Source organism: Camelus ferus, chromosome 10 (genome assembly GCF_009834535.1).
Source record: "Camelus ferus isolate YT-003-E chromosome 10, BCGSAC_Cfer_1.0, whole genome shotgun sequence".
Taxonomy (NCBI): Eukaryota; Metazoa; Chordata; class Mammalia; order Artiodactyla; family Camelidae; genus Camelus; species Camelus ferus.
This window is the reverse complement of record NC_045705.1, coordinates 8,660,736-8,782,631: the sequence shown is the minus strand read 5'-3', so window position 1 is coordinate 8,782,631 and position 121,896 is coordinate 8,660,736. Positions and strand designations below refer to the sequence as shown.

At 38.9% G+C, this 121,896-nt stretch overlaps 4 protein-coding genes and 1 non-coding gene across 8 annotated transcripts; 4 read left to right on the top strand and 1 right to left on the bottom strand.

Moving 5' to 3' along the window:
- Nucleotides 1–2,488: 2,488 nt before the first annotated feature.
- On the bottom strand, nt 2,489–69,999 carry MRE11 (MRE11 homolog, double strand break repair nuclease). The gene is given in 21 exon segments (XM_006193575.3): nt 2,489–7,369; nt 9,477–9,570; nt 15,168–15,235; nt 17,182–17,240; nt 24,763–24,846; nt 26,451–26,528; nt 26,531–26,669; nt 35,424–35,486; nt 41,213–41,386; nt 42,615–42,715; nt 45,133–45,259; nt 48,992–49,072; nt 50,427–50,598; nt 51,095–51,280; nt 52,469–52,583; nt 54,911–55,052; nt 56,300–56,387; nt 62,222–62,382; nt 67,190–67,322; nt 68,964–69,077; nt 69,851–69,999. Coding segments are annotated over 20 exon segments (2,142 nt in total). The 5' UTR covers nt 68,984–69,077; nt 69,851–69,999; the 3' UTR covers nt 2,489–7,312.
- Nucleotides 70,000–70,018: 19 nt separating this feature from the next.
- Nucleotides 70,019–75,741, top strand: ANKRD49 (ankyrin repeat domain 49). Of its 3 annotated transcripts, none has more exons than XM_006193577.3 (3): nt 70,019–70,145; nt 72,645–72,999; nt 74,228–75,741. In XM_006193577.3, exons 2-3 carry the CDS (start codon nt 72,742–72,744, stop codon nt 74,681–74,683), a joined length of 714 nt encoding a protein of 237 aa, XP_006193639.1. In that variant the 5' UTR covers nt 70,019–70,145; nt 72,645–72,741; the 3' UTR covers nt 74,684–75,741. The 3 variants fall into 3 exon arrangements, with proteins under 3 accessions (XP_006193639.1, XP_032344206.1, XP_032344205.1); XM_032488315.1 differs by lacking the exon at nt 70,019–70,145 and adding an exon at nt 70,152–70,281; XM_032488314.1 differs by lacking the exon at nt 70,019–70,145 and adding an exon at nt 70,280–70,414.
- C10H11orf97 (chromosome 10 C11orf97 homolog) lies at nt 74,277–103,937 on the top strand. 2 transcript variants are annotated; one of them, XM_032488316.1, is made up of 7 exons: nt 74,277–74,414; nt 79,498–79,556; nt 80,941–81,058; nt 86,267–86,740; nt 90,057–90,161; nt 99,884–100,051; nt 103,368–103,937. In XM_032488316.1, exons 4-7 carry the CDS (start codon nt 86,380–86,382, stop codon nt 103,370–103,372), a joined length of 639 nt encoding a protein of 212 aa, XP_032344207.1. In that variant the 5' UTR covers nt 74,277–74,414; nt 79,498–79,556; nt 80,941–81,058; nt 86,267–86,379; the 3' UTR covers nt 103,373–103,937. The 2 variants fall into 2 exon arrangements, with proteins under 2 accessions (XP_032344207.1, XP_032344208.1); XM_032488317.1 differs by lacking the exons at nt 74,277–74,414; nt 79,498–79,556; nt 80,941–81,058 and having other exon boundaries at nt 86,226–86,740.
- Nucleotides 103,938–108,820: 4,883 nt separating this feature from the next.
- On the top strand, nt 108,821–108,924 carry LOC116666750. The gene has a single exon (XR_004323645.1). It is a non-coding gene; the product is annotated as a U6 spliceosomal RNA (small nuclear RNA).
- A 2,976-nt stretch (nt 108,925–111,900) lies between these two features.
- FUT4 (fucosyltransferase 4) lies at nt 111,901–116,249 on the top strand. Its single transcript, XM_032488313.1, has one exon. The coding sequence runs from the start codon at nt 112,252–112,254 to the stop codon at nt 113,842–113,844; it is 1,593 nt and encodes a 530-aa protein (XP_032344204.1). The 5' UTR covers nt 111,901–112,251; the 3' UTR covers nt 113,845–116,249.
- Nucleotides 116,250–121,896: the final 5,647 nt, after the last annotated feature.

Here is a 121,896-nt window from a genome sequence, read left to right as displayed (position 1 = left end):
CTCCTCACCCAGAAGCTAATGGCGAGATCTATGGAGTCAGTCAGGGCTGGGCTTCTATCCTCAGCCCTTACAGTCATGTGACTTCTGTGATTCATCTCTGAACATCTGCTTCCTCATTCAATACATAAAAATACCTACCACAGGGTTTTGTGGTGATTAGACGTAATGATGTTTATAAAGTGCTTAGGACGGTACTGGCAAACAGAGCTCAATAAATGGTATATCTATTTTAGACTAAATGTCCCATGAGGTCATGTCTATTAAGGGTTTTTTGGGGTTTTTTTTTTTTTTTTTGGTTTTTGCTTATTAGTGTCTGATGCACAGCTGGCACTCAATATCAAATAAATGAAAAAAATTCTATTTTGATAGTTAAAAATGGCAAGGTTAATTTAATTACTAATAAAGTCCTAGGTTTATTAGCTATTTGCATTACCAGTCTGTCATTTAAAAAATCATGTGTTCTGGCCATTCAACAGGGCAATTTGTTAGTTTTCACCAAGTCTTTAAAATGTGACCACACTTTATGTCCAAGAAGTTCACATCTAAGAATTTATCTTAAAGGACTAAAGCAGCTATATTCACAAATACATTAATTCACAAATGTATTAATTATATATATTTTTTCTTTGTACTGTTTAGTAGTTTCTGGGTTTCTTAGAGTGTGTGTTTGTTTTTTTTAATCAGGAAAAAAACTAATAAATGTTATTGGTGGGAAAAACAGGAAACAGAAAAACCTCTTGTGGGAAATTACTATTTAATAGGTTTTTAGTTGATGGACATGTTAAACTTAACTGAATCAGTCCTGAGAATCCTAGTGGACACACATTCTCAGTCTATTATCTATTATAGATTTTATCTTGACCAACTGGAAACCATTCACTACTCAATATTCACAAGAACTATGTCAATGAGTTGCCCACATTCACTACTCATTGTTTAATATGAATCCCTGTAACCATCTGAAATGTCTCTCTCCCAGGGAAAGCACTCCTCCAGGTTTTCACCCTGCCTGGGCCAGTCACCACCTTGAGCCCTAACTCACATTCTCCCCTGCACTCTGCCCTTCTCTTCTGTATCGTCTCTGCTCAAAGATGCGTCAGGATTTGAGGCTCACGTTTTAAGTTATAAGTCAGGACATGCCTCAGTTTCTGGGAGGCAGTGTGGTTATGTGGAAAGAACGAGATTTAGATTCAGATAGAATTCGACTTAAATCTCAGCTGTACATTTATTAGCTGTGTGCTCTTAGGCTATTAACAAAGGGTAATAATCCCCACTTCATAGTGTTGTTATGAATGAAATAATGACAGTGTGTATATACACCTGGGCTTGGCATGGAAGAGCAACTGAATAAACAGCTCTCTCCTTCACTCTCCCCCTTCCCGCATTCCCTTCAAAGCACCTGCTGCACCTGATGAGAAGGGGCTCCAGCAGAATACAAGGAGATGCTGTTCAGGGGGTGGAAATAAAGACAGAAGGAAACTAGTGGGTGGAGAGACAGGGGGTTGGGGAGCAAGGATAAGAACGGGAAGGGAGCCCAGATTGGTTGCTTTGTAAACAGAGGAATGGTCTCAAGAGAGGAGGGGAAAACAGCACATGCTTTAAACAAGTGGGAGGAAGGGAAGGTGAGTGAAGTGGGGGCCTGAGAAACATTATTCCCCTTCCTCGATTGGGCTGTGTCACGAACGGGCACTAGGCCAGGTAAATGAGGCAAGAACATTTCAGGTAGGAAACAAAGATGCCAGCAAGAAGAGGATATTCTCCTAATCTCACACAGCAAGCTTTAGCTCTTGCTAAACCAAAATCGGTTTCTTTGACTGTCAAAGATGTCTAGTTAAGCCTCGGAATAAAATCAAGGTTTAAATTAAATCAACTACAATTGACAACAGTTAGGATTTATAACCAAACAGAAACTAGTCAGTTATTTTTGTTAAACTCTTGTATTAGCTCACAAGCTCTATATACAGCTGTAAAATTTACTTGAAAATTTGTAGCACCAAGAATTACCAAGGTACTCTTGAAAGAAAAAAAAAAAACAAAAAAGTAAGACTTTACTTACTCTAGTAAGTAAAAAGGCTCAACATAAAACTGGAGTAATTAATTCCATATAGAGCAGTGGAACAGAATTAGGAATTCAGAAGCAGAACTGTATGTATATATAGGGTCTCTTGATGACTAAGACAGCTCTGCAGAGTAAGGGGAAAGGGTTATTTCAACCAGCAGTGCTGGGGCAAGTGCATCTCCATATGGAATAGAATGAAACATGATTCCTATCTCAGGCCGCATGTAAAAATCAATCCCCAGCTGCGCTGCACAGTTAAATATGAAAGGCAACTCAGATAAGCTTCTGGAAGATAACACAGAAGATCTCTTTATGACCTTAGGGTAGAGAATGGTTTCCTCTATAATCATTGATAAATTGAACTTTGTTAAAATTAAGAACTTCTGTTCAACAAGACACCATTTATAGAACAAAAGGCAAGCCGCAGACTGTAGGTTTTGCAACACATATATTCAACAAAGGAATTATATAAAATACAATCTCAGAAATCAGTAAGAAAAAGGCAGACCACCCATTCAAAAATGGGCAAAATATCTGAGTACACATGTCACAAGAGGGTATCAAAATTGCCAGAAAACATTTGAAATGTTCCTCAACATCATCAGTCATCAGAGAAATGAAAATAAAGCCACAGTAAGATACAATTTTACATCTACCAGTATGACTAAAATTAAAAAGACTGACAATACCAAGTATTGCAAGGATATGGAGTACCTGGGACTATCTCCAATGTGGCTGGTGGCAGTGGAAACTGCTATAAGCAATGACAAAGTACAGACATATGCTGCAGCATGGATGTATCTCAGACACCACGTGGTGCGAAAGAAAGAGGAGAAAGGGATGAGGGAATGCGGAAGGGAGTAAGTTGAGGACACATGAATATACACTGAGGTATTAAGGGGTAAAGGAACATTAACCCTTGCAACCTACTCTCAAAAGATGGAAAAAAAAGCTCTATGTAAGTGTGTGCATGCTCATGTTTATAATGAATATATATGCATGGAACATACACACAGAAAGAGAGTAATTTTTTAAATGGTGAAATGTTAAAAGTTGGTGAATCTAGGTGAAAGGTAAAAAGCTCTTTGCTATTCTTGCAAGTTCTCCATATTTGATATTATTTCCAAATTAAAAGTTTAAGAAACATGAGCTGGCTGTAAAGCACTATTAATAACCTCAGAAATCAAGACTGGGGGATGATAAACCATTGGGTGCTTTCAGGTGTATCTATGCTGGACGGAGTGATGTCATTTCATGAGTCCTATTTCCAGACTCCAAAAACCAGCAGATATGCAGTCCGCCTTTCATGCCATTAGGCAATGAATGGCTTTTTGCCTCTAGCAAAATTTGCTCAAAGTCCAGATACAACCCACAATCAGCTCAAATGCAATAATAGGTAGACTGAAGTTAGTTTTATAATCTTATAGTGGAGAAAATAGTGCTTTTTAAATATAACAACCATGAGAGTCTTGAAATTAAACAGGCAGTGAGGTCGAGGGCACTCGGGCACTAGTGCTTGGTAGCTGCACATGAGTCATCAGGACGGCAGTGGCTCTGATGGGCAGAACAGAGTGTGGCCTGGACACACCAGCCTAATGCTCATTGTGTTTCTTTCCGCTAATCAACTATTATAGGCAATCACCGGCTAAGAGCCCTTTGAATCTCACTTTGCCATTTATGACGTCAAGGCACACAGATTAAATAAATATTCTTCTATTTGACCCAAATTGAGTGGTAACATTTAAATTACACATTGGAGAGCAGTGCAATTATCCTTCAAAACAGACAATGATGGTTTCATGAAAAGAGTCTGATAAAGAAGACATGGAAAAATCAGGATGTCTAGGTAAGTGCCAAGGTGAACATATACCTTTGAGGTGGTGATTAACATATTTGACTATATGATTTGGGGTTCTAATTCAACAATATTTGTTAGCAGTCATACCAAAAGTAATTGGAGAAATACGTAGCTGATTGTTGAGAGGTTATGTCTGGGGAGAGGATTATAGTTTCCCTATATAAACATGTTTTGATAAAGATTTCAGGGTCTCAATTTTGAAGAATAAATATGCACTGCCTTTACAATTTAAACAGCTGAAATCAGATCTAGCAATCAGTCATGGTAGGAATATACAAATTTGCATGGCAATAGCAAGTTATGTGAACTGACTTCATAGAGATCAAGATAAATTGCTGTATTTTCAGACTTAGCTATGAAACATTAAGTTCAGAAATATTACAAGGGAATGAATAAGCAAATGATCAAATGTGGACATTTTTCATTGAGAATATAGAAGCTCTCTGGACTCAAAAAACCAAATCTTTATAAAACTTTTGTAATAATCCTAATAGAAGTTACCTTCAAAAAGCCACAAAATACTGTGCAATAAACCTGTAAGAGACACAAGAAAGGACATGAGGTTACATTGGGGAAAGGTTATTTTCTAATGCAGTAAATTTCAACAGAAAAATTTTACAATGGGAGACTTTAATTCCATTCTTCTAGTGAAGAGTTCTTCTCTTTATTAAAACATAAAACATCTTCTTCCTGAACCTTTATAGGTAAAATTTCTCAAACTGGCAATTTCCTTAGTAACAGGCTGGGCCAGGTGAAATATGCAAAGCAATTTACATATAAAATTAGAAAGAGAACTTTGGTATTACTGCATAGGTTTAGTATTATTGCATAGGTTCCCAATTTACTGCAAAACTACACTGACTTCTTAATTTTATATTTGGAAGTACCACCCTGTGGCAAGAGTAAGAACTTGTGAATTGCAGAAGTCAGGACTGGTTTCCCAGAACACGTGGTGGGCTCCGAGGCACTGGTGAAATTCTGCTTCCTAATGTGTACAGAGATACCATGAGGCTCACTTTATAATTATTGGTTAAACCACATGACTTTTCTGTTATTGTACATCATAATTTTAAAAGCTTAGGGGAAAAAATATCCAATATATGCCCGAATTAAAAGTCATATGGCTAAATGCCTGAAGTACCAGTTCTATTTCCTAGCATTTCCTAAAACTACAATTCAGTCTTAACCTTGTAAATGCACTATTGTATTTTTGATGTAGAACAAACAGCAGGAAGAGATATATTCTTTGGTAAATGATGGAAGTAGTTTTCCCTCTGAATGTTCTCATCACTGCCCTCTTGGCCTCCAAGGGAACTGCAGGGACTCTGGAATCGTCTGGAACCACCCCTATACACCTAGGCCAGCATGTCTGAAAACTGTCTCCAAAACCCTAGACCTCACTGCATCGATGCAGAATACCAGGGATAAGTGGCATATTTAACTGCATGACAATTATTAATCAAAAAGGCTTTTCTTTCAAGTTTCATTTACTGTATTTTCCAGGAAGTGACACACAGTATCCACAAAATGACCTGAGGAGAATTTCACCCTCTCTTGCTGCCGTGGAATCACTTTTCCCAGGAGCTAACTGCATCACTTTTAGTACCGCTTTCATGCTGTAGAGCAGTTTTTAGAAAGGGAGAAAGCCTTATTTTTTTTTTTTCTCAGGAACCTGTCATGATGCTTCAGTGACCGTCTCCTTCACACGCCCCTCACCCCGCCAGCTTGGCGGCAGGTGGCAGGTGAGGGGAGCCATTAGCGGAATCTGCCCTGGGCAGGGGTAGCGCTGCATCGCCCAGAGACAACCACCCGGACTGGCGTCCACCCACCAAGGATGGCAACTCTTACTCCTGATTTCACTTTGGCTTCACTCAAATACTGGGAATATTAAAGATGCGGGCAGACGTACCTGAGACTATTTCACAGAACAGCGACTTCTGCTGAGTTAACACCACCGTCTAATAATCCTTGTGCTCAAGTGAGCTACAGAACACATTTTTAAAGAAACTAATGTTATATCACAGTTTTTGACATAGGGCCTTTCAGAGGGCTACAATATAGAGGTGGCCACTATGTGAATGTTGTCTGTTATGGTTTGGCATTCGAAATATGACTCTGCTAATAATCAGGAGTATCACTCAGTCTAGTGTTTGTTCCCGCAGATGAAGAAATGTCAGGCTGTTTGACCACCAAGATCAATTACGTCCTTAAGGAGCTTACCTTAAGCTCCATGGTAAGATGAACAGAAGGAAGACTCTCAGGGGTGTTTTAACAGTCTTTTTTTAAAGAGTGGGACTGTTGAATTTAAGTCTGAAGGGGTCAAATTCCTAACGTCCCCCTGAATACAGGTAAGAGAATGTAACATGAACTGCTGCACGAAGATTCCTGAAACTGCCTGTGCCCAATGTTAAGATAAAATATTATTAATGAGAAATCCTGGCACTGATAATCCACAGAGGTTATATTTCAATATTTTAATCTAATATAACCATAAGGTTCAACTGACCACTCTATCAAAAAAAATAAAAATTCTTCAATATTTTCTAAGAAGGTACAGTTATATTATTTTAACCTTTAACCTTTTCCTCCTAGAAAGATGAGAGAGAGAAATATTAATAATGGAAAATAATGGATAAAATTACTACCATTCAGTGGGAACACAATCTTTTGAAATCTGCTATAACTGGAATAAAAAACTCAGCAACTGAGATGGTTGATTTCTTAATACAAACATATCTAATTATTCAAAGTATAAGGGATATATAATCATTCAAAGTCTCTGACTAATACTATCACAGACATCAGAAAAAAGAACATATACTCAGTAACAAACTGAGCTTAGGCACCGTTTCATATATTGTTTTACCTTCAGGAAATCCAAGATGTCTAGATACTAAAATTAAAAAAGGGTTAGATTCTATAATCTCTTTTCCTCAACTCTGGCTAAATGTAACCACCTTAAAATACTAACCTAGTCTTTGATTGTGAAGCACAAGTGTATAATGGTAGATTCATTTCAGTCTTTACTCAAGAATATTTAAGCAAAGCTCTCACCAGTAAGACATAAATACTAATATGAGACAGGAAAATAACATTCCAAGTTTTATAGAGCATTTATAGAGCAGGTGATGTTAACATCCAGATTAAAAAAATAAGGAGAACCTATGCTGGAAAACGGCCTCGAGCTGGGAAGTTTCTCAAGTAATGGAGTCATGTTCAGGAAATGATATTCAAAAACATAAATTTTTATATGTTGGTTTCTCTGTGAAGTAAGACTCATTCAAATTCTTCAGTTAACAGCAATACTCAAAAAAAATCTTCAACTGGTAAATTCTTGGTTTGCAATGTTTTGATTTTTCCTGAATCTTGAAAACTTCCAACTGCCATTAAACACATTATCTTCTGTTTCTTCTTAAAGAACTAAGGTTCATAAAAGGATCATCATCATCGTCCTGAAATGACATCCAAATGGTAAATAAGTCAGTGATCGTTCCACGCTTCACCGAAACAAGACAGAAGTTCTTATGGGCAAAACAATACCACTAAGAGCCATTTACTCCTTTCACATGGGGCAGACTTTCACTTTTCTATTTCCTTGTAAATATGAACAGTTTGTCAATGTTTTTCTCTTCCTCCCTTCCTTGGTAGCCATTTTATTGTTAAAATGAAAATGTCCAATTAAATTCTTACCGAGCAGTAAAAACAAAAATTTATCCTGCTCTATATGTGTGTGTGTATATATACACCCACAAAACAGATCATATATATATATATATAATTTCTCTCAATTATTCACCTTAATAAAAGCAAATAAGGTGTGGGTAAGCCCCCAAAAAACAAAAACTCTTCAAGTCATTTCTATTATGTTTTTAAAGGTTTTTTTTCATTTATACTTTATAACTGTGTATCTGATGCTCTAGAAACTCAGAGCCGAAAAAATAATGAAGCCACATGACCTAATTCAGAAATAGCTGTAATTTTTATTTCCATTACCCATTTAATGCTAGAAATAAATAGCTACTCTCAGACTGATGCAAGAAACAACCTAGCAAAGCAATCTATCAAACATTTTTGCAAAAAGAAGTAGATGGACTATTTGAGTTTCAAAGAGTTCCCAGGCTGCTGGGCTGTAGTTCACATGCACAGTAAGACTAGACAAGAATATTAGGTGTTAACCAGGGATTTAATTAGAGAGAATGAAAACTAACAAACCTCAGACTAGCCCAAAAGACATAATTTGATGAGGATAACCTAAAATCATCCTCTATGACTGATTCAAAAGAGAAAGCAAATTTGTACCTTTTTCACTTGTTTCTTTTAAGACATTGATAAAAGGGATAATTATTTGGTGTTAGGCTTTGTTTGTGATATTAACACATTCAAATGCTCACTAAGTTAGCTGCCTCTAATGAGATGTGGATGCCTTGAGAAATACTAATTTGTTTTCATTTATTGACTCATTTTTTCCTACTATAAAAGGCAGAACTTGATAATAAACCAGAGATAAATCCAAATGAAAGTATAATAGAGAATTTGCTAATAGTTCTTCATTGCAGCTAACATGATATATGTGAACTTTTTTAACGGTAACATGTAAGCGCATGTCTATCTAATGCTTTGGAATTAACAAACAGGTCAGCTGTTCACTCCCCTCCTGGAGGCAACATGTCAGTATCTAACAGGCAGACTGAGCTCGTTTTCTCTGCAGCCTGAGTTCTGGGGAGTCTTCTCCTCAAGCTGTTTCAAAATCACAGCTGGGACCCAGGGAACATGACAGCAGCAGCTGAAGCTCAAAATCAAAGGGGTGAGTCACCTGCTACAACAGGGATGAGCCTGGAGGACGTTACGCTCAGTGAAATAAGCCAGGCACAAAAAGACAAATACTGTAGCGTTCCACCTACATGAAGCATTAGTCAGAATCGGAAAGACACAGAGTAGAAGAGTGGATGCCAGGGGCTGAGGAGACGGGGGAACAGGGAGACGCTGTCCAACAGGTACAGAGTTTTGGTTTTGGAAGATGAAAAAGTCCTGGAGATCTGGTGCACAACCATGTGAATATACCTAGCACCAGTGAACTAACTGTACACTTAAAACTGGTTAAGATGGTAGCTTCCATGTGTTTCTATCAAAATTGAAAATCCCTACCATGTACCATCTAACATATGAAATGTGTAGAGTGTACAGCGTGTATTTAATCAACTTGCTATTATAAAGTAACATTAAAAGCTTTTACGATATCATCATCATCATCATCTCTCCAAATGTAAATGACAGAAGCTGACAAAACTATCCTGATCCTACTGTTAACTGGGCAAATTAAAGAAGAGCTGAGTGAATATTATGTTAGAAGTCTGCAGGCCTTTAACATCGGAGGAGTTTCCATCAACGGGCACTCACTCAACAGATGGTATGAACTGACTCAACATTAACTGTAGTTCAAAGGAAGGTTGTCAATAAAAAAGTATTTTTAGAAATAATTTTCAGCAATGAACTTACAGTCCCTATTCAGATTTTATAAACAGTTAAAAATCGTTAAGATTGAACATACTACTTTGTTACCTCATCTGATTCAAAATCAACCCCTTTAGTGATTTGGCTCTGGGACGCGCCTCTGCTCAACCTGGAAGTGCTCGACTTGGAAGTGCTCGACCACCTGAGGCAAACATGAGAAAAACAGAGAAAATGGACCAAAGAATTCAGCACAGGAGCCTTTCAAGTTTTTCATTTTAGTAGCAGCCATGAATAAAAATAACTAATACGTTTCCTTCGATCTACATTAGAGGCAGGAAAAGCTTAGTGGTGGGGAAGAGGACTCTGCAGTCTGCGTCCTTAGTAAATGTCCAGTTCTGCCATTTACGAGCTACACGGCTTCAAGCAAGTTACTCAGCCTCTCTGTGCTGCAGTTTCCTCACCTGTAAAATGAGGGTGATAATAACTCTTTAAACGTGTTAATATACTTAAACACTTAGATCAGTGCCTGACACACATCAAGCACTAAACAGATGCGTGCTTATATCATAATCATTCTTAGCATATATTAACATGTGTCTACTACCATCCCCCACCCCTGAAAACTATGGCAACATTGAACTTTTTTTTTTAAATTGAAGTGTAGTTGATTTACAATGCTGTGCTAGTTTCTGGTGTACAACAAAGTGATTCAGTTATACGTATATATGTATGTATATACACACAGTTAGATTCTCTTTCATACTCTTTTCCATTATAGTTTTTTATAAGATATTGAATACAGTTCTCTGTGCTATACACTAGGACCCTGTTTATCTATACTACATATAGTAGTCTGTATCTACTAATCCCAAACTCCTAATTTAGCCCTCCCTCACCCCCTCCCTTTCTTCTTTGGTAACCATTTGTTTGTTTTCTATGTCTGAGTCTGTTTTTGTTTTGCAAATAAGTTCATTTGTATCATATTTTAGATTCCATATGTAAGTGATATCATATGCTATTTGTTTTTCTTATTCTGACTTACTTCACTTCGTATGATAATCTCTAGGTCCATCCATGTTGCTGCAAGTGGCATTATTTCATTTTTTTGTGTGGCTGAGTAGTATTCCATGGTATAAGTGTACCACATCTTTTTCATCCAGTCATCTGTTGATGGACTTTTAGGTTGCTTCCATGTCTTGGCTATTGTAAACAGTGCTGCTATGAACACTGGGGTGCATATTTCTTTATATCTTTTAGAATTAGAGTTTTCTCAATATTGAAATATTTTAATTCAAATCTCAGTTATGTTTCTATAACAGGATAAAAGGATCTTAGGAAAGGCTCACCCCTTCCTAGGGTTGCCTCACTGTTAATACTACTTGTGTTCAGTCCAAATTGAGTAACAAATATTTACTGAGTGCTTGATCCTTGCCAGGTACTATGACAGGCCCTGCTAAATATCAGTAAGCAAGATAATGATGAATCTGCTTTTATGAAGCTTAACTTGTAATAATGGAACTCATTTCCTATGTCTTGTTACTAAAAAAATTTTTAGAACAGGGGCCAGCAAACTTGGCTAGCAGGCCAAATCCAGCCTGCTTGTTCTTTACAGCCTGTGAGCTAAGAATGGCTACACATTTTGAAATGGGTACATTTAAATGGTTATGTAAGTACCTACATAATATCCTCAATTTTGCCTCTTGGCCTGCAAGCTCTAAAATTTTACCACCTGGCCCTTTAAGAAAAAGTCTGCCAAATCCTGTCTTAAATGAAAGCAGTGTGAATTCTTAGCCAACAATTTATTACCATGCTTTGGGATGTTATTGTAGCAAAAGAAATATATCTGAAGGTCTTATCTGGACAAATAAGTTGAGAGTCAAAAGGTCTTATGTCAAAAGGAGACAGAAAAATCCACGGGCTCTTAGGCACAAAAGTAAAGGACAGGAGGATGTGTTTATTAGCAAACTTGAAGAGCAACACAGCTCTGGAGGAAGAGGATCAAGGAATTTATCAACAGACCTGTCTCGGAAGTCCCTGTCTCTCTGTACTTGACCTAAGCAGGAACTGGGCATTGTCAACAGGAGGAAGCAGATCACTGAGGGCATAAAGCCACACTGCCAAGGCCGGCCGAGGCAGGCGTGCACTGCTGCTGGGGGTGGAGGCCGTTACAGAAAGAAGCACCCACCGAGACCTGGCTCTGCTTGCTGATGTCTCCCCAGACAAATAACCAATGGTGCCCCAGAACCAAGCCAGGCATCTACACCAGATGTTGGCTCATTTGATCATGTGATCATAGCAGGAGTCTCAATTCTGCACCAGAGGACCCCACAGACCTACAGATCTCGTCTATGAGAGGTCCCCCATTCTTAGAAATCAGTGTGTGGTGGGGTAGAGCTCAGTGGTCAGTGCATGCCTAGCATGCATGAGGTCCTGGGTTCAATTCCCAGGACCTCTATTAAATAAATAAATAAAGCTAAAGCTAATTACCTCCTCTCCAATTGAAAAAAACCACATTAAAAAAAAGAAATCCATGGTGAGAAGGAAGAATGGTTATACTATTTTGACTGCTGGGTCAAATAAATGGGCTTTTTGTTCTGGATGTCAAAAAATCTTTAATTTGATTAGCTTCACGCGGAAGGCTCAAAAATAAGGCAAGGGGGTTGTATTAAATTGAGTGCCAGGAGCTGTACCTCTTCTCCATTTCTGTATAAGTATAATTTGGAGCCATAGTCAGAATTCCTTTCCAGAGATGCTCAGCCATCACGTCAGTTGTAGTACCATTACGAGCATGAGATAACATGTTGGGGAGGTATAGCTCAGTGGTAAGAGTGCGTGCTTAGCACGCACGAGGTCCTGGGTTCAATCCCCAGCACCTCCATTAATATAAATAAATAAACATAAATCCTCCCCCACCCCCAAAAAGTGTAAGATAACATGTTAAACTGGACACATGCTGTGCCTGGCACGTAAAAGATGCCCCCCAAATGTCAGCTCTCCCCACTGCATGTCTAATAGAGTCCCCTCAAGCTCCCCTCTCCCACCTCCCACTTGGCCCAGTGGGGACAGGTCTTCTCCCGCTGGGGCTTTAAGGGGAGGGTGGATACTGTCTGGCAGCTCTATCAAATCTGGAAGGGTCCTCTTATCCCCATGACAACAAGGGTAGCGTTTGGAACAATTCCAGGGAAAAAAAAAAAAAAAAAGTGGGTGTATTTCCAATGCCAATCCAGCAGAAGGGAATTTTACAGCTGGAAGTTATTTTGTTTTTAAAGTTAACTGCCAAGAATATTAGTGCTTTTACTAATTACTCCTGTTCAATTTCCCAAGCCTCTTATTTATTTAATAAGCACTCATAGAGGTGCTACTATGTGCCAAGTACCGTACTTAGCACTTCATAAATATGAGCTCGCCTAAGTCTCAAAATAACCCTTTGGGGTGAATATTACTATCTTCATTTCACAAACAAGGACACAGAGATACAGAAGTCAAGAAGCTTGCACAAGGTCCATACTGAGTAAGTGGCAGAACTTAAATACTTCAAATTATGAGGGAAATAACTATACAAACCATGCCATTACTAAATAATTCTTCCAAAACAGCCTAAATTGTGTCACCCAGTTGCTGTCACCAGAAACACAAATCTGCCAAGGCTGGTTTCAGATTTCCTGCCAAAATGTTAATTTCTAAATTGCCTCTCTTCATTTAAATGATTCTTATTACATGCACAAAGGTCTGGGACTCCAACTGTTACAAAAGAAGCAACAGGAGAGATGAGTTCTGGGGCAGAACACCTGGCTACGTGACTAGCTGGGTGACCTCAGGTAAGCTACTGAGACTACCACACCCTACTTTCTTCCAAGGTAAGACGAGGGAAATACAGTTAGAAGCATATTTACCTCCGGGAGTGGCTGTGAGCACCAACCATTAATTCATATGTAAAAGGCTCAGAACAATGCCCGATGCACAGGAGTGCCGAGCAGTTCAGTTATCATTACCTCGTAAGTAATTATGAAGCCAACACTTACTCTCCTGAAGAGCAGACAATGCCAAATGGTAACACAACCAAGACATTTTTCCTTCAACACCCTTAGTGTATGTCAAACATACTAAAACAGTACTTTCACTAGTTCCAATAATGAAAAATAAGGACCTCATACAAGCTAAGCTTCTAGGTTCCTCTCAACCATTGATTCACTGCTAGAAAGAAAACAAAAATACAAACAAAAAACACCTCAGGGAGCTAGACCTGTTTTTGTTTGTATTTTAATTTACAAAGACAAGAACAAGCACTTAGAAAGGGATTCTTTTCCTTCAATGTCCTGAGATGTCCTGATATTCTTCCAATGAATCTCCTTTTTGCTAAGGGGATCTGAGTCAGGTTTCTATCAGCTAGAACAAAAGGGGTCCTGTTTAATACATGGAACTCAGGCCTGAGAAATTCAAGTAAATCTTCATCTGAGCTCACGACCTCAATTAGCCTCTACTACCCTCCTCAAATTCACACAGTGACCTGCATCTGACCCATCTCGGTAGTTTCCCCTCCTTCTACAAAGGCCAGCATTGGCTTCAGCAACTGTATACCCTCCTGGTTGTCGTTGCGTTTTTCTTGCTGCTCGTGACTCTTCTTGACCTAAGCTCTAAAAGTTGAAACCCAGGATCAGAACACAAGCCGTCTCTCCTCTCTTCTCTTCCAAGATGACTGATCCATTCCAAAGCTTTAAATATCAGTTATATGCTGTTGAGAACTGACTTAGGGATCATTCCAACACCTTGTCTTAGCTCTGGACTCATATATCCAATCGCCTGTAACCTCCCTTCTTGTAAATTTCACAGGTATTTCAAATTTTCCACATCTAAAGCAGAGCTTTTGATTATCTGCCCATCATGCCTTATAAAAATCTTGTTTTTCTTTTCTGTCTTTCTCAGTGTATGGCACTACCTAGGTGCTCAAGCAGGGAACCTGAAAACCAACTGTGATTCCTCATTCTCCCTCACTCCAAATCTTCAAGCCATCCCCAGCTTTGGTCACATCCACCCAAAGTATATCCTGAAACCGCCTATTCCCTCCACTTCCCCTGCTACCGCCCTGGTGCATGCCCCCATCACCTCTCTCACCGGGACCACCTACTGCGCCCTACTTCAGAGGCAGCCTGCACCACAGGGGTCTTTTACACACATCAGTCTAATGGGGCCACTTCTCTCTCAGAATCCTCCCCTGGCTTCCCTGCATTCGTAACAGAGTCCCCATTCCCTGCCCTGCTCACCTGCTCCTGCTTCATCATGCTTCTCTCTCCTGCCTCTCTTTTCTATTCTCATCTCAAACCACCTCCTTTTCCACCACCCTTTAGTCATTGGCTCCTAAATTACAGTAAGCGTGCTCTTCTTCAAGAGTCTTTGCATGTGCTTTTTCCCTCTGCTTTTTGCAAGGCCAAGTCTCTTTTAGTAAAATTTTAGCTTAAATGTAACCTCCTCCAGAGGCCTTCCCTGATTACCCTTTCAAAGCAGATGTCTGTGGCCTGTGACATTACTCTTTATTGGTTGCACTCGGATGATTTCCATCACTGGGTGGTAAAGACAAAAGGAAATGAATTACAAGTTATTTAAATTTTCAGTGAAAATACTTTAATTATGCTGCACTGAATCTCTGAACTAGCCCTTGGTCTATTTTTCACTTCTCTATATACTTGACTAGTTGAAAATAAATCTATTAAACTTCTATGGCATAGAAAAATGTATATGTAGAATTTGGATAATTTTTAATTTTTTCAGATGCTTCTTTTTGCAGGAAGTCACTGCACCTACCTTTGATCTGTTTTTGAAGTGGTAGGAAAAATGTCTTCTTCCTCATCTGACTCATCTACCTCAATCACCTAAGGGGGAAAAACAAAACAGCAAACAGCTTTTGTGAGAACAGAAATTCTGAATATGAATGAATTAAATAACTGAGTCTCAAAGGTTTTTTTTTTTTTAATATTAAAGAAAAGTTACAAAAAAAGGAGGCAGAAATCATGTAAGGAGCAACTATTAAAACTTAAGCTCAGTCTGACCTCCCTGCAATGTTACTCTTCATCTATAAATGGTTATAGTGTGAGCTCACTTCTCTCCTGGCCTCCGCGGCAGCCTGGGTACCTCAAGGAACATGTAGTTAAACTGGTGAGTGACTCACGTAGGGTCATGTGCAGACAGTGTCCTGTGACTTCCTTAGGTTCCAATAAGGAGCAAGACCATTGGATACTTCATCTCCAAGTTTTAAATGAGGTATAAGACTGTGGAACGTACTGGATATCTATCTTTATGTTACATTTGTCCCTGTTAAATACCATTTGTTGGCTTTAAGCCCCATTAAAGATACTTGAGAATCTTGAATCTATCATCCAAAATACTACCTATTCCTCTATATTTTGTGTTATCTTGACACCTAATACACACATTTGCTGTGTCTTCATCTAACTGAGAAAGCCAAGGAAAGACAAAATAGTGAAAAAACAGCACACGAGACCCCCTCCCCCACCGCAGGCTGCCACAGAACTATTAATCAAAAGTCATTAAATAAAGTTGTCTAAACAGCTATGAATCCAGCCAATATTTCTGCATGTTGTCCAAGAAACTATAAGGAGATTGTCTTATATGCCTTGAAGGAATCCAACACCTTCAGCATCCCCCTAATCTACCACTATGTAATCCAATCAAAAAAATGAAAGAAGTCAGTTTGCCATGACTTGCTCTTTTTGAACTCATGTTCTTGCCTTACAGAAGAAACATCTAGAAAGGAAGCTACCTTGTGGACATGATGATAATTTGTTTTCAGATATGATCTTGAAGCAGTCGCAGGCAATAGCGGAATAGGAATAATGAAAGGGAGCTCAGGATAGAAAGTTAGCACCAGTATACCCACAGGTAAGTGATTAACAGGAAGAAGAGGGGGGAAAAAAAAGAAAGATGAAGTTGAGACAGATAAAAGAACAATATCAGAATCAGGACAGAGACGTTTTCTGGAAAAGGGGGTGGTCAATTACATCACGTACTTGAGAGATCAAGAAGAAATGAAATCTGAGGAAGTGCTGCTGGGGCAGTATGATATACAGCAATGATTCTCAACTAGGTGTGATTTTTAACCCCTACTCCCATCCCAGAAACATTTGGCCATGTCTGGAGACATTTTTGATTATCATAACTAGGCAGGGTGGGCACTACAGGTTTCTAGTTGGTAGAGGCCAGGGATGTTGCTTGGAAAGTAAGACACATGGGTCTTAAAAGTGAGGTAACAGGAGAGTCAAGCCCATATTTGATTCTTCCTGGAATCCAAAGGAAGAGCAGAAAGCTCATGTTAAATCTAGGGCTGAACACAGAGGTCTGCAGACGCAAACCTTGTGTTGAGTCTGGCTTCAGCTATAAAGGCACGAGCCAGAGGATTATGAGAGTGTAAGTAACAAAAGGAGCCAGGAATGAATAAGGCCTCCATATGCAATGAACCATCTTTTTTTTTTTTATTGAATTATAGTCAGTTTACAATGTTTGAACAATCTTCAATATTAGTATTTCATGCATGGACCCATTTGGTTCAACATTATTATCCTTAAAAATATTACTGGGTACATACATTTATGGATTTCTAATCATGTGACCTATTATTTAAAAAAGAGAGAAAAACCAAAAAAAAATCCTAGAAGCCATCGGTCTACATAATCAGTCAAGTTCTCTGCAGTTTCAATGTTCTACGGTTTTCCTTCTTTTACTTACTTTGCAGACCAAAGAAATGGCAATCATAATATAGGAAACATAATATAGAACAAAACTACAAAACGTTTTTTCTTACCTCTGAATAATTCTTAGTAGCTACATTTCGGGATGGCTGCTGTCTTGCAGATTTAAAGGCTGTAATGAAAAAGATGGAACATCCATTATGTTATTCTTAAAATAATGTAGAAAAATTTGCACATTTCTTTAGCTGAAGATTTCCTAACTCCTATCTGCAAAAACCCCTGATAACTAATTATAAGACTACTTACATTTTTTAAAATCTGAAGGGAGATGGAATTAGATGTCTAACTGCCAGTCTCAAATGATTTCCTGATTTATTCAAATAAAGTAATAAGCAGTGTTCATAAATACACCTACACTAAAAACATTTTAAAGAAAAATATCTGAAGGATAAAATCTGATCACCTAATGGTCTGAACTCCAAATATATTGAAAGTAACCCTGCTAATACCTTCCTTCTCTTACATCTGGCAATACCTTTCCCTACGGCTCTGTTAGGAGTCACACGGTTCTAGTAAGTGCTTTCTTATTCTCTACTTTGTTAGAAATATTCAGCACCTAAGAAATACCCTAGAAAACAGAGTATCTTTTTTTCCATAATTTTCCTGTGAATCCTTACTTTTTCAGCTTTCTAAACTTGGCTTAGAAACATGAAGTTCAGTTAATTTTTTTTTCCAGGTCTAAAATAAACTCTTTTAACTGCATATTTTTCATCTCAGGTCATCTGTGGGGTGAGAAACCACCTCCTTACTCGCAGTCCCAGCTGCATGAAGTTCAATTAATATTTATTTTTCCTGAGACCAAAACTGCGATATTATTATTTTATAATAAGAAGTGTATTTTTGTCTTCATCCACATTTCTGGCACAGAGCTCCTAAAACCCTAATTTCCTAAAGCAATTAAGAAGCCATAAAAAGTGCCTTTTGTTATGTTAATGAGTTGACTTTTGGACCACACCTAAAGAAGGGGGCTAGTTACCAGGGCAACCACCATAAACAGAGGGTTCTAACTTTCAGTCCCACCCTCTGATTTCTGGGGAGGGGAGAGCAGCTGTGAATTGAATCAATCAACAACGGCCATTGATTTAATCAATCAGGCCGGTGCACTGGAGCCTCCATTAAAAAAAAAAAAATTAAAAGGGGATTTGGAGCATTTCCAGGTGACAAACCAGGATGCTTCCACATGCCAACATGCCCAGACACCAAACTGCATGAGGACAGAAGTGTCTTTGTTCTGGACCTCATTCAACTATGTCTTCATTTGGTTATCGATTCACATCCTTTAACATCCTCTGTAATAAACCAGTAATCCAGTGAGCAAACTAGTTTCCTGAGTTCTGTGAGCCACCATAGAAAATTGACTCCAAGGAGGGAGTTATGGGAACCTCTGATTTATAGCCAGTTGGTCAGAAGTACGGATCCTGTGACTGGCATCTGATGTGGAGTGGGGTAGCCTTGTGGAACTGAGTCTTTATCTGCAATCTGATGCTATCTCCGGGTACGTAGTGTCAGAACTGAGTTGACTTGTAGGACACCCAGCAGGTGTCTGAGAACTGCTTGGTGATGTGAAGAAATCTTCCCTACCCTCTCCCCAACGCACACTTTAGAATTAAGCGCAGAATATTAAAAACCTAGAATAAGTTTTAAACAGCCAATGAGAGGTTTAATTTTCTCCTAAGCCTTACCAGTTTCCTAATATTAAAAAAAAGTCACCCCCAGTCAACAACAGGGCAAGAGGAGACAAAGGACAGAGGACTCTGAAAAAGTCAGATGCTCAAAGAATCCCACAAAGCGCCAAATTCTCCTAGTCAGAAAACTCAGGAATCTTTCCACCAAGCCTACATTTATGATTTACTCATCTATTTCAGGTTCTATCCTCAACCTTGTGATGCCTACCTGAGAGGAGAAAGGAAAGGCAGAAGCAGAGTTCTCATCCACCTCAGTCAGTTACCAGCCTCACATCCTACTCTGCTCAGAAGGCTGGACAGGGCGACGGAACGAGAAAGCCCGTGATTGTGACTCTCAAAAAATACTTCTGCTCAACTGTTACTCACTACTTGACTCCTCAAACTGTCAGCTCCCTGAAAAAACAAGAGCCTTTCTTTCTTTTTATCCCCAACAAACATTTGTGAGATAAATTACTGTGATCAGAAAAAGAAGCACCAAGTTCTGTGAAGAAGGCAATACCATAGAGGGTTAAGAGCTCCAGTTTTAGAATTAGACTCATGTGGACTCACTAACTGGGTGACTTTGGCCAAGTTCCTCGGCTTCTTGAGGTCTCAGTTTTCCCAGCTATTAAATAATGTTAATAATACTTTGGGTCAAAAATTGTTGAAAGGATAGAAAGAGGTAGTTAATGCAAATTGTTCTGGTAAGCGCCTGGATGTAGTTAGCGATGTCACGACGTCACTTGTAGTAGTGGATGAAGTGGCACTGGGGGAGCCACGGCAAATTAAATGCAAAGGCAGAGGGTGTTATTCACTTAGTCACTATCCCCTGCAGACAAACGTCAATGGAAAAATCTGGGCTGTCAACTCTTATTCACCACTGCTGCTGGCTGTAAGTGTAATATCTACCCTTTCCCAATAAAACTCCAGGACAGTAACAAATCTCTACACTCCTTGAAGCTTGTTATAATAGAATTGAACCTTTATTTATCCTTCATTCCTCCATTTATAATATAAATGTAGAAACTATAGTTTTAAAGCTGCTTTTGTCCCAAAGTTCTAGTAACTATAGTCAGTACCCCCTGGTTATTTTTGTCAGAGACTGTTCCAAAAAGTCAGTTTCATTTTTCAAAAAGCCCAATGTTGGAGGTAATCAGTTAGACTGTAAAACCATTAGAACAAATCAACTATGTAAAAGGCAAATGTAGACTAATTTATAAAACATCCATTTTCCTAAGTTTATTATAAACACCGCCAATGATACTAACAGCAGCAGTCATTTACTGGATTCGTACTCAGTGCTATCATGTATATGCATAGTTCATTTAATACTTCTAACCACTCTGGGAAGTCAGTTCTACACTGCCAATTTTGCAGCTAGGGGATCTGAAGCTTACAGAATAGTAACAGTTTACATTTTCTGGACATTTAACATGTACAGATAGTGTGCCAGGTATTTCACATGCATTTGCTCATTAAACCTCAAGCTAACCCAATGAGGTAAATGTCACCATCACCCCATCTTACAGACAAGGAGACTGAAGCTTAGAGATAGAAAGTTTAACTCGTCTGCTGGTGGGTACACAGCTAGCTGGTCAAGGAGTTGGAATTCAACCCAAGGTCTTTCTGATTTTAGACTCTGCTTTTAACATTTATACTGTGCAATTTCTACATAATTTTTATTCGGTTATTCTCAAGTACTTAAGGAGCATCTACTACGTGCCAGGCACTGCGGATACAATGATACAGTCTCTGCTCTCACCGTGTTCACAGTGCAAAGGCTCAGAGTCAGCAGGTGAGGAGCTGGTGGACCACACCAGGTCTGACTCCAGAGCCCGGGATCCTAACCACAACCACCTGCTGCAAAAAGCACCATGATAATATTTTTTTCCTTATACATAATTCAGGAAATCTTAAGTTTCATATTAATTTGGTTTACTTACATAGCCTCTTTTTACAAATGATTATTCTTACTTGAAAAAATGATCAGTCATGCCAATTTGTGAACGTTTTAAAGCACTGTAACTGGTCTCTTGTCTTCTCTACAAATAGGAGCTTTATTCCACATAATCAACGGGTAACAGAGCAGGAGTCATTACAGAATGTCTGTGAACCACTGGCAGAGTGGTTCTGAAAGAAACTGAAGTTGGAAACTGAAAAAGAAAAAAAGCTCACAAAAACCCCTATGAGTCATAGGATTCTAGACACAAAGGAGGCAACAAATAAAGACAAAACCTTTATATCTGTTCATTGTAGGCTAGGTTATTTATACAAACACTTCTGCTGAAAACAGTCCAAACTGCTACATCAAACCTTAGGGGGAAAAAAAAGAGAAAAAACAATTCTTGTGACACTGAAGAGCTGATCACACAGTAAAGAATTAACAGGCCAACATTGAAGAAAAGCTGGGACACAGAGAGGCAAGCAGAGCCCTTTTCCCTGAGGACACCTGCTGAACGGGGCAAATGTTAACAGTGGTTTTGTGGTTTTGATAGTTCTGAAGGGAGAGGGAAGGAGCGCCCACAGCCCAAGGCCTGCCCAAAGTGGGGAGTCTAGTGCATCTGATCCCCGCCCTAAGCTAGGACCCTAACAGTTAAGGAGAGCAGCAGATGTAAACAGGACTTTACAAGTACATGTCACCTGGCTGGCCCTCAAGTCATTTAAAGGTAGTGCCCCTAGAAGCCTGGAGAAACAACTATGAATCTTCTCCGGAGGATGACATCTTCGTCCAAGATCTCAAATTATTCTTACTAATAAGGTTATGGGGACAACAGATAACAAAACACGCAAGGGAACAGGTCACCATAAATGAGAACCAACAGAAATCAGAAACAGACAATAACAGAAAGAGGCCAATGACATTCTGACGCTGGGTTATTAGGCACAGAGCACAAAACAAATATCCTTACCATGCACACAAAAAAATTAAAGACGGGTTTAAAAATAACTGCAGGATATTTACAAGTATTCAAAATGACAGCATATGTAAGAACCAAAAAAGAATTTCTAAACCACCCGCCCCCTCCCCCTAAAAAAGAAACAATGGAAATTAAACATTCAGTGGACAGTTTTAGGAAGAGATGAATGAATTGGAAGACTGATCAGAAATAATCACTCAGAATGCAGCACAGAAAGCAAAACAACAGAAAATACAAGAGAGGACAGAGCGAAAAGGTCAAACATTTATTTAACTGAAGACTTGGAAGGGAAGAGAGAAAAATAGCATAGAGGTAACATGTAAAGGACAACAGCTAAGGAGTTCTAGAAATGATAAAGATATCAATTCATGAGGCCCAATAAGTCCTAAGCAGGATAAAAGAATCGCACATCGAGATTCATCGCAGTGAAACTGCAGGACACCAAAGCCGGCCCCAGCTGGAGGAAAAACAGACTTCTTTTAAAAAAAAAAAAAAAAGGCAACAAGCTTAACTAATAGCTGATTTCTTAACAACAATGGAAACCTGAAGACTCAGTCTGAGTGATTAATTCTGCACACTGGTGTCAAGGAAAGTTCACATAAAACAATAAAGCCATAATGAAGAAAGGCAGCTTGGGCTAAGGTAAAGGCAGCTAACTTACAACATCCATGCCTCTGTGTTGTATGCTAACCAAGTTTTGGTGGTTTAACATAAAAGTGTTCATATTTTATTCATTCTCCCTTTCTAACTCTGTTTTCTCTTTTTTTATATAACAAATAACATTTTACGAATGCCTACTCTGGGCCAGGCTTTTTGCTTTTAATCTTCAGAATAATCCAACATGGCTGGGATTATTTTCCCAACATACACGTAAACAAACCAGGAGAGTGAGTGACTTGTTCAAAGTCACAAAGCGTTTTACGTGTTGAACTCAGCCCAGTTCCTTTACTGTGCTGCCTTTTTTCTCTTCTCTCCTTTTGTTTTTATCTCAGACCTGCCAAGAATGCCACAGCATCCTTGCTCTAAATGGCAACAGAGACGATGTATTTCTGAAGTCAACAGTAAGGATCTCAGCTGGCCCTACTCAAGTACTGAAGAATCCTTGAATGAAAATAAGGCAAGAGAACTTCTGATAAGAAGGTTCTTTAAGAGACATTTAACGGATCTGATGTTTTTATCCTTTCTCCAGTATCATGTCTTCCAATAAATGTTGAGAACTTCCTTTGATGGAGTCACAACTCACTTCCTTCTGAGGCAGCTTACTCCATCTTAACGTTAATTGATAGGTTATTCTGTATAATGCAAAGACTCATCTACTGAGAACCAGTAGCTATGTCACTAAGTTTACCCTGCTCTGGCAACTAGCATCATGCTTAGCTACTTGTTCTGGAGGCCAGAGAATGTGGGATCAATCCAAGCTCTAGAATTTACTAGTTTTAAGATCCTAGGTGAGTTGCCTCTTTTTAAAGCCTCAGCTCTCTCTTCCGTAAAACAGAGAAAATATAAGTACCCATCCCACTGAGCTGTTGAGAGGCGTGCAGTAATTACTTTATAAATATCAGCCATTATTAGTACTACTAGTGGTTTTATTAACCTAGGGCAAATTGCTTAGCTCAATTCCCTTGTCTATAGAAGAGGGAGTAGGTGAGATTGTTCTTAAGTCTTCCAGGTCCATTTTATTGGATAATAACTTAAATCTGTGTGCAATTAGCTTTTCCCAACTATCCTCATTGGGCCAGTAGTTCTTAACACGAAGCCCATGGATGAGTGTCATGGAGGTCTCTGAACCCTTTGAAATGGGAATACAATTGCATATGGATACTTATTTAAAGACAGGAGACATAGCTTTCAGAATCCATAACTCAAAATAGATTTAAAACCACTGCCTTTGGAATTATATAAATCAAATCTTTTCAGTCTTCGACATGATAGAACTTAATTTATGTAAAGACTTGAATTTTTCCCAGATTAGATATCCCAAGTTCCTTCTACCAAATTTTTTATATTATACAGTTTCTCTTCTGAATGATCATATAATGTTGATATCCTTCATGAAATATGGTTCCAAAGATGAGCACAGTATTCTTGGCGTGATACAGCCCATCACTACAGAGGGAGAATTTCCTTGATGTAGAGAAGCACTACTTCTAATACTGTTTAAGACACCATTAGATTCAGAGAGTCAGACTGACCTGCACAACCTCACTGACCTAAGTCTTTCTTACTTAGTTGCTGCTAATGTCACCTGCTTCTCAGAACTCTTCCTGCACAGCTGTCCTTTCGGACATAAATGCAGTTTATATTTCCCCTTGATAAATTTCATCTTGTAAGATTTCATCCACCTCTCCAATCTGTCAAAAATTAACCTCAAATAAGATAACATAAATAAAATACAAACAGATACACTCTGAATGGTAGGGAGAAAAAAAATCACCACCTATTTTTAGATATATTTTCATAAATCTGACTTACAACTTCAGCTGATCTCATAAACCACAATATTAAAAAGTTTATTAAATTTTTACATTAAATTATTATTAAAATAGTGTATACAAATAGGTTCCCTTAGTTTGAGGCTAATTTTTAGACCACAATACATACACAAAACCAATTCAAAGAATCCTACCCATAATTTCCCGAACCGGAGCTCACACAGCTCCTCTATACTGACAGCAGAGATGGACAAAGGCAGGATGAGGAAAGCAAGTTAACAGTACATTAAGAAGCAGTTCCTTCTCTCTTAATCATTGTTGATGCACTGGCCAACTGCCTTTTCTGTGTCTTGGTGATCCCTCTATAAAAGGGAAATAATCAAATCTGTCTAAAATAAGAAATTATAAAAATTAACTCTTAAATCCCACCCTCTTCAATAACCCCCCTGAATGGCAAAGATCTTTCAAACTAGCATAATTTATCCTATGATTCTAACAGCCCCTTTGACTCCCCAGTGGCAGCAACAGAGACCAATCAGGTTTACTCCTGGGATTTCCTAGGTCTTCGGTGTCGGACTTTATAAGTAACTGGTAGATGATCACTTGCAGTCTATACTCACCATCTATAATAGACATGTTTCTAGACGTTGACACAGTGGCCTTTGAACTTCTGCTTTGAGTAGAAATCTCCAGACCAGTGCCTGCTGTTAGAATAATGAGCAGTCAATATATAATCCCATCAGTAGCTAGTTATTTTTTTCCCCTAAACACCACCAAAATGAAACCTAAATAAAGTTATATCACAACATAGATTATGTGTAAAATGCCAAAGATATCTAAGAAGAAACATCTAGAGTCTGACCAATCAATTTTTAGAGATTATACTTAGGCCACATTTGGTTCATGTTGTTCCAATTAAGATTTAAGGAAAATTTTTTTTTTAACATTTTTTATTGATTTATAATCATTTTACAATGTTGTGTCAAATTCCAGCGTTCAGCACAATTTTTCAGTTATTCATGGACATATACACACTCATTATCACATTTTTTTCTCTGTGAGTTATCATAACATTTTGTGTATATTTCCCTGTGCTATACAGTGTAGTCTATTCTACAATTTTGAAATCCCAGTCTATCCCTTCCCACCCTCCACCCCCCTGGTAACCACAAGTCTGTATTCTCTGTCTGTGAGTCTATTTCTGTCCTTTATTTACGCTTTGTTTTTGTTTGTCTGTTTGTTTTTGTTTTTGGTTTTTGGATTCCACATATGAGCGATCTCATATGGTATTTTTCTTTCTCTTTCTGGCTTACTTCACTTAGAATGACATTCTCCAGGAGCATCCATGTTGCTGCAAATGGCATTATGTTGTCAGTTTTTATGGCTGAGTAGTATTCCATTGTATAAACATACCACCTCTTCTTTATCCAGTCACCTGTTGATGGACATTTAGGCTGTTTCCATGTTTTGGCTATTGTAAATAGTGCTGCTATGAACATTGGGGTGCAGGTGTCATCCTGAAGTAGATTTCTTAAGGAAAAATTTTTAATTGTAAGCATAATGAAAATAATCAGCACTAGAAGGTAGGGATGTCCTTCCTTGGAGATTTGTAACTAAAATACTATTCATTTTCCCAGTTTAAAATTCCTACAGATAAATATTTAGTATAAGTAATGTTTAAATATTCCTAGAGACAGATTTTTTATAAAGCACCAGGAAGTCACTGGATGATTACCTTCTGTTATTTGGACTATTCAATGACAATCGTGTCACATTAAACACAACGATGGTAATTAATGTTAATGATTGCTTTAAGAAATCAAATTGTTTGGGAGCAATTTTCTTTTTAAACAAATTTTATGAAGCCACTTTCTAAGAATGTGGGCATTTGTATCTTACGACACTAACAAAAATAATAATTTTTATGATCTGGAGTTTTCTTCCTGCTGTCAGTGGGCATTAGCTAGCCATTTTCCTTAACAGTTTATGCTTGCTTCACTATTCCTTTGTATGTGTGAGAGTAAATGAGACATTAAATGTACCCCAAAAGTCTCTGTAAGAAACACGGTGAAATTCTTGAAAAAAAATGCATGTAAGAGCAATTAAAACTCTATGTGCATGTGGCCATTCAAAATTTATTTAAGTAAAATGTACATGTCAGAACTACGTTAAAGACTGTCTTTATGCATTATAAAAATAAATTTTTAAAGGACTGTGTACCTCAACTCTGACAGCAGGAACACAATTCTGAATTTCCCACACAACTGGCAAGCATGGATGTGTGCAAAAGACTGTACTCAGTGCTAACCTCTTCCTCTCTGAGGCCCTCCTCTCGATGTTGAACTCTGCCCTCTTCCTCCTCTCCGGCCTCTTCCGCGGCCTCTTCTTTGCTGGCTGCTGCTGTGATGCTGTCATCAGAGTCATCGGCCATCTGTTCTGCCAAATCTATACTCTTAAGGTCCTCAGCACTAAAGGCAGAGGCAGCATCCTCTGCCTGAGATCTGAGGGCCCTGGCCCGCATCATGGCCTGAGAGGGACGACAAGAGGAAATTACACATTACTGACAATGCAGCATCCTGAAAGCCATTGATCCGATCACTCAGATGAGCACTTCCTATTGTCAAACTGGCTATTATTTGCACTAATCACGCTATAAAAATGTAAAACGGTCTATGCAGATGAAAAAAAAAAAGAAAGAAAAAAATTGTACAACAGGAGAAGCTCTCTCCCTCATCAATCAAATTCAATGCCTATGATTTGTCAGATGAGTTTACCTGGAAAAATGAGACCTTTTGAAAAGGGACACCTAGAAAGATAAAATTTCACAGAATCAAAAGTTTCAGAACTGGGGTAAGAATATTGGTAACTGCCCCTAATTTAGCACCATCACTCGTAAGCGACTGCCATCATTTGAGCTACTCTGTACAATGGGCTCTTAGTAAATGACAAGAAAAAAAACTTAGAAAAAATTGCTATTACCTCTGGGTGATAAAATTTTAGGGTGCTTTTGTTTTCTTCACTATTCTTGAATATTACATATTTGCTATAATATATGTTTTCTAAAATATTACTATTTTATAATCAGAAAAACATAAGCAATAATCTCTCACAAATATACGGTAAAAAGAATTAAATAGAGCAAAGGAACTGAAAGCCTGGAAAAGAATAAAAACCTCAGGACCAAGACTTTAACAAATTTTAATTTAGTAAGAAACTGTCGAAAAGACAAGTTCGAGACTTAATGAAGTATCCTAACTTTGAAATGAACACAGACTTTTCTGATTAAAAACAGAGTAAGAGCAATGCTGCCCTGATCCTGTCCTTTAAACCAATCAAAATGTAACAAGGAGAACAAAAGTAAAACACAATACATTTTCAATAACATTAGAAAATAGCTCTACCACCCAAACATAAAACCAAACAAGAGTTACAGTAAATATTTGGCGAGGCTAAGGAAGAAAGTAGAGAAGAGTTTCAGACAGCATAGAGAGCTCCGAAACTGGTGTATCTAACCCAAGAGACCACGACAAAAGTCTCTCTTCTTGGCAGGACAAGTTCTGGGTTTAAGAATAGCAAGTGGCTAGAGTATTTCTAAGTGCTCTGTGATGGCAGGAAATAAGGAGAGACAGGGCTAAGTGAGGAGATGAGAACAAAGCAGGCAGGGCAGAAGCAGGAGTGAAGGGGGTGGTGGGAGGTGGGGGGTAATCCAGCTTCACGATGATGAACTTAGCTGCAGTGAAATAACTGAAAATTCTGACTCTCCTGACACACACGTTCCCAGATGAGGCTGACGATGAACCACTCAGCTGTCTGGTTTCAACTCTCGTATTTTATTATGCGGGTGGGGTAATTAATTAATTAATTATTTTAATGAAGGTACTGAAAATTGAGCCCAAGACCTCATGCATGTTCACCATGAGCTCTACCCTCCCCACCTCAAATCTCATACTTTAAATGAGTGTTCTTTTCATAGCACATTTAGTCCCACATTGTTCACAATTTTGTGCTTTCAATTGATTTTACTTTTAAAATGGTCTCCAGTGTAGTGCTGAGGTGCTGTCTAGTGGTTCTAAGTGCGGGAAGGCTGTGTCGTGCCTTATGGAGAAAATGCATGTTGTCAGACAAGTCTCAATCAGGCATGACTTACACAGCTGTTGGCCACAAGTTCAATGTTAATGAATCAACAATGTACAGTGAATAAAGTGTCTTTAAAGAGAAACATACATGAGAAAGGTTATGTACTGATTAGTTAAGAAGAAAGTTATAACTGGTGGCTGGCAGGAACCTCTTCCTATTTTTCCCCGAGGAGCAGTAATTCAGTATTCACTGATTCAGCATTTGCAGTGACTTTGTAAGACTTAACTACCATGAATAACAAGGCCCAGCTGTACAATTAAAAAATATATATTTTAATTGAAGTATAGTTGATTTACAATGTTGTGTTAGTTTCAGGTGCACAGCAAAGTGATTTAATTATATATATTTATATATATATATAAAATATATGTGTGTGTATATATATATATATATTCTTTTTCAGATTCTTTTCCATTATGGGTTAACAAGATATTGAATACAGTTCCTTGTGCTATACAGTAGGACTTTATTGTTTATCTATTTTATATATAGTAGTGTGTATCTGTTAATCCCAAATTCCTAATTTATCCCTCCCCCCACCCCTTTCCCCTTTGGTAACCAAAGTTTATTTTCTATATCTGTAAGTCTATTTCTGTTTTGTAAGTAAGTTCACGTCATTTTTTAGATTCTACATTTAAGTGATATATGATATTTGTCTTTGTTTGACTTACTTCACTTAATGTGATAATCTCTGGGTCCATCCATATTGCTGCAAATGGCATTATTTCATTCTTTTTTATGGCTGAGTAGTATTCCATTGTGTATATATAACACCACTTCTTTATCCAGTCACCTGTTGTTGGACATTTAGGTTGCTTCCATGTCTTCACTACCGTAAATAGGGCTGCTATGAACACTGGGGTGTGTGTATCTTTTTGAGTTAGAGTTTTCTCCAGATATATGCCCAGGAGTGGTGTTGCTGGATCATATGGTAAGTCTATTTTTAGTTTTGTAAGGAACCTCCATACTGTTTTCCATAGTGGCTGCAACAGTATAAGAGGGATCCTTTTTTGCCACACCCTTTCCAGCATTTATAATTTGTATGCTTTTTAATGATGGTCAGTCTCATTGGTGTAAGGTGATACCTCATTGTAGAAAAAATATACATATTTAAAAGAAAAAAGGAGGCCTAAATTACATAATTAATAAGACAGATCTAATTGATACATGTTAAACTCTATACTCTAAAAATAAGTAATATACTTCTTTTCAAGACTCCATGAAGTGATATATAATGGGATGCTAAGAAAAATATCAATCAATTCTAAACAGTAAAAAGAATATCATACTTTCTAATCACAATGTAATAAAATTAGAAATTAATAAATCCTGACTCCAAACTGCAACACAAAATAAAAATTGTAGACTATCTAAAAGATGATAATAAAAATACTGTGTATCAGAACATATGACACAATTAAAGAAATGAACTGTTAAATTAAAGAAATGAGAATGGAGGGAAAAGTAGATCGAAGGAAAATTAAAAGAATTATGACAAAACACTCAGCTCAATACTAAGTAATTTGGAAAATAAATGACCTAAACTGAACCAAGAAAAGATAGTCTCAACAGACTAATTAACAAAGTAAATTTTGAGAAAATTGTTAAAAGAACTAAGTTCCCTAAAAGGACCACAATCAGAACGTTTCACAGGTAAATTACACCAAATTTCAAAGAACAGATTGCACAGCTATTTCAATAGTACCAGAGCATAAGGAAAGACAGCTTCCATTTTTTTTAATAAAGCCAGCATAATATGTTACTGAAAACTGACAAAGAACTGCATACATAAAAGGAAAATTACAGCATCTTACTTATGAATATCAAAGCAAACAGAAGGAATCCAGGAGCACATGGAAAGACCAGTACAACCATTACCAGGGGGGTTCACAAAGTGATACCAAGGACAGGTCAATAATGGATATGTAATAACATAATTCGCCATATTAATAGAACACAGGCAGAAAAACCCCACATGCTTATCTTCACAGATGCCAAAAGACTCTTAATTCATTGCCCATTCTTGGTAAAACAAACAAACAAAAACCCCTCAAGAACAACTGGATACTCCTTTTACATGACAAAACCCTAACTATGCTACACAAACACACACACAATGTGTACACATTTTCACCGGAGCGCTCTTAGAAATCAGAGAAAAGACCAATGCCCTAGATAAAAAAAAAAAATTCTATGCAAAGAACATGACCAAGTGTTTCATAAAAATATAACTTGTAAACATAAAAATTGCTCAGACTCACTAGTTATAAAAGTAGTATGAATTAAAAACAACAGAAAGAAATAATTTCTTACCACTTAGACTTGTAAAGATCACAAGATACAGAAATACATTATGATGGCAAGGATGCGGGGAAATAAGCACTCCTAAAACCATCAGTTGGGCTGTAACTTCGTATAACATATTTGGAGTGATTCGGTAGAATTTAGCCAAATTTAAAACACATATGCCTTTGTGTGATTATTATTTCTCAGAATGAATTACTGTCATTGCCAAATTTTGTACTTTCCCTTTGTCTAAATACTGTGTCTTTGTTTTAGCATCTCAAACATTAAACTCAAATAGTATTTTAACTCTGCCTTTCTGTGCAATGGACTTTGGAATTCACTGCTATCTTTTTTTTTTTAATTGAAGTTTGGTTGATTAACAACGTTGTATTAGGTCCTGGTATACAGCATAGTGATTCAATTGTATGTATCTATTCTTTTTCATACTCTTTTGCATTATAGGTTATTACAAGATACTGAATATAGTTCCTTGTGCTGTACAGTAGGTCCTTGTTGTTTATCTATTTTATATAAAGTAGTTTGTATCTGCTAATCCCAAACTCCTAATTTACCCCCCACCCTTTTCCCTTTGGTAACCATAAGTTTGTTTTCTATGTCTGTGAGTCTCTTTCTGTTTTACAAATAAGTTCATTTGAACTACATTACTTCTAAGAATTTATCTCATGAGTGTAGGCTTAGAGCCAATGGCAAGACAATGTTTCCATATACACTTTTTGAGATTTTAAAATATACTACCCTAGTATTATACTTTTTCTTAATTGTGGTAAAATATACATAACATAAAAATGAATGACTGTAACCATTTTAAGTGTACATTTCAGTGGTATTAAGTACATTCACCCTGTTGTACAATGACTGCCATCATCCATCTCCACAACTTTTTCATGATCCCAAACTGAAAGTCCATACCCGTTAAACAACAACTCTTCATTTCCTGACCCCCTCAACCTCCTGGTAATCACTGTTCTACTTTCTGTCTGTATGAATTTGACTACTCCAGGCACCTCATATAAGTGGAATCACACAGTAGTTGTCCTTTTGTGTCTGGCTTACTTCTCTTAATATAATGTTTTCAAGGTTTATCCATGCTATAGTATGTTAACAGGATTTCTTTCCTTTTAAGGCTAACCAATATTCCACTGGATGTACATACCACATTCTGTTTATCCATTCACCTTTTGATAGACTTTGGACTGCTACTACCTGTTGGCTATTGTAAATAATGTTATGAACATTGGTGTACAAATATCTATTCAAGCCCCTAATTTCAGTTCTTTTTGGTAAATACATAGAAGTGGAATTTCTAGATCATATGGCAATTCTATGTGTTTTTTTTAAGGAACCATCATACTGTTTTCCACAGTAGCTTTCATATTCTCACCAGCAATGCACAAGCGTTCCCTTTTCTCCATATACTTGCTAATACTCATTACTTTCTAATTTGGGGATAATAGCCATCCAAAGGGGGTGGTACCTCATGGTTTTGATTAGGATTTCCTAATGATTAGTGATGTTGAGAATCTTTTCATGTGCTTTTTGTATACTTGCATATCTTATTTAGAGAAATATCTATTCAAGCCTTTTGTCCATTTCTAAATTGGGTTGTTTTGTTGTTGAATTTTAGGAGCTTTTTACATATTATTAATCTCTTATCAGATATATGATGCGCAAATATTTTCTCCCATTATTTGCTGCCATTATTTGTTGCCTTTTCACTCTGTTAATAGCACTTGATATTACAGTTTAAAACAGGGTATCAACCCTGCCTCAAATTCAGATAGAACATAAGAAAGAAATCAGAGGCCAGATAACTATGATCAGACTAAAATCAGACTAAGAATAGTTTTCACATTTTTAAAGGACATTTAAAAAATATTTACTATTCAGCCTTTTACTTAAATATGACTTATACTTAAAGAAAATACTTGAGAATTTTTCTATGTGAACAAAAGACACTAAAACATGTTTTTCTCTAACAGAAGGACTAATGTTTTTGTTTGTCTGTTTAAATAATTTAAGTATGATACTGGGATTCCTATTCTGAGCTAAATAATTCTGCAAAGCTGTGAATTATAGCTTGAAAAAGTTTCCAACTCCATTAGTCAAGTTCTAAATAGTATGCTGAGAATGAAAAAAGTTATAATACTCCATGGCATGCTGAAAAATTACCTAAGATCTGATTACCTGCTACAGTCTTAAAATATAGCTGAAAATCTAAATTCCAAAGTTCTCTTCTGAAAAACTCCCATATGAAATTTGTCATATCCTCTCCTAACCATCCTTGAATGAAATGTTCACTCTTACTCTTTAAAAGATTAATGAGAAACTGAGATTAGTGATTTCAAACACAAGGGATCCACTATAAAGAAATATTTCTGTAATCTGTGAGACTGAAAGGGTTAATCAAGTTGAAGTCAAATAATCCAAGAACCATGAATCACTTCCTCCTAGTATTCACTCTTTAAAGGCACTGTATATAAAATGAATACAAATGTAATAAATGTGGTAGGAGATTACTAATCTATTGCTTGCTTCCTCCTCTTGTGTTTCCAAAAATCATCACGTAAAAAAATCAAAAAAGCAGTTGATTCTATGCTTATTATGAATAGTGATTTTCACATGCTACATGATTTTTGAAGTCGTAAATTTTTAGCCATTATTGGCCTTGTATTAATGTTATTATAATATAAAGTTCTGATAGGATGAAGTATGGTTGAAAAGTCCAGACTTGGAGGTAGAAATAGGTTTAAAATTCAGTCCCACCAAGTGACCTTAAGTCTGGTCTCAGTCTCCTCATTTGTAAAATGGAAACTGAGATTAGTGTATGTAATACACATAGCAAAAATCTAATAACTACCATTTCCCTTTTCCCCTTGAAAACAGAAATGAATAAACTCAAATAGATAATCACTTCTGTTTTTCCCAATACATTTATTTAGGAGAATAACTTTGCTATTGGGAATGCTGAGTGTGAAATTTAATGGATGGTGGGAGCTTTTAGTTCTGTCATCAGTTACTGAAGGCTGTTCATGAAAAGCATGAGGTGGGAAAAAATACTGTAGCCAATACTGGAACCATTGCTGGTAACGTTACTTTATGTTGCAAAGTTTCCTGCCTTACTTACGGAGACAGTGCAAGTGCTACAAGGCACAGCCAGCTGTGAAACTCACAGCTGGACATTTAGAAGATTATCCTAGCACATTCTGTTTAGAGAAAGGTTGCCACCGGAGTTACTACACTGTTCATATTCCTACATATTCTAATAAAGTGGGACACAATCTGGGGTGGGAGGTGGGGAGAGGAGTCCCAAGACGTCAAACTCTGATAAGACAGAGAAAAGAACAAAACCTCAATACCAAAAATGTCCGTCTCCTACTATTCTCTAGGATTCCAGGTAAATGGCATGACTGCGCCAGTTAAAAATCCTAAACAGCAAGTATGGAATGTCAGATGATGAAGCAAATCAGATTTAGACTTGGAAGTTTCATTAAAAAAAAAAAAGCCTTAGAGTCTGTCTCAGTCTCTAAGGACGGTACAAAAGGATTATTTGACAACTGATTTTCTTCCTCTATCAGAATCCAAGAACTGCTTGACATTAAAGGCTGTGGTATTGACTAGTAGTCATCAGTAGATCAACTACTAAACAGGATTCCTTCGGAAGAATTCAGGGGGTAAACAGTAGATTGAGAGTCTCCATCTCCATAAGCAGGGGCTTTTCCTTTTCTTCTTAGTGTCTCAGGCCTTGATTTTTGCCTAAGGAATACGCTTAAAACAAGGCAAAAAATATTCTTTAAAAAGGCGAGGAGAAGACTCCTGTGAACTCACTTTTTATTATAGCAGAGAATATAGTGGGCTTGTAAAAGTTAATTTGAAGGATGTGTCAAATGCTTAACTCTTTACGATTCACCTGTCAGCTACAGTTCAGAAATATTTACGGAGCGGAAGTGAATTCATAGGACAATTGTACTAATTCAGTGAGGGCGAAATTTTAGGTCATAAGGTTTAACATTTTCTTTCTACATATATGTCTCCCCTACTAAACTGGGAATCTCTGGTGGACACAGACCATACCTTTCTCATATTTATATTCCTAATAAAAAGCAGAATGGCTACTTGTAACAGATACTACAAAAAAGGCTATAGGAAAGCAATCAAGATGAAAACTCAAAAGTAAATAATTGATAAAATAATTTTAAAATACTAGACAGCAATCATAAAACACCTAAGATAATTAGAAAACAGGAAAACATATTTCAATTGTGAATTCACCCAGTACCAGATAGAGGCCCCAAGTTTAAGTTAACGGTTGCCAACCTCAAGTTTCTAATCTGCAAAGAAACGGAGGAGACAGCAATGAGGGCAACTAGGTTAAGTTCAACAATTTGGAAAGGCCAGTGGACACCGTGCATTTACCTATGGTAACACTGCTAACCAGAACACTAAGTTTCTTCCTTTTTGCACAAAATAACAACAGCTCGGCGGGGTAAGATTTTATCTTATATTGGTAAGATGCTCTGATGGCAACTGGGTGTCAGTGTGATTAATAAGAGCTCTTTTTGTGTAGGCTACTACCCCCCGCACCCCCACAAACACACATGCACAAAAAATTAACTAAGTTTTAGACAAGAGCAAAAGGAAAAAAAAAAGAAAACACTGGCACACAGAGTATTTGCAGGCTGAGCTGGAAAAAAGTCAAAGGCAGCCGTCCCCAGTCAACCTCTGCTCAGTCCTGCCTCCCAGACCAAGGTTCCCGTAGACTCACCACTCTAAACAAACTTACTAGTTATTCTGATTTAACAAACTGACATACAAGCAAAGGAATTTACAGAAAAATTACCTCTCGAACTTCATCGTCTTCTTCATTAGTGTTCTTTTGTCTGCTTTCTCTGAAACGACGTACCTGGATTATAAATCACAAGCATGTTATAAACATGTCTGTCATATAAATAATAAGGTTGATTTAACAGATACTTTCCACTACAACATAAAACTTGGAAATTCAAGTATAGTCGTAACATTACACTGTGCACCAGAAATTGACACAACATGGTAAACTGACCATACTTCAATTTTAAAAAATGGGGGAAAAAATATAGTCTTGTTTCACAAGAGTAAAGAAATCATATTTTCCCAGTGACTTACATTAAAAGTTCAGAAATGTACTCTACCAAAAATTGGCCCGAAGCAAAATTATATTACCTGCTGCCAAAATGTTCCATGTCACTGAAAAACAGTCTGTTGGACCGCAGAGGAAAAAAATTATAATGTCCTATGGGTGTTTTACTTTAGTAAAATAGTTAAAAACAAAAACCCTCTCTTAAGAGGTTTGAACTATTTATCCCAATGCTCAAATCATTCTTGGGCACCTGGCTGCAAGTCATCCAGGAGGCTCTCTGACAAGGTATCTGAAATGGGTGGGCCCCTGAAGATCTATTTGGTCAATACTCAACCACCAAATGTTTGCTGTTTGCCAGCTTGGTCCTGGGACCATGAAGGGATAAAGAGCTTCTTTGTTTTTTGGCTCCTACTCGCAAAGCTCTTATAATACAGTTATGCCGCTAGAGATAAGTTCTGTTTATTTCATAATTTATTCAGCACATATTTACTGAGCCAAGCCACTACCTGCCAGGCACTACTGTAGGAACTGAGAATACAATAATAAATAGAATTGTCAAAAATTCTGCCCTCATGGAGCTTACAATCAGTGTGTGTATGTGAGCATGTGTGTGTGCGTGCATGTATGCATAAGGGAAGGCAGTCAATAAACAAAATAAGAAGTTATGCTGTATTTTAGAAGGTGTGCAGGATCAAGCTGATTTATAGCTATACAGGGGAAGCTCTGTCCTTATCTCCGAGGAGCCTCTGGCATTCTCAGGGCCACATCATTTACTGATGGTTTTTCCACCTGGATGGCTGCTTTGCCGCATTGCTGGATTACGTGACCAGAGGGGCCTCAAAGACTCCCTGGGAACTTCTGCACAGATCTTGGTTGGTGTTCATTCCCGGGTTCAGTGTGTAAATAAGGACATGAGGAACGCAGGCCTGCTATCTCCCAGATCCCTACTGCCTGCCTACACTCCTTCTCTTGCTGTACCAGTATCGGTTGCCTTTAAATAAAAACCTTAAGTGAGTATGCTCAGTGGAGTCTTATGAGTCCTTTCAAGTATGCAAACCTGTGAAATCTTTGCAAAAGGTGACAAGTGCTCGTTGAAAAATAATGCAGGAAGAGGGACAGGGAGTTGCTGAGGAGAGGCTACATCCGAATGAAAGGCCTCACTGAGAAGGTGATAAGCGAGCCAAAATTTTAAAAGGTAGGGAATGAACCTTGTAAATAACTGGGGGAAATCACTCCAACTAAAGGGAGGAATATATGCAAAGGCACTGGGGCAGAAGCATGCCTGGTATGTTCAAGAAATAGCAAGGAGGTCACTGTGGCTGGAGCAGATACGAAGGTAAAGAAGCAGCAGAAAACCAGATTGTGTAAGGCCTTAGAAGCAACCGTAAGAGTTTTTTTTAGGCAGGAGTTACTTCATCTGAAATATGTTAAGATCACCAACAGCTGAGCTAAGGATAGACTAGAGGGTGAAGGAAAAACATGGGTAGAAACAGGGAGACCAGTTTGGAGGCAACAGGAATAATCCAGGTGAGAAATGGCCATGCCTTGGACCACTGATAGTGATGAAGGTGGTGAGAAGCAGTCACGTTCTGCAGATTTTCTGAAGGTCAAGCCAAAAGGATTTCTAGAGGGTACAAGTGACAGCAAGAGAGGAGTTAAAGATAAATTCAGCAAGTGGTGCTGGGAAAGCTAGACGACTACAGGTAAGTCAATGAAATCAGAACCCTCCCTCACACCACATACAACAAATAAACTCAAAATGGTTTATAGACCTAAATACAAGATATGACATCATAAAACTCCTAGAAGAGAACATAGCCAAACATTCTCTGACATAAATCATAGCAATGTTTTCTTAGATCTGTCTCCCAAGGCAAAAGAAATAAAAGCAAAAATAAACAAATGGAGCCTAATCAAACTTAAAACTTTTACTCAGCAAAGGAAACCATCAACATCATGAGATGACCTACGAAATGGGAAAAAATATTTACAAACAATACGATCAACAAGGGGTTAATTTCCAAAATACACAAACAGCTCATACAACTCAACATCAAAAAACAAACAACCCAATCAAAACATGGGCAGAAGACTTAAGCGTCACTCGCCATCCAAGGATCAGGATTAGGTCAAGGATTAGGCCATTAGCCACTGCAGCTGCCAACCTCCAACACACCCTAAAAGGAGTTCAGGGTGCAGATCAGGAATGAGACACTCTGTGCTCTGGGAAAAACTGGCAGAACTGGCCTTTAGATATTTTCAGGAAAAAACTTTATGAACCCAATTTCTTGTATCTTCTCATACCAAGAAAGGCACTAAAATCATTAAAGGAGACAACTGCTCTGAGGCCTAGCAGCAACCTTCTACTGAGATGTGTGCCTGACTGCACGTACCCCCTTCACCAAAATCACACATATACTGACCTCCCTCCAGCCTCTTTGGAGCAGCTCCTTAGAACTATCTCAGAGGCTGTCTCTCGGGCTACAGTCCTCAGCACCGAATAAAACTGAACTCACAGCTCTTACCTCGTGTATTTTTTTTTTTTCAGTCAACGACTAACCCAACAATGATTAGATATTAAGGTCACCTGGTCCATAGTCTATATTCTTACCCACCATGCCACAAACAGCTTCAAAAGTCATGATGCCATTCGAAGTGGGGATGGTCCTGCTTTTTGTGTTTTTTTAAGGAGGTGGAGGGTAGTCTGTTTTTTGTTTTGTTTTATTGTTTTAGACTAGCTTGGGTTCACAGCAAAATTGAAAGGAAAGGTACAGAGATTTCCCATATACTCCACACTTGCACAGCCTCCCCGATTAACATCAATGTCCCCCACCATTGAACTAGTACTGGTACATTTGTTGTACCTGATGAACCTATGCTCTGTATCACCCAAACTCCATAGTTAACCTTAAGGTTCACTCTTGCTGTTGTGCATTCTATGAGGTTGGACAAATGTATGATGACATGTATCCACCATTATACTTTCATAGAGTAGTTTCACTGTCCTAAAAATCCCCTGTGGACCTACCTATTCATCCCCTCACCCCACCCCTGCCAACCCCTGCCAACCCCTGATCTGCTCCCTTGTCTGGATGTTTCACAGTTTACTTATTCATTCACCTACTGAAGGACATCTTGGTTGCTTCCAAGTTTTGGCAATTATTAACGCCAACGCTATCTATAAACATCGCGTGCTGGTTTTTGTTTAGACTTACGTTTTCAACTCTTTTGGGCAGATACCAAGGGGCACAACTGCTGGAGAGTATGGCAAGAGTATGTTTACTTTTATAAGAAACTGCAAAACTGTCTTCCAAAGTGGCTGTACCATTTTGCATTCCCACCAGCAACGAATGAGTGTTCCTGTTACTGCCACATCCTCACCAGCATTTGGTGCTGTCGGTGTTCTGGATTTCGGCCCTTCTGACAGTGTGTGGTGGTCTATCTCATTGTTGCTTTAATTTGCGTTTCCCTAATGACATACGATGTGGAGCATCTTTTCATACGCTTCTGTGCCATTTGGCTATCCTCCTTGGTGAGGTGTCTTAAGGTCTTTGGCCCATTTTTTTAATTGGATTTTTTATTTCCTTACTGCTGAACTTTAACAGTTCTTTGTATATTCCTTTAAAAAGTTGTTTAATTCAAGTATAGCTGATTAATAATGTTGTTAGTTTCTGGTGTACAGCATAGTGATTCAGTTATACATACATATATACATTCTTTTTCATTATAGGTTATTACAAGGTATTGAAATACAGTTCCCTGTGCTATACAGTGGGACCTTGTTGTTATATTTTGAATAATAGTCCTTCATCAGATGTGTCTTTTGCAACTATTTTTTCCCGGTATGTGGCTTGTCTGCTCAGTCTCTTTACACTGTCTTTTGCAGAGCAAAAGGTTTTCATTTTGATATAGTCCAGTTTATCAATTAGTTGTTTCACGAACTGTGCTTTTGATGTTGCATCCAAAAAGTCATCACTGTACACAAGGTCATCGAGGTTTTCTCCTGTTATTTGCTAGTTTTACAGTTTTGCATTTTATTTAGGGAGATGGTCATGTTTTATTTATGGCAGTTAACTGAGACATCTACCCATGCTAAAAATTTATGAACCCAACACATCCAGAGTCACAGAGTGAGTGAGTGGCTTTAGAATGTGGATTACCTGCCTTCCCTGTATAAGTACTTGGCATTGAATATTATTGGTTGCACATTAGTAAGACACCTTAAGGCTTTAAAAGAATCATGTTAAATTACTAAAAGCACAGAAATAAAAGCCAAAGGGAATGAGTTTTTAAAATAATGTTGTTTTGTTCTGCTTAGAAAGACTTTGGAAAATACAGAGAAGATCCCCTATAGTCCCACTACCTGAACATAACCACTGATAACAGTTTGGAATATTTCTTTCCATTCTGTGCATACACACACACACTCACTTATATAAAATAAAAGTAACTGGGATCGCATTGTGTATAGTTTAACATCTTTGGAATTCTTTTCCCACTTAACACTAAAAATGCTTTTCCATGTTCTTCCAAAGTGTAATTTTCAGTGGCTGCATAGTATTCTATAGTGCAAATGTGCCAACATGTATTTTACCAAAACATTTCTGTCCTTTCCCCACTGTAGATAACACTCAGATAAATTATTCCACATACAAATCTCTATCTCATTATTGTCTTAGGAAAATTCCCCAGGGCTGAGTTAAAGGGCAAATCTTAAGCCTCTTGACATACACTGCCAAATGCTTTTCAGAGCAGCTGTTCAAACTCGATACTCCTGCCAGCAGTGTACAAAGTCTTTCCCAAATTGTTGCCACTTTGGCAAATCAAAAGTACATTTAATTAGTTTCTTTGATTACCCTAGGATAAATGCCATTTTCATATGCTTATTAGCCATTTATATTTCTTTTGTGAACCACCTACTCAGGTCCTCTGTTCATTATTCTATTGAAATGTTTAGTATTCTTAAGATTTATGAAAGCCCTTTAATATTATATTAAAAATACTAACCTTTTTTTTCCTGCCCACATACAAATATTTTCTTTATGCCAGTACCCTCTAATTTTGTTTTTTGACAATTTGACATGCACACATTTAAAAATTTTATGTAGTCAAATCTAAAGAGTTTTTCCTCTGCTTTTATGCTTAGAGAGACTGTGTTTTCTAGATGAAATTCAAAATCTCAATCAAAACTTACTATAAAATTGAAATAAGCAGAAATTTTCACCCGATGAGGTTCATTTTAAAGCACTTTCATGATCTTCAAGAAAGGATACCAACTATGGGGAACAAAACTAACATGCACTGGATATCAATCATAGTTAAGACAGTGTTCTAGACACTCACTAGACATTTTCTAACTTAATCCTCATTTTAGGATCTCAATTTTATAGATGAGGAAACTAAACAAATGAGAGAGATTAATTACTGACTTATCAGAAAGAAACTTAGAGCTGCTCTTAAGGAGAGATTGTCTAAGTATTAGATTTTTCTACCCCAAATTAGTTACTCACCTCTTCATCAATTTTATCTTCCAGGGCATCAATATGACGTTCTTTAAGAAATCGTTGTGTTTTTTCCAATTGATATTTCACTAATTCCTCTATGGCATCCTTCTCTTCCTTGTCCACAAATTCTTGTACTGCTTCACCCATTCCCCTTTCTGTTAGAAGTGAGAGCTGCACATTCTGTAAGAGACACACAAATCACTGGATGCAGAAAATAGTATCTTCCTGACAAAATAATTCCATGTGAGCAAGGAAAATTACAGAATCATACCACCAGGGAAAAAGACAAAAGAGTTATGCAGTTATTGAAGGGAAGACAAAGCAAAACAAAACATAACAATGGATAGTCATTAAGCCTACTGATAAATATTAAGGGCCAGAAAAAGTAAAGCAAAAATGAGACACGGGAGTAGAGAACAGGACCCATGAAAATGCAGAGGCCTGACTGGCTGGGATAGAGAGTCCAGAAATGGCAGCTGATCACTAAGAGATTAGGTTAACCAGTGAGGTGGGCAGAAGAATGGCCCCCTAAAGATGTTCCACATCCTAATCTCTGGGACCTGTGAATATATTACATGGCAAAGGAGGATTAAGGTTATAGACAGAATTAAGGTTGCTAATCAGGGAGATTATCTGGGAGATTATCAGGGACTATCCAGGGGGACCCAGTGTGATCACAAGCATCCCTGAGAGCAGAAGAGGGAGACAGAAGCAGGGAGTCAGAGAGAAGTATCTGGGGAAAGCTGGTCAGACAGACACAGTGCTGCTTGCTTTTAAGAGAGAAGGAGGGGCCATAAGCCAAGACATGGTGGGTACCTCAAGAAGCTGGAAAAGATAAAGAGATGGATTCTCCCCTACAGCTTCCAGAAAGGACACAGCCCTGGTAACACTTCAATTTTAGTCCAGTGAGACCACTGTCAGATTTCTGACCTACAAAACTGTAAGGTAATAAATCTGTGTTGTTCTAAACTACTAAATTTGTGGAAATTTGTTTAAGCAGCAATAGGAAGATAAAACCAGAGGATCTCAAAGTGGTATATACTCATGACAGTAAGAGTAGCTTTACCACCCTGTGGCTATAATAATAAAGTAATTCTGAAATCATATCCGGATGCAAGAAAATGAAATCCTGGATTCAGACTTATGTCTTAGAGATAAAAAGAAAGAAGCTAACAATATCAACAATAAAGACACTGTAATAACAATATTAACAACTAATATTAAGCACTTATTTCTTCTTGATGTGTACTAATTCTAAATAAATGTAACTGATTGTCACCCTACTTACTACACAGAAACATTCTGAGGATTCATTTTGTTTAAACTGTCAATTATACGTAACCTAAATTAAAATCTGTTATTGTAAGCTAGCCATTATTCAAATTGAGAACAGTAATCAGGAAATTACCTTCTCTGCAGTTTGAAAGTACTGTTTCACAAGGTCTTCTACCCTTAGAGTTGTTCCCTCTGAAGGTTTTGTGATGAACTTCCCAAAGTTGATTTCTTCTCCTAGAAAAAAGAAGTCCATGAAAAAAAAAAATAGCAGCTTCTATTTTAATGTTAAAGCACCACAAATTCATTGCAGACTGCTGTAAGTGGAGGAGGTATGGCCAAACTTTATCAACTGTCAGCTTGCTCAATGTAGTAAATTTTGAGGCAAAAACTATGGCATTTTTGCTAATATCTAGAATCTTTTTCCCAAAGTCATATTTATTTTTCAAACCTCCAAGTTGTCTGTCTCTTACAGTTGTTCTCACATGGTGGTCCAGACCTCTGGGAGTCCCCCATATCAGTTCATGGGGCTCAAGGTCAAAACTACTCTCATAATGATACTAAGACGTTATTTACCTTTTCCACTTATTTGACATTTGCACAAATGATACAAAAGTAATTGCGGGTAAAACTGTTGGACGGAACCTCGGGCTGAGTCAAGGCAGTGGCTGTGTGCTCTACTAATAGTCATCACGTCGTATTCAAAAGTTCAAAACAAAACAAAAAGCCGGTTCCACTTAAGAATGTCCTTGATGAAACAGTAAAACTTATTAATTTCCTTAAATCTCAGCCCTGAAGCAACTATCTTTTTAGTATTGAGACAAATGGGAAGTATGCTTCAAGTACTTCTGCGGCACTCCGAAATGGGATGGTTGTCTCAAAAATTAGGATGAAGAGAGTACCGCGGAGGAAGTCACAAAGCAGAGGGTGCAGTACCTGCTCTGCTCATAACCCGTCAGGGAAACGAGCATTAACTGTCTAGCAGGTGCTGGACCTGGTGTGGGAAACAACAATACAATGATAGGATGCCGCCCGTAGCAACAAATGACTACAATACAGGGTGGTAAGTGCTACAACAGAAGAACAGAAACTATGACCCACAGAGAAGAACTAAACCAATTCTTCTCAAAGAGGCCTGAAAATAATGTGCAGATGGCAACGCAGTTATCATTTGACTCAAGACTTGCAGAATGAGTAAGATTCACCAAGCAAAAAAGAAAAAGAGAAAGAAGTAATATTTTAGGCAGAGGAAAAAGTTTAAGCCAGTTTATCCACCGGCTTAGAGGGTAAAGAGAAACAAAGTTCAAGGTGCCTCTTGCAAAGTGGTGAGGACAAGTGAACAGAAATCTTTTTTGAATTTCAGTTGGGAGAATTAATACTGCTTCATAAATATGATTGCATTTTATTATTCCAGACACTATGGTAAGATTATTTACACACAGAATACCATCTAATCCTCACTAGAATCCCGTGAGGCAGGCACATTTATCATCCCTGATTTTCTACAGAAGAAAACTACACATCAGAGAGGTTAAGTGACTTACATGATGCGGCACTTGCAGCTAAAGTAGCAGAGCTAGCCAAACAAAAAGTGCTTTCATTAACACACACAAAAGGGTCACTGTTCCATTCAGCAATTAATGTTTAAACAAAAAAGGAATCATTAGAACAAAACTATGGCTGAAACTCAAGTAACAGAAGGTACTAGTTCTATACTCCATATACTTACAAATGCTAAACCCATAAAACTTCACAGAGTTAATAAGGATGGACAATTAAAGTAAATCACTATCAATAAGTAATTCAAAATTCACAGCATTAAATATTCTCTGATATGGATTTTTTTCCTCCTAAAACAGTACTCTACAAGCTCTATTTACATATTCAAATGACTGTTTCAAGCTGAATTAAAAGCACACACAATTTTGATCACAATCTCACTTTGAAAACAGAAGCCCATTAAATCAGGGTTAATAAAAACCTAGATAAGCATACACGTAAACAAGGGCCACATTTTTCTATGAAAATTCTGATGCAATAGCTCTAAGGAAAAGAACCTCTGTATTTAAAAGGATTAATACTTCTTATGACAAAACACTATTTCAGTCAGATGACCTGTTCTTTATAAATGCTAAAAGAAGGGCAATTAGTTTTTATGAACTTTAACTGGAAATTAATTACACAATCATCAAAAATATCAAACTTAAGTCCTTAAGTACATATCTTTCTAATATTCTGGGAAACCTCTTACTTCAAAAGACTGGAATCTTCTTAAGTCACTGCACTACAAAGTTGAAATATTTAGCAATGCAAAATTCGAGAGCAAGTTCTCTGAACACTAATAATGTATATAGTAAATATTTATTTTAAACAATAAATCTTTAAAGTTGTTGTTATTTGACAGCATGTTTGTAAAAACTTTGTCTGCAGAGAAAGACTTCCATTTCTTGACTGATATTCACAGGTTTAAAAAATGATTACTATCTAATTTTTAGAAGACAAGAGATGTAATTATTCCAACTATCAGTTTTATTTATCTAAGCTATTAGAATCACACTAAAACATTTTCCATTAGTGTTTTATACTTTGACTAGAGATTCATTTATGTAAACCTTATGAGAGTATTTTTTAATTTGCAAAAATAACTAGCTTACCTGTGTTTTCTTTTTGTTCTCTTTGCCTAAAAAAATGGATGACATCTTTTGGATTAGCTACCCGATCCACAAATTTCTGGCTAAAGCGAAGAACACTGAAAGGTTCAAAACCTCCACTGTAGTCCACCTGGAAATACAGAATAAGCTATGAGGGCTAAAAAACAAGATTAACAATTTTAGTGCTTATGTGCAATAATTTTAAGTTAAAATGTTAATTTCCACAGCTCATTTTAAAGATCATGATGATGCTATACCTTTTATTCTATCGAGAAAACAAAGCTTCAAAGGTTTATGCTTATGCAGAACATTGTTTGATGGAGCCAAGATACAGCAAGAATTCCCACAATGTAGGAATGATTACATCTCCCCGTGATAAAACTAACAGTCTAGGTGCCAGGAATATCATCTGAAAAGGAGGTGAAATTTCTAAACAAATTTTTTAACTTTCAATGCAGAAAGGGTTCTCCACCAAAATAAAATGCTGGCCCTAGATGCATTCGTTAACTGGTCTTTCACCACAGGGATACGCTTCCACACTAGACAAAAATAAACGCTGGGAAAAACCCACGCAGGAAAAGAAACAAGTCTGTGCGCTTTGAGAAATGATTACCCTCAAAACACGGTACAGTCATCTCTCGGTATTCACGGGGGATTGGTTCCAGGACCCCTGCAAATACCAAAATCTGTGGAAGCTCAGTATAAAACTGCATAAATCTGACTACGCTTCAATTAAAAAAAATCGATAAACAAACACACAAACAAAAAAGGCGTAGTTCAGTCAGCCTCCATATTCGCAGACGTGGAGCTGCAGGTACAGAGGGTCGACTGTTCCTACTTAGAACTGCTAATTGTTCTTAAGGCAGGCTCTTTCCAAAGAAGTCTAACTGGTACCAAGCCCTTTACAAAAAAACAAACAAAAAAACCCTACATTTCTTTCCGAGAGAGAGAATCATTTTCCTAAACCAGCTGTTCTCAAAACATCCTCTGGGAATCAGCACTGTACCACATCACCAACCTAACCAGACTACTCCTAACCTCCACCCCACTTACACTCTTCACCACACTTAGCACTAGCTAAGATTTTGTTCATATATTTGCTATCCATCTACTATGTCTCTCCTCACACCTCCACTTCATCTGTTTTATCATCACTGTGGCCCCCAGCATGCAGAAAAGCAGGTACTCAACAAACATTGTTCACTGAATTAGTGAATCAGTGAGGGCCCCCTAGTCGATACAGTGTACTTTTGGAATATTACTTACTGGAAAATATTTTGTTTCATTAATGAATTAATAATTTATTGTGTGTAGGAAGAAGAATGCCAATTTTCATTTTTTTGGCGGGGGGAGGTAATTAGTTTGATTTGTTTGTTTATTCATTTATTTATTATTATTATTTTTTAATGGGGGTACCGGGGACTGAACCCAGGACCTTGTGTATGCTAAGCACGGGCTCTACCACTGAGCTATACCCTCCCTCCTGGAATGCCAATTTTCTATATAAGTCTGGTTGGTTCTAATAGTATCAGGCAGACATAGATGAGAAACACGCGATCTTCTGCCTGGATAAAGAGAATCATGTGGTCCCCCAAAGCAACTATGTTTGTATTACCCAGACCATCTGTACAGCTGTCATGTTACAAAACAGAAAAGATCACATGCTCAAGCTATTGGGTCTCCCCAAAATTCTTCAGACATTTTTAACACTGTACTCCAGCCTAGCTTTGTTTGTAATCTTCTGCTCCTAAAAGTCACAAAACTCATTCACTAAGCAAACTTTAGTGGGTGTCCACAATGTGTAGGTGCTCTGCTGAGGGCCAGGGGTACAACCATAAGTAAAAGAGCATCTTGGTTGTAAAGAAATTCACAAGCTGACAGGGAAGACAAGCTATGGAAATAAGACAAACTCCATAAATTGCAAACAGAACGTGAATGGTGCTGTAAGAAGTAAAATGTACAAAGTACACCGAGGACAAAAAGGAAGAAGCATCGACTCTGAAGGGAAATAAGGAAAGGCTTCTTTGAAGAGGGGAAGCTTTCAGTGGGTGTTAAAGGAGCTATCACAAAAGAAGAGGGAAGTGCATTCCACACAGGATCAGCATTGGCAAACATGCAAGAAAAAACTCCACTGGGCCCAGGGAACAGAGACTTGTAGTCCAATGTAACTGGAGCTTAGGAGGTGCTGGCAGGAAATGAGGCAGAAGCAAAAGGGGTAGGTCTAGACCAAGGCGTGGGTTTAGACCAGGTCACGTAAAACCCTGGAATGCCATGCAAGAGTTTAGACTTGTTCCTCTTAACGCTAGGGGATCTTGAAGGGGATTTTTCAGCAGGAAAGGCATGCAAAACTGTACTTTACAAAGATTATGTTTGCATTAGTGTGGAAAGGCTTAAGACACAGAGAGGAGGAAACTGGAGGCGGAGTCAGGTAGGAAGCTGCAGCTGTAGGTGTAGGTAAGAGATAATCAGTGCTCAGCTATAGCAATGACAATGGGATAGAGAGAAGGGGCAGGGTCACTGAATTCACTTAGATCTTGTAAGTCTATGAAGTACAAACTAAGGGACAAGAGACCCGGCAGCTCAAGGTCACTCAGCTAGTGGCAGAGCCAGAAACAAACCCAGGCAGTCTGGCTCTAGACTGCACTCACCTCCCCACTCTATGTCCCAATGCGTCTCCAATTTTAATATGCACACAAATCTCCTGGGGATCTTGTTAAAATGCAATTCAATGGGTCTGATGTAAGGCCTGAGGTTCTGTATTTTTAAGAATTTCCCAGGTGATACCAATGATGCTGGTTTGAGGGCTGCACCCCTTGAGTACCAGGCTTCAGAGGGACTCTTGGACCTCAACAAGGAGGTCTAACCTGGATGTAACAATTTGGGAGTCACCCTTCTACAGGCGTTCATTAAAGCCCTATATGCCCAGACTGAACAGAGGGCCAACTAAGAGATAGGAGGGGTCAAACAGAACTCGGAGAAGAGGATGCGAGAGTGATTCAGAAGGATGAGAAAAACCTACTGGATTTGACAACTGAAGGTCATCTTTCCCACCTGAGATGGTGGGGTCAGAGCCTTGATTACAGTGGACTGAGGAAGAGAATGTTCGAGGAGCAATTCAGGCTATGTACTTGGAAGAGCTTGGAAGAAATCAGAAAGGATAGATCGGAGAAGGGAAAGGCACAAAGGCAAAAACAAATCTGTTATTTGTTTGCTTGTGTATATCATGGTGGGAAAGATTAGCAGGCTTATAGGCAGAGAAAACATTTCAATTTCTTAGAATTTTTTAATATTCTCCGATACTTATCAATTCTTTCAGCATATTTATCAAGTACTTGCTATATGCCAGGAACTGTTTTGGTGTCTACAGATACTTTAGTTAACATAATTCGCAAAGTTCCACCCTTCTGTAGAGCTGATAATTTTGTAGCTGAGGACAAACAATAACCAAAATAAATAAATGGCATGCAGGTTAGGAGGATGGATTATGGACAAAAAAGAAAAGTGGAGAAGGGTATGTGAAATCAGGAGTGCCGGAGAGAGGGTATGGGGGCTGTGATCTTAATCAGGGTGGGGCTCACTGAGATGACATCTGAGCAGACCCCAGGAGGTGAGGGAGTGTCTGATTGTCTGAGGGACCACAAGAGGGCCAAGTGCCTGGAAGGGAGGGAGAGAGGGAGTAGTAAACGATAAAGTCAGAGAGCTCAGCCAATCTATTAATATACAACAGACTATTTAGAAAATGAGAAAAGAAAAAAAAATCAAACCTATCAGAATGAAACTATGATTAAATCAAAATTCCCGTCAACTCTACAACACTAGCTCTGAAAATGAATGAAGTTGAATTTATCTAAATAGGACTTACTCGCAGTCGTATAAGAGGCTTCCCTGGCTGGACAGGATTTCCCAGACGTTCCCGTTCTGCATTTTCAAGCATTTCTTCAATCTCAAAATAAAAATATCGTCATGAGCAGGGGTAAGGGGTACTGTTGGCTGCTATCTAGTGGTAGACGTCAGAGAGGATTTGTTAAAATTCTACCATGCACAGAACAACCTGCCACAACAAAGAATTACCCAGTCTAAAATGCCAATTGTGCCAAGGTTGAGAGATTCAATGCTCCCCGACTAGGCCCGGACAGTCAATTCATTTTCCATCTCCCTGGTTTCAGAAATTGGGCTTTAGGGACAAGTTCAGTCCAGGGAAACTCAATGCTAGGGATTTCTTTGGAACAACTGGGAGAAATGATTCAGCTGTTAAGGACAGTGTAAGTCTGTGGGCTACCACGTGAAAATGACTCTCTTACAGTGAAGGTTAAGACAGAATCCATCAGCACAGGGATAGACACAGAAATAGACAGAGGAACCTACGATCTTAATTTGAGTTTCTGGATCTAGTCATCTTGAAATCGGCAAACTCTTAAACTTGTCAGTTATGTGAGTCACATGTTGCTAGTAAAGCTGTGATACTAGGTGAGTTACTGTATCTAAGGTTCAGTTCCCCTTTCTATAAAATGTGGCTGGTAGACTCTACCTACCAGTAGCACCATTGACCGGATAAAATGCAAAATGCTGTCAATGATGCCCAGAATACATATAAGCAGTCAGTGAGTATCAGTGATAATTATTGTTATCATTTACATGATTTTTCATGAGAATAAAATGCAAAGGAGAAGAGCCTACAAAGAATAAGAACTGAGTAAGTGTCAGCAATTAATCTTATTAGGCTGTCAGCTCACACATCATTAAATGCATTCACCTAACTTCATAGTGGCTCTAGAATTTCTGCAGAGGTTTAGGGATGACAGTCCAAATGGGAGGGGAGGGATGGGACTTATGCTGAAGCTACAAGGTGCACAGCAGACACATTTTAAGATTTTATGCGGGGGTAGCTTTGAGGGTGAAAGGAATGCCTGATGGAGATTATTAGAGAGGCTAAGGTTCCCCTCATCTGCCAGAACACCCTGCTATCCCCCAGCCAAAGCCAGAGCCTGTTTTCCTTAGTAAAATGAACAAATGATCAAATCAGGATAAAAAAAGAAAGATCATGTGTATGTTTTTAAGAAGGAGGAAAGGATCTTAATTAAACAAAGTTACTTCTATATATAACATTCCTCCATCTCAAAGACTTTAAAACTTTGATATGACTAAACTCATTTACAGGACAACAGTGGTTCCTTACAAGCTTCATGAGAATGTAACATAATACAGTGACTTTCCTCTGCTCTACTGAAGTATTTAATTCAATGTAAATAACCTCTCATCTAAAGTAGATCTCATTGACCTTCATCTAGAAGAATCACCTTCTCCAGGCAGAAGTTTTGTATGGCTTGGGTTACTCTAGGATTATCGGGGTTGAAAATGTCTGAATGGGCAGCCAGAACAACATCTTCCATAAAAAACTGCCGCACTGTGTGAAGAGGAAGCTTCTGCATATTCATCTTCTTCCCTTTGATACGCAGCAACCCGACGTGTCTGAAATGAGGAGGGAAACGAAAGTCTAGACACATTGCAAATTTCCTCAGAAAAACGTGCACCTCAAAACTCTCACATTTCTAAGTTTCAACAAAATATTTCTTGATAAAGTCACATCCTTAGAAAATGTTTTCAGTCATTTAATCTGAATGTTCTTTCATAGGAAAAAACTTAAACATTCTTCTTTCCCAGAATAAAAGCCACTTGTCCATTAATTTTTCTATAGTACACTAACTTAAAATTTAATTAATAAAAATGTTAGTCTTAAATTCGCCAAACTGAGCAGCAAAATAATTTATGTCATTGGGATGTCCTCCTGTTGAAATCAGCTTAAAATCTGGGAAAATAGGAAGATTATATTGAATGATCAGTCTTTATAAATAAATTCTATCTTATATAAATAACAACACCATCAATACCTTGAACCTGTGAGATGATTAGATTATTATAGCAAGTATTTTTAAAAATTGATTCGGAAAATGTAATAGTTACTCACTTCTTTACAGCTTCTCCTGGGGAAAGAGAAGTAACCACTGAACTTCCAGGCTGTGATACATAAAAGAGTTGCTGTTCATTTTTGGTTGGAGCTATTTTACACTCATGTTCATGGCCCCAGATAACAAGATCAATGAAGTCATCCAAAAACTGTTCTGGAATGAAGTTAGTACTTCCGTGCTTACTCCTAATGCCAAGATTTTTAAAAAACAAATATTATAAATGTCCTGTGATATAGAAAAATTTCTTATTAACTAGGTCTATATAGGTCTTTCTTTCTCCATTCATTAAAGTTTTTTATATTCCCTCTATATACACCAGAAACAGTTCAAAGGATCGGGGATGCAAAGATAACTTCTAATTCCCACCCTCAAAGGGTTTACAAACTTGTAAGACACAGACAAATAGAAACCTCAAAAGAGAAAGTGGTCAATCTCACATTAGAGGCAGATCACAAAAGGCTTTGGAGAAGAATAACTCCCCTTGTGGGAGGGTCAGAAAAGCACGAGCTCTACCAATAGTAAAAACCTGACAATTGGTCTGAGTGGATACCAAACAGAGCACAAAAAATAGAAGTGAGTTTGGTCTAAGCTTTGTAGAATAAAAACAAATGTCTACATATGTCCAGTTATTTTTTAACAACAGGTTTCTTTTCCTGATTATAAAAATAATGGAAATAAGAATGTCAGTCTCACATAAGAGATAAGTTTTCAATGTTTAATAAAACATCATATGAACACGTGACTCGCAAACTCTCATTTTATACCTAGATTAGTTGTTATTATTAAAAGACAGATGAAAACCCAAAGTGATGAAGACAAGGAGGAAAAGTTTTCCCTAACACTGACTTGTATCACTGGGAATTTAAGTAAGTGTTCAAATACTTCAACCAGCATTTACTTAACAAAAACTGATACTCATTCAACAACTATTGACTGAGTTTGCACTATGTGCCAGGTATCCCAGGCCTGATACAGATACTGAAGACACAGTGGTGAACAGTCCTTGCTCTAGTGGGGAAACAAGCACAATAATGTATGTATATGCACGCGTGTGCGGGTGCACGCGCGCGCACACACACACACACACACACACACACACACTAAAGACAATTTCAAAAGGCAGTCACACAGTGCATATCTAAGTCTTGCCTGATCCTGCACTGACAATTTTATTTTATTTTTTTTTAAGTGGAGGTACTGGGGATTGAGCCCAGGACCTCAAGCATGCTAAGCACACACTCTACCTCTGACCTATACCCCCAGCCCCAACAACTTCCAAAGAATAAGGTGCATTTTAGAAATAGCTAAGCTTGGAAACAGAGTTTGGGGGAACCTCAATAAGTGATTCAAAAATTCTTAGAGAATACTTTTACCTGTTCTGATGAACCACAAATAAGTTAAACCAAGAGTTCTCGTCTTCTTTTGGTCTCAACATTGTTACTTTTTTATTGACGAACATTCGATAGAGCCTTTCGTCTGGAATGGAGCCTGAAATGGATGTTATACTATGTTATAAGTGGTTTTGTACTTGGTTTTTAAAAATCAGTATGCTTTGCTTCTAAATCATGTGCTTCTCTGAGTATTTCATTTTTCTGTTAGAGAGATAGTTGAAATCTGGTATCACTATTTACAAATAAATACGTTCTAAGTTTGCGCATGACAGCTGCTGAGCAGTTAGCTGCATTCAGAGAATGTTTTCCATGTCAAGCATATATACCTTCAAAATCTGGAAAATGTGGAATAAAAATTTGAGTTTTCTGTGCTTAAATTCTTATTAAAATTTCTAATGAAACTTTTTCAGTTTCCCTTTATTTATTATAAATATATATGTATTTTTGATCTAACATACATTATAGAATACACAGATATTAAAAGGGATGAGATTAAAAACTGTATTTAATGAATATACATATACATATGCATGACTGGGATATTGTGCTGTACATCAGAAACTGATACGTTGTAGCTGACTGTACTTCAATTAAAAACCTGTATTTAAAAATAATAGAATGATATATTATGTTTTTAAATAAAAATGCTGTGCTTTTTAATAATTTATTGACTTTCTTTTGGAGGGGGAGGAGGGATTTATTATTTGCAGCAAGTAAAGAGGACACCAGGGATGCACTGTCTCCAATAATTTAATGACTTTTAAATAACTCTCCCTGTGCCCTGAGGAATCACATTAGTCAAGTGAAGGAGGTCAAAAAAAAAAAAAACAGGTAAATATACACTATAAATTGTAATTTTAAATATTATAAAAGGTAAAAAAGTCAGAATGCTAATATGGGGAATGTCGGGGTGGGGGTGGGGGCAAGGCTGCCACTTCATGTAGTGATGAGGGAAGGCCTGGGAAGAAAGCCAACAACGCAGAAGTATGAGAGCTAGAAGAGGCTTAGCCTCTAAAGGGAATCCCTAGAGTATGGACAAAGAAATAGATGGTGAAATGCAGAACGTACAACTGAAGACGAAAAAGCCAAGGCATATAAAATCCAGGACACTGGAAGGCTGATCTACTTAGAGGCTGAAGCACTGAGACACTGATAAAAACTGAAGGTAGGTAGGTAGGAAATTTGAGAGAGTGGAGGGCAGTTTAGCCAGCTGGCAACTGGCTGCAAGGGGGCAGTCTGCAGGCAGGAAAGGAAGCGGCAGCAGGGAGCAAGGCCTCTTCTGAAGCCCAGAAGAGGCCGGGAGAGAACCGTGTGGGACACAGCATCCTCAGGGACCAGGTTCACTGCAGGCTGGAGAGTACAGGCAGTGCTCAGAGACGGAGGACAGGAGGGAGTCTGCTAATTAGATAGGGAAGGGTTGGGGTGAGAGAGGCGGGGACGGGTAGAGACGGAGTCCAGTTAATGGTAACAGAACAGGATGAGATGAGAGTCTGGGAGAAAACGGATGATGGAAGTAGGTGGCTTCTGGCAGTGACTGAGGCATAATGGGGTCTGTCCTTGCTCTGAAAGTGGGAAGAGCAACATTTTCTGCAAATATGACCCCTAACATTGCAGTGATTAAAACACCTGTTAGTAGCTTTTTAAAAAAGTGTACTTCACTTCCTGCTCTATCATTTACAAAATCAGACATAATAACTTGATCTCATTTTCCATATCTCTAAAATATAGATAACAACAATGCTTTTCTATTCATTGGAGAAATTATGAAAATTGGGCAAAGACTATATGCTTCCTAGTGAAAGTATTTAAATAAACCACCCACCCTAATTACTCTTTTAAAAACATATACAAAGAGAAATGCAGTAAATAAGACCTTCTCAGGCTTCTATTATACTAAAATCAGTCCAAAAATAATAAAAACTATGTTGAGGCTATGGCATGAAATTTCTTCCCAATTTTTCTTGGGATATTTTAAGGTTGGTTTAACATGAATATAATTTTATAATACTCTACACACAACAAAAACAATAAAGCTATTGCATTCATAAAACAAATGTCAAGTTGAACTTAATCCAAGGAAGACACAAAAAACAGACTTTGCACCCTAAAAATAGTCTTTGATCTTCCAGTCACATGGAATAAAGCCTAGCAAACAAGCTTTAGCCTACTAGACACTAAATAAATTGAAGATAGTGAAATTGAGAGAGCAAATTTTCTGAGTAGTGTAGATGACAACTCTAGACTGGCACTATCTAAAAAGAAATTTCTATCAAAACCTCTTATTTTGTAAAGTCACCCATAAGGAATAATTAAATTTGCCTCACTTTTTCAAACAGCAAGGAAGTTAACTCCAGAACTTGATTTCCTAGTTGCTTAAGCAATTAAACATTTATTGACATAAATAGTAAAATAAAACCATCTTACCTAAGCCATAAAGAGCAATTTTTGTGCTTCCTTTTTGAAGCAAAACTGGACTAATGTCTATCTTCTCCACAGACATTGAACGTCCAAAGTGATTTAGAAGTCCAGCACAACTTAAAACATCCAGAGCACAGAGCGCATCTGCCTATGCAAAATATTTCCAAAGAATATTAATGTATATCTAAAAATAAGTAATTTGCATATATTATTACTTATTAAAAGTATATTCGATAGTTACAAAAATATAGATTAGGACAGCGTCTTCTCAATTACAATAGTAAAAGTATTGCTACCTTTTCCTATTACAAGTGACTTACTGCGACTGGAATCACATGCTAAATGCAAAGTTAACATTTCACCAAAACTTATCATGATGTCTTGTCCGCTGAAAACTAAAAACCAGCCATGAAATCAGTGCTTTGTAATATTAAGCAGACCTCTTAAGAGGTGAGGAAAAAAGACTAGCTAACTAGTATTTATAATGTATTTCCAGGTAAAAGGAAAAGATATTTTGAGATCAGGACCCCTACTATTAAAGATCTTTCTCAACTTACAAAGGGTTTAGGTCCCAATAAATCCATTGTAAATTGAAAATACTGTTAATCCAAAACTGCAGTTAAAGCACCTAATCTACCAAAAATCATAGCTTAGCCCAGCCTAACTTAAATACACTCAGAACACTTAGGTTAGCCTACAGAGAAAAAGTATAAATATTTTTATAGTAAAGTATTGAGTATCTTGTGTAATTTACAGAGTAATGTACCAAAAGTGAACAACAGAGTGGTTGTGTGTACAGCAGCTGCTTCCCCTCATGATCATATGACTGACTGGGAGCTACAGCTCGCCGCCCCCTCAGCATCATATCACTAGCCTGAAAGAGATCAAAACGCAAAATTCGAAGTATAGTTTCTACTGCGTGCACATCAATTTCACACCATCCTAAAGCTGAAAAATCTTAGGTCAAACCATTGTAAGTTGAGGACCCTCTGTACTTCCGTATCAAAAACAAGGTAAGATGATCTAACTTACATTTAAAATTGTTCATGAGACAATCATTTCCTACAGGTGAGATTTTATGAGATAAAGATGTAAAAATATTTGGTAAACTGTAAAGCGTTATACAAACGTTAGGTATTTACCCCTCCTCCTGGTTACTTATGGTTAACCTCAGTACTCATGAAATAAAAGCACACCTCTCACACCAATTATTATTCCAGATTTTTAAAAATTACCTAAAAAGCAGCATAGAAGCTTATATGAATAATAAAAAGTCAATTTGAATTTTTGACTCAATTTGACTAAAAATTCCTGGGAAGAAGAGGAAGAATGCTCTCCACACACTAAACAGATAGTTTCTAAAATTTCAACAAACTGTAAGAACATAATAATTACCCCCGTGGGATCATCATGATTGCCATGAATACTAAACACTGGAATTGAGATGTTGAGATTGCTATCTTGGTAGTTCACCCATGGAAACCTTAAAGAAAAAAAAAGTTAGTTTCTATAATAAGACACAAAAGCTGTTTCCTCCATTATCCGCCTCCAAAAAATGAATGCAATTATAGGCAAACTGGATGAGCTAAGTTGGCAAATGACCACAAGTTTGGAGCTTAAAAAAAAAGTCATAGGCAAAAATTCATTTCAATTCAAGGCTGAAGAGCTCTCAAAGTACTACGCTTTAGAGAAAACCATACAGTAAATGACGCCTGTGAACTGCATAAAAGACTTGTGTCTCTGAATAGGGGAACAGGCTTTCAATTCGCAAAAGCCTTTGTACAAGGTTTTTATTTGTAGAAGGAGAAGGGGAAGAAAGACACCCACTTAGGAATCCAAAAGACAGATTAAAAATTCCAGCTCTATCGCTTACTACTTGCATAACTATAAAGTCTCCCACCCACTCCTGCCCCTGGCCACCTAGCTCCTCTTCTCAAAGGCAAGTTTACTTTAGGCAATTTCTTGGCGTAACTGTGCAAAAATACTTTACACCTGCAGAAGCAAATGCATGCATCTTCCTTCTTACACAAATGGCAGCACAATATAGATTTCTACACCCTGTCTTCATTATATACATTACATAGCATATTTTATAACTCATTCCATGTCAGTACATAAAGAGCTTCCTTGCAGTTTTTCTTGGGGGGGGGCTGGACACAGTATGGATTATTATAATGCGTTTAAGCAGTTACCTATCAGTGGACACTCAGACTATTTCCAGTCTTTTGCTTTACAAATAATGTTACAGTGAGTACTCTTGTACAAAGTTGCCCTTGTGAGAGTATAGGAAAATACCTAGAAGGAAATTGTGGGGCCAAAAGGTACATGCATTTGTAAATTTGATAATTACTGCCAATTTCCCTCCATAGAGGTTGTATAATTTACACACAATATAACGGCAATGCATGAGACCCCTCTTCCCCTTACTCCACCAACATAATACTTATCAAGCTTTCTATGCCAGTGGTTTAAAACCTGAGGTGCATGTTAGAATTATTCAGGAATCTTTTAAGATCCAACAATGTCCAAGACACTCAGAGAAATTAACTGACCTAGAGACTGGGCATCAGTATTTTTAAGCTTCCTAGGTAATGATAATGTACACCCAAGATTAAGAACTACCACTGATCTATGTCAATCTTGTAGGAGAAAAATACCTCAGTATACCTCATTTTGTATCTTTCGTATTCTTTTAATGTGTTTAAATGCAACTTTATTTCTTTTTCTGTGAACTATGTCTGTATTCTTTACCTACTTTTTTTTTTTATTAACTCATGGATTTTTTTTTTTTAATGACTTAAAAGAACTATTTACCTGCTGGGAAAATCAGACCTTAATTTGCAATGAGTTGCAAATATTCTTCCTGGTTAAACTTCGACTTTTGACTTTGCTTTGGGCAGCTCTTGTCATGCAGAAATTTACAAAGACAAACACATCAAACTCTTCTTTTATGGCTTCTGGGTTGACGTAATACTAGAAAAGTCTTTCCCATGCCTTTTTTTTTTTAAAAGCCTAACGGTTTCTTCTAGCTCTTTTATTAAATAAGCCATATTTTTCCTGGAGATGCAAGATACCACCTTTATTATCAAACACTAAATTCCTACTTGTACTAAGGCTATGTCTGGAATTTCCATACTCTTCCACTTACCTGCCTATCAATTTATGAGTCACACCACATTTTTAATTACTGCAGCATTATAACATACTCTATTTTTTCCAGCTTTATTGTGATATAACTGCCATATAATATTGCATAACTTTAAGGTATACAACGTGTTGATTTGATACACTTACATACTGTGAAATGATAACCACTATAGCTTACTTAGCACCTTAAGCTTAACGCACACTTAAACACCCACATCATGTCATAAAATTGCCATTTCTCTTTTGTAGTGAGAACATTTAAGATCTGCTTTCTTAGCAAATTTCAGAATACAATATTTCTAACTGTAACCAACTCTCTGCCCCTGGTAACCACCACTCTAGTCTCCATTTACATGAGTCCAGCTTTTTCAGATTCCACATACTGATAAGTGATATCACAAGGTATTATATTATCTCTTTACCTGAAAATTTCTGGGGAAAAAAGTCTTAGATTGAAATGCATGAAGCCCAAGCAGGATAAACAGAACTAAATCCACAATTAAACATGTCATAGTAAGACAGCAAAATGCTAAGGGCAATGAGGAGAAACAAAATGGTGACCTGAATGTTCTCTTTATGCCAGTTACCATTCTATACAATTTTCTTATTAACTCAACTACTCCTTACACCTACTCTGTAAGCTCAGCACTGCTCTTCTTCTATCTCATAATGATGAAACCCAGGTAGGACAGAGCCAGGATCTGAACTGAGACAGTCTTGTACCAGAATCTGTGCTTTTAACCACTATGTTATACTGTTTTTCCAGCAAGTAAAATTACAGCAGACTCCTCAAAAGAAATACAAAATAGTTTACCACTCACCAACAGCCAGTGAGAAACTGTAAAAACTGTACTTTAGAAAGAAACCTGAATCTAGACAAAAGAAATGAAATACAAGAAGCAGCAACAGTGAGCAGAGAAACAGGTAAACCCGTCTTTGGGGCGGACGGAGCGGTTTAAAAACAAGATGAAAGAAAGAAGAAAACACTAACACTCTATAACTGAATAGAAGACAGGTAAAGACACTGATCAGAATTCTTAAAAACAAGGACGTAAGTTAAAAATTACAGGAATCTTTTTTTTTTTTTTAAGTTGAGGTTATGTTTTATTTGGCTGGAGAACTCGAGACCGGATGACAGCCCTTCAGATGGCTCTGAGGGACTGCTCCGAAGAGGTAGGGGAAGAGCTAGGATATATAGGAGCTTTACAACAAAGACCAGGTAGTTGGAACAATAAAAGATTGCTTGTTATCTAAAGAAAACCAGGCATCTCAAGTTAAAGAATTTAGTGCTTTTCTATGTATGGGAGGAAGCAAACATTTGGGCTCATTGAATTCATTCCTTTGACAAGCACCTAGCTATCTAGGGCCATTATTTTGTCCTTTCTTATTCTGAGTCCGCTCACGGGGCACCATTAGTGAGTGGCTGCAGAGGCTGGGCTGCAGGCCTGTCCCCACTGGTGGGTGGCGGCAGCCGCTGATGACTTGGTTTCAGCACTCTTTGTTTACTGATGTGGTTGCAGTATTTTTGTCCACATTGCTCCCCCTTGGTCCTAACTTTGACCAATATTTTGGGAGACATTTCATGACCAATTTTGTCCCACGGTGCTAGGAAGGCTCATTCCTAGATCAGGTGAATAATCTGTTGACGTGCCACTCAAGGTGCTAGTTTTTGGATCAGGCCCTGTTGATACTAAAAATTCTCTGGATCACCTGTCTTACTAGTCTATCATGATCCAGGAAATGTTTACCCCTTGTTGCTCATTCCCATACCTAGGATCACACTATTACAATTATTCTATGCAGGATTATAAATTTGATCTTTTTCCTCAAGATGTTTAGCCATCATCAATCTTCCTGGAGGTCTAGTTACAAACAAAGGGAAATGTAAGAGACAACAATCTTATAAAATAGACAGGATATCAGTAATACAGTTAGTAACGTTAATTAAGTCACGAGTAAGGATTTAATAATCAAGAAGTTACATTTTTGGGTTAAAATTTTGCTTGTTTTTGATTGAGCTTGAGTGATCTTATAAGGAAATTCGTATTCATGGTCAGGCTCAGAGCGGGCATTATTAATTGGCCAGGTGAGGTCGCCCACCTTGTAATGTCAATAGTGGCCTAAACAGAACTATAATTTCTTTTCAGAATGAATTTTCTAAAAATTATAGAAACCTTTTGAAATCTTAATTCTATTCTCAGCCAAATTATCAATCCAAAGTTAAAAATAGCCATTTTCTTACATTTAAGTCTCAAAAAATTTACCTCCCAATATAAACTCATTTTTAAAATATGTATACATAATAGGTAAGAAATAAATATGGCTATGTCCGTCTCATGGGTTATTTTATATATATATATATATATTTACTTATTTATTAGTTGTGTGCACTGAGAGAGCCTAGAAGCAGTGACAAGACAAGAGCAATGCCCATGCCTAATATCCAGATTCTAGCTTCCAAATACCATTCCAAAAAGGAACCAAGACTTCTTGAAGAAATTGATGAGTCTAAAGTTAGGGAAGGGAAAATACAGAATTAGCCTGGCGCATCTTACAGTGCCAAAAAGAAAGAAAGAGGGTGAAAAAAGATGAGTATGTTGAAATGACACAAGAGCCAGTCTGAAAGAGTGCCCAATGGCTAAAGCTGGAAAAAATTTATTTGGGCAACAAAGTAGATGACAATAGTATTAAACTGTAACCCAAAGGGAAAAAAATGAGTTGATACTGATATAAAAAATTGAGTAAGTTCTGACTACCCGACAATTGAATAAATAAAGAAGCAAATGGGGGACAAGGAACAAATCTTCTTTACAGAAGAATTCCAATTAAAAATGTAGAAAGAAAGTGGGAAACAGAAAATCACCATTATAAACCATAGTTACAACTGCTGTAGGCAAGAGTCATGATGAATGCTAAAATTACTGGACAAAATTTAAGGAGAAACAGAGTAGCTGCACAGCCTCTTCCGAAATATTTACTAATCACTGTGGTGGTTTTTAACATGCCTGTAAGTTCTTCGACCCTCCTTCCTCACTCCAAGAAATTTAACTGTCTTTGAGTGTTGGCTGGACTTAGAGACTCATTTCTAACAAACAGTGTATGCAAAGGGAAAAAGAGTAATCTGACAGTGGAGAAACCTGGCAGACTCCATCTTACTCAAATGACCAAGTTTAACCTCACCAAGGACCAGCCACGTTGACAGCAGGCACTCCTCTACACACTATGAGAAAGGCACTTAACCTATATGGAATATTCTTCCCCCAGAACCCATCGCCCTAGTCTAATCATGAGGAAATCCCAAACTGGGGGGCATTCTACAAAATATTTACGCTAACCAATATACTTCAAAAGCATCAGGGTTGTTCAGGAAAGACTGAGGAACTGGCAAAGATGGAGGGAGACTATGAGAACATTTTAACTAAACGCAATGCTGTACCCCGTACAACGCTGAAGAAAAACCATGAGAGTACCTTTATGACGTGGGGTTCTAGGTGGATATTGTAAATAAGTCCCAAATGCACAAATCTTAAAGAAAAAGGACAATGTATTTGACTACATACATAAAAATTAAATATTTCTGACAACAAAAGCTTCCATAAACAAAGTCAAAAGACAATCCACTGACTGGGGGAAAAAATATGCCTAACAAAGCCTTAGTATCTAGAATATGCAAATAATTTCTGCAAATTCAGTACAAACAGACTAAAACCCCTGTTTATAAAATACGCAAAGGATATGAACAGAAGAGATACCAAAAGCACAATAAAAATTTAAGAAGATACTCAGTCTCATGTTAATTAGGGAAACACAAATTAATATAATAATGTTCAGAAAATTCAAAGAACTACATTTACTATGAAAATAACTTGGGGGGTTGGCGTAGCTCAGGGGTAGGGTGCACACTTAGCATATACGAGGTCCTGGTTTAACCCCCCAGTACCTCCTTTAAAAATAACTAATACATGCAGTATATTGTATATGTGCAGTCAAACTGTAACTAATAAAACTGAAAAATGAAAAAAAAAAATCCAAACCCCAACCCCCCAAAAAAAGAAAAAGAAAATAACTTACAGTGAAGGTAAAATGGCTAATTGTTAGTGTGTTTATGTGTCTTATACAGAAAATACTACACACAAGGGAACATTCACTTAAATACTTAAATATACTTACTTACTAAAACCGAAGTTGACTGACTGATCGCTGACAATTTCAAACTGTACAGGACGATCTCCCATGCAGTATTTTCTTAGTAACTCAAGGCAGGTGTGTAATGTTTTTCTTGAGGGTTTATTTTCATGAAAAAGATCACCACCTAGCAAAATAAAGTCCACCTAATCAAAAGAAAATAGTGTGTAAATTAGTATGTTCTATAGGTAAAATTTTTAAAACTATAGACCAAAGTGATAAAAAAAATCTTGTAAAAGATACTATTACGTATGGAGATTTAAAACTTCATATTTATTCAAAGGGCCTTCCAATCTGGTTATTAATCTGACTCCAACTTAGGTTCCTGGGCCACCTTCAGAGAAGCCATCTTCAAATTACTACACTAAGTCTCTGACGCATGCTACCCAGAGTGACCATATTTTTTTTAAAGTTACCCGAATCAAACATAAACTTAGCACTCTAATAAAACCTATGGACAGGACAGCCAATTCAATCCGAATTATTCACTCAATTCATTCAACAACTATTTAGAGTTCCTACAGGCCCTGACAGGTAAGGAACTAGCAATCTACAAAACAGATGACGTCCCTGTCGTCATTTAATACGGACAATGTGTCATACCCTATGCTGGGTGTGATGAATAAAACACGATCCGTATCCTAACTACATTCCAAATCTAACAGAAGTGACAAACTGCTATGTATCTAAACATAAGTCAGACTCTGACACGCACTAGAACAGATATGTAAACAAACCAGAAGCAGAGATGACGTGACAATTAATCTAACTGAGGGGAGGAAATTCATTGAGGACAAAGTCTGGGAAGATGTGCTAATAACACAGTGGCATTTGAGTTGCCCTAGGAAAGATAAGTGAGATTTCAAGGAAGAGCACTCAGGAACACCCAGAAAGAAGGGGAAATCATACAGAAAAAAAAGTCCAATGTGCTTTCAAGAAGCGGACAATCTACCTAAAGAAATTTGATTAAGTTCTTAATTATACACAAGAAGCCAACACTACAGATCACTGTGGGCTACAGTAATGGGGGGAGGGGGCCAAACGCATCACCCCAAAATGGGCCGCTTTGGCATGTGGACTGTTTTGAGCTGAAGGCTATTAAGACCCAGCAGGTCAGGGAAAGCTTTTTTACCTCTCTTAACAGCCTAAAAGAATTTAGATAGGAGGCATGTACCAGAAAGAGAGCTATTACCAGACACAACTTTTGACATTAGAAAGATTCATCTGCATGGCACCGGAAACCCCCGTTAGCCAAACATCTACTCTTCTCATCTCCCTGTAAACTGTCCTCCTTCCTCATGAAGCCCCGGACCCCCTTCCCCTTCTCCTCAGCTCAGGATGGAATGTAAGCCTCAATTACCTCACTGCTGGGGAGGTCTTACATTTTTGTGGGGCTCCCGTACACTTGAAATTTGTTTTTCTCCTGGTAATCTGTCTTATGTCAATTTAATTATTAGACCAGCCAAAGAACCTAGAAGGGAAGAGATTTCTACCCCTACCATAGTCAAAAAAGCATCAACAAAAATGTGGGATTTAAGCTTCAAAACTAAACACGATTTGAGTAAAGGAAGAAAATGATCATAATCAAAGACATACAAGGGGGGAGGGAGGTTAGAGCTCAGTGGTAGAGCACGTGCTTAGCATGCATGAGGTCCTGGGTTCAATCCCCATTACCTCCATTAAAATAAATGAATGAATGAATGAATGTTTATTTAAAAAAAATCAAAACCATAGAAGAAATCAAACAAAAACAAAATCAATATTTTTAAGGGGGAAAGGAATGGGGAGTCATTGTTTAAACGGTATAGTTTCACTTTTGCCAGAGAAGAGTTCTAGAGTTTGCTACACAACCACACAAATGTGCTTAGAATGCTACTGAAATGTACCCTTGAAAATGGTTAGGATGGTAAATTTTATGTTATGTGTATTTTATCACAAGCAAAAAAAAGGTTTAGTGTTTTTAAAAACTGGTTTGACTCCAGGGAACACTGAGGACACAACGTGCTTCTGCAGTTCTCCTGCCCAAGGGAATCTACCCACCAGGAAACATCAGATGTTTCCAGTTGAGGAATATTCTTCAAAATCAACTACCCTGGACTCTTCAAAAATGTCAGGGTCATGAACGACAAAGGCAGGCTGAGGAAATGTCCCAAATTACAGGACATTAAAGAGACATGAAACTAAGTGCAAGAGAAATCCTGGGTTGGGACCGAGACTCCACAGACCTGCCCCCAAACTGCTATGACACACATCACCCAGACAGCGGGCAGCACCTGAAAATTACATGATAGTGTTGAATCAGTATCAGTTTCCTGGTTTTGATAAGTGCGCTGTGGTTATATATGCAATTTACTCTCCAGTGGTTCAGAAAAAAGTGTGTGTATGTGTATGTACACATGTGTGTGTACGCACGAGTGTGGAGAGAAGATAAATCAAATGTGGGAAAGCATAGAGAAATCTAGCTGAAGGGTAAGAAATTATCTGTACTATTCTTGCAACACTTTTGTAAGACTGTTATTTTTTTGAAATTAAAAGTTTAAAAAAAGAAATAAAGGAAGAAAAAAGGCTCCAAAGAACCAGAGTAAAATAAGGCTGGTTAGATGGTGCAGGCCCACAAAACAGAGACCTTAAAACTGGGAAGAATTTAGATTTCAATAAGAAGAAATACTAAACACAAATTATGGGGGAAAGTAAATATAATATGCACCTGGAAATACCAGCATGGGGCTGTGGGAGAGGGGCAGTTAAGATTAAAGGATGCAGGGAAGGGAAACAAGAGGAAACACAAGGAAAGGACAAAGTAGAGGGAAAAAAAGCTTATGCTCAGGGATAGAAATAGTATAGCTCCTAAGAGTCAGAAAAGAAAGGACACAGGATTCTCTGCAGAAACAGACCTCCTTTGGCTGCAAATTTCTCTGCCCTCAGGGAAAGAGGAATCCATCTTAAAAGCAGATAGAACCAGACATGCCCTCATTCATTAACCCATTTATAAGAGTGCCTACGGTTGCCAGATCCTTTCTAGGTACTAGGATATATAGATGAGCAAAGAGAAAAGATTTTTCCCTGGAGTTTACCACCTGGTGGAGAAGATAAATAAAGAAGTAAACAATTCAATAAATTATTTCAAATGGTGTTATTTTAAAAAATGTGTAATGTGAAAAAGGAGTGTTTGGAGATACGAGAGAAGACTTCTCCTAAAAGGTAAAAGCCTGAACTGAGAACTGAGAAGTCAACCCTGCCAAGGTCAAGGTGCTCTGAGCAGAGAACCAGACCCGCAGAGGTCCTGGAATAGAACACACATCCCAGCATGGATGCAGCTCCGTGAAGGAGGAGGAATCGTTGGGGATAAAGTCTCTGGGCAGGGACCAGATCACGTTGAACCTTGTCATTTAATTTTTATTCTATTTATTCAATAAGAGGCCACTTGGAAGATTTTAAGCAGCAGAGTGACATGATCTGAGTTATGATTTTAAAAGTTCACTTTGGCTGTTATGCTAAATAGATGTAGAGGGAAAGAACAGGAAGTGAAAAAGACCTAAGTGGGGGGGAGGGTACAGCTCAGTGGTAGGGTACATGCTTAGCATGCACAAGGTCCTGGGTTCATTCCCCAGCACCTCCATTAAAAAAATAGACCTAATGACTCCCCCCAGATTAATAAATAAATAAAATGTAAAAACTAAAGTAAATTTAAAAAGACCTAAGGGGAACTCCTGCAGTCAGCAAATATAAGAGTTCTGGACAGCTTCCCCTTTCGTATATTCAGGAGGAAGAAACATAGGACTTGCAGATAAACAGAACAGAACTCTGAGGAAAAGTCAAGGTTGAAGACACTCGTTTGCAAGTCACCAGAATTTGTTTATTCCTCAGCTGTCTCTGGGACTCTAGACAGACATTTCAACCGTTTGCTGGCATGTTCCCTTGAATGTCCTATTGGAATCTAAATCAGAATTTATCACCTTCCCGCATAAAGAAGTATATGGAAGTATGAAAATAAAGAGGAATTTTCCTTATTTAAAACCTACGTCTATTATTGGTACCACCATCACCCAAACTTAACACATTTCAGAATCATTGCCATCCCCCTCTCCCTCAGCCCCATTCCCTACAACCAACACAAGTATGCAAATTGTATCTTTGTAATATCTCTCGCATTCACTTCCTTTTTCATTCCATGCCATCCCTTTTAATAAGCCTCAAACTTATCCTGACTTCATGCTATTCTCTGGTGCCAAAAGACTTTCTATTAAATTGGGTACAAACTCCTCAATCTGGCAGTTGAAGCTCTCAACGCAGCTCAAACCACATTTCTAGTCTTTCAGGCTGCTGCCTAACACATAACCTTCAGGGGGGCCAAACATAGCAGCTGTATCCCTAACACACCTACTGCCCCACCTCTGTACCCTCCCTCCCCTTCATGTGAGGTGTACTTTCTGTGTTCTTCATCCATCAAAAGTCAACCAGCCTTCTGAGCCCAGGTTAAATGCCACTTCCTTCATTAATTTCATCTTTCCATCCTCATCTAAATGTGACCTCTTCTACCTCTAAAATTCCAGGAAATGCTGTTTATAATTTTCTTTTGGCTCTTATCACAGATGACCTCACATCTGGGCATTATGGACATCTGTCTTATCTCACATACTGATCTGCTGTCTGTTCTTTGAAAGTAGAAACTATGACAGTCAGCTGTGCATTTCAAATAGAAACTGCAACCGGATCCTGCACTCAGTAAACACTCCATAAATATCTGTAAATTTTTACAGGCTATTTACAAAAGTAGCTCCTACTTGAATTCAGGGAATAAAGCCCACAAAATTTTCTCTGTGCTTTCAGTATACTTAATCAGGCAATGTGAATACATGAACCTATAAAACAAACCTCTAACTTTAAGAAGGAAAAAGAGCATCTTGAGTAAGGGAACTTGATAGAAATCACAAAAATGCAAACCAAACTCACATCATTTTCCTGAGCAAGTTTTAAAATTTCATCAAATGTTACAAATGTATCATTTCCTCTGACTGCATCTTTTTCCATAAATCCCAGATGAATATCTGTTGCAACTAAGATTTTAAATGTATTTTCATCGTCACTGTATTAAAAAAAGAAGAGACATTTCAATAGAATTCATTAAAAGGATATTCAAGCAAATTGAAACCTAAATCTATAAAATATTAGCAATTATGGAATAAAATCATTTTTCTAACCTTAAACTAGGTCTGAAAATTTGAAGTAGTCAACAGATCATTAACATCACAGTTTTCCTATCACTAATACAATGCAGAATGTACATAGATTTTTTAAAGGTTCTGTAACTGCTTCAAAAATGTATAACCTTGTTACAACCAATTTTATACACTCATATGTAACCTGATCTGAACACTTGGTTGTTTTCCTATTCTGTTCCACAGCGAAAATCCAAGAGGATCTGACCTCAGTATCCAACCTTGCTATTTATCTACTCTGCACTTTTCCAGGAAAATTAGAATTAACTAGTTAACTTTAAAAGCCCTCCTCCTTACTTTATAAGTAGATTTTATCCTAGGAAGTTAGTAGTTTACATCCAGGACCCTGAAGACGCTTGCTTGACTCTACTCTCCATACAAAGTTAGTTTTTCGCTAACAAATTTGGCCAAGTAACTAAAATTTACAATTCCATTTGAATTTGGTAGTATTCCAAAAGTACTTTCATGTGAAGCAGCAACAGAATAGCTATTAAGATTCTTTTAAACTTAATGTAACTTTTAACTTTCTTTAAAATATTTTGGATCTCTGATCTCATCTTCCCACATGTAAAAAGGTTAAGTAAGTATCTCTGAAAAATGAGAAGGCTATACACTGAGAAATTAATGATTCATCGCACAATAAAGTAGTAGAAATGGTACTAAAACCCAGGATTACAGCTCAGGCTGTTTTCACTAAACCATACAAACTTAAAAGAAATTTCTCTATGTATCTCCAAAATTCAAATTGTTAAACACAGGAGAATTTCCAGAAAACATTTATTTTTAGATACTTCAAAAATGATATGCACACAGTCCTGATTGCAATATACATACCGGTAGGTCAGAATACTTTCAGATCACATTACTATTCCAGGCATCTATAGCAACTTATATTTTCACTTGAGTTCTCTCATTTAAACATGAAAATTAATCTGAGTCATTTTTAATCCAATTATACAAATAAAGAAACTGAGGCAAGTTTCAAAGGATTGCTAACTTGCCCAAGAACACAGAGTATTAATCAAGAAATTAAAACCAGGGTGAAATACTCAAGCTTAAAGCTTTTTCCACATAACCTTTTCTAGTCCTTTGATTTATTTTCATTTTAGTCAGATTCATTTCCAATTTATTCAATACTAGAGCAATTTACTCCTCTAAAAATCTACTTAAACAGACTTGCATTAGCTAATAGGACAATCATTAAAGTTCAAGAATGTTTATAGCTTCAATATTTTAAGACAAAAACTAAGAACATAAATTCATATACTGTAGCAATATGCCAACTTACTGCAAGACACCAATCTAGAGCTGCATGTTATCGTTAGTTTATAAACATATAGTATGAATTTCTAACCCTTCCAAATACGCTTTTTTGTGACTAACACTTGTGTTCATAGGCAAGCTCTTTATTTTCTCATAATTTATTAAATACGTTTTCTTTTATGGTGACCACAGTTGCTGGGCTGTAGAAACCGAAAGCAACGAAGATTCCAAAGACAGGTGCTTACAGGGCATCTGCAGGACTCATTTCTATGGTCTGTCCAGCTCCTCCAGAACCAGTTCTCTCTCCAAGTACCCCTGGGTCCTGTGCTCAAATATGTCAGAAAACTCGACTCCAAATTCTAAAACAAAATTATATTATTTAAAATACATTTTGAAAAAGCAGACTGGCAATTCTGGAAGAGTTCCATTTTTCATCTAAGCACCTACTATACTTTTATTTTTTTAAGAGCTAATAATAGAAAATAGCGTATCTCCAGTGCCATTTTAGTTTCATCATTGATTAAGCTCATCTCCTATCTCCCTTTCCCATGCCCTATGGAAGCTAATGTTTGCTAAATGAATAGGCAAAAAGGGTCACATACTGTACTTCAGGTTTAGCACACAAACAACTCTGGATGTGCAGAAACTAAAGTTGCATGCATAGGCTACTCGAGCTTGGAGGCGACCTCGCATTTCTTGTTTACATACGGGATTTTTTTTTTAAACGGCAGGGGTTTGCTTTGAAAAGAGAAGGGCTCCACGTTTAAAGCTAGTGTAAATAAATACAGGCACGAGGTCTGTGGAGAAACACCTTCAGGACCCAGCAGTTCAAGGAAAAAGGCCAAGGTATTTGGGTAGGAGTGACGGCCACCGCGGAACAACCCCTCCCACGTCCGAATTCCTGGTTCGGTAGGGATTCCAAGCCTCAGCACGCCCCCACCTCCAGACGCTCGGACGCCAGGACGCCGAAGCCCCCAGGACTCCTTCCCAGCCTACTCGGCCCATTCTTCCCACAGTGTCAATCTTCTCCGGGCTTCGCCGGAGATCCTACAGATACAGGAAGCGATTCCTAAATTACCCCCCACCTGGACTCTCCAAAGCCCCACCCTGGGGACCCGAGGCTGTCTTTTACCCAGGAAGAAGGAGGGAGATTCGTGAGAAGAAAAGCAACAACACCAGCTTTGCTCGCCTCTGAGAACCCACTTGGCCAAAAACCTGAATTCGGCGGGAGAGAAAAGCAGCTCTTTCTCTCGCGATACCTCATTGATGACGTGAGCGTTTCCACTCCTCTCATTGGCTGCCAAGTGCGGTAAGGGCGCAGGGAAAGTAGCGTCGAGGCTCCGCCCTCGTCCAGGAGCCAATCCTGAGTAGCCGAGGGGACGAACCCCGGAAGCGAAGTTCCCGGCGGTGATTTTCCCGTCTCTAAGGTGGGTAGCTCTTTCTGGTCCGCGGCCGCGCTTCCTGGTCGCCTGGCGCCACCCAAGAACTTCTGAACCCAAAGGGCCTGGTCAGCCTGTCGACCCCTGGGGAGCCCTGCAAGTCGAGCCGCGTCGTGGGTCCTCGGTAGGGCTGGAGCGGCTTCTTCGCTCTTGGCTGTTTGGAAGGCCGCTGACGAGAACTCACGGGCCTGCGAAGTGACCGGCCGGTGCCGGAGGGCCGGGGCCTGGTGGTCTTCCTCACTCCCACTCCCCAGAGAGTGAGCATTCTGACTCTAGTTTACAAGCCTGTCCCTGCTTCCCCATAATTGTGTCCCTGGATCCCGGGTTCAGCATATGTGTACTGCTTTGTGCTGACAGCAGTAGAATAAGGTGCAATAAAAAAAAAAATAATGTGAAACTTTTAAATTAGGAAAGTTAGGCTTTCAGTTCCATTGAAAGTTGTTTTAAACTATCCGAAACTCAGCGACCTGTAAACTGGGTTTATGGCCCCACCTCTCACCGGGTTGTTTGTGAGCTGACATAGTTTAGAGCTCTATGGAATGTGTCCTTTAAAAAAAATGTACCCTGTTTCATCCTGGTAGAATGTCATCAAGTAGGAATCTTGATCGACTCTTCAAACCCTGAATCAGGGAAATGCACCTCGGTTTGATTTTTTTAATTAAGTCCACTAGGACATTTTATATGTAATTTATTGTATCTGGAGAGGAAATTCAAATTGTAAAGAGAGTTTTTATAAAAAGGAAACGGGGGTGGAAGATCTGTGCTATGATGTTATTATAGTTCATATAATTAACAAGTAAACTTTGTATTATTTACTGGTATTAAGTGTTTAAGGAATTGATGTATAATCACTTTTGTGTTTTAAGTTTCAGGAAGTAGTTTGAGAATAAAGAAAGAAGTAAGAACTATGAGAACATAAAGCCTTTCTGATAGGGTCTCCCAATAAACTGAAAAACTAGACAGTCTACGGAAATCCTTTAGAACAGTCCTTACATTACAACAGAGTAACAGGTCCAGAGAAGGTACTGGTTATAAGTAACAGATTTAAACTTGAGTTTAATGCTCTTGGCACTAGTGATACAATCTAATGGTGCATTAGGATTATATAGTTAAAACTCTGAAATTAGGTAGAAAGAAATCAGTATCTTAAGGGTATGACTAAGTCTCGAACTTCTTAATCCATTCCAAGCAAAATTAAATGATAGGGCTTTAATTCAGTTTAACTCTACAAATATTTCTTAACACCTGCTATATATTAGTGGGACATAAATGTAAGTTAAATATAGTCCCTATCCTTAAGCTTATAATCTTTTAAGAGGCTAAAATAAAAACAAAATCAGTGATGAAATAAGACAATGTGGAGCACAAAAAAAGTAGAAACTAGAGACAGATCTAATTTGGAGGCTCAAGAAAGACTTAATGAAAGAGGTAACATCTGAGAAGAGCCTTGGAAGAGTGGTAAGATTTCAACAAATATAGTTGGAAAGCTGAGAAATGATATTTTTAAAATATCTATTATCATTTTATTTAATTCATTACAGTTTAATATACTATGTAACTCTTCAACCTGGTATTGGCTTATAAATAATATGGCAGCCTAGCAGAATAAATATCACTTCACCCAGGAAGCCTTCTCTTGGGCCTGGGTTAATTATGACCTTCCTGTATATTCATTAGATCTGGACATGGTCCTATCATAGTACTTATCATGCTGTCTTTGCCATTCTCCCTGACTAGATGGCAAGCTTCCTGAGGTTAAGACATGGATCTTGTTCATTATTGAATCCCAGTACCCAGAGACTGGCACGTACCAGGCATTCTATTCATATTTGTTGTATGAAGGAGTGAATGACAGCCAAAATTCAGTTTCAAAACAAGAAGCCAACTAAGAACTATAATTGTCTCTCAGTGAATAAGCTACTTTTTAAAGCAGTGAATTTTCCTAGGCCTGAACCTGTTAAAGTAGAAATAGGATAATTATTACAGATGTCATGATCAAGATATCTGCATTGATGTGAGACTGGGACACATGTCCTTTGGGGGCCATTCCATCTCTAAGGATCCCTGATTCTTTGAAGAACTTTTTTAGGAACTAAATGTTTTTGTTTCTGCTCTATAGCATCTATGTGTCTAGTTTATAAAAATTGTGAATGTGCCTTTCTTTATTGTATTAGCTATCATTTATACGCTTAAGCGCTAAGCACTCTTAGCATAATATAATATAGTATCTGAACCAATAGATTCAAAATAAATGCAATTATAACCATTGTCTTAGTGAGAAGGAGCAACAAAAAAGTGAGTATTAGACCATTAAAAATAAAGATAGCTGAAATCTGTCAGCTCCAGTATTTAATGAATCTAGAGGGTATCAGTAAACACCAAAGAGTTTAGACAGACTTTATTTGTGTATGTTTGCAAGACTTATCTATGCTGTTGATAAAGCCTCAATTACTGATTTACTAATAATTTTTGTGTTTGTGTTTTCAGATCTTGATGAATAAAATAAAGCAGACATAATTCATCTCTGGAAAGATTATTTACACCGTGGCATTTGAAATGCTTTGTATTTAGAATAGGAGTTAAAATGGAAAAAGAGAAGGGAAGTGATGATGGAAAACCAGACCCAGAGAGTTTCTTGGACTTTTCTGAACACTTTAACCAGCTTGAATTGTTGGAAACACATAGACACCTTATTCCCATTGGTACCCAAAGTCTCTGGGTAGGGAATTCTGACGAAGACGAGGAGCAAAATGAAAAAACTGAAGAGTGGTATCAACTGCAAGAAAAAAAAATGGAAAAAGATCCCAGCAAATTGCTTCTTTGGGCTGCTGAAAAAAATCGGGTAAAAAAAAAAAAAAAACTGTTTAAGAGGAAACCTTAATTTAGTGGGAAAAGTGTTAGATTGGAAGCCAGAAGACCTGTCCCTGAACCTGGCTTTGGTCTGTAATTTTGGGCAAATCCTTGCATTTCTGAACCTCTATTTTCTTATCTGTAAAAATGGCCACTGTTAACACCTGCCTCTTTTATACAGAGGTTTGAGGTTCAAAAGAGGCACATAGTAAGCCAGAAGGTGTCATATGGGTAATTTGGGGGGCTTAAGGATAATTAACTATGAAGATAGCAAACAGTCATCTATATTTTTCAATCATTTATATTAAGTCGTTAGGATCATCCTAAAGACAAGTATCATTTAGGAAAGAGAAGATGGGAATTAATATCTGTTAAATACCAGGTCTACCACACACCTTACTACATGATTTGATTTAATCCTCATGTATCCCTGTAAGATAGGTGATATCCTTTCCTTTTACAGATTAAGTAAAATTGAGATTCAGGATTATTAGTTTTCCCAGGACCCATAGGATGATCCTACTTAACATCAAAAAATCTGTTCCCACTTGGCCACTTCTACCTCATTTTACTAAGTTCCCCCATGTCTGTATTAGTAAACTAGAAAGGTCTTGTATTTTTGGATAACTTTTTAACCCAAGAGCAGACCCACCAGAGGTCCTCAGACCAAACCATAAATCACTTCCTGAAAACACGTGTCTAAAGTTATGTTAGTTAGGAAAAATCGAGCTCCTTAGTCTCTGCATTTCCTTGTTACCATTGTAGTCTACTGATAGAAGTTTATTTTAAAAAATGTTTACGCTATGTATATTGGTATGATAATCCGACTACAGAAAAATTAGTCCACTGCATTATGATGTTTCTTCATAGATGAAATATAAAATATTAAGTACAATTCTAGCCAGTTTTATTCATTTAGGACTATAGCTTTTGTGCAGTAAGCCTTAATTGGACCAAAAGTAAATGTATGGTTTGGTATTCAGAGAGTCACAATCTTAGAATCAACAGTTGATGGTTAACACTAACTTGTATGTTGTTAAATCAGTTACCCTCTCCCCCAGAAGAAGAAGAAATCTTAAATTATTTTGATTTTAAAGTCACCTGCTAACAAGTAAGTTTATATTTAACTTAATTAAACCTAACACTACTAGACAGTTTAATTTTCTTTGTTCACTGTTTAGTTTTGAGTTCGGTTTTTAAAAGCTCTCTTCCCTTCTCAGCTTACCACAGTGCGGAGACTCCTTTCTGAAAAGGCCACCCACGTAAACACCCGGGATGAAGATGATTACACCCCGCTCCATCGAGCAGCCTACGGCGGACACTTAGATGTTGTCCGGGAGCTGATCGCCCAAGGGGCAGACGTCCATGCGGTGACTGTGGATGGCTGGACACCCCTGCACAGTGCTTGTAAGTGGAATAACACCAGAGTGGCTTCTTTCTTATTGCAGCATGATGCAGATATCAATGCCCAAACAAAAGGCCTCTTAACTCCCCTGCATCTTGCTGCCGGGAACATAGACAGCAAAGATACCCTAGAACTCCTCCTGATGAACCGCTACATCAAACCAGGTCTGAAGAACAACTTGGAAGAAACTGCATTTGACATCGCCAGGAGGACAAGTATCTATCACTACCTCTTTGAAATTGTGGAAGGCTGCACAAATTCTTCACCTTAGTCTAACGGTTCTAATAATTTTCTTAAGTGTCTAAGTACCAGTGCCTCCTTAGTGTGAGAAGTGAAAAATCCCCATAATACGAAGTTGACATCGAAAGTCTTACCACAGTAATTCAGTGGTACTCATGATGGTATCCTTCCAAGTGAATTGCCTGACCTTGATGTCAAAATGTATTTGAGAGTTGTGTGGCTGTATCTTTAATGATTTCTGTGGAGTTGGTGATTTTTATCAGAAATCATTTTAACTTACCTATACCTAAAAACTTGTCACAGGTTGTACAGAAAACTAATGATATTTTTGGTGCTGATCCAAGAGAAATGTATTTTTAAATAACCCCCATCCTAGATCTTTGTTGAGTATTTAGTATATTGACATGTATTTTTATAAGGTAAGGTAACTCAATTTAATTTAAAAGTCTTAAATATACTGGTGCGGTTTAGCTGTCTCCTCTGCATCACCATAGCCATTTGCTTTCATTGTAATCCGTAAGAAGTAATATATTAGTGACCTGAATCTTCAAATGTTTAAAAAAAAAATCAAGAAACCTAGATTTTTGTCTTTTAGAACCTAGACTACTTTCAGGAAAGTAGTTAGCTAGGTGTTTAATCCACCAGTGTTAAATACTGCCTCCCCTACCACAAGTCACACGATCCTGTGGACCGTCCTACCTCACCCTGGTCAACCTGCGTCATCCTTATTCTGCTGGCGCATCAGCATGACCTTTCAGACCTGACCTGCGCACAACCGTACCTTGGTCCAGGAGGCCACAGTGTGTCTGCCACCCAGCTCGTTTTCCCTGCCTGGTCCTGCCGACCTGGGCACTGCTCATATAGTCTCTCAAGTTCACAGGAAGTGTTATTTTCCAGGGTCCTCATTTTGTACAAATCACACAAAGGCAAAGCGACAAGGGAAAAGGAATTTGAAGAATGAGAGGATGATTATTATATTGGAGTGAGAACCATGAGTGGCTCAGGCTTTTTTGAAAAGCCACCGTGTGGGTAGTGACAAAAGCATAAATATAAATATTCAAAAATAAATGTTTTGAACAACCGAAAAAAGCATGAATTCTTTTTTTTCACCTGTGTGTGTCTTCCTTAGATCCATAACGTATTTATTCATCTAACATACATTTATTTGGTATCTGCTCTCTCCATCTCTCCAGAAGCAGTTTTCCATTGACTTCTTAGCCTCTCTGTGACTGAAACAAAGGGTTTTCTCTTAACTCTCAACACCAGAACTGACACAGTGGAGAAAGGGAGCCCTTTCCTTCAGTTATATTTTTTAAATGTCTACCAAGGTTTGTCTCTTTTGAGACAACCCATGTGACACAGTCACCCTAGACTAAGTAATGTTGATTGATCAAATATATGTGGCCGTTTTTAGGTTAGAACAAAATTGGATCATCTCAGAAAAGTTACAAGATACCGTATCAACTGAATCATTGTGACAAACAGGATCTCAAGACTATTTTGTGATCTCTGGCTAGGAGAGATCTCCATTTCAGAGTGTCAGTATCTATGATACACGAGTTTTGGCAGAAAGTATATATATATGTATGTATGTATATGTGTAACTGAATCGCTTTGCTGTCGACCTGAAACTAACATTGTAAATTGACTACACTTCAATTAAAAAAATAAGAATTAAAAAGAAAAGTTTTGGCAGAAATTAAGAGGATGCTGTTTAATCTGGCTTAATTTAGTGATTCCCAATGACAAGGTACAGTTGATAGTGATAGTAGAATAAGACTTCACCTATCCCATTAGACTGCTAAACAAGGCTGCCTAGTTATCTGAAAATCACAGAGCCCATCCATGATTTTATGTAAGCTTTCCACTTAAGTATGGCTCCAAAGGAACTGCTTTATTACTGAGGAGCTGAGATGTGACTTCTCCCTTGCTTTTAGGCCTCAACACTCAACCAGTGCACAAATTCTACATATTAGAGAGATCCCTTCCATCCTCAGGGCAGAATTTGTATTGTTCACTTCTACACTTCCCTTAGTATTTTTTAAATTTCATTAAAATTTTTTTTAAATTAAAGTATAGTTGACCTACAATATTATGTTAGTTTCAGGTGTATAACAAAGTGATGAGCATTCAACTTGGGCAATGTGAAGTGCTTTCTCTAAAGGGAATTTAAGAGCTACGTTCACTACATTCAGAAGGCAGTAAACTAAGGATTGAATGTAGCCCATCAATGTTTTAAATTCCTGAAAATTTCCCTTTTTCTCCCTAAAATTTCACTTATGGGAACCTAAGTGGAAAGGATCTAAATTGGTGCTATCATGTAGAAACATAATGTGAGTCACATGTAATTTTAAGGGTTTTTTTTTTTTTGGAAGCTACATTAAAAACAGGTCAACTTAATTTTAATAATACATATTATTTAACCTCACATTCAGAATAGTCATTCCAACGTGACATAATATTTTTAAATTATTGATATTTTACTTTTTTGGAGTAAATCTTCAAAATAACAGTGTGTATTTTATGGCCCACCTCAGCTCAGACTAGCCCCACTTGAGCAGTGACTACTTTTTGGCAGTGCAGGTCTGGATGCCTGAAACTCGCCCTGAAGACAAAGCAGAAGGGTTAGGAGGAGGAACAGGGAACTTGGAGCCAGACAAATCTAGGTTCCTGTGCGTGCCTTTGGGCGAATAACCTTGGTTTTCTCACATGCAAAGTGGAGATAATATCTATCTGGTTACGGTTTTGTAAGGCATAAATGAGATGTAGCATGGATACGGTACCTATTACATGGCAGGTACTCAAACAGTGATATTGAGCAGTTCCTTTCCCCAGCATTTCAAGTAGAAATGCCCTTCCCTGTCTTAGGTATTTTGATCCTTGAAGATCCCAAAGCTCTCCCTTTCTATGTCTGTGGTTCTCTCTCATGACTTCCCAGTAAAATATGCAAGAGAACTTCTTCCAAGACTCCAAACATCTCCACTCCTAGAATAAAAATGCCTACCCCATCCTCAAAGGTTTGTGCCAGGTGTCAAAGATCTCCAACAGGAGAAAAATTCAAGGAATAAGCAAAATAAAGCAAAAGGTCTTCAGCTGATAATTGCAAGGACTTGAAAGAAATGAGATTCTGTGTTTCCCTTGCAGACCCGGAACCTTGAAACTCAATGTTTTACTCCTCATTCCGTGTGTGGCTTCTCGGTGTCCTCCCTACTGAGTGGCTCTTTGAATTCACACCTACTTTTTTTCCCCTTTTCAGGAGGGGTCTTGTAAATGCTGAGCAAATACAATAAAAACATAAAAACTCTCATGTGGTCTATCACTTTAATTAGCTGATCGAAACTCAGGAGCACCTAACAGTCCTCACTGTGAATTTAATGACATGGCCCCATCTGCCGGTGGGTCTCATAGTAGTAGAATTTGTGGGCCAGAAGACGTGCTCAGTGAAGTGTGCTCAATTTTGTAGCTTATAAAATCTGAAAGCAAACAACTACCTAATTCGTTTTCTCCCCTCCCTTTCTATTATGATATGTTCACCGTTTCATCTCTGCAAGACAGTACTTGGAAGTTAGGGAAATGTCATCGGAGAATTAATGTGAGTTCATGAGAAGCACTGTCCCCTAAGTAGTCACTGAAGTTCCTTTTTCAGAAACAGCTGCCTTACACACAAGGCAATTTTTTGCAATTAAAAAAAATGAGAAAGTGAGCCTACCATTGTTTAAAAAATCAGGTGTCTATCAGGTTTTTCAAAAACCAAATGTAATTAACTTATGAAGAAAATGTATCCTGTTTGAAAGGACCAAATTTAGGGGCAAGTAATAGCTCTGCTGTAAGAATCATATCATAGAAGAATCAGATCCCTCGTGACAGGTACTAGAAAAGGCACTTGAGTTCAGCTCATTTCGTGTCTGTTTAAATTTTATTTAAAAGTGCGTATTTTCCTTAGATTCTGTTAGGCATTCCAAATATTCATCAGTGTACATTCAAAAGTTAGATAATCATTGATTCTATTTTCAATTTTTATTATTTTGTTAATGAGATCATCTAAACACATTCAAAAATTGGGCTGAAACATACAGTTAGAAAAAGAGAAGTCTTCAATACTGAGTTTCATATGTCAGAAAAACTCACTCCTGTTTCTAGGATTGGAGTCTAGAAAATTTACCCCTTAAGTCAGATAGATGAGTTTATTTTTAGAGAAAGCCTAACTTCTGGGTCTTAAAGGAGATAATAAACAAATCCTGATTTTTAATAGGTTGCACCATTGTAAGTGTATTTTTTAAAATTATATTGCTGAGTAAAATGCAATTAAACTGATGCACAGTTTTTTCATATCTAGAAGAAAAGAGGAAAGAGAAACCAACCACCTCTGTAGAGAAGATGGAAATGGGGAGGGAGCTGGCAGCCTCCAAGTGTCAAGAGTGGGAATAAAAGACAATCTTTTAAAAATGTGAAAACAAATATATGTATGTATATGCATGACTGGGACATTGTGCTGTATACCGGAAATTGACACATTGTAATTGACTATACTTCAATAAAAAAAATAATCTTTTAATGTCATTACTGATCTAAAACTCCTTTAGTTTGTTATTTAAATATAAAAATAATATGGGAGTCCGGGATTTGCAGATAGTAACTACTTTATATAGAACAGATAAACAACAAGGTCCTACTGGATAGCACAGGGAACTATATTCAATATCTTGCAATGGCCTAGGATGAAAAATAATATGAAAAGGAATATATATATGTACGTCACAATGCTGCACACTGGAAATTAACACATTGTAAATTGACTATAGTTCAATTGAAAAAAAAATAACATGGTATAATTTATTTTGGCAGTTGTTGGAGCAGGTCGTGGAGAGGATGTGACAGCCAGTTGACCCTCTAGTTGGACCCAGGTAATGAAGTTTCCTCACCTCCCCCACCCCATCTCTGCTCCTTAGCTCCCTACCTTCCCCCACCCCCCTGTCCTTGGAATGTACGGTCTACCTACTGTTCCCACAGTGGGAGCCGTTCAAGGACGTGGCCTTGGGAGAGCATTGTGTTGTTGAGATCACCTGAACTGAACACTGAACACTGTTAAGGCCTCTATATAAACTTTAAGATTCTGGGGGGGCAGGTGCAGAGATCTATTCACCTTTCAGCCACCCTAGACAAGCTTCCCGTGTAAGTTCCCTTGCTCATTAAACTTGTCACCTACCAGTCTGGAGTGAGCTGCCTCTCTCTTCAGTCTCTCCTTGTCCTCCATGTATTTTCAGGCTTCACCCAGGAAATTCCTGAGGTTGCAAACGAACAGTGATTAGTTTCACTTGAATCTTGAATTCCAAGATAAAATATATCAAAATTGTAATGTAAAAAAAAAATTCTATGTCTGTTTATCAGCCTTCCTCAATCATCTTTTTGGAATGCACAAATGGAATAGTCATCTGATCTTCTTAATGGAATTTTTATATATCCAAAATGTGGCCCACTGAACCACTGTGACAATAGCTGACAACTGTTTACTGGGTACCGACTGTGCAGTAAGTGCTCACATACCTTATCTCATGTGAGCCTCACAGTAACACGATGAGATAAGATGCCATTGTACAAATGAGGAAAGTGGGCTTATGGAGGTAAATTCTCATGCAGTTAGTAAGAGGAGATGGAGATTAAGTTTCAAACTTGTCTTTGTGATTCCACCACCTTTACTCTGATACCTGGTATCTATTTGTAAAGTTGATTAAAGAATAGTTCATTTTGTGCACATTTAGTTTATTTTCCTTGAACTAAGTTTCTAGAAAGCTTCATTCAAATGTTACAGCTTTCCCCCATGAATGTTAATATCTATTTATGTGCCATCAGTCTATTAAATAATTAAAACAATAAAAATTCCACTTTCTTTAGTATTATTTTCTGTAGATTATTTATAGTAGCATTTGAGGACATAAAAATTATTCTTATTAGGAGGAAGTTACATTTTGTGGCATGAAAACATACATAAGCAAAAATTCCATTAGCTGAAAATCTTAAGAGCCAAAGCAATTTAAATAAAAACACGAAGTTGGGGGATTTATACAACCTGATTTCAAAACTATGAAAAAGCAGTATCAAGACAGTGTGGTATTGGTGGACAGACATACAGACATACATCAATAGGACAGAGTCTAGAAAAGACTTAAATGTACATTAGTCACCTGACTTTTGATAAAGGTGCCAAGGAATGCAATGGGAAATTCTCTCAAAGAATTGATGCTGGAACAATTGAATATTCATTTGGGAAAATAATTAACTCACTTATAGAGAGCAGAGCAGTGACTGCCTGGCAACACGGACAGAAGTTGGACTGCAGAAGGTCAGGAGGAATGTCTTGGAGGTGATGGAAATGTTCTGTGTCCTGACTGCAGTGGTAGTTTTGCAGGTATGTACAACTGTCAAAAGACATTGAATTTTATACTTTAAATGGAATGAAGTTTTTTACGCATAAGTTATACTTCAACAAGGCTGATTTTTAAAAGTAGTCATCCAGAGATGACTAATTTCATCCTTTTGTTATTTTCACTGGCAAGAAGGGATATATGAGGGCCTCCTCCCCAGATTCTAGGGGTATATCTTCCTGGGGGCCTGTGGAGTCTTACGAGCGATCTGAAAAAATATACATCTCACCAATTCACTGGAATTTTAAAATCCCAAGCAAATAGCCCTTTGTAATTGCAAGCAGCACTTTCTCCATTAAATTATAGAGTAGGAAGCAAAATATTTGCCCTAAAATGATTAGTCCATTTGACATTACATTCAACAAGTTTGAAAGATGGTTTAGTTACTAGAAGAAGGATCTTGTTGGCTTTTAAAATAATTAGATCAAGACTGTTAGAATCTGGAATAACATACCAAAGCGGTTATAGCATCTACTTTTCTGAAGAAAAAATAATAGCATTAAACATCCCATTGCTTATCTAATTGCCTTACTACCAAGCAGAAGAAAGACTGAGGTGACTTCTGGAGACATGTTTGAAATCTATAGAATTGAACAGAGAATGTAAAATGTACTTCACCCAGAGTTTTACTAGTATACTATTGAGCAATACAAAGTAATATATTAACTTTGGCAATATATTGTTTTATTTCTTCAATAAAGACTTCATGTTCTTACATTCAATATAATTTTTGTCACAAGGAAAATTTAGTCTTGGGTTTTGCCTCCATCTAGTGGATAATTTGGTCTCTTTAATGAAAATGAGAAAAGGATAAGCCATCCTGTTTTTGTTGGGTTTAAGTTTTTTGGAACTAAAAAAAGTAAAGAAAAATCATCAATACAGTTCATGGATAAAACAGTACATCTTATATTTTTTATGAACATTCTATTCCCAAGGAGATATGAGATCATGTATAATTAGTGGCATGCATATAATAACTAGAAACAGAAAATCAAAAGCCATTTAAGAGAATGAAGGAAATAAACCACTTAAGTTAATATAGTTACTGCAATTGACAATTAAATTATCTCCAAGCTTTTTGGTATTGGAGACAAAAAGGAAAATGATAATTGCTTAATTCTTTATTATTTGATCAAAGTAGACTACATTGGGGTTTTGCTTGTTTTTTGTTTTTTTTTTTTGAGTAAAAATATTTTCAGACTAGTTTTTTCTAATAGAAAAAATATTTTCAGACTAATTTTTTGTATAATTTTGTAGAGGTATAGCAAACACAGTAAAGTTTAGAAATCTTGATGAATTCAATGAAGTGAACACATCCATTTAACAACTACCCAGATCAAGTGCCCCAAAAGTCTACCTTGTTGTCACTCTCTCAGGGCTCCCTCAGAGGTAACCACTATTCTAACTTCTGTCACCATTATGTTTTGCCTACATTAAGTGTAATCATTTATATGTATATTTTGTGTTTGCTTCTTTCATAAGACATTACATCTGAGAGATTCATCCATATTTTTGCATGTAGCAGGGGTTGGTTCTTTTTCATTGTAAAATATTCTGTTATGTAAACATACCATAATTTATATATACATTTATTGCTGATTTTTGAAGCACCTTTGAATTGTTCCCAGTTTGGTGCTTTTATGAGTAGTACTGGCATGAACATTCTATCACAAAGGTTCCAAGACCACACCATAGGGAAAAGACAGTCTCTTCAACAGTGCTAGGAAAACTGGATATCTACATGGGAAAAAAATGAAGTTGGACCCTTTCATTGTATCACATACAAAAATTAACTCAAAATGTATTAAAGACCTAAACATATGACCTAAAACTATAAAACTCTTAGAAGAAAACATAGGAGAGAATCTTCACAATGTTGGTCTTGGCAATTACATTTTGGATATGAGACCAGAAGCACAGGAAACAAAAATGAAAACAGACAAGTGGGACTACATCAAATTCCAAAACTTCTGCACACCCAAGGAAATAATCAACAGAGTGAAAAAGCAACATGCAGAATAGAACAAAATATCTGTAAATCATGTATCTGATAAGGGGTTAATATTCAGGATATACACAGAGATTTCTACAACTCAAAAGCAAAATAAAACAAAACAAATAACCTGATTAAAAAGTGGGGAAAGGACTTGAATGAACATTTCCCCAAAGAAGAAATACAAATGGCTGACAAGGATATGAATGATCAACATCACTAATCGTTAGATAAATGCAAAACCACAGTAAGATAACTCCTCATAGCTGCTAGGATGGCCATTATCAAGAAACAAAACACAAAAACAGAAAATAACATGTGTTGGTGAGGATGTAGAGAAATTGGAACCCTCAGTTACTGTTGGTGGGAATGTAAAATGGTATAGACATTTAGAAAACAGTGGAGTTCCTCAAAAATTAAAAACATAATTATCATATGATCCAGCAATCCCACTTCTGATATATATCCAAAAGAATTCAAAGAAGGATCTTGAGATATTTGCTCATCCACATTCATTACAGCATTATTCACAACAGCTAAGAGATGGAAGCAACCCAAATGTCCATTGACAGATGAATAAATTTTTAAAAATGTAACAGATACATAAAATGGAATATTATTAAGCCTTAAAAAAGAAGAAAATCCTTTCACGTGCTACAACAGGGATTAATCCTTCTTAGCATAAGACATAATGGTAAATAAAATAAACCAATCACAAAAAGACAAATTCTGTATGAGTCCACTCATACGAGACATCTAAAGTATTCAAATTCATAGAAACAGAAAGCAGAATGGTTGTTGCCAGGGGCTGGAGGAAGGGAGAAACAGGAAGTTGGTGTTCAATGGGTATAGAGTTTCTAATCTGCAAGATGAAAAATTTCTAGTGTTATACAACAATGTAAATATACTTAACATTTAAAATGGTTAAGATGGTGAAAAAAAAAAAAACTATTAGCCATATAAAAAAGTCAGACAGGCTCTCTGTACTGGACGGTACACAGCACAGCTGAGGGCGGGACACCACGCTGAAATGGGCATTTCATGAATGCTTACATACTTCATGTTGAGTCTTTGGTTCTCTTCTCCCCTTCACGTCCCAGGGTGCTGGCACCAGGCTGATACCCTCCAGCAGGGAGACTAGAGGAGTCACCCCGTGGAGAATCAGAGCAGGTCAAGAGATAAGACCTTAAAATACTGACATCAGGGCTTCCCCAACTGAACAGCCCAGAGAGATTACCTATCAGTGAAACCTCCAGTTAATAAGCCCACCTGTATGTACAGAGTCAGTACTCTCTACTACCAGATAGGACAAGACAGTCAGGGATCACCTGAAGATTGATGAAAGCTACTAAGACATAGACCAAAAGAAACGGAAACAGGTAACTTGGAGGAAGCAGCAATTATACAGAAAGAAAACAACTTTGGAAATGAAGTATACAATTAATACCCTTAGAGAGGTAAGATATTGCATCCATCCATGATATAAGACCAAGCTGCCATACAAAAAAGAGAGTACTGGGAAATTAGAAACATGGCACTAGAAGTGAAAAATAGAATGTTTACAAAATGTTGAGGAAATCTACCAGAAAATAGTGCAAAAATAGAGATATAAAAAAGGAAAAATAGGTCAGAAAATTAAAAGACAAATCAGAAGATCTAATATACAAATCATAGGAGTTCCAGAGAGAACAGAGAAAAAAAAAAAAGAGATTGCAATAAAATAATTCAAGAAAAAGTCTTTCAATGAAGGACATGTGTTTCTAGATTGAAATGATCTGCCGAGTGCCCAGCAAAATGGCTGAAAATTTACCCACATCAAGGTGTATTATAAAATTCAGAACCATGAGGACAAAGAAGATCCTCCACATTTCTAGAAAGAAAGAACATGTCCTACCCACGGGGTCAGGGATAGAACGTTGACAGAATTCTCTATAGCAACAGTAGATGCCGAAAGACAATAGTGCAATGACTTTAAAATTCTGAGGAAAAATGATTTCCAACCTGGAGTTCTTTATCCAGTTAGACCCGCCCCTTTAGTAGAGGGTAAAATAAACGTTCAAAAATGGAAAGATTTGGGCGTTTTATCTCCCATACACCACTTCTCCAAAAGCTCCTGGAGATATGATCCAACGAATAAGTAAGCAAACCAAACAAGAGAAGAAGATCAGAGCTTCGACACAAGAGAGAGGCATGGCGGTGAAGGGAAATCCTTAGACAACAGCTGTGTAACCACAGGTCTGGAGAGCAACCAGCGCAGACCGGAACAGATCAGGTCTCTCTGGAAGGGACTTTTTCAAAAAGATGAAATTGATAGAATTCCTCATGTATTTGAAGATATTAAGAGATTTACACAAGGAGAGTTTGGGAATTGAGTGATAAGGATATTAGAAATCAAGCAAATTAAAAAAACAAGGCAATTATTAACTCCAGTTAATTAAAAGGTTGTGCAGAAAGAAAAAGTGACCCTAGGATAGTAGGTGGTGGACTCATCTGCAACTAGAGTTCATGCAGCCATAGTAATTCATTGTAAAATGTAGCCAAAATTTCAATTTATCTACATTGGCAGTTGGAGGGGACAGTATACGTGAGGTGACGAGCATGAAAGAGAGCTAAATCCTCATTTTCCATTGACGGAAATCAAGATGTGATACTTAAAACTGAAATATATAAAAAGCAGCAAAATAAGCATTTGGTTAGATGGCTTTAAATACTAAACTATCAGCCAAAAGAGGTGAATGTGGTTGCCTGTGGGGTAAAATGGAGTCCTCTGTATTTGGCTACAAACCTTGCAGAACTATTTAATTCTGCACGTTTAGCTTTCATAAAATTAACACCACAATTTTTTAATGACTGCAAAAACAAAACAAGAGCGACCTCATGCTCCAAATAAAAACCTAGATTTTTCCATTTGCTATTTAAATCAAACTTTTCTGAACTTGATTTTCTCATTTGTAAAATTAGTTATTATATGGATTGAAAGAAATTGTGAATACAAACGTGCTTGGACACTACAAGAATGGTCTGATAATAACAACAACAGTTTACAGTCCAAAAGTTGGGAACCCTCAACATTCATTTATTCGGTCACATTGTGTGTGTAGCAGGGAGAGGGTCACGACAAGCAAAACACTGCGTGAAACCAGAGACCTTACCTTGAACTCACCCGTCCAGTCCCTGCTCCAGCCCCTACCTGTTCCAGGTGGTGATCACTTCTTTGGCTTTGGGGGCCAAACTTTTCTGAGTTCAGATTCCCTACCGTGGAATGGTAAAGCCTCTTGCGAAACTCGTGTGAGAAAAAAGCGGGAGAGAGAAATGGAACGCCCTCCGTTTTGGTGGGTAAGCAATCGCAGCTCCCCAGCTCCAGCGCCTTCCGGAGCGCGCTGGACGCCTGGAGACGCCGGCGGAGAGAGGCTGGGGGCGGGGAGGATCCGCAGTCGCTACGGCAACCGGAGACGCTTCGTGTTCCCCGGCAGCCAGCGGCGGAGCGGAGGCGGCCAGCCGGCCTCGGGCCGCGAAGAAGACCCTTGCAGCATGAGAGGGGAGGAGGCGGTGACCGCGGTGGCGGTGCCCGAGGCCGGCCGCGACAGGGAGCAGCCTCGGCAGCCCGCAGGCCTGGGGTGCGGGGCGCGCGGGGAGCCCGGCGGCGGCGGCCCCCAGGAGTCCCGCAAGCAGTGTGAGTTCCCTTCCAGCCGTAGGCCCTGCAGGGAGGGACGTGGTGGCGCCGGGAAGCGGTGTTAAGAGGAACTGGGGGAAACCGGAGTGAGACTAGCTGAAGCCGCAAAGGTTTTGGAGGGAAAGGATGGAGCTGCTGTTTTGTCAAAGGCAGGTATGATGGTTTTGTGGCCGAAAGCATCTAAGTCCACTTCTCCAAGCCCTTCTTCATAAAAGGCCTCCCGGGTAGCCTCCAACTTAATTGGTTAGTGACATTGGCCTGGAAGGTATTGAAAAAAATGTGTGTGTATATATATATATATATATAAAATAATTAAATTACAAAAATATGTAAAATATAACATATAAATTTATGTTTCACATATAATGAAGGTATTAAATTTATTTTTAAAATATATAAGTTATATACATACACACTCACGGAAACATACAGATCATTTTTGTCAGTTCCTTCATTTTACAAACCAGGAAACTGAGCTCTAGACCAGAGGAAAGGAAGTGACTTGCCTACCCTCACTCAGTGCTGGAGAAATCTTTGAAATCAACTCCCGTCTCTTGGATTCTTAATTCAAAAATTATTATCCCCCGATCCTTTTAGAATCTCACAATTATGGGCCACAATTTAAGACTGCTGTTGTTTCCCCCCTGCCCTGCCAAACACTCAGACAATATTCAACTAAGTAAAGGCAGTTCTGGGTCACAGTCACCGCCAACACGGTTGAAACTTGAGTCCGTGCCAGGTCGAAGCGCTCATCCATACTGTCCCGCAAATTTACAGGTATTTCCCAGCCCCTTGTGCCCCACAGGTCTTCAGTAGATGCTAAGGAATGATGAAGGTGAAGATAATAGGCCGAAGAGGAGGGCGAGCGGTTCCCAGCCATTCTGCAGCGCCTCCTTGATTGCCTCTCTGGAGAGCAGCCCGGAGTTGCCGCAGCTCCGTCTGGGCGCGGGCCACCGGAGGAGGGAGGGTTGGGCTGACGCGGCTCAGCTTCCGCGCCTCAGGGGACCACGCCGGCCTCGGAGATCCCACCGCCGAGCCGCAGAACCTCTGCCGCCTGGTGGAAGGGCCGCTTCCCTCCGCATCAGCTTCAACGTGCCTGGTTATGAAGCCTCGTTCCTGTTAGTGTTGTCAACAGCATGCAGAGACCTTATTTAGAGCCACGAAATGCAGTATGTTTTAAATATGCAGGATAGTTAAGGAATTCCTTACTCCGACTTAAGATTCTATCGGAGAATTTTCCCGTTAAAGATGCTAGAATGTAAAGATTCTTTATTCCCTGTGGCTGTAGGAGTAAAAAGGTGGAATTAACCATTCACTCGTCAGTTTAACAAATATTCAGTCCTTATTGCATGCCCGACATTGGGCAAGATGCTGGGAAATGAGTGATGGATTAAGGCAGGTGTTCAAACGTTTAGGAGCTCACAAAGTCAGGGTGGGGGGCATGTAAGGAGTTCTTGCCTCAGCCTCCGCGAGGACATCATTTAGGGTCTCAGCTGAGGTGGAGACACCCTTTACATCTGCACAAAGTACCCATTCAATTTCCAAATGTTTTGTGGAAAGGTCTTCAGTCTCTGTACAACTTCTACTAATAATTACTTATCTGCTTTCAAATATGCACAGATAAAATGTGGTCCTTTCCCACTGAAACATCTTTGAATTATAGAGTGGTGGCTATCTGAGCACCCAACAAATCTTTCATAGACTCAGCGTGACCTTTAAAATAATTTGTAGCACTCTCACCATGCTAGCTGAACTATTCCAATAGTCTCCATTTTATTAAATCACTGAAACCAGTATTCTAGGTACCATCAGATTAGTATAGTGTGGTGGCACCATAACCTCCCTTGATCTGAACATTATACTTCTGTTAAGTGGATCTGAACAGACAAAAATAGCTGTTTTGGCAGTCATGTTATGTTATGAACACGTATAACAAATGTAGTCTACAACATCCTTAGTTTCTCTTTCCTCCTTTGTCCAATTGAAAATATTTGACCCAGGCCTTTTCTGTACTGTACTTATGCAGTTCCTTTGTTGGATCCTAAATACAAGTCATCATATTTATCCTTTTCAGTACCATCCTATGGATTTTATCACTTCGTTCCAAGTATAGACATCCCTTTGAGCCCTGAGTTTGCCATTCAGCACATACACCATTCACCAGATGTGTGCCATTTGCACATGTGGTGAGTTTGCTGAAAGTTCCTACATCCGAATTAACAAATTAAATGGTGTCCCAGCAGTTTCAAGTAGAGTCTCTGGAAGCCACTGATCTGTTCATCAGCTTCTTTGGCGTGGGCACTGCCTTCTGCAAATGCACTTTATCAAATGTCTTGCTGAGATGCGGATACACTGGCGACAACATCTCCCTAATCTAGCTGGTTTAGTGACTTGATTTGAGAGAGTCAAGTAGGCATGACTTTTAATTTTTATGACTCGTTTTGTGACTTTTACTTTTGGGAGTTACTTTCTCATCTATAAAATAGGAATGAATATACCTGCCCATAGGGTGATTGAGAGGAAAAGAGAGATAATATATGTAACATGTCTAGGATGTAGTAGCATTCAATACATTGTAGCAACTGTTAATAGCCAGCTTCCTCCCTTCCTTCCTTCCTTTCTTTTTCTTTCTTTCAGCAGGGAATATTTGCCTATACTAGCTCTTTACTACTCTCTCATTTTTCAGAGTTCCTCAAAACCTTCAGTGATTTCCTCTCTAAATTCTCAAAGCAGAAGGGCTAAAATTTGTCAAGAGACCTCAACTTAGAGCAGGTGATCTCTTCCTCTTCACTGAAGTGTTATAGGATTTACTTCTTTAGGTCCTAGCCACGTTTCTTAAACCCGTATTTCTTTAAAATGTCCATAAGTGGTTCACTACTCCAATTCAGGTTTAATCTTTAAAAAGATGATTGAATACTGCTAGACTGTTCTGTTATGCATCCAGATTATAGGTTACAGGCACACGTTTATCTTATTCATTGCTGTATCCTCTGCCCCTAACCCAGTGCCTGGCACAGACTAGGTCTTTAATGAGAATATATTGACCAAATAAAAGTTTTCTTCAACCTAATGAAAAAACTCCATATATTTCTTCATAATACCTAAAAAAGTTATGAAACTTAAACTCAAAATGTGAATTCCTCCCCTAAACTAAAAGTTACCATGGAAGAGATCTTTCCAAAATAGAGTCTGCAGGGTGAGTCATCTGCTATTTGTATGGAAGGATGGCTGTCTTCAAAAAATAGTTATTCATGTAGGTAATGGCTAGAAGGTTGGGCAGAATTATAAGTAACTGATTTTGTTACTGTCTTTATAGGGAAGAAATTTTTATACTGTGAGCCTCATAAGAGAATTAAGGAGGTACTGGAAGAAGAACTTTACATTAAGAGAGATGAATGCCACATTAAAAATTCACCTGCAGGTAATCTGAGGGACAAATGAAGTATATTTGCAAAATGCATATAAAATTGCCTAAATGATGGCAGAGTGATTATTTTCTTTATTACAAAACCACGACTGGCAAAAGAAAAATGGGTCCTTGGGAAATTCTTCAGTTACTTTTATAATTATTTTGCCTATGTCCAAATAAATTGTTGTTTTTAGAAAAAAAATGAGCTGGGTATCAGTATCTACACTGCTATCCTGCACTTCTGGTGGAGTTATTTCTATTTTTTAACGAGTAGAATTTCTTCCAAGTGACCAGAAAAGCACAATAACATCTTCAATCTTTATCAGTATAAGTATGACCAATAACAGTGGTTCCCAAAGTTAGACTACATCAGAACTGCCTGGTAAAAGCAGATACCTGGGCCCCATCCATGGAGTAACTGACTCAGTAGGTCTGAAATGGGGCCCAAGAATTTGCATTTCTACCAAGTTTCCAGGTGATTTTTTTTTTAAAGTTTTCATTTCTTTCTTTTTTGGGGAGGGGTGAGGGTAACTAGGTTCATTTATTTATTTATTATTTTAGAGGAGGTACTGGGGATTGAACCCAGGACCTTGTGCATGCCAAGCATGCGCTCTGCCACTTGAGCTATATCCTCCCCACCCCAGCTGATATGGACGATACTGGTCCAGGGACCCCATGTTGCAAATCACTGACCCAGAAGAACTTAAGTCATTTAAATAGGTCAAACCATCCAAGGATTTTATCCTACATAGAGATAGTATATGAGTTACATGGTCTGCGCATTGGTAACTCTCACTGATGTTTCATTTGAAAAAAGATACACTCTCAGCCAACCTCGCCGATGTTATTTTGAACTGCTGGAGCCCCTCACTTTCATAGATCCTATTCAGTGAGTCCTAGGTGCATATTTCATGCTTTTCAAATCATCAGGTTTCAATTGCAACCCTCTTGGGTTCCAATAGTTGCTTGAGGAAATAAAAGAATCGTAAGACATGACTCCTACATGCAGAGAACTTGACATTTTCTGAGGCATTTCTTGAACAACAGGCAGGTGGGACCCAAATTCACTAAGGATTCCTAAGAGCAGATGCCCTAGGCCCAGGGGTGCATCTTTTCAGACTCCATGATGTATCTTCCCACTTTACATTTTAAAACCAGCATAGAAACACTTTTTTAGGCCTTCTTGTACTGCACATTCTTGTGGGAAGAAAGACCAATGAGATGGCTAATTTTTTTCACACAGTTTCTTGAGGGAAAGTTTAAAGTCTTAGAGTTTGAATGCTATGGATAGATGCAGAATGACCTACTAAATTGTTTCTCTGACACCTAACCTACATGTACTATTTCCCTGGTGGTTAAAAAAAAAAATTAAGTCTATGCTATTCTGTGTTGGATTACCTTCATTGTTTTTGGAGACTGCATAAAAGCTGATTTATACACTAGTTGGATGTTATTCTTACTGGATACATTTGATCATGAGACAGTATAAGTGATTAGGAAAAATCATTCAGTTTAGGAAAATTTATTTTTCTAGGCAATCTTTTCAAATATTTTTCCTGTAAAATGGAGAATGCCTTTTATAATATCCACCAGAGGTCGCACAGAGGTGCTATATTAGCCTAAAAAAAATCTTTCAAGAGAATTGACTCTGTAAGATTCAATTTTAAAAAGGTCTATGAAAAACAGAAACCTGCTATATATTTTTTTCTCTTTCTTTTCTTCTCCGTCTTTTTTTAATGGCTGGAAGCCCCATGTCCTTGGCCAAAATACACAGCTTGTCACATACATCCAGAATTCTGCATAAAATTTTAGGGGCTTATATCACTTCTAAAGCAGGTATTCTCAGATGGTAGAAGAAAGAACTTTTGACCCATTGTCTCCACTCCTTTACTTATCGGTCGCCCCCTCACCAATCCCAATTAGACTTTTTATTTATTTATTTATTTTAATTGAAGTACAGTCAATTATAATATGTCAATTTCTGGTGTACAACACAATGTCCCCGTCATACATATACATACATATGTTCATTTTCATACTTTTTATTAAATGTTATTACAAGATATTGAACATAGTTCTCTGTGCTATACAGAAGAAACCTTTTTAAAATCTATTTTTATATATAGTGGCTAACATTTGTAAGTCTCAAACTCCCAAATTTATCCCTTCCCACTCCCTTTCCCCAGTAACCATAAGATTGTTTACTATGTCTGCGAGTCTGTTTCTGTTTCATAGATGAGTTCATAGTGTACTTTTTCTTTTTAGAGTCCACATATGAGTGATATCATATGGTATTTTTCTTTCTCTTTCTGGCTTAATAACTTAGAATGACGATCTCTAGGTCCATCCATGTTGCTGCGAATGGCATTATTTTATTCCTTTTTATGGCTGAGTTGTATTCCATTGTATAAATATATCACTTCTTCATCCAGTCATTTGTCGATGGACATTTTGGTTCCTTCCATGTCCAACTAGATTTTTGTTTCCATGAGTGCAGGAAAATTGTTCTTTCCCAGATTGCAAATGACCCTTCTCTGGAAGGTCAAATCCAAGGTTCTTGAAGGTCAAATCCAATCCACAAACTCAACTTCTCTGCTGCGTCTAACACAATTGTTTACTGCTTCCCTCTAGAAAACACTTTCTCAACTTAGTCTCTGGGTCACCGTGCTCCAATCTCCTGGTTTCACTCTTATCACTCTTTCTCTATCATCTTTGCTGACTCTCCTTCCTCCTGCCCTCTAAAATGTGGAGGATTCAGCTCCAGGCCTTTTTCTCTGTCTGCACTCCGTGGGTGATCACATCTAGCCCTATTGTGCTACTGACTCCAAAATTTATATCTCTGGACTTTTCCCCTCAAAAATCCCCAAAGCCTACTGATGTCTAAAGGCCTCTTAAACTTAACATGTCCAGAACAGAACTCTTACTCTATATTCCAACTTTTAAAATCCCACTCTTCAACAGGTCTTCCCCATCTCAAGAAATGGTACCACCATTCACACAGCTGAATAGACCAAACAACTAGAAGGCAAATCCTTTCTCCATGCCCAGTCCATCAGTGAATCCTGCTGATTCTACATTTGAAATATATCTTAAATTTCCCCTACTGCAACCTGGGCTAAGCCCCCATCTCTTGCAGGCTCAGCAGTAGACTCCTATGACAGTTTCCATAGTCCGTTCTCTACACAGAAACCAGAGGGATCTCTTACAAACATAAATCATTGCACAGCATCTCCATGCTGCAAGCTCTCCAATGGTTTCTTAGCATTCTTAGGCTAAATTTCAGTTTCCTTGTGTGGCCTGCTCACCTCTCTGAACTTATCTCCTGTACTTTTCCTCTTCACATTAGCCACCCAGGCTTTCTTGAAATTCTGGAACATGCCAGACCCATTCCTGCAGACCTCTACACTTTACCCAGACCATCAGATGTCTTCCTCCCTCTTTGAAAGAACTTTCAGTTCAAATGTTACCTTCTCAGAGATAACCTCGCCACCAGGTTAAAACAGAAACTACACCCCAGCTTACTCTCTAATCCCTTATACGACTTCTTTCTGCTTTTTTCTGTCACAACCTGCAGTTATATATTTATTTAAGTATACTTGCTTATATATATTTATTTAAGTATACTTAAGTATGCTTATATATTTTATGTAAGTATACTTGCTTATTGACTGTCTCTCTTACTAGAACATAAGCTCCCCGAAGACAGGGGCTTTATTTTGCTTACCACAAATTCTCATACAAGCCTTGTGCTATAGGAATTATGATTCCCACTTTACAGATGAGTAAACTGAGATTTTGAGATATTTGTAACTGTTCAAGATTATGCACTAAGTAAGTAGCAATACCAGATTCCAAATTCAGGTCTGACCCCAAGTCCCATTGACTTCTTTTTTTTTTCAATGGAGGTGCTGGGGATTGAACCCAGGATCTCATGCATGCTACGCATGCAGTTTACCACTGAGCTATACCTTCCCCGGCTCCACTGACTTTCTACTCACTACAGTGTCTCTGGTGACGTGTTATGGCTCCATCTAGTGGACACTGTTCTGTCCTTGACTGGCTTGAGATTTTTGCAGCACTGTCTCCTTAAACCTCATTCCTTCCTCAGATACCCTGATACCAACATGTCCTCATTGTCTTCTTACTTCTCTGGATATTGCTTCTCATCCTCCTTTAAGAACTCTTGTTACTTATTCCCATCTTCAAATATTGATATTTAGGAGGGTGTTACCCACATTCTTCTAATCTTGTTCCATTAACTCTCCCTGGATCACTTCAGCTGGTCCCATGGTTTCCACTACTATCTCACTATGATGTGTCTGAAATCTGTGTCTCCAGGCTAAGCTGTCCTTCCTGGATGTCCCATAAGTACTCAGAATCAACATGTCCAAAACAAAACTTACACCTCTTCCCCGCTTGCTTCTTCCCGTGTTTCACCCATCCCAGTGAATGACATGGCCTCATGAGCAAGTCCAAACCAAAGAGCCATCCTCCATACCCACTCCAGATCACTATGTCCCACATCCAGTTAGGCTGTTGGGAGTCTCTTAGTTTGGCCCAGGATCCCAAACTGTTCACCCACATGCGAGGTTTATTTTGCAAGCGTACAAACAGATGGTTCAGCATTGGATTTTTTAAATATATGAACCATTTGTCAACATTTTAAAAATCAGGAACTTTTACATACAAATCCAGATTTCTGTATTATTGTGGATGAAGAAGGAGGAGGGAGGAGAAAGCTGTAACAGCAGAGCTGCCAGTCACACCTGGCAGCAGTGGCTGGAGGTGGGTTACCCTGCCCTTCTCATGCCACTGTTAATCATTACACCCCAAGTTCCCTAGTTAAGTGGGGCAAATCACAAGTTATTTATGCTCATACACCCACTGCAGACTTTCTCTTCTCATGGTAGAAAAGAAAAAAAAGCATTTCTGTGGCATTCATGCCTACAATAAAAATGGAAAAAAAGAAAAACAAAACTGGGAAAGTCAATTATTTCTTACTTCCGGTCTGCTTAACTTACGTATATTACCTTCCTGGCTAGCTTGCTTGCTCGTGTTCTCTCCCTCTCCCTCCCTCCCTCCCCCACCCCTCTCACTCCATATATTTTTATATATATTTGAATTTATGACTTTAAACAGTACATACTGTTCCCTAGATATACCCAAGTCTATCTAAATTCTAGAGACCCCAAAGTAAATGCACGTATCCAAGTATATCTGTGTAGCTATGTATGTATTAGTTGGGTTTGTTTGATTTTTTTTGTTCTTTTCTCTTTTTTTTTAATTGAAGTATAGTCAATTTACAATATTATATTAGTCTCAGGTGTACAACATAGTGAGTCAATATTTTTATAGATTGTACTTTGTATAAAGTTATAAAATGTTGACTATATTCCCCATGCAGTACAATTACATCCTTGTAACTTACTGTTTGAAGTTTTAAACAGTCAGCTGTACACACTCACACGACAATCTGATTGGTAAATGTGAGTGTTTAATCAGCGTCCAGACTATATTTTTCCTCCACCATCGATAAAGCAACTAAACACTGGATCACAAAGTAAAGTGTGGGTGAACTTACAGAAGAATTTGTGTTATCTGTTAAGAGGAGGATTTGTCCTGAAGTTAAGCAACTTAGATTCTAACATATTTAGCTTGTGACTGATCTAGTGAGGGCTTTGGGTCCTTCCAGGCTCCTGACGTGGAGATAGATGGACTCAGTAAGAAGCATTGGATGCTCGGGTGATGGGTAGGGGTAGGTGAAGGGTGTCTCTGGTGGTGATTATTATTAATTAATTGTTATAATAATTATTTTAATTTTGGTAATAATTATTCATTAATAATATAATTGTTTATCACTTATTATTATATTAGCCCTCACTCACAGTGTGTCTCCTGGATGTGAAAGTTTTCCAAATTATCTCTCTTAATCTTTGCAACAACCCTATGCTCTCATTGTTTCCATTTTGCAGATCTGGAAGCTGAGGCTCGGGGGAGGTGCAGTGCCCTGCCCATTGTCACAGAGAGGAATAAGTGAGACTTGAATGCAGGCTTGTCAGAAGCTGATGTTTTTGCTCTTAGCCATCGGGTTCTACTTTAAAACATAAGATTATGTTTTCTTAGAGGAAAAAAGATTTGAAACTGTATTGGTAGGAAATAATATTCTCTTCAGTAAAAACAAAGTGGTCATGATCTTCTCCAAGTTTAGGTTTAAACTCGAGGTAAAACAGGTTTCAGAAGCTAACATTCAGAAGAATACATTCCTATCAGATGAGCACAGGGGCCAAGATCTACAGGGTCTCACCCTCCTGAAAAAAAAAGAAAAGCAATTTTCTGATCGGATCTTCTGTCCAATGTAAATGAAATATGGGCCCCTCATGGAACGTCCTGGATATGTAAGAATTTAGCTAACATCATAATTCATATATTCTCAGTGATTCCCTGAAGATTTCCCCCCTCCTTACAACTTTTAAAAAAGAAAAAGTAGGCTTATGGGGCATGCACTGTAGGAGTACTGAATTCATTTTTCCAGTTATTTTAAAGCTATTTTCCACATTTATAAAAACTTCTATAGAGGGCTGTGAGGAAATAAAGAAGTCTACTAAATTATCAAACTGCAAGGGCTTTTGTTTTTTTCTGGCTACAACCTGCTGAGGTGACAGTAGTCATAAAAAACGTGATGAATGAAGCTTATTACTTTTCTCTTGTACAACCCTCCCTTTCCCAGTGAATCTCAATCACGTACTACCACGTCCATTCACGTGTGTCTCTATGTGCCTGAATGCGCGGTAACTTAACTTTGTGTCTGGTTTGTTTCTTATGTTTAGTACAAATTTAGGAAATGTAAAATGTTGCTCACCAAGTGTGGACATGTTTGCTATTCATTAGTTCATTCAATAAAAATGTTTTGTGTACCTACAATATACAAGGAACTTACCAGACACCAAAGGCATGTAAAGATAATTACAAAAAAAAAAAAAAAAAAAAGCAACAACAAAAGACGTAATTACAGAGCCTAGAAGTCACCAAACATAAATTTAAATTACTTAACATTTTCCTCCTCTGACCATGTCCACACAAAGGAAGCACAGGCAGCATGTCTCTAAACAGGCTTTTCAAGCTCCAATGTTCCTTATTCACAGTCTGGAGACAACTGAAGGGAACAAAAATATTTTTAAAGGGCAAGTTTACCTTCTTTGATAGACCAGGCCAGATCCCACTGGCTCAAATATTTGGCAAAAAGTCATAGTTCAGTAACTTTAAAATTCAGGATAAGGACACACCTAAAAAGGTTTCTGAGTGGGAGGAGTGTGAAGACACGAGAAGGGGAGAGAGAGAAGAATCTCTGGAAGATTCTGAGCTTCGAGGAAGGACTGAATTCCTTTCTCTTAGCTGCTGCCCTTTGCTTTCTCAGGTTGAGCTGCCAGCACTGACTGAGGTCTCTCTGACCGTGAAACCCCCTCCTCCCCAGTTTGTCTTTCTTCCTCCTGCTGGACTGCATTTGCCCAAAGCTGAAGGAGTTGGATTTCTCTTTAAAGAAGCCGCTGCTTCAAAGGGTGTTCCTGCTTCTTCCTGGACCTCTTTTCCTCCAGTTAAATATGTCACCTTCCATAACTTCTTCATCCAAACATCGTATCAAATCAAAGTCATGCTGTTTTTCTAGCAGCCTCTATCCCTGAGTACTGTAAATATTTATGCATGTCTCTGTTTTGCTCCGAGGGTTTTTCCCCAGGCATTTCTGAGCATGTGCATTTACGTTTCAGGTATTTTCTCTATTAAGCTGTGAATGTCCAGCTAGCCCTGTGATTATATCTAAGAGAGCACAGCTAGATTAGACTAGCACAGTTCTGTCTAATTTGTTGTGGGTTTTCTAGAGTCCTCCCTCTGGATTTTTAACTGTTTCCCATTTACCAGATCTTCCCACAACGTGAACAAATCTATTTCCTTAGTCTCTTTCAGGGTGTCACAGGGGTACTGAATAAATGTTTGTGGGCTCTTCCATCTGAGAACTGATTATCTGAGAAAAAGGAGCAGCTCTTTTCTATCTCTAGATGAGGAAGAAGAGGAAACTGGCTTGATCGGTGGGGGAAGATTTAGGTTAGACATAAGACACAGCTTCAACTTTGTAAGGTCTTGACAGAAGGTGATTGTGGAGTTTGCGCTGAAGGTTTCTGAAGAGGGAAGAAACTGATCTTGACAGATAGCTTCAGCCACTCCATTGAGGGGCAGGGAAGGAAAGGGAAGGACTGACATTCAGCTGGGTGAGTCAGCTCAGTGACTGTGCCTCTGGAAATGGAATCTCAGTCTATGCTTGGACAGGAAAATCACTGTCCCTATAAAAATAATAGCTACCATTTATTGAGTATAAAGCATTTATATCCATTTCATCCAAATCCCATAATAATCCTTCAAGGTAGATATTATTGTCATCCCCATTTGAAAGATGAGGAAACTGAGACACAGTGGGTTAAACCACTTGCCCAAAGTCATACATTTGGTAGGTGGTGGAGCAGAGACTGAAACCCAGCTTTCCTCTGAAGCCAAAGGCTGCACGCTTACTTGTTCCATGGTACGGACTCCTTTGGGAAGGGATCAAATGGCTGGGTGTATGCCTGTGGGCAGCCTTGGATCCGTGGAAAATATTGGGCATTGAAATTTGCAGATTCAGAAATGGGGAAAACAACTTATGACACGCACCTGAATTCACTTCTTCACTTGACTTGGGTCACAGTTTTCTGCGCAGTAGATTTTCACCAAATGCTTGTTAACTGACTCTCAAAGCCAAAACAAGTGGTTTTACGATATAGAGGAAAACTCAGTGCAAAACAGTACTATACCAATGCTTATTGATGGTGTTGGAATTCCGGACTATAGTTTGCTTTGAATAATGCAGAGAGATCATGTTACAAATATTGTGCTGTGATGTTTTCCAGTGAGTTTATGTCTCTTTCAGTATCTAGATTAGTTTTAGAAAATTGTTGGATCTATTGGATGAATTAATCTGGTAACTTGGGATATGTCATCTTTGGAAATATTTGTGCTTCTGGGAATTAAATCAGAATCAGATAATGATCAACTGAATGAAGTCTGTATATTAGCTATATTTGTTTGTTCCTGATCACTATTTTTATTTCTTTATTGATTTTTCATCTGTTTCTTTTGGCACAGGTTAAATTATCTAACAGCACTGTAGAGGTTTAGTTACATAGGGGATAATTGAATGAATGAACTGGAATTACAGATTAAACAAATGATAAAGACCTTGGGTTGTTTGATTAATCAAACCAAAGAAACCTCCACCCAAATGACTGAAAAAAATAATCACCAAGTAAATGCTTTAAAAAACACTTTGTCCTACATAGAAAACAAACGTATGGTACTGGGGGAGAAGGGGGTGGGATGGGAAAAATTGGGAGTTCGAGATTTGCAGATACTAACTACTATATATAAAATAGATAAACAACAAGTTCATACTGTACAGCACAGGGAAGTATATTCAATATCTTGTAGTAACTTATGGTGAAGAAGAATATGAAAACAAATATATGTATGTTCATGTATGACTGAAGCATTGTGCTGTTCACCAGAAATTGACACAACATTGTAAACTGACCGTTCTTCAATAAAAAGATATATATATATATAAAATAGAAAAAACAAACAAACAAAAAACACTTTGTCCTAAAAAGAGAAAAAGCTAATAATCATCATCTTGCTTTTGCAAATGTTGACAGTGGCCCTGGAAGGGATTTGGAGCATTAAAAGGAATCTCCCCGTGGGAGGCTTGAAGCCAGGACTGCCGAGCAGAAACAATTTACTGCCACAAGCCAACTACTATTCGAGGCACGGAGGGCTGAGACGTAAGACCCCGATACCCTTGACTTCCACTCCCAGCATGGAGGGTGCGGAGCAGTTTATAAACTAGCGGCGTACACTTTATTTAAAGTTCCCAATCAAAATGCAATCTTCTTTGGACTTGCTTCTCTCAGGTTATTTTGAATTTAGCCACATTGCCTCATTGTGGAAACAGTTATTAAACAGTAACAGTTCAGTTAACCAATGTTATGTCCCCATGGATACAATAGAAGTTCATACATTTGAGTTTACCCCTTACTCTTTCCTTTCCCATTTTATCCACCTAAGGCTTAACAGCACACAGTCAGGCTCAGTGGGGAGGAACCATGCACTGTCCTTTTGGCTGATGGCTGATCTGTGTTTACTAGTGGAAATGAGGACAGGGAGATGACGGAATTAAGGAAGAAAAATGCTTGGCTCCATTAGTTTTACCCTATTTTAGGTAGGAGGCCACCAGGCTGGCCCCAGTAGACTATTCCTCACAGATATTATGTTCGGGGAAAAAATATGACTCATTCTGAAATATGTCTGTCGCAGCCAGCGTCTGCTAGCAGCATTAGTGGCAGGATGTGGGGAAGGCAGGGGTTCTGACGTGGAAACAAAGGCAGTGTCCAGACAGTGTAGGGACATGCAGTTAGGTATACAAGTCCTGAAAATAGCTCTGCAGTTGGGAGGGACCCCGGGGTTGAGGAGAGAGAAGCAGGTGAGCTCCAAGCTGGGGGACCCTTAACCAAGGTCGGAATCATAACGGCAAATGCTAGATAGCACTTCTTACCCTGGATTCTTCATAGATAAATCTATTTAATCTTTACAACAGTCACATGACACTGGTACAATTCATGTCACAGATGAGAAAACTGAGGCACACAAATGTTGAATAATTTACCCAGAGTCAGTCAGCTAGTGAGTGGACATCACTAGGCACTGCTGCCTCTGTGAACCAAACAGTGCGCAGGAGCTGGGGTGTCTGGTGAACCTGGAGACGGGTGAGGGCTCAGCCCAAGTGCCACAAAGGAGGGGCGTCCCCAAGGAGGCAGCTTCTGGAATATGGATTCAGTCAGGGGAAGTCTAGGCACTAAAGACTGAGACACGAGGTGACAAACCAGAAGTTGTTACTTGAGGGAATTCCTTAGCAAAAAAGACCAGTAATGGCGACCTGGGTTTAATAATAGTCATAAAGTAGTTGTAGTCCCCATTTATCACGTGCCACACGTGGCAGTGAGTGTTTCATGCACTTATGTCATCCCCACGGTCACGCGAGATGAGGGTTTTAATCTCTGTTTGCCAGGTGAGAAAACTGAGGCATAGAAACATTACATTGTGCAAGATCCTGTGTCTAACTAAGAGGTAGTGAGGCCAGAAGTAGAAACCCATGTCCATGTGACTTCCAAGACCGCGCCTTAGCCTCTGGGCCACCTTGGCAGAGAATCAACTCGTTGGACAACAAGGGTGGAGCAAGTTGTGGATGGTAGTTAATTAAACAGACACAGATGCCAGGGCGCTGGGAAGGCAGCGCTGGGAATCTGGGAGGCAGCCACATGCAAAATCTGCAGAGGTATCAATGCCCTGAAGTCGTGGTTGATTCCACCCAAGTCTGGGACACTTGCCCATGGCGGGGGCTGTTAATTTTAACTTTCCACCCAATTTGTCAGGTCCCTACTATAGTGGGCAAATCCATCCATCACTCCAAGAAAACTCACAAAGCAATTTATTTTTGTAATGTATTTTTTGGGGGGAGAGGTAATTGGATTTATTTTTTAATTTTTAATGGAGGTAGCGGGGATTGAACCCAGGACCTCGTGTGCGCTAAGCTCACACTCTACCCCGAGCTATACTCCCCCACTTACACATTTATTTTAACGATGCTTTTCTAAAAATGCCATATTGTAAGACTTGAAAGGCACATTACCTTCTTTTGAAGACACAGAAATGCAATAGATTACCCAGTTTATCAATGTGGGATGTATGATACAACGTGTGTGTTTGATTTTCACCATAGTTTGATTTTCATCCACACAATTCAGGAGAGACTTGCTCACGGCCCCTACTCATTGATACTCATCCTCACTACTGTCCTGGCAGCCCAGGTCAAGCCCTTCCACATTACAGTGTGTAACTGTTATTGTTGTATGTTTTAGCTTCACCTCTGTAAGGTAACAGCTGCATTTTGCCATGCAGACTGCTACTATCTGCTACAAAAACCACAGCTGATGAATCCATATGAATCAGGAGATAACTGATAACTAAGAATTAGATGTTTCTCTTCATCAATGCAAAAAGGTAGATATAAGGCACAGAAATATAACAGATGAACAGAATCCACAGATAAGTTTCAACAATGGGTCAGTAGTAATTCGTACACTACCAGAAGCCCCATGAAGGCAGGACCAGTGTCTCTTGAACTCACTTCTGTGTGTCTGGCACTTAGCACCATGCCTGGCACTGTAGGTGTTCAATCTCTATTAGTCACAAGAATGACCAATGAATGATGAAACAGGAAACATACGCATGGTGAATGCAGACTGTATGTTCAGATTTTCTTGCTGCTAACCCACATAAATCTCCCCCTCCACCAAAGAATGTGCTTTTCCCTACTTGAATGGCTAAATTAAACAGAATGCAAACAGTAGAGGGAAAAGCAAGGGAACCTATTGGCTTCAGTGTGTGAATTATGAAAAGTTGCACATATATACACATTGGAACCAATGCTTTCCAAGAGAGATTTGTAAAGTGTACTTTGCATAGATAATTCAGTTAGTCCTCAGTATGGTCTTTTTCTTATGACCTTGTGCTTTGTTCCCCTTTTCTCATGAACAACATGATCGTTGTAGTTGTGACTCTTCCAACATTCAATACACATCGTTTAAAATTTAAATTTAGAATCGTGATCATCTAATTGTAGTTCTAAATTCTTAAACACTGTGAAACATCTCCTGCTTTCATTATACCAACAGGTTTTATTCATTTACTTGCATCATTTCCTTCTTATTCTGTGGCATATAACAAAATAATAATGTAATTAAGTTGTCTAGCCCATAACGCCTCAAGCTTTAAGGTGCCTATAAATCACACAGATATTTTATCAAAAAGAAGATTCTGATAGAGTAGGTCTGAGATTGTACATTTCCAGCCAGCCCCCAGGTGGTCCAGTGCTGCTTATCCGGATGCTATACTCCGAGTAATGAAGGTCTAGAAGACTGAGTAGCGGTTTCTCCAGTTGCTTGAATCACGTGGGCATAGCTTTTACATTCTGTTCTACCATGAAGCACTGTTGGGAACATTAGATTAAAATGGAGTTGGGATTAAAGAGGATTTCCCCAAAGTAAAAATGTATTTATTTATTCATGTATTTGTTTATTCTAGGATAAAATCAACAACTTTTCCATTGAGAAGATAACCTCTTTCTCCTGATGTCTGTAAAACAGAGAAGAAACCCAAGCTTGTTTCACAGTTTAGATGTGTTAAAAGAAAATGTATGTTAGTCTGTAATTCCTGTTATTGGTATTAGTTCCTATCTATAAATTAATCTGAAACAGTGAAAGGCTATTGGTAAAATTCACTAAGCACCTGAAAACAATGATGGAAAATATTATATTTATTTTTAATTGTCACAGTTGGAATACATTGGGCTTCAAATTCAGCTTATTTTATTAAATATGTCAAATATGCTAAAACACAGGCCTGCTATTGGAGTCTTCAAGGTAAACCTTATAAATGTTAACCTTTCACTACAGTATAATTATGTTCACCCATTAAAAAAAATCCAGGTATAGGTAAAGGTTAATAAATGAAGAACAGATGAAAAGTTTATGAAGAGATTTTAAGGGTGTGGGTAGCATTTTACAAACACTATAATACTATGGGTCTACTGAGGTTAAGAAGGAGAGAAAAAAAAAACAAAAACAAAAAAACAACCTTCCTATTCCCCAATTGTCAAAAGTAATATAGGTACTGTATAGAAAATTGAAAAATAAAGCAAAATAAAGGGAAGAACGCCATCTGTAATTCAATTCCCATAAACAACCACTGGTAACACACTGATATATTTTTATTCTTTTTTCCTATGCATGTATTATTTTACATGTTTGAAATCACACTGTATAATATATACATTTGTTATCTCGCTTAATATATAATTTCTTATTTACTAAGCTATAACCGAATAATTCTATTAAAAATGTTTGTACTAATTCTTTGCATTTATTACTCTATTTTTTGGATTTTTCAGATTTTTCATTTTATGCATAAATGTTGTGATTTACTTACCCTCTCCACTTAAAAGTTTCTTTTCCCTAGTATTCTGGCTCTACATCTTTCGTTCTCCTTCCTCTTAAACTCATCTTAAAACTTCCTCGGTTTTAAAAATTCACGGTTCTCAAGTTTATTTCTCAGTTTTAATGTAATAAGTCAGGTCAACAAAGATTTGTTGACTGAATATGTCCCTTCCCTACTCAAAAATATTTACACTGTGAAATACTCAATAATCTCTTGAGTCAAAATCCAAACTTTTCCAGATTCAGTATAAAATTTTCCATTTAGTTAATACACACCAGAAGAGATGCTCCATGCAAGCCGGTTCCAGCCACTACCATGTTTATGGAACTCTCTCACCACAGGCTACTTCAAAAACAGGGTTATGAGCCAGTGGGTAAAATTGGAGCAATCACATCTTCAATTAGTCAAGAAACATAACACCAAAAACTACCTGGAGTTGGGGTAAAGCATTTACTATTCTTACAAATCTAAAATCTTAACCTCTCCCAAATAATTACCATCAACCTTTTTGCGCATATGTTAAGATGTCACACAAAAGGTGCAGATGGGTGGGAGATGCTGGCTTTCATTCATTCATTCGAGATGATGTCCTGTTTGCACTTGGGCTCCCGGTGTGAATTCACAAACACACACTCAAGGAATTCCGTTCTCACGTCCATTCTACTGCAGCCCAATAAACAAGTATCCCCCCTTCCACTACCCTCGCTGCGCCCCATTTATTCTCAGCCTCGCTGCCTGGGCTGGGAGCTCCGTATTAGCATCTCCATTCCGGACCAACCAGTAACACCCATCTCTCCTCCCAGGACTGATCTTATGGCACTGCTTCCTTGCTAGGGCTTCTGTCCTTACTCCACTTTCAGGCCCTGGTCCTTTTGGGGTTAAAAGGACCCATTCTTCATTGCCCCATTGCACATCTTCCCAACTGGATTCTTATACAGAGTTTTTCATGCCAGGATTACTTATAATAATGAATAATGTAGAGGATGATTTTTTTAAATGATTATATAATATGATGCATCTGTTTTGTTTTTTAATTTAAAAAGCATTTTTAAAAAAATGAAAACTCTTTGAAAGCCAGGATTACAAGGACACTTCTTTAAAATGGTAAAAATCTATTATCAATTTTAAACCAATGGCTACTTTTATATGCTCCTGGCCCTGGAATCCTTGAACTTCCTGCGTTCAGGCCAGAGACAGTTGCTGCAGGGTGCTGGGTAACTTGTGTCATAGGACTTGTACACTCCAACCTAATTTGGCCAAAGAGTCATGATAAAAGTATCTGTGAGCCACACAGACCAAAAGATTAGAATGAATGAATGAATGAATAAATAAATAGCCAAAATGATTAGGAAAATTTTCTTAGCTACTTAGCTGCCTGAGATGGGACAAATTTTTTTTGAAAAGAAAACTTTTTAGTCTCACTTTTAAAGAAATCTATCCCCTGGTTTATCTTCTTAACATAGCCTTTGTCTTACAACTGAAATATTTATGGAATAGGAAGCATACAATGCAGAGGCTTTTTGTTTTTTTAACAAAAATACTATCACATTACACCTATTTTGTATCCTGCATTTTTTCACTTAGTCATACACTGTGACCATTTTCCTATGTAATAGATGTTTATGTAAATCATGTTTTTATAAGCTATATAGTGTGTCCCCCTTCCCACATGATAGTAAATTTTGTCCCCCAACCCTGGGATTTTTTGTTTTTTTGTTTTGTTTTGTTTTGGTCTAAAGCTATCTCTTGTAAGTCACTGTAATTCTGAATTGCAACCAACAAGATCCTTACTAAGACAACTGCCTTTAGTTTTATCTGGCTTAATTACAGTGCTTGCTTGGAGTACATGTGTATGAGCTAAGTAGCTTCGTTCTGGTTTATCATTCTGCTTCTCTATAACTAAAGAGAGAGAGAGTGGAAGCTATTGGGCAGAAAGTCTCGTGTCTGCAGCCTACACCCTCACCCCCCCCACCTGCTTTTCTTTAACACGAAAACCTTCTTTGATAGTATGAACACACCTTACTTAACTAATTACAAATGGGTATGAGGAAGTTGCAAATACAGGTGCCTAAAAGGACTTTCTACTCTGGTGACACGTGATCAATTCAGAAGCAGGACAAAGTGGCAAGGACAGAAGGAAATGTTGTTTCAGGAGGCAAATGGGCAGGATTACTAAGGGCCTACCTCATCACAGCTTCTGATGTCAAGCTTTGGATTCTTCAGGTCTGGAATTTCTCTAAAGCCATAATTCACACGGGTGGGTTGAGTGTGATGGCTAACGTGTCCCACAAGGGCAGAGGTGTTTGTTCGTTCAGATATACCTCACATGCCTGGCACATAACTGGAATCCAGTAAGTGTAAGTATTATAAAGTTATAGCTTTTGCAAGTTTTGAAGCCCAAACAAGGTCTGACCCTAATACAGTCTGGCAAAAATCATTATAGACCAATTCTCAGTCCTGTTGCTTGGAAAACACTTTAGAAACAGCTCTGCAAACTGGTAATGAAAAAGGAGTCCTGGCATAATATACGAAAATAAAGAAAAACTGAAGTATTTTCTCTTTTAAAGGAACACAGCAAACCCTGGGGTCATCATATCAAAATCTTCTAGCAACAATCCCCATCACCCTTTCTCAAACTGTGGTTGGGGAAATGGGCTCAGGAGAGTCTCAAGGGAACCAAAGAAGCAAAGCGGCTGTTCTGTGAGGAGCAGTGGGCTCTGTGAATGGCTGGTCAGACACCCAGACACTGGGGCTCTCATTCACATCTAATTTCTCTTCTTTGACCTCGAGTTGCTATTTCCCTGTGTCTTGGATGATCCTGGAAATTAAGTCTTTGAACAGTCAGCTCAAAGAAGTTCCCCTCCTCCCACCCCCTTTTTTTTTGCAGAGCGCAGTGATGCTGCCAGGACAGAAGGAGTTCCTGCAATGCAGTTAGACAGTCAGGGCAGTGTTTATTCACTGGTCTTTCTCTTTCTCCCAAGACCAAATGTTTGTTGAATGAGGCGGAACATTACTCAGGGTAAATACAGACCAAAGGTTCTTTTTAGACCAGTGGAAAATAATATTATCAACATTTTCACTGTGATTTCACCTTGGTGAATCATGTATGATTTCTGGGCTGTGCTTTATTTGGCCACAGTAGCTTGATGTGGCTGTCCCATTTGCTTGGGAACGGTTTTTCCCTTGTCATGCGAGCAACATGGATTTACCCTTCTATTTCCACACTTTTCCAAAATCATTTATATGTCACTAATTTTGTTTACTTTAATCTAACAGGGATTTCTTAATATTTCAAGTACCTTAGACTTGTTTTACAGGAAGAATCAAACAAGTATGCTGGAACCTGGTCCGACCACTTTTGTGATCTGAATGGCTGCTCGGTGGGAATTTGCTAGTCAGAGCAGAATTCCCTGACCTCTATGGAAAAGGCATCTTCTCTCCATTTTCTTTAGCGAAGTGTGCCCTGGGTCTTGTGAGAAGTGGGGTCAAGATGGGGGTTTGGGGGGACTGGGTAGGGTGGGTGGGCAGTCACAATCCCTTCCATCTGTAGAGAGTTGGGCTACCTCCCTGAGTTGGGTCTTGTCTTGAGTATGGCCGCACGTAAGTTCTGATGTGGAGCAGGTACCATAATAAACCCAGAGCAGACATGTTTGTTGAGTTCCTGAGACCGTACAGGATTTGTGCTAAGTAATTTGACTAAGGACCCAAGTAAACTTGAGGTGGGGGTAGGTAGATAGTGCTGCTGAACTTGAAGATGATTTGGGGAAGCCAGTATGATACTTACCATTTTTACCCTACGGCTTGTTCTATATTATTTAACTTAGTTATTATTTTATAGTCCAAGGTCTTTTGCATAAACTTCATGAATGAAGAAAGTGAATTATTTCATAAGTGCCTCATGAAATGTAAAATCAATAGTGGTTGTTCATTCATTCACTCATCTATTCATTTATTTCACAAATAGTTATTAAACACCTCATATGTACCAAGCATTGCACTGTGTGATGTTAACGTTTATTGCAATGTCAAAATAATTTTCTTTTGTGTAAGCCTTGTATTCTATAACTTTAACGTGTGACTGCAAATAAACTCTATTTTATGAAAGAGTAGTTTAAAAAGGAAAATGCAGAAGTAAGCCCTACAGATATTTTAAATATATTACAGACATTTCTGACTTTAACTGGAATTTCACTGTGTACTTTTACTGAGTATCCAAAATTCTTGCCTTACCTGTTCAGTCAAGTAAGAGTAAAGGAGGAATTTGAGTAAAAGAGTAAGAGTAAAAGCCTAAACTAAATGTAATAAATTCTCATACTGACTATTCATAACAGTATTGTTTAGGGGTGATAAGATTTTGCACTTTAATAAAAGGAAACAACCTTATAAGTTGGTGTTAGTTTTATTTTTCTATCAAAGATTTCATACGGCAATGAACAAAAACTTGTGGATGGTTGTTGAACTTACTCATTATCTAATATTTTCAAACTAACATTCACTCCATACTCATCTGCCTAATTATACACAGTTAAAAAATTGTACCTGTACTTGCTTCAGCAGCACATATACTAAAGCTGGAACAATACAGAGATGAGCATGGCTCCTGCGCAAGAATGACAGGTAAATTTGTGAGGATTCCATATTTTTAAATCAACAGTACTTCAGTTAAAAAAAAAAAAAGCACCTGGCAAAGGAAATCATCTCCACCTTTTTGCCTATGGGTTAGCCTTTCCAGTTACACCTGCTCCCTGGCTGCTCCCCACTTCCTGGTAAGTACGTAATACTGGGAGGAATTTTGCCCTTTTCTCTCTTCAAGGAAAAAAGAATTAAAGTATACTTGGCAGGTCAGTGTTCAGTCACAGAAACCTCAGATCCAACCAAAAATAACAACCCATTTGAGGGACCCCAGGCTGCCAGAGTGCTGGTGGGGAGACCCAAGGCAGTCAGAACATGTTCCAAGGCGACCCTAGGAAATAACAAATGTTGCTGGTGAAGAACAGTAGGACAGGCTCAGAATGAGCTCTTTCCCTGGAGAAGAACAAAGCACGAGGTAGACTTTTAGGAACCACAGTTGGCCTGGTTCTTGCCCCCAGAGAATCCTGTCCTATATTAAGTTTTGGAACCGAATGGGTCATTCTTGGACCTGCTGTGCATGGATCCCTCATTCATCTTGACAAAATGAGCCTTGAATTTTCGAGCTCTCCTCTACACCTCTTTCACAAGCTCGGGGCCAAAAGCCCTTCTGTATACCTGACCTTGTCTTCAGGCTTGCGACTGCAATCTGGTTTTTCCTGGGTAATATTTTGTGGAAACTGAGAGGGCTTTAAATACACAAAGAAACATTTGTTTATAGTTACTAAATTAAAATAAATCATAGAGTGTTTAAAGTTCTAAGGTGATACAGGAAAAAAAAAACTACCAAGAAAGGGGGGACGGTAACAGATTAGTGGCAGAACATGTGCTTAGCATGGAGGAGGTGCTGGGTTCAATCCCCAGTCCCTCCATTAAAAAAAACCACTAAAGTGATTTAAAATTTATTTAGAATAATAATAATTCAGGCTAGTAGACAGGTTGTTTTGGCCTGTCCACTATCCTTTCCCTCTTCTTCAGGTAACAGCACTTCATTTTCTTCCTTGAAGGAACTACCCTCCCCCGCAACTGTTAGTCCATGATGAGGTTTATATGGGGCTGATTCTATCACCTAGATCCAGAAAAGGGTCTAAAGAGAGTCCACATCCCCTGGCCACAGTCATTGTTTCAAGAATGAGCACCTGGTCCACATTGGACCGATGAGAGCCAGCCTAATTTGATGGAGTTTCTGATGCTTGTCACCAGGATTCTGATTAATCCATGTGTAGTATTTTCCACTGAAAGCTTATGGGGCTTCTTAAGGTCACAGCAAGACATTCACATAGCCAGTTTCTCCTGATACTGACACACTTTCTAGTGGGGAACAGAGGTACCTAAAGATCATTTCAATTTTATATTTAGGACATTCATTCATTCATTCAACAAGTATTCATTGAGACAATGACTACTACTAGATGCCTGGTTCTGTGCTAGGGAGAGTTTATGATTGAAACAGTCATGATCACTAACCCCATGATGTTCTGAAAGATGTGTACGAGAGCACAGAGGAGAGGCACGTAACCTACCCTGGATGTGTGCACATGGGTGTCCAAGATGGCCTCCTGGAGAAAGGGACAGATTTCCCAACTCTCTCTGAATCTCTTCTTTAATTTTAATTTACTCTCCTCACAGCTACTGTCATAGTTGAGTCCTTTTTGTTTCACATGTGAATTATAGCAAGAGCTTTCCAACTGGACTAGACACTCCTATTCTTATCCTGGTCCCTAATACCCAACTCATTTGTGTGTGTGTGTGTGTGTGTGTGTGTGTTTGTGTGTGTATTCCCACAGTGAATCGCACACTAAGAACTACCTTCATTTCTTTTTTTGTTTGCTTGGTTTTTTTTGTTTTTTGGGGGGAGAGGTAATTAGATTTATTTATTTATTATTATTGTTTTATTTAACTGGAGTATCAAACCCATGACCTCGTGCATGCTAAGCGTGCACTCTACCACTGAGCTATACCTTCCCCTCCAACTCATTCTTTATTGATAACAGAATGATTTTTTTCTTAGCAAAACTTTACTTAAGTATACATAAAATTACATATATACATACACGTATACATAGATAGAATTACATATGTAGGCAAACAGCTTGAAGTTCCTCAACCAAACACACTTATTAACCAGTGCCCGTATCAATAAACATGGCTAGGACACCAGAAGTCCATCTTATGCCGTTTTCTCTATACTCACCTCCCCTCACAAATGAGCTTTTAAAAGTATTAATCTCATTATATTGCTCCCTTGCTTTATTAAAACCTTTCAAGGACTCTCTGCAGCCAGGGCCCTGGTCTATCCTCTTTTGGGGGCGGTAGGCAAAGCGAATGCTCTTATGAAGGGGAGGGTTTCCTTGAAAACTTGGTTTCATAAAATGCACCCCCTTCGTGGGCCTCACAGGGGTGGGGGTTTGTTACCAGCGCTTTGTGTGCCCACGCACAGTCAGAACAAACAAACCAAAACATTGGAGCTTGGAGCAGAGGAAGGATGATTACAAGCAAGGAGAACAGTGGCTCATGCTGGAAAAATCAGAACTGCCCAATGGTTTTGGGGGGGTAGTTTTTAGAGGCAAAATTTGGGGTGAGGGCTGCAGGGTGGGTGACTTTCTTCTGATTAGTTGTTGGTGAGCTGGGCGGTGTTCCAGGAATCTTGTGCTCAGCTAGAAGCTGTCATCCTCCACCTGGGTGGGGGTCTTGGTTCCTGCAAAAGAACTCAAAGACACTGTGTATATTACTTGAGGAGGAACCAAGACCCTGCCCCAGGACTACTATTTTTTCTTAACTGCTCCTCTTTTGTTTCTGCATCCCCTCCCTTCCCTGATTAGCAACTGTTTGAATCTGGAATTTAGGGAAGAAAGATCTTGGAGGCTGAAAGGAGCCTCTTTCCTACAAACAAGAAATGGAGGACACGGAAAGGATTTGTACCAGGGAGGACTCCACAGACAGGGTCCTGCTGGGTTTCAGGCTGACTGGACACTGGCCTGCGTGGGCAAGTCACGGGGTCAAGGTCAGCCCCCACATTTGCGCCCTCGCCGCCTCCTTCCTTCCGGCAGGCTCTGAGAAAGGAAGCGGATCTTCTGTCTTGCCCAGAGGCCGAGCATCGCCGGCCAACTTCCTCCTGAGCTCCCGCCAGCTCTCCCACCGCAAAGGCTTTTGAAGCTTCTCGCGTTCCCTGCACGCACCCGGGGATGGACTGGTCCTTCACTCTGGAAGGCAAGGGTTCAGGCCAACGCGACTGAGGACCCGGGGCAGCCGGGAGGGAACTCGGGCGGGCAGGAGGCCAGGGTGGGGCGGGGAGCGCGCCCGGAGAGGCCCGGGACCTCCGCGACGAGACCCGGAGTCGCGGATGGGGAGCGGCCGGGGCTCGGCCCGGAAGTCCAGGAACGCTGGAGGGGCCCCGGAGTGGGCGGAGGTGCCGCAGGAAGCGCCCCGGGCCGGGCCTGGCCGGGCCGGTAGGGCGCGGGGCGCGGTGGAGGGGAGGGACGGGGCGGCGCCGGGCTGGGCGGCTGGACCAGGTCCCCTCGCCCTGGAGGCCCAGGGGGCGGGGAGTTGCGAGGAGGCGACCGGGACCCACAGGCCTTCAGATCCCGGGACCGCCCTCTCCCGCTCCAGAGCTGGCGGCGGCGGGTGGCAACGACGGCTGGAGCCGCAGCGGCAGCATGAGAGCCGGCGCCGGGGCAGCACGGCCGCGGACGCGCGGCGGACATCAGCGGCCCTGCCCGCGCTCGCCATGGGCGCGCTGTGGGGTCGGCGGCGCCGCCAGCGCGGAGGCCAGGGACAGCCCGCGGCCGTCTTGGCGTCGGTGGCCGCCGGCCTAGTGTGTACCGCCCTGGCCGCCTACGCCTGCTGGAACCAGCTGCCGCCGCTGACCCCGGCCGCTTCCGCCCCGCGGCGGCCGGTGCGGCCGGTGAGCGTGCTGCTGTGGTGGGAGCCCTTCGGGGGCGGCCGCAGCGCCACCAGGCGCCCCCCCGACTGCCGGCTGCGCTTCAACATCAGCGGCTGCCGGCTGCTCACCGATCGCGCGGCCTACGGGGAAGCCCAGGCGGTGCTTTTCCACCACCGAGACCTGGTGAGGGGACCCCCGGACTGGCCCCCGCCCTGGGGCGTCCACGTGCGCCTGACGGAGAATCAGCAGCTGCTGACGTTGGAAGACGAGGAGGAAGCTGCGGAGGCAGCCGTAGCCCTGGCCGCCTCGGGTCCCAGGCCCCCCGGCCAGCGCTGGGTGTGGATGAACTTCGAGTCGCCCTCCCACTCTCCCGGGCTGCGAAGCCTGGCCGGGAACCTCTTCAACTGGACACTCTCCTACCGGGTCGACTCGGACATCTTCGTACCTTACGGCTACCTCTACCCCCGCACCCATCCCAGCGATCAACCGCCGGGCCTGGTCCCGCCGCTGGCCCAGAAGCAGGGGCTGGTGGCCTGGGTAGTGAGCAACTGGGATGAGCGCCAGGCTCGGGTCCGCTACTACCGCCAGCTGAGCCAGCACGTGGCCGTGGACGTGTTCGGAAAGGACGGGCCCGGGCAGCCGGTGCCTGAGATTGGGCTCCTGCAGACAGTGGCCCGCTACAAGTTCTACCTGGCCTTCGAGAACTCGCAGCACCTGGATTATATCACCGAGAAGCTGTGGCGCAACGCCTTCCTGGCCGGGGCTGTGCCCGTGGTGCTGGGCCCCGACCGTGCCAATTATGAGCGCTTCGTACCCCGCGGTGCCTTCATCCACGTGGACGACTTCCCTAGTGCCTCCTCCCTGGCCGCCTACCTGCAATTCCTCGACCGAAACCCCTCTGCCTACCGCCGCTACTTCAGCTGGCGCCGGAGTCACGCTGTGCACATCACCTCCTTCTGGGATGAGCCTTGGTGCCGGGCCTGCCAGGCTGTGCAGACGGCTGGGGACCAGCCCAAGAGCATCCGTAATTTGGCTGGCTGGTTTGAGCGGTGAAGTCATCCTCCCCTGGGTAGAACCCAGGGAGGCCAAATCGTCATCTTTTGGATCCTCTTGCTGTGCGACTCCTTGACTGCCGAATCATGGGACTAAATTTTCCAAACATCCATTTTTAATCTATGGAAACAAGTTGATTTACCAATTACTAATATTCAGCAAAGCGACTGGGTGGGAAGGATGCTGGGGGCTCATGCTTTTTTGCACAAATGGCTGTGGGGCTCCCTCTGTTGTCCAAGAGCATCCGTGCTCTGGGTTGAGGAAGGGAGTCCTTTCTCACCTAGTACCCAGGGCAGAGGGAGAGAAATAGCTTAACTACAAAAAAAAACCATTCAGTTGCTCTGAATTTCCTCATCAGCGGCAGGCCATATTTGTGGCCTGTGCTGAGTGTCAGACACTGCTCCTCGATTCACGTATCACTGGGCCAAATGCAGCAAACCCTGATTTTAGAAAGAGCCTTGTCGCAGGGTAGTAAAAGCCCTGTCTCCTAAGAAAGGTGAGGAGGGTGATCCAAGAATCCATTGCCTTCCTTAACAAGTACTGTGTTTTCCTTGCTTCATAAATGGAAACAGGATGCTGGATTGTCCTTGGAGAAGAGTTAAGATGAATAGTTGGTGTACCTCACTTTACACAAAGGTATTCCTGAGAAGCCGCTTTTAAATCAAACTCACTGCTTTAGGAGAGCTCAGTATTTAATAGAACCTATGGAGAATCCGTTTACAGTGTGAATAATCATCTCCTGACTTACTTCTTCTGTGTCTCTGTTTTTCTATAACTTGGATTTTTTTTAAAGCATATTAAAATTACAGATGTGAAAATAAAGTAGAAGCAACCTTCTCCCTTCTTCCCAGAAAATCAGCCTGTGTTTACAAACAGAAGAGAAGGAAGCCATAATGTCACTTTCCACAAAGTTATTTATTTTGTGTCTTTCCTGGAGCTGAAATTTAAACTGGAATGTCAGTCCCCACCCCACTTCACGCCCTCCGGAGCTGTTGGCATTACCTGTCTGCAGAACAGTGAAATTGTCCTGCCCTTAGGGAACCTTGCAAAAGGAAAAAGTTTCATGGTGTCTGTTAATGGCAGTTACTGTTTGTGTGTCACTTTTTAGTTAAATATTTAGTTGCTAGGAAACAGAACTAAATTAGTGCCTGCAGTAAAGCTTTATCTTTTGTTAAAGAAATGGGAAATTTTCTCTGAGGCCATCAGGTTCCCCTCCTCATCTGCCTAGCAGTACAGTAAGTATATCCTCCCATTTCTCCTGCCCTTAAGTCTGTGCTATAAGGCCAACTTTGAAAATATATGTATTGACTTTTAAAAGCTTTTGAACAAGCAGCATATTAGGTTTCCCCACGTGCCTTCACTGTGCCAAACGCTGAGCTTGGGGCGCCAGGAAAGACCCCAAGGCAAGGTCCCTCTCTTTAAGGCTCTTACAATCTACCACTGTCAAAAAATAAGTAGTAATTTTGGTAAATCAGTTGGCAGAACTTATTTGTTTAAAACGACTTACTTAACAGTACCATAAATCAGTTATTAGAAAGCCAGTTGATTTAAAGCTTGAAATAATTTTTCCCTTGATTTATTATAATAAACACCCTCAGTGACTTATTGGGGGTAAGGCCCAAGATTAATTAAGTTTATAAAGAGTTCTGCTGTAAATAGTAATTGTGCATTTGATTAGTACAATTAGCTGAATCATAAAGTTTTATTTCTATGCATTTGTTGCCAACTCAAAAAGCTGTCTAAAATCTAGGTGCTTCAATTCTCCTTTTTCCTTAAAAGGAGAAATGAAAATCCCTGGATAAAATATCCTTATTAAAATAGTACGGGCAGAATTATAATATCCAAGTAGCAGGCGTCCAATAAAGAAGAAGGAAAAATCCTATTCTTCAAATAAGCCTTTTATGACCTATTGGCCAGCGATCTTGGTGTTATTGGGAATCTAGGTGGGACAGTGTGGGACAGTTTGGGTCAAATTGAAGATAATCTGGCTTCGATTTGAATCCCAGCCATGTGACCTCAGGCATATTAGTAATAACCTTGAGCCTCAGCTTTCTTATCCGTAAAATGGAGCAGGAAACTACTTCACAACGGTTTTCAGAATTTCAAGAAGTCACAAGGTGCTTAACACATGGTGGGGAATCAATCAGTGAGAGAGACATATCTTTCCCCCTTCTTTCCTTGCAGTGATTTCATGCCTCTATATCCAATTATATGGATTATAAAATTAAGTCTCAAGATATGTTGCAGAATATATCTGAAATAAAAAGGAAGGGGCCTAATATCGTGTATTTCAAATGAATCCCGAAAGCTAAGCCGTATGGTTTTAAGAATCATCATTGCCATTTAGATTGAGATGGAATTTGCAGACTAGGAAGAAGCAGTGAGGCTTTCTTTGAAAAAAAAAATTGGAGTTTTGGTTAAGTGATATAGTTAATTAAATAACTGTTGTTTTACTAAGGCTTTCCTTAGTATTAAGCCTATTTAAAACTAACCACATATGTGGTTATTGAATACTGAGCATGAGGAGGGTATAATCGAATCTTTTTAATGTGGAAATTTTGAGTACGAAATTTAAGGACCAAAACTTTTTTTAGGCTAATCTCATCAAAGAGTAAGAGAAATATGGCAATTGTTCATTTTATGTTATTCTGTTTTTCAAATTCTAAATTGAATAGATTAAAAATTCACATATATGAATATAAAAATACATATGATGCATCACATGTATTTCAGAAATGGCTTTCATAAATTTTTCTTTCAACTGTATTACAAATTTAATATTTTTAGTGCTTGATGACTAATTACACGAGTGCACCTGGACTGATGTCTGCATCAGGAGGACAGTCTGACTTGCTTTCAGTATTCACAGGTCGTTTTCAGTTTCCAAGCCCTTCCCTAGCAGTAATTTAGAGACTGGGTGGCTTCATGGAAAGAGCTTGCAATTTGGAGTCAAAACCTGGGTATGTGGTTCTGCCACTTTCTGCTCCTGTAGCCCTGATCAGGCAAATTACTTAAGCTAGCTTCCTCCTTTATAATGCATGAATGCGCCTGCAAAACAAGGATTAAATGTGATGATGTCTGCCAAGGTGCTTTGTACACTGTAAAGTGCTGTAGAGTTACAGGATGCTCTAAATTTTCAAAGCTCGAGAGCAAGGATCAGCACAGTTTTTCTGTAAAGGGCTGGAGAGGAAAAATTTCAGGCTTTGCCAGCCATACAATCTCTGTGGCCACGATCTAACTCTGCTGTCTGCAAAAACAGCAATTGACTACGTGCAAACAAAGGCCATGCTTGGGTTTGGTCCATGGGTCATAGCTTGTTAACGCTGCCCTAGACTTTTGGAGGTAGAAGGAATTTGAGTACCTACCTGATGGGGGTTTCTTAGAAGGGATTTAAGAATTGGAATTTAAGAATTGGAATTTGAGAATTTTGGAGGCATTTATTCCTGGGTTGCTAGACAAGCTTTGCAACATTTCCTAATTGTCTTATCTTGGGCAAATTATTTAAGTTTTCTGTGTTTTCATAGTCCCATCTCTAATTGAAGGTAATCATATATAATTTATAGAGGTGTTGGGAGAATTAAAAAAGACACTAAGTCCTCGGGACAGGGGGTTGGGTATAGCTTAGTGGTAGCTTGCACGAGGTTCTGGGCTCAATCCCAGTACCTCCATTTAAAAAAAAAAAATGCGCTCAGGACAGTGTGGGGCATATAGGAAGCACCTGAAAGATGTTAGCTGTGAGGCTCACCAGTCAGTTTTACAGAGGAGGGAGCAGAGGTCCAGACCCGTGTAAGGACTTGCCAAGGTTACAATGCTAGTGGCAGGACCAGCTGTGCTTGTGCAAGTCACAACCCCTTTGAGCCTCTGTCACTTGAACTGTAAAATTAGGGGGTGGAACAAAATCTTCCAGTTCCATTGCCATCATTCTACTAACTGGCACCCCAGGGCTTAAAGAACTACCTTACCGCCCTTAGTGCCTTCCTTATAGTCTAGAAATGACTTACTATACAGCCTCAGTAAACTGGCAGAAAAACCAGGCACTTCAGAGGGAGACTCTAATTTAGCATTAAAAAATATATATATTTATATATAATATATATTTATATGATACATAAATATTACATATATATTTTTTAGTGACATGCCTTAAATATCAGGGAAGGGAGCCAAGTCTTTGGTAATTAGTATGGTGAATAATTGCATTGAATACACTTCGAGTCATCCTTGGATGTATCTCAGGGACTTTCACACTATGCATTCTGATAATAAATCAAGTACTTATGTACACCTGTTCAGATTGTTTTGACAAAATGATTAAAGTGATGAGATGGAAAATGACTCCTTGGTTATAATTTTATATTCCCCCCCCCCCCCCGGTGCTAATGTGTCCCCCATGACACATGGGCTGTGTCTTGGTTAAGGGCCCTCTAAGCTCACTGCTCCTAGACTGGTAACTGACATGTGATGGCTTTGCCTCTTGTAAACCATGTGAGGTTGAGTTCATCTTGTCCTCTTGTCTTTCTTGCCTGGCTTTTCACTTTAACCTGGTGACATCTCCAAGGACATAAGTACTATATATTCTCTCATTCCAATTTATTTTGCTAAGTGCTCTGATGCCTTCAACGTGCTGTCTCTAGCTCCTGTGCATGAAGTTAAATAATGCCAATTTTTAAAGAAGTGGAATAAAGACTAGGAACATGCTGGTGGGCAGAGGCATTTTCTTCTTAGCAGCTGATGCAGAAACTATGAACTTGGAAAAAACATTGACTACTTTCTCTAGTTTTCCTCCTCCGAGAGGCACACACTGATGTGCTCATTTAGGTAGGCAGTCTGAAAAATGGTGATGGCCAGCTGAGGGGAGGGGCAGGTGTGACAAGAAAAGAGGACTCAATAATGAAAGAGTTAAAAGAAAAGCACATTAAAAGCATAGCAGGTGGTGGGTATATGTGGGGAGTGAAGAGGAAAAGGAAAGACATTGAGGTACATGAGTAAGAAGTGGTTGAAGAGAAAGTGAGAAGATAAGCTAGAAAAAGAGGAGACGGAAGACGAAGGTTAAGATGACAAGTAGGAGAAAGGAGGAACATATGCCTGGAGAATGAGGGAAGAGTGTAAAGTCGATCATTCAATGCCACGTTCCTCAAGAAACCTTTGTTCCCACTTGAAGTGCAGCATCTGTTGGCAAATGAGAAGTGAAATCAAGAAGTCTGAACTCACTGACAAGGAGGCAGGAACTTAACAAGGAATAAACTAACATTTCAGCAGAAATAGAAAACTGCGCCTGGATTGCTTACAACAGCTTCTTGAACTCTTTTTGAATGCTTCTTTTTCCTCTTGGGAAAACCACATCCATTGCAGGTTTTTGTTTTTGTTTTTTATTTCCTGTCGGCATACTTCAATTGTACTCATTATCCACTTTTAGAGAAATTTCCTATTTTTTAATATAACCATAATCACCAACTGACTGCTTTGAAGAAGAGTCAGAGGAAAACACAGAAGGGATTTAGAATGTTTAGTACATTTGTTGGTTTCATGTGGAATCCTATGATAAAACCATTTAAAGCAAGTTGTAAAGAATTAGATTTTTGTGCAAAATCACAGCAGTTAAAGGGAAAAAAAGCAAACTCTCAGTAGTAGCTTCAGAGGAGGCAGAGGATTCCATGTTAGAAATGAACTTCCTTCATCACAAACTAAGTCTTCTTAATGTCCCTTATTAAAAACACAAGTTCTGCAGCCTCGAGCCTCAACACTAAAGCTACCTGATTATTTTCACTAATACTACAGTTAAAAATAAGTGTTACTGTTAAGCATCACCTTCAGAATTACTAACCTCTATGGGGCTTTTGCTCTCCTAGTAACTAGGAACACCTGCTCTTACCCTGTGATTTTTTTTTTTTCTCATTCTCAAAATGTTTGGTGAACATTTTCAAAATCTCTGTCCCACTCCCGGAAACTTATTCTGAAATACCAATGCTCTTACTGATCAAACAAAAACACCCTCAGATAAAAATGAGTCTTATCTGAAGACTGACCAAGCCTCCTTCTTTGGGAGGTACAAATTTGTGGCTTTCAGACAAGGATTCTTTCCTAGAAGTTGTAGTTCACTAGTATGTGCTCTTTATTAAGGTCTTACCATATGCAGGGTGCTTTCCATATTTTTTTCCTATTTCTCAACTCTACATTAAAGGCGTTGTGGTCATCCGTTTCTACGATGACCCCCGTGGAGCCATCTGGCACTCTCTGAAGCTGTTCTGAAGTCCATAAAACCCTCACTCCTGGGCTCTCTGTGTGCCTGGAGCCAATTGGCACCCTTAACCCCCACTCCCCACTTCAGGATAAAAACAACTTCCCTGCATGTGTGTTTACTATAACAAAACTAACTGCCCCCAGGAAATGGCTAATCTCCCAATACCCTTGGCGGTCAGGCATCACTGCATATCCTGCCCTTATCAGAGTCATAAATCCCATAACTCAGAGTGGCCCCTGACAAGTCTTACCTCACTTACAACCAGTCAGGTACCTGTGCACAAGTTGATCACGCAGCCCCCTACCCCTTGTGTTCACAGCCCCTTCCCCCCAATAAAAGACCCTGCACATTCGCCCCAGTGCTCACACAGGCACCTCTCCTCTGTGTGGACCGCTGTTGCCTGTAGCAGCGTATCTATTAAGCTTTTCCTTTGTTAAACTTTCCCTTGTCTCTGGTAAATTCTTGTACCTCTACAACAGTGGCCTGCCTCATGTCGCCCAACAACCCCCGCTGGTCCCTGCCTCCTGGTGTCCACACCTTTGTGTAATGTTCTCCTTTTGAGTTTGGTCTGGGTTTGGTGACTCATTTCTAACACTCATTTCTAATGAAGAGAAGAATATGGCAGAAGTGAAAGGCTGACACATTTGAGATTAGGTGACAAGAAGCCTGGTTTTCCCTCTTGGGGCCCTTTCTGCTTTCTAGTTTGCTTGCTCTGAGAAGCCAGTTGACCTGATGGGAAATGCCCTGGGGGCAGGAAACGGAGGGAGGCCTTCTGGCCAACCCAGGGAGGACCTGAAAACCACTCACCAGGGGCAATGCCTTCAGGTGGTTGCTAGCAGCTCTTACCATGGTATCATCGAGAGCCTAGAGGCCTCACGGTGAGGGCCAGTATCGAGATAACCTAACCGCAGGTATAGTCTTGACTGAGTCCAAGTCTCCAGGTGGGCATGACTTGGGGCCAGCAACCTTGCTGTTCCAGGTGGTCAGTCCACGTGGTCTACAGCAGGATCACAGCGATGGGCTAGGAGTGAAGAGCTGGGGTCCAGTCCCCAGGAGGAGGAGGTTGGCAAGTGCCAAAGAAGATGCTAGGTCTTCTGGGCAGGGCTGGGGAAAGAGAGACTAGAAAACATAACTACTTTTTTTTTTTTTTTACTTCTTTAAAAATTAAAAGAATTAAAAAAATTTTCTAGTTTTGTGGGGGGCAGGGCATAATTAGGGTTATCTATTTATTTATTACTTTTGGTGGAGGTACTGGGGATTGAACCCAGAACCATGTGCATGCTAGGCATGCACTCTACCACTGAGCTATACCCTCCCCCTTCTCTTTCTTTTTTTAAAAATTTTTTGATTGAGGCATAGTTGACTTACAATGTTTCAGGTGGACAGCAAAGTGATTCAGTTATATATATGTATTCTTTTTCAGATTTATTTCCAGCTATTATAATCTAACTTAATCTGTATAAATGTCATATCTGAAAACGAGGGGTGGTGGGAAAACTAGAAATTCAAATCAGTCAGTCAATCAGATTTCTTAGTGCACCAGAAATACACACATACGTTTTCAGTTCCCAGAGTGTCCCACAGTGCTTCTGACATATTTATTTGATAGCCAGTATTTATCTGTCCAACCATCATTCATCCATCCACATCCATCCAAGAATCCACTCAGCCCTTCATTTTGTCAACATGTATTTTCACATAATAAACATTATGTGAGACTCCTGGGACACACAGGTGAAAACATGGTCCCTGTCCAACAGGAGATCATCATTTAGAAGCAGACACAGGCAAATGAAGCAACGATCTTCAAG

Bases quoted from the DNA above. Each gene is read 5' to 3' on its own strand.
- ANKRD49 (XM_006193577.3), top strand. From the start codon at position 72,742: ATGGAAAAAGAGAAGGGAAGTGATGATGGAAAACCAGACCCAGAGAGT. The intron at 73,000-74,227 runs GTAAAAAAAAAA...TTCCCTTCTCAG, and splicing joins GGGCTGCTGAAAAAAATCGG to CTTACCACAGTGCGGAGACT.
- FUT4 (XM_032488313.1), top strand. From the start codon at position 112,252: ATGGGGAGCGGCCGGGGCTCGGCCCGGAAGTCCAGGAACGCTGGAGGG.
- C10H11orf97 (XM_032488316.1), top strand. From the start codon at position 86,380: ATGGAACGCCCTCCGTTTTGGTGGGTAAGCAATCGCAGCTCCCCAGCT. The intron at 86,741-90,056 runs GTGAGTTCCCTT...CTGTCTTTATAG, and splicing joins CCAGGAGTCCCGCAAGCAGT to GGAAGAAATTTTTATACTGT. The intron at 90,162-99,883 runs GTAATCTGAGGG...AAATGTTGACAG, and splicing joins CATTAAAAATTCACCTGCAG to TGGCCCTGGAAGGGATTTGG.